The 121,896-nt window shown below is 32.1% G+C and overlaps 1 protein-coding gene and 1 long non-coding RNA gene across 4 annotated transcripts; one reads left to right on the top strand and one right to left on the bottom strand.

Moving 5' to 3' along the window:
* Nucleotides 1-1,784: 1,784 nt before the first annotated feature.
* Nucleotides 1,785-113,624, bottom strand: LOC143190791 (5-hydroxytryptamine receptor). The gene is made up of 5 exons (XM_076395360.1): nt 113,507-113,624; nt 112,496-112,739; nt 36,490-36,718; nt 33,576-33,720; nt 1,785-2,504 (listed from the first exon to the last, which is right to left on the bottom strand). The coding sequence occupies exons 1-5, from the start codon at nt 113,622-113,624 to the stop codon at nt 1,984-1,986; spliced, it is 1,257 nt and encodes a 418-aa protein (XP_076251475.1). The 3' UTR covers nt 1,785-1,983.
* Nucleotides 91,274-92,991, top strand: LOC143189897 (uncharacterized). Of its 3 annotated transcripts, none has more exons than XR_013004105.1 (4): nt 91,274-91,677; nt 91,746-91,837; nt 92,214-92,554; nt 92,633-92,991. It is a non-coding gene; the product is annotated as an uncharacterized LOC143189897 (long non-coding RNA). The 3 variants fall into 3 exon arrangements; XR_013004106.1 differs by having other exon boundaries at nt 91,274-91,837; nt 92,214-92,371; nt 92,421-92,554; nt 92,633-92,983; XR_013004104.1 differs by having other exon boundaries at nt 91,274-91,837; nt 92,633-92,988.
* Nucleotides 113,625-121,896: the final 8,272 nt, after the last annotated feature.

Here is a 121,896-nt window from a genome sequence, read left to right as displayed (position 1 = left end):
TATTTAGGAACTGGTTTTCAGTATTAATTATTGAAATAGGATTAAAAAACCAATATTATTTGATAAATATTTTGTCAACTATTAGGTTCTTGTGATTGACCTTTTCGATTTTCAAAGTGTTAAGCTTTTTGTTAAAACTTTTTTCATTGAAGTTTCAGCGATTTGACAATAATCTTAAAATATTCCTGTTAATGAAAAAAAAAAAAGGATGCGGTAGTTAAGTAGTTGATAATGATTGACCGAGAAGATACGATATAAATAGTAAGGAGTCATTATTCCATTCCTTCAATTCCAATCGTTTTTGATTTTGATTTTGAATCAAATGTATAAAAGACAAAAATAATTTTAAATCATTTACAATGAAACTGCTATTTTGACCATAATAAAATTCAGTAAATATATCTTTCCTTTTATTTCCCAAAGAAAGTTCTAGAAGGAATACGTTTCATTTATTTCATTTCAATTTATTTATTAGTTGATATGATCGTTACTTACAAATATTGAAATACGATGAAACATGTTTACTTTACTTTTCAGTTTACCTGTTACTCTAAGAAGGCGATGAAGCCGGAAATTACAGCTACCGAAGACACACTGAAGATTTACAACCTGGAAGTTCATTTTAATACGTTTTAGGTACGGCCCTCTAAAAAAATAAATTTTCGCTATAATAAAATTGTATTCCTTTCCATTAACTTCATTTTTAACTTTTAGTTTACGGAAGATGTAGGTGTTTCTATTAACGCTATTTTAAAACATATTATGTGATACTATATCTTATTTTTAGACATGAGTATTGTAACATGAGTAAGACTTTGTATTTTAACTATAAGAATACGTTTTAATTATATGACCGCTACTTTACAAATATTGAAATATGATGAAACATGGATTTATTGTTCCATTCCTTTTTTCACACTGTCAGTTGCCAATTAAAATTGTTTAAAATCATCAATTATCTCCGTCTATTCCTTTCTGAAAATTAATATGGGAAGGAATTCGTACACACTGATAACAGAAAGCATTAGGAATAAAAAAAAACAATCGAATAATGTATTAGTAATTACTATTCCAGTTGACAATATTTTTGATTATAGACTGTTTTGTCTGTTTCCAGTCGGTAGTTCTTTACGCTATAAAAACTTATTAGTTGTTAAATTACTGGTTCTAGGATACTTCTTCAACATGGTAAAAATAAAATCTGAAATTGTATTTAAGTGCTTTGCTTCAAATTTTGTACCAATCTTCATTGAACACATATATCATGAGATATATATCGTATATGTATATACAATCATTTTCAGTTTGTTCTATTTTGAAAAAAAAACACTAATTATAAAAAAGTTATAGAAATATCTTTTTAAATAGCTACTGCTTTGGCAATTAAATTGATGGTGTTACTAATTAAGATTTTTTTAAAGAGTTGTCAGAAGACTCTGTTTATCCTCAATTTTAGCGGTTTATACCTTGGTTAATTTTTATTTTTTGTGATACCTTTTTGAGAATATTATAAATGAGTTATTAAGAGAAAATGTATTCTAGATCAGAAAACCCCTTAAGTTTTTATTATTTCATAATGTATTTTAAGTTGATTCACTTTAAAAGTTTGATTTAAGTTAAGTTTTTTAAGTTGAGTTAAGTTTAAGTTTCTTTATTGATGTTGGAAGACAATCTTTTTTGATATTAAAGACTGATTTTATAGAACTCTAACAATCGTCGAGATATCATTAATCTTTAATTGCATGTCTAGATCTCATTTATGACCTTGAGTTCGAGTACCACGCGATTGTTGTCATTGCTACTGCTACTGTCAATGTCCATTATCGGCGACACCACATTACGTGGCCGTTTATCTTCATATCAGTCACATTTGAAGGTGACGTTTTTCGGGCCCGTGGTAACTGCTGGTGCAGCTACGATGGCGGCCAATCTGGCCGCCACCGGAGGCTCGTTATCCGAAGGTAAACGACCACTCTGCCGCCATCAAGCAAAGTGTCCCCGCACCCCGAACCTCCTGTTGCGTCGGGCGTAATTCCTTCCGCAGAGGATTTTTTTGAACGCGTGCCGAAACTCCGGACTGAATATCGTGTATATGATCGGATTCAGCGTCGAGTTGAAGTAACCCAACCAGAGGAATATCGAGACCATGTACTTCTCGAACAGGTTCGCGTCGATGGGCATTATCACAGCCATGATGAAGAACGGCAACCAGCAGAGCACGAAGGCTCCAGTTATGATGGCCAGCGTCTTGGCGGCTTTGCGTTCTCGCTTGGAGTCCACGCCGTCCCGGGTTTTTCGCTTCACCGGGTGGTACTGGGACTGGTAGGTGACGCAGGAGTCGGTGGTTGTCGGCAGATCGGGTTCCAGCCCGTTGGCCACCGAGGTCTTCTCTGGACTGGAGTTGTTCGACGAGACGTTGGTGAATGCCGTGGTGGTCGTGGTCGCTTCCGAGATGGTTGGGAGTGGTCGTCCGATTACTGTTACTACTGCGGCGGCTATGCCACCTGAAACAGAATAAATTATAATTAAATGTTATATTAGTTATACGTATAATGTATAATTAATGGTATAAATCTGGTAGCAAAGCTGACACTTTACTCTTTCTGCTTTCAGAAGGCTATTCTAAAAAATAAGAAGGCGTAGTGTACCTATGTTTATATTTGATAGAAATAATCAAAAAACTATGCTTCCTATAGAAACAATTTGATTTATATACAAGGAATTTCGGTTTAATTTTTTTCGACAAAGCTATTGTGGAAAGCATATTTATTGGAACATTTTTAACATGACTGATAAAGCAAACTTATAAAATAAACTTACGTGTTAAATATCCTTATTTTGTTAACTGTGTTTTTATTGTTCTTTTTTAGATAAAATGATTTGTTTAAATCTTAAGACATCTCAGATGTTGCGTCCCTGGATGTAGTAGCATCTCAAATAGAATACCCAGCTTTCCTAGGGATCCTGCTCTGTGTCAGAAATTATTTTTAGCAATAAATAATGAAAAACTGATGGGAATCTCTTATGAGGTCTTAAATTAGAGAAAAGGGTTTGTAATGTACATTTTACAGAGGATAACTACCTACTACTTAACAGGGATACGGTTTCCAGTAACTGATTGTTACTTATTAACATTAACTGTGTTTAATCTAACTGATTTGTAAAATATAACAAGCCTCTATTTTAGCTGTGGGATAGAAGAAGGAACAGTCCGGCAGTATGATAGATGTAATTTGACAAAGACAGAGACTTTTTTTACTTTGCTGGTAAAAATCTCTTGACTGTTCTATTTAATTCCCAGATTATGCACAAAACTTAACAAGCAGTCTGTCCAATATCTTAAATCACCAAATGCCTGTATTTTTCATAATTATAAACTGTTGTGAGCATTCTGAATGAGACATAATTAGAAAGATAATAGTTAGGTGTTGATTGTTTTGGTGGATGAGAAAAGTAAACAGAATAGCAAAAAGCAAAATATTTGGCAAAGAAAATATTTAAAAAAACATTTCAAAATCAATAGTCTTCAACATACATATTGTACTGTACTCTATATTTGGCTTGAGTTATATTTAGGATAATGTTCCATATTCTATAGTTTTTTAAATTTTGTATATATTGTATATGTAAATTTAAAAGTATAAGTTTTGTGTTAAATCTATTATATTACATTTTAATGTATTGTTAGTACATTGAACATAATTGCATAATGAATTGAGCATAATTTTGCTTTGACATAATTGTAATGTAAATTTTATATATATTTAAATTAAATGTATTTTTAAGCTTATATTGCATTTTTGTTTATAAAATATTTTAATTTTCCCGCTACTCATATTGTCAGTCGCGTCCCCTGGTGGCAAATAGATGCTAAACTTGTTCACAGGTAATATATGGGAGGTACACTTCTAATTCCTCTGTGTTTTGTGACCGGGAATCATATAGTTTCTTAGAGTCTTGTTGACGTAGTTGATAGCCGAATGTTGTTGTAATCACCGTTATAATACCTTGTATATTATCAAGATAGTGACCATTATAATGTTATGCTTAATATTGGTATTTTATTTACCAAAAAATAATAGTATTTCTTACAATGGTGTGTAAATTCGTTTTAATTGCAATATTTTCTTTTTCATTTTATTACAGTTAAAAAGGGATACAGTACGGCCTGATACGTACGGTAATACGGGGATACGGTACCCGCTGATCGCGCAGCCGTTATTGAGCACGAGGACCCGGCGATTCTATTAATGCGCGAACCTGAGTGAACACACAACTGGATACTGTTGTATGGGGGCAAAAGTTATGACTGTAGCGACGGATGAGGTAGTTTCAGCCTGGAAAAGGGGGGGAGTTTAGCGGTGACGCGGTGCTAAGCTCCCAGCATGTCGAACAGCTCGCGAACAAGCGCGTTTTCAGAAGAAGTTGAGCTGAGTTGTTGTTTGTGGAATGATTGAGATATGAAGTGCTTGATTATTTTTGACAAACCATGGAGCGTTTAATATTCTATTGAGGAGCTTATTTTGAAAAACTTGAAGCCGTTTGACCTAGTTGGGTGTAACAAACTTGAAGTATACATTAGATCCGTAGTGGAGTACGGACCGAATTAACATCTTGTAAAATAAGCATTTGATGGAGATGAGAAGTCTGCTAGAAGGGCAGATCAGAGAAGATAGCAGGTTTGCTATCCCTGAACCTTTCTGGATTGCTTTCTGGATTTGGGAATGCGAACCGAACCACTGATCGAAATGAAGACCTAGGTACGTGACGTTATCCAGCTATGGAATTATTGCGGTGTCGATGTTAAGTTGCGAGACGCGCAGTGCGTAACACTTCTTATGGAAAATGATGGCCTGGGTTTTCAAGTTGTTGATTTGCAATCTCCAGAATTTGAACCACTTGACGGCATGATCGAGCTGCTTCTGTAAACGTTCATTAATTGTAATTCCGAGAGACCGAGAGATAGGACTTGATGAGAGCGGTTAGGTCTTCTGGGAGGCCTAACCGCACGCACTTTGCGATCAAACCGTAGTGTCAGACTTTGTCGAAGGCTTTGGTTAGGTCCAGAAGGACTGCTTCAAGCTTTTTACGTTGGTCAAGAGCATGATGGATGTGTGCGACCAGACGGGTAGCCTGATGGACGGATGAGTGGTGAGTGCGAAAGCCGAATTGTTCATCAGGAATGATGTTGTTTTTCTTTGTGAAATAGTTGAGAGCGTAGAGTATTGCCCTCTTGGCAAGTTTCGAAATGGCTCTGGGAAGGCTGATAGGCCTGTAGTCAGATGGAGATGATTTTGCTCCTTTCTTGGGGATAACCGCTATAGGTGCGGGTTTCCAAGACTCCGGGAAATGTTGCAGCCTCATGATGGAGTTAATGATGTTTCCCAGTTCTATGAGTTGCTTATGCGGGAGCTTTTTTAACTGGGTAATCGATAGTCCATCGAAACTTGGAGATTTTTTGGTTTCAAGTTTGTCGATCAAAGTCTGTAGAGACGTTGGAGAGACGAAATGGTTGAGAAGAAAGGCTGGTGTTACTGGTCTTTTGATGGAGTTGGATTCGTTGATGACAGTGTCATTGTCTTTGGCTTTAGTGTTCTCTGATAGTGGACTCTGAGCAGGACGGCATCTGCAACCGGCGAAGTTTTCGAGGGGGGGGGGGAAGGGGATGGTGCTCGGCAATACGAGCTGGAATGAACGAAAAGCTGGCAGTTGAAGCACTGAACTGGCTAGCCGTTTTCCCTCTGGACGTCGACCTTCATTGTGATGACGCCGAGTTTGGTCATATATATGATCTGTCGCTCTTCGCGAGGAACAACTACCTGAACAATTGGTAGTTCTATCCCTGATTTTAATTTCCATCTTTGTACAAATTTGGGATGGAAGCCTTGATCACAGAGAAGTTCATGTACCTCGTCAATGCAGAGTGATTTTGGGATGTTTTTTTATTATTACCCGGAATGCTCTCTCCTCCGGATGACAGAAGGAATGGTAAGAGTAATTCCTTTCCTCGAGCAGGGTAGTGAGTTTCCGGTAATCGTCACTAGTGGCGATGAATAAGAAAATGCCCTCTTTTTTGTTTCAGGTTATAATATCAGTTGATTGTGCCTTAGTGATTCTAATGAGGTTCACTATAGGCGGATTTTTTTCCTTTGGAGGACTAAAATCCTAATGACTAATTCCTTATGAATAAAATCTCTCACAAGAGAAGATAACCAATGGAATTATTATAGCCATCGAAGAGAGAGTATATACATACTTTGATGTCGTTTCTATTCAAGATTAAAGTTACAAAATGCTTAAAAACGATGAATTTTTAATTTTTTTAAATAAGTGTCATTTAATACAATTACATCAGAGATAATTGTAGTCTAGAAAGTATCTTATCCGTAAGAAAACTTACGGATATGCAGCTCTTTGAGCGATATAAGTCATCATTTCAAAAACTGTTAGGAAACGTAGCATTAAAATAGAAGGACTCACGAAGAGGTCCAATGGAACTTTCAGAATAATAAAATTAAGTGATCGGCGAAGGTTGTAATAAGAAATTGCTTGCAAAATATAAATTAAGTTTAGAAGATACTTCATTATGTTTAAGAGTAAAGTGTTACTTAAAATTCAAGTCAGATTAGTCATAGTCAAATTGCTACTTAAATATAAATGAATTGTTTAATTATGTTTTATGTAATTTATTATTTTAGAAATAGGCCTGAAAGAGATAGATGGTAGATCAGAGGTCTGAAAGATATGAGTTTGGATGAACTCAGAAGACACAGACATACAGAAGAAAAAAATGACAAATGGTAGATTTGTGAACTGGTGTTAGATTAAAAATTTAAAAATTAACAGCTTAGTTATTGATTAGAATAGTCGCTCAGAATGTGGTAATGAATTAATGAAACTTTCTGCTGGCAATACCAAGGCAAGATGATGAGAGTGGGAACATGTGTGTAATTCTTCAGAATATATGAGTACTTGGTGAAAATGTATGAAGGGAGAAAGAGTTTATTGTAAGGATAATAAAACAACCCTAACCTTTAAACTATTGTGGCTTTTTAATTAAATAATCTACTTCCAATACCTGTATTTCTCTAAGTATTCTAGTTATATGGGCGAGAAAATGTTTATATACAAATTAAGCAAGAATATTTTTTATCGTGCTTTATAAAACGTCCAAAATTTAATCTTCTAGATTGAACCATCCTCTTAATATAGCAGCTTGTACGACAACCACTTAATTATGGTGTAATATATCTAACATTTATTATGAGGCTTTCTTGTTTTCTGAAACAATAAGTTTGTAGGTTTAACGGCGTCTGGAGTATTTATATTCACATTACTAATTTGGCGTTGTTGTATGTTTTATGTTCTGTTAATTGCTTTTACTTTAAGTCCTTGCACGCCGCCGCAAAGAGACACAGAACAATGTTAATTAATAGTACAAGTAAATTAAATTAAATTACACATACCATTTATGCTGTCGCCGAGTACAAACATTCACAAAAACTTGTTTTATGTTTCGTTTCTGTTATCCGAGTTTTCATTACGCTCACTTGCCTCGTACGAATATCTTCATAGGGCTACCTACGCCTACTTGGTTTTTTTTCGGACCTTTTTATTGTCGTGTAGTACCGGATTTAAATTTATCACTTTATTTGTAATAATATTGTTATTATGTAGAAAATGTTTGGTAGCTGACGTGAATATTTATCTTAATATTTTTTGCAGTTTTATTTTGATAATTTTGATGATGAAAATATAATTTCTTGGATATATAATGAAAAAAATATGAACACCATGTAATATAGTGCATCTTGTTGCATGTTACATGCCTTGCTAATTGTCAATTGTGCCGCCAACAAAAGAAACACTACTTGGAGCTTTTGCCGACGACACAATTCTTATGGCAAACGATATATCTTTGCCTAGGGCAGTAGAAAAAGTACAAGTAGCAGTCAACAAAATCTACAAATGGACGGAAAATTGGAAAATTCAACTTAATAGCTCCAAATCTGTTCATGTTAATTTTGCATTGCAGGGAAATAATAAAAACACAATTATATCACTCAATGGATTCCCAATTCCTCAAGCAGAATCAGCTAAATACCTCGGAATCCATTTTAACAGTAGATTAAATTGGAAACATCATGTTAGCCAAAAAGGAAAGCAAAGTAACAACTATACTGGTTAGTTGGAAGATCCTCTCAACTTGATCTAAAATCAAAGAGGTTGATTTATAAGATAATCATAAAGCTAATTTGGACTTATGGGATTTCAAATATGGGGTTGAACTAAAAATTCAAATTAACTAGTCATCCAACGCTGTCAAAACAATGTTCTTCGATTGATTACCAATGCCTATTGCTACGTAACCAACGAAGAACTGCACAATGATCTGGAAATCAAATGGATTTGCGAAGTTATCCAGGATTTCGCCTTGAAACACGACAGAAGATTACTAAATCATACTAACGTGGAAGCAATACAGCTGCTGGACAGCGCGCAGGTTGTCAGAAGATTGAAGCGAACCAAACCTTATGAACTTATATAAAGTGTATACTTTTAGTATAAAGCTTAAGTTATTATAATTTTATAATTGAGGACTATATATTGATGTATTTTCTCGCACTCGTCTTGCTTGTGAATTAATCCAAGTACAAATAAATTGTACTAATAAATTAATATATATATATATATATATATATATATATATATATATATATATATATATATATATATATATATATATATATATATATATATATATATATATATATATATATATATAGTTAAGATTGTACCGTAGCGACCTTGAGGCATGTCGAATTTTACATAGTGGAATAACGGCCTACAAAATACCCAGAAATATAATCTCAGATGTTGAACACGGGCGGAGTGCCAACTAGAACCCGATAACTAATAACTGGCAACCCCGAGATGTTGACCTGGGATGTTATTGAAGGGTATTTCCAGTCATTCAGTACCCAACCATCGTTTGGTCTAGACGTGCCATCATCGACTGCCCAAGCCTCGTCTCCAGGTAACACCGCTGCCATCCATTTTTATCTATTGTGTATTTTCTACATTTTTTATATTATCAATACATAAAGGTCCAATAATGTAAACACCACTGCTTCATTTCGTTTTACCTCCATTCACCGAGCCATATAAAATTTACTCTAAAGTACAAGTCCTGTTACATTTCAGTGACTCATAACTCTTGGTAACGATGTGCTAAAGTAAAATATAGGTAAAATGTGTGATCTTCAGATTTTTCAGACTTTTAGGACCTTTTTTGGGAGGGTTGCGATTGCGAAACCCTCTATAAGGGAAGCCAAAGGTAAGCTGTGAAAGAAGTGGTTCAACGATCATAAAGCCTGAACACTTGATGATTGGAAGAATGTTGTTTATATCATCGTTTATATTGTTTCTAAAAAATCTTCGGGTTTATATATGCAATACTCAAAAAGAAGCTTAGGACCTGGACTGCAATTTTCCTACAGTGAGCTATGGGGAGGTTAGCATAACAAAGTTCGGCGGTTAATTACCAATTCTTATAGCTATGTAACCAACGAAAAGCTGCACGATGACCTCGAAATCTAATAAATTTACGAAGTGATTCAAGAATTCGCCTATTCTTTGCTAAATCACAGCAACGCGGAAGCAATAAAGCCACTGGACAGTACACAGAAGATCAAAAGATTGAAGCGAACCAAAACACACGAACTTGTATAGTGTATTCTTAACTTTATGTTAAGTATAGTTTTATTTTAATTTGGGAAACATGTACTGATTTATTAATACTCCACTTGTCCACATACATTAATTTGTAAATTTAGATTGTACTAAGCATACCTAATGTAAGATGTAATTAATAAAAAAATCTTCTCCGTGTGTCATAATCCTTCATCAGGTAGAGCAATTATCATAAATTACAACGTCTTTGTCCGCTACATTCTCAAACATTTTCTCTATTCTTCAAAAATGTCTTTCCCCAAATTCGTAATACCCATCTCGTTTCATATTACTCTCGCTCCTTTTTTGTTGTCGCCCTTAATTAATGCATATAAAACACGTTTTTTGTGCATATTTCTCTTGGCGATTTTTCTTTGTCATAAAGACCAGCATGCCATTAAATTATTCTCTCCTTTTATAGTGCCCTATCCTCGCACATTTCACATTTTTTGTATCTACATAATATTTAATTATACTTGGAGTGGTTACTTTTTTTACGGTAGTATCATAAATTATCCGGATAGAAGAATAACCCTTGCCGTTGGATAAAAAATAAAAGTATTATGATAAAAAATGCTTTGAGCAACGAACCATTATGGTGTTTTGTAGAAAGACTGTAGTGTATTATTTTACTTGTTCTTTAATATGCATTATCGATCGAATATTTTATTTATAGTATTTTTAATAATGTATTGTGTCTAATAAAATATTGCGGGAGTAAGCATTTTTATAATTTTTTGCTTTCAATGCATTTGCTGAGAAAAATCTCTACCATTTTTAGTAAAAATATCTCTACCATTATTCACAAGTTTATCCGGTAATATAGCGACACTGTGTTGAGAGAAGATACAGACTGTATACAGAAGTGTGATGTGAGGCTCAAACTGCACCAAGTTTAGCAAGCAATGCAGCGAGTACGAGATATATTGCCCACATTTCTATAACTATATATTTTCATCATAATATAATTATATAATTTTTGAATAATCCTTATTTGTGGCTCTATTTCTTTGAAGAAACTTGCCTTAAAACAAAAATGCCTTTAAATTTTTTTTATTTTAGTGCTTAATTGAAGTAAATATTAGTAGTTATTGATATTTTATATTTATTTCTAGTTTTGACACAAACTTAAGGTTCATTCATGACATGATTTCTTTTTTCTTCACTTCGTTATATGAAGCAATAAAAAACAACCGTTTTTAGAGGAAATAGCTCGGAAAGAAAAAAAAGTGGTATATTACTATTAGAATTCTGAAAAAATGTACAAATTGATTAGTTAATTATTTTATTTTAAAATTTGCCTTTTAATTTTTTGGAAGGAATTGTATTTCACAGACTAATGCAATAAATACCATCAAAATATAATTTAAGGGATCGTCACTTTTTTAGTGATTTTATATTCGAAGAACTTTATGGTAAAATTAGGAAAAATGTAAAAAAAATATTTGTTTGTCATTTACTTCTAATCGTTGGATAGACCGGAGTTCTAATGCATCATTATTTAGCCTCACCGGTTATAGGATATAATAAAACTTTGATCGATCATCCATTAGATTGAATTGCGAGACCTTTGATGATCGTCACATGAGTGATTCTTTCATAAAAGTTCGATACAATGTTTATTGAATGGTATATTTCAAAACAACAGGCGTATTGTATTATTTAAAATGAAATCAACGTTCTTAAATGAATAGCTTGGATTGTACAGTCCGCAAGATGCAGAGCTTGTTATTCGAAATTATTTACAAACGAAAGAAAGCCTGAAAACTAAACACTAAACAAAAATGCAAGCCAATTTTTAATCAGAGTAATCGCTTAAAAACAGTCATAAAACATTTAAAATGCACTTGACCAATCGAATACCAATATATTAACTTTTTTTTATTATTTAATTAATACATTGTTACTAGTCGTTTCCGTCTAACCTACAATTTGTCTTTATGCTAACTTAAATCTAGATATATAACTAGGAGGACCCATCGGTCCTAACTTAGTCTATGATGAAATAATGTTTATACATGTCACTGCTGAATTTTTTAATATATGCACCTCACTACACAACATTACACAAGATCAGATGGTTTGATTCTTTTGAGTCTGTGTCCTGTTCTGGTGGTATCCAAAAGTTGCAATATTTCAATATTCGTTCTCATAATGGAGTCTTTCCTCATGCCCCTTGCAATTTTCTTGATTTCTTGACTGAATGTGGGTATCTGAAGGTCTCGATGTGGGTAATCAGTCTTACAGTATTTGGGTGCACCCACAATACCTCTCAGGACTTTGTTCTGAAAAGTTTTTATTTTATTAATGTTACTCTTTGCAGAACATCCCCATAATTGAACTCAGTATGTCCATATAGGTTTCAATATTTGCTTATATAATAGCAATTCATTATGTACTGATAATTGTGATTTTCTTCCAATTAGCAAGTACATGTTCCTATATTTCAATTACAGTTCTTTTCTTTTCTTCTTTATAGGTTCCTTCCAATGAAGTTTTGCATCGTGATTCATTCCGAGATATTTAGCATTGTTGCTATATGGAATGATAAGTGTTATTTAATGTTATTGGTGCTTGTACGGTCTGTTTATAGGTATAGATTTACTATCATTAATTCTTATTTTCCAAGCTTGTCTCCAATTATTTGTATTGTCACTTGCCTGTTGTAATTTTCGTGAGGCTTCTTCACTATTGTCTCCGACAGCTATAATCGCAGTATCATCAGCAAATGTAGCCATCATATATTAACATGATTTTTACATATTTGCTCCATTTTTAACGATAAAAGGCAATGATATTTGCTCAGTCTTGCCGGAGAAGGATAAAAATTCGTATAATGCTGGTTTGAGTTTCTGGAAACCTTATTTTTTTTTGTTTTTACTTCAACTGACTATCCTGACGCTGACTAAAAACTAAAATTTCTATTAAATTTTCTAGTTTTCAGGAGAAGTTCTTGTTCTTGTTCAGCCATATCTTTAGACACGTTATAAGCATACATTTTTGAAACCAGTGATCAAAGAAAATATTACAAAGTGAATTAGGAAACAGTAAGGTAATTAATACAAAACGGTAGTTATGATTATTATACGCAAAGCTTAATCAAACTAGAGTAACATTTATTTAAATATTTTTATAAAGAAAATTGGATACATTTTCATTCAATTAGGTTAGATTATTTTGTGCATTAAGAGTTAAAAGCTATATTGTAAAGAATATTAAAAATGATAAAATAGCTTCATAGAATTTTAATTCTTCCTTTGTTGTTGAGTTGTTAGTGTTAGTTGTTAATGGAAGCATAGAAGGTACATTTAAGATGAGCTACATGCAAGAGCGAGATTGTAGGATTACATAAAATAATATATTGAAATAAGTACATTTACTGACAGGAAAGGAGTTGCAGAAACTGTGTAAAATTTTATTTAAAACATTTAGGCAAAGAAATTATTACAATAAATTATTCATTTGTTACTATACAATTATTGTATTTAAATTAATATTAAAATGTTTATTATACATACTTCATCAAGATGTTTAACGTATTGCCTGTCGAAATTTCTAATTCGTTTCAGATCGAATTCGCTAATATTTTGTCTCTCATTTTATTCTAGTTAAAAAGAGACACAATCTTGTCTGACTAGTTCGCAAATGTAAACGAATGAGCCTGTCAAAGTCGCTCGGTTGTCAAACGTATGCAAAATTCTTAATATAAGATTCTTAAAATAAGAGGTTATAACTCTAATCTATAAACTATTGTGGCTGTATAATCCACTGTAATTTTTAGATGTACTATAATGTTAAAATATTTTATAATATTTCTGTTCAATTATTTTATTTAGATTAGAATTTCGTTGTATATCAAAGCCCAGCTGAACTAAGACTCAGAGTTGATGCGGCAACATTGTGACGTTTTGACATATATACAACAATAATATGTGTATATATAAATATATATATATATATATATATATATATATATATATATATATATATATATATATATATATATATATATATATATATATATATATCGATCCAGTATTTTTGGTTCATTCATTACTGCCCTTGGCCTGCACGCATTAAATTTGGAGTAAAACAATTCCTCTTCCCCTATACTTACTATGAAGATTTCCTGCTATCTTTGGAATATCTAAATTCATACAATTTTTATTACATTACACATTTTTAAACGCAAATTTTAAATTTGTAATATCTTCGAAAATATTTGTTTAATTTACATGCTGTAAGGAACCATATTGATCTATATTAATTGCACACTGTATTTAAGGTACTTAATTCGATAAGGATTAATGCCGTATTGATTAAAATAGCTTCGTAAATAAGCCATTTTCTCACGTAAAAAGTAAACAATAAAAATGGTTAATCTGGGTTTTCCCTAAAAGATAAACATATACCATCGGGGACTTTTTTGTAGACCTTTTTATGGTGTACAATACTGTAGTACATTAATTTGATCTAACTCGTAGGGTTAGGCAGCGTTTTTGCTAATTGCTAAATAAGCCTAAAAAAATAGGTTAATTTACGACATCACGTTAGAAACCTTTAAAATTAGCAATGTTGCCTTAGTATATTATGCATGTATTATACATATAAACCTTCCTCTTGAATCACTCTATCTATTGAAAAAAACCTCATCAAAATCCGTTGCGTAGTTTTAAAGATTTAAGCGCACATAGGGATATTGGGACACAAAAGGCGACTTTGTTTTATACTATGTAGTGATAAATAAAGTAAGAAATTATGCAGCAGTTAAATTGAAACTAACTACATAATTTGCATAAGTAGAAGTAGAATATGTAGGAAAATAGATGATATTATGAAGGTATTTAATGTTTAAGGCGATATGTTATGTAACTATATGACATTTTATTCTTTGAACCTTGCATTAATTATTTTTATTATTTACCTTATCTTCTGGCTATGACTTAATTACTGGTAAAATTTTAAAATAACTATCAGAAAAGGGTATAAAACTATTAACATTTGTGTTTAATTCTATACTACGAATTAATTACTTCCCTAGCATCTGGAAAGTAGCTAAAATATTAACGATTCTTAAGCCAGGAAAAATACCAGAACATGTGACCTCCTACTGGCCTATAAGTTTACTATAGAACAAGTGCATAGACTTGTAAACAAAATAAACACTGACTTAAATGCCAAAATATATTGTTCGGCTGCTATTCTAGATATATCGTCGGCTTTTGAGAAAGCATGGCATACGGGCTTGCAGGTTAAACTAAAGAAACTTCTCCCTCATCCGGACTAAATCAGTTACTAAAATCGTATTTCACTGATAGAAATTTTATTGTAAATCAAGGCGATGAACATACCGAATTACATCCCATATATTCAGGAGTTCCGCAACGTAGTATACTGGGTCCAGTACCGTATCTTTTGTATACGACCGATCTGCTCACCACAAATATAACTACTGTGGCAATATACGGAGACGACACAGCAAACTTAGCATCCCATGAAGATCCAGTCACAGCATCAATAAACCTACAAAGCCACCTGCACATTTGGTCCACAATTATGGTTGAAGACGTGGCGCATTAAAGACAATGAAACAAAATCCACCCACATAACGTTTACCCTTCGTAGAAGAACATGTCCACCAGTGAATATCAATCATCGTCAACTCCCCCAAGCAGAGCATATATCTAAGTATGCACTTAAACCGACGCCTAACCAGGAAAAAGTACATACTCTCTCAACAAAAACAACTTGGACTTAAATTATATCTAATGAATTATCTAATATATCCATCATTCAACGGTTCCTAAATAAAGTGTTGCGTGCCATGTTGATGCTCCGTACTATATTTCAAATATAGAGATACAACGCGATATTCCTTTTGAACCTATAACGAGTGTAATCCAACGTGTTTGTGTGAAGTACTTCGAAAGAGTGTCAGTGCATCCCAACATAATCGCTAATTAGCTAAATATGCGATGTGATAGTGAAGTGCGTAGTCTAAAACGTTTAACACCACTTGATCTGATTACTGGACATATATAGACTTTAGAATAAGCTTTACAATAAGACTAATTAATTAAGAAAATATTTTATACAAGAGATCGCTTAATGAAGTGATTTTCTACATGCCATGTATATATAATATAGATATAAGAAATACTTATTGCCCATAGGGCAGATATATTTTAATATACAAATATGTATTACTTTATTTATTATTAAATATTTATGTTTGTGCCATAAAAGTAGAACATATTTAATGCTCTGAAGCTGTTACTGTTTTGAAAATAATCTTACTTATAAAACTTTTGTTGTAATGTCCAGTTCGGTGGTTATTGAAACCTAATAGAAATTAGATCTAATTGAACGAAATTTAAAAAGGTTAGTGAACAAGTTTTAGTAGCATAGCATATTATATCTAAATTCTTATTTTCTTTTCTCTATTATTTGAACATGATTAATTTAATAAATCGTTGTCGAATTTCGGCCACTGGGTGATCGGTAGTCGCCATTAAACTTTTAGTTTGATACTAATACACCTACGCACAGTCACACATATGGTGCACTAATTGAATTCTCACCAACCAACTAACAAATTCAATTTTCTACAATTAATTCCGGAGCCTAAATGAAATTATCGGTTAACTTGTTGAATTCACGACGAATCTAACTTAAACCTCGCGGGATCCAAATACGATGCTCTCTCTAATATAATTCCGACAGTAGCTTCATAAAAAAAGTTTTACGTGGCTGTATAACGTATATATATGGTGTAATATATAACATTTTTTCCGAAGTTTTATTTTCGGATAAATTTGTTATATTTTTTTTTGTTGGCGAACTTGAACCTTTCTGTATTAAGAGAACACCACTTTCGAGTCGAGAAAAAAATGATATATGGGGCTCTGTTAAAATGTAATATTAAATGGGTTTAATACGTGTATAACTATGTTTAAGCTATAAAATTGAAATACTTAAGTCTTTTTATTGTAAATTATTTTTATGTACAGGTTAAAAGAAGAAAAAAAGCACCATAAAATAAATATAACACCGTATAGTACTTGATATCACTACATAGTATAAAACAAAGTCGCCTTTTCTGTCCCTATATCCCTATGTGCGCTTAAATCTTTAAAACTACGCAACGGATTTGATGCGGTTTTTTTCAATAGATAGAGTGATTCAAGAGGAAGGTTCATATGTATAATACATGCATAATATACTAAGGCAACATTGCTAATTTTAAAGGTTTCTAACGTGATGTCGTAAATTAACCTATTTTTTTAGGCTTATTTAGCAATTAGCGAAAACGCTGCCTAACCCTACGAGTTAGATCAAATTAATGTACTACAGTATTGTACACCATAAAAAGGTCTACAAAAAAGTCCCCGATGGTATATGTTTATCTTTTAGGGAAAACCCAGATTAACCATTTTTATTGTTTACTTTTTACGTGAGAAAATGGCTTATTTACGAAGCTATTTTAATCAATACGGCATTAATCCTTATCGAATTAAGTACCTTAAATACAGTGTGCAATTAATATAGATCAATATGGTTCCTTACAGCATGTAAATTAAACAAATATTTTCGGAGATATTACAAATTTAAAATTTGCGTTTAAAAATGTGTAATGTAATAAAAATTGTATGAATTTAGATATTCCAAAGATAGCAGGAAATCTTCATAGTAAGTATAGGGGAAGAGGAATTGTTTTACTCCAAATTTAATGCGTGCAGGCCAAGGGCAGTAATGAATGAACCAAAAATACTGGATCGATTTTAATCATGTTTTCATTGAGTGACATAGGCATATATATTTTATGCCCGTGCAAAGTCGGAGCGGGCCGCTATGTTTTTATATACAACGTTCATATTTTTTCTGTAGTGTATTTAATTTAGTATCAGCATTGCACCCGTGCGAAGCCGGGACGGGTCGCTAGTACTTTATATATAAAGTAGCTCTGTAAATCTGTCTATAATATACAGTAGGTGGCCAAACTATTAGGGACATTACTCGTATTTATGTAATTTAGTTTATAATATTTGCTTGAATAAATAACGTTGTTCTTAAACAGTTTTTTTTCTTAAATAGTTATTGATATTATTATTGTTTTTGTGAAGTATACACGCGTGATTTGTCAATTGTGTAACGTTTCTTCTTATTCAGTCACTACCAGTTAAAACGCGCGCTTTGCATTACTATTGTTGTCTAGATTTTATAGTCTTCCTTAGTTTCAACTTACTTTTGTGTCTAAAACTATCAAGAGTTAAGTAATGCCCCGTGGAATAATACTTTTGCTATGTTTTGTCTATTAATTTATATTTTATTGATGGTTCCACGCGATTTTTTGAACTTTTTGAAATTTTAAACTTTTCAGGATGGTTAAGGTTTTGACATATCTCTAAGAAAATGTAGAGAGATACAAACTTTGTTACCGCACTCTAAGCATTCCCAGTTGGATATAGCAGCTATTACTGGAGTTTCAGAGTCTGTCGTTTATCGAATTTAAATTAAAATTGATAGTAAGAAACCTTTTGAGGTAAATCGTATTGGTAAATGTGGCATAAAAAGAATCACCGCGATTCGTATGGATCGAAAAATTCATCATCCTGACGTCTTTTCTTCAGGAGGCAGGTGAACATATCGCGACTCAAAAGGCACTTGATATTCTTAAATATTTCTTAAAGCTTTTCTTAAAATATAATCATTCTCATTATAAACCTACTCTAAATGAATTTTATAAGGATGAAAATATCGACAACAAATTTTTCATATCATTCTGGCAGCACATAGATTAGATTCATATCTTGGTATATTCTGGTGCTACTTACATAAGCCATGGGTCATCACAAAAATTAGAAGAGAATAAAGTATAGTGACTGCGGTTAATGGGATCGTAGTTTAGATGAAGACCATCAAAAGACTTGCAGACCAATAGTTTAAATTAATTGGATTCAGCCTTCGTAAAAGTTCTGTTAGTTATGTGTGGTAACTAGTCAGAAAATAATATTAAAATTTGATTATTTGTATTATAATAAGATTATTCTTAAAGTATTTGTGTTATATTGTTGAAAAGTTCAGCTTCACACATAGATGGCGCTACTAGAATTAAATCCATATATTTTTAGTTAGCCCTAACCCTCAAAAGATGCGTGTATAAATTTGACAGCTGTCGGATCATTAGCTTGTGAATTATAACATTTTGAGTGAAGCCACTTTTATTATTGTGAAAAAATGGATAAAAAGGAATTTCGCGTGTTGATATAATATTGCTTTTTGAAGGGAAAAAATACAGTTGAAGCAAAAACTTGGCTTGATACCGAATTTGAATGACCGTAAATTAAAATTGAACGAAATAGCAGACGCTCTAGGGATATAAACTGAATGTGTACATCATATCATTCACGAATATTTGGGTATGAGAAAGCTCTGTGCAAAGTGGGTGTCGTGCGAGCTCACTTTGACCAAAAACAACGACGAGTTGATGATTCGGAGCAGTGTTTGAAGATGATCAAGCGTAATAAACCCGAGTTTTTGCATCGATATGTGACAACGGATGAAACTTGGCTCCATCATTCCCACTCCGAAGTCGAATCGACAGTCATCAGAGTGGAGTGCATTCGATGAATCCGCTCTAAAGCGTGGGAAAACGTAACAGTCGGCTGGCAAGGTTATGACATCTGTATTTTGGCATGCGCATGGAATAATCTTCATTGACTACCTGAAAAAAGGAAGGACCATCAATAGCGATTACTACATAGCGTTATTGAACCGTTTGAAGGACGAAGTCTTCGGAAAACGGCCGCATTTGAAGAAAAAGTGCTGACGAATGAAAGAACCGTATCACAAGTCAGTGAAAACGATGGCAAAAATCCATGAATTGGGCTTCCAGTTGCTTTCTCATCCACAGTATTCTATAGATCTGGCCCCCAGCGCCTATTTCCTGTTTTCATATCTCAAAAGAATGCTCTATGTGAAAAAATTTTCGTCGAATAAAGAGGTGATCGCCGAAACTGAGGCCTATTTTGAAGCAAAGGACAAATTGTACTACAAAAATGGTATCGAAAAGTTGGAGGGTCGCTATAATCAGTATATCAGCTTTGAAGGGAATTATGTTGAATAAAGAAAACTTATTTTGCCAAAAAATGTGTTTTACTATGGTATGACTTTTCAATTGACCTGTTACGTAGGATATAATTTCTAAAAATTATTAATAAAATTTTGTATAATATTATTTCCAATGCAAAATTGAAATTAATAAAATTATTAATATCATCTGAATATATATTATATATATAATATAATAATAATAATTAATGCATATTATATATTATGAAAATATATTTTTATAATTGTTTGGCTAAAATTTCTAATAACTCACTTCTTAGATTTATTATTAATATTTTTGTAAAAATAAGATATATACGTTAACAAGACTACTTATGAAATTTGCTTTAATGGGTTTTAGAATGACCTTAAAAACTAAAGCGGCTTTATAAATTATTTGTACCTTTTCCTTTTTTCCCTTTTACAGAGGCTTTCATATTTAATAGGAACACGGCTAGATGTCCTACCCATGTTATACTTTTTTTTTAGTCTAAAAGTCTACAATAATGTGAATTAAGTACGTTGCTTGGTTATCCACTTTTATTAAAACAACAAGAAGTGTTACATTTACAGTATAACTAATTGTTAAACTACATATTAGGTGTTTGCATATATTCTGGACATTTTCTACGTTAAGAAGTATTTATTGGAAAAATTGGTAAAGTATTTTCCATAATTTTTTTATAACTTTTTCTTACACTTTTGGCAACATGGCAATACCGTGTCGGATGAACGATGTTGGTTTGGCAGCGACATGACATTTCTACGTTATCCATTTCGATTCCATTGATACCGTTCAACTTCATTTTGCGTTTGATGCTTGTAAGTTTGACTTGCAGTATTGCGAGTTCTAGCACCGTTGGAACGTCCGGTTGGTGGTATCTTGAAGAACCGAATTCCAATGGAATTAAAAAATTGACCCTCTTAATGTTTCTATATAATCATGAATATCAGATGCCCAGTCAATCAAAACTTACTGAAAATCAATATTAAATTAAACTCTGAATATAACAAAACAGCGCGATTGTGATGAACAAACTGCGATGAATGAAAAATTCACTCAACAAACTTAAAACTGGATAAAGCTCAAATAGAATGCACTGTGTATTAATAAATTAATAAATACATTATTTGACCAATATATGCTGACCAATACAGCTGTTAAACGACATTTGTTAAACTGTCACTGCCAAACTATAAAAAACTCTAAGGGTAAGTACTTTTTAAGGCGTCCCAAATATCTTAATTTTGCTTTCCGTAAGAACATTCTACAGAGTAATAGAAAACTTCAAGAACTGGACAGGGAATCATTTTATATATATATATATATATATATATATATATATATATATATATATATATATATATATATATATTCATCGATCATCTGTTCTAAATACGTATAATATAATAATATAATTATAATGACATATTTTCATAATATATGATATATATTAATTATTATGTTTTTAATATATATTGAGATGATATTAATGATTTTATTAAAGGCATAAATACAAAACGATAGTTTTATTGGAAATAATTTTTAAAATTTTATTCATATTTTTGAGATATTGACCCTGCTGGTCTAAGAGCTACTTATTTGGAGCTACACAAGAGCAAATAACTAAATTTGGAAATCTGCTGTTCGATTGTGTAATCTGCCATGATGATTTGATGATATTAATGATAGCCAACAGGATAAACAGACTTCATATTCAAAAAAATGTATTATATGTTTAAAACAAAAAAAAAAGAATATAAAACAAAAAATTTCTCCATCAACATAATAAGAACGTTTCCTCTGATCCCGTATATAAAACAACTATTAAAACCTTATTTTAATTCGGTACGTTTTATATACATATTCATCGTTCCATTTTTATTTTGGGGAAAGATAAAAATTCTGGAAACTCTAGTTGGAATAATCATATGAGTGTGCATGTAAAAAAACTTTTAACATTTAAGTCTCGCATCGTATTTGAATTTCAAATTTCACGTAGTTGTTCAAATTGTTGGTAGTTGTCGCTGCCCCATTGTTCCAGCTACATTATACTAGTTGCGACATCCAAACGCTCTGGTTGTAGCCATACAGTTCTTTCGTAATATAACTCAGTATATTAAGTTTCTTTTAAAGTTTTTTCCATTCAACCACTGAACAGATTTATAACTTTACGATTTTGAGAGTTTGAAATTCTAAAAATCGATCTTCAAAGTGTGTTCTGTTGATGATGATTGTAAGTTAGTAAGTGAACGTCAGTATCAGGATTATTTGCACTGACTAGAAAGTTGTTGAAAAATGTTATCAAATTCTTAAAAATATTGTGTTAGAGATATATTTCATATCATGATATTACTGTGGAATAATATAAAGATGTTTCACATGTATTAATAGTGAAAAATTAAATAGTTTTCGTTTGCTAATTATTGTTGAAATGAAATGATATCGAGGCAATTTTTAAACGAATAAATAAAAATTGATTACGTGTGACAACAGTGTATGAAAAAGACAATTGGGGGGAGGGAAGGTATTTGGTGCTGGGTACCTTGTGGGAATTATTTATCAGGAGTTACTTGAAATTAATAGAAAAAGCATTGTCATGACAGTAATAGACCACGTACATCTGTAATGGCTTGAAAACAATTAAGAGAGCTTTTCTGGGAAGCATTGTAGTATATGGTGTATTCGCCATATATTGTCTGATTTCAGAAAAGATCTCTTAGTGCTGTAAAGGTACTGTAGACGAACAACTGTAGCAAGACGAACGACGTCCTGCTACAAATTCGATGGCAGCTGGTCCCGTACAACTCCTCGCTCAGGTTGAGATCCCCATCTCATAAGCAGTCCCTAGGTGATACATTGCGTAATTGTGGGTGAACTCCGAAACTTGTACCACATAGAGGTACGTTCCACGGCATCTCTACTACGAGGGAAGTGATGTAGCGACCTCCATGACCCTTTAGGCTACTACGCATTCACCTTCAGCAAATTCAAAGGTTGGCAACGCCGGTGGATTGGTACCATGCGGTTCCCGGCTATAAAAGGCCACCACGACGACGTCTCGTTCTCTTTTTTTTTTCTACCCCCTTGTAACAGTATCACTTCTATAGCGCTACCGTACTTCCTTTAACTAACCTAATGTCCTGTCCATCTCCGGTCGACCACATATGTCATTCAATATCGTATTGAACAACTTTTTATTCAACCAGTATTTTCAGTTCTCGTGCGAATTCTTTCCACCAAATAGTAGTGAGTGTTCCGATAAACGACCGCATCGGCAGCCACACATTCCGACCGACCGACCAGAAGAACATTCCTACACTGTCTTAAAAAGTGTCTTTTGCTTTTGAATCATTTGGTTAATTTTTGCGCCTCAAGATATCTTAGAGGATCTACAGTAACGGAATTACGTTTTACTGGAAAATTTGCAAAAGGTCATTGATCCCATTATTATTGCGCAAATGGGTTCGTACTCATGGTACAAAGCTGGACAAAATTTTCATCATTTATTTAATACATGATTTAGAAGGCGATAGTGGTTATAGGGGCGGGTGCTGAGACAAGAAGAAATTTTAGTTACACAAAATAGATAGAAGAATATAAAAAACAATTCCAAAGCCATTGTAACACCGTAGCCATGAACTATGCGAACCTATCCAATACCGTGTTGTGAGTATATTTAATCAATAATTTGATGACTTTTTGCACTTGTTATTTGGTTCGTCGAAATACACCTATTAATACGACACTATCCGACGAAAAATGTAATTACAGTCTATTCAGAAAGCTATAAACTCTTTTTAAATGGAGGTTGCAGGTCTTTTATTATGCATACTGAAAGCTATTTCGTATCGTTATCAGTATTAACGCTTCGCCGTTCAACTAATGGTTCTGGTTAATGGATCATTTGTTTATAAGGGACATTTTAAAAGTCGACCTACGTCAGGTATTAAAATTGGTTAAAATATTTGAAAGATATATACGATTTTAGAATATCTATTAACATTGTATTATTGTTTGGTTTTAATACATTGCTGTATGATTGTCTTTCTTTTATTCTCTCCGAAAATTAAATATTTATTATAATTAAGTATTATAATTAATGTGTTTCAGAATTAAGTTCTGAGAACTATTGTGGATGCAACCAGATACTATAGGAACAATTATTTATATCGAGGCCTTCGGAATCCAACTGTCATGGAGGAAATTAAGATGTTTGTAACAAAACATAAGGAAAGGCTCCACCTCCATGTTAACACTAAAGTGCCACTCTTGGATAACACTGAACTAGTACGCAGACTCAAGAGAATCAAGCCGTGTGATCTTATGTAGTGAAGTGTACTAAATGGTAAAAATACCGAAAAGTGCTACTAGCTTTTATTTTATTTTATTAAGAGTAAATAAAAGCCGATGGCTATTTCTAGATAAGTATATAGTATTAAGTCACTGTAGAGATACATTGAAAGTTAGTCGGTAACGGCTAGTTATAACATATAAAGAATAAAAAATGTATATTTTGGCAAAATTTATTTACAGTGAAAATTACACGGTTGAGACAAGGTACGCTTTTAGGAATAACCATCAAGCTTCGTTTTACGAGATCAATGAATATTAAAAGTATAATTTTACTGATTAAATTTGCAAATTATGTATAGATAAGGAATAATATTTAAAAGATATCGTATACTAATATTTAGGCCAAAAAATTGTTCAATCAATGTCTTTGATTTTAACTTTAAACCCTTCTCGATATTTCTCAGGCTTTTGACAAGGTGTGGAACACTGGACTGTATGTTAAATTGAAAATCTTTTGCCCCATACGCACTTTCAACTGCTGAAATCGTACCTCACTGACAGACATTTTATTATTAATCAGGGTGACGAATACACTGACCTGCACCTAATATATTCGGATGTTCCGCAGGCCAGTGTTCTTGGTCCATTATTATATCTATTCTATACAGCTGATCTATCGACCACAAGAAACATTACTGTTGCAACATATTCTGACGATACAGCGGTTTTATTATCACACGAGGATCTAATATCAGCTACAAGAAACCTCCAAGTTCATCTTAACAAAGTCGAATTGTGATTGAAAATGTGGCGTATCAAAGCAAATGAGACAAAATCTACCCATTCACCCTTTGTGAAAGAACTTGTCCCTCAGTAAAATTGAATAATCATGAACTTCTGCTAGCAGACAACGTTAAATATCTCGGAATGTATTTCGATCGACGTTTAACATAAAAAAACACATAGTGATAAAACGCAAACATCTTGGGGTTAAACTAAACCAAATGTATGGACTGATAAGGCGTAAATCTAAATAATCACGAGATAACAAGGTGTTGCTGTATAAGTCAATACTTAGACCCATTTGGACCTATGGTATTGAACGGTCGAGTACTACTACCAAATATAACATAGATATCCTCTAGAGGTTCCAGAATAATGTGTTGCTAGTCATCGTTGATGCCCCATATTACGTGTCCAGTAAACTAATTCAGCGCTATATCCCCATAGAATCCATTAGGAGTGTGATTCGGAGTGTTAGTGCGAAGTACTCTGAAAGAGTATTAGTGCGTCCCAATGCACTCGTCAAATAGTTAAAGGTGCGCGATGACAGTGAAGTGCGTAGGTTCAAACGCAAACTACCATACGAACTAATTAATAGACACATAGAGTGAGATTTAATAATATCTAGAATAAGCTACAATAGTTTTTAGAATAAGTTAGGATAAATCATAAAATAAGTTAAAATTGTATTTAGAATAAGATTTAGATTATAAATTGCACACTAGATCACTTAGTGAAGTGATCTTCTATATGTAAGAATAGTTATATTATATAACTGAAATCATATAATAATGCTTATTACCCAGGAGCAGATTGTTGACGTTCTAGGAGATTAATAAAAAGATACTTTAAACCTTTTTTTTATTTTAAAGTCTCCTTATACCAATGAGGGTTTTCTGGACTGGACCTACTGTTTAACGTGGGCTCCGAACCACGGCCCTCAGCATTAAGCATACCGACTGGCGAGTGACCAATTTTAGAAATCATCCTAGAAGACATCCGGTCTTTCCCAGCCTGGTTAATGGCGTGAATGGGATCATTTCCTTTGTCGGATTTTACACTCTTGCTTAGGACAATCACAAATTTTAAACAATCATAAACATAAATTTACGACCAAGCCCCAGCAGGATTCAAACTCGCAGCTATCGCAACAGTAGGAAAACCGTCCTATCGCCTTTACTACTGCGCCACCAACCGGGATACCTTTTTTCCTGTTTCCGGAATAACCAGAATTCAGACGAGGCTAAATTAGGCGAATGAGCCCGGTGCGGTGTTACGTTTGGTTCAATTTAAGTTAAATGATTCGGAAGATGTATTATCACTCAGGTAATATTTCTTTTTGACAGTTTGACTTGACGAAGGAATTTTATAATACAGGATATTACGATTGCTACGTCTTTTCTGGAAATGTATGAGATGATTCTGTTTATGATTGTAACACCAGTCAGTAAGTTTTCGGTAATCTTCTATCCTCTTTCTTTAATAAAACTAATTTCGTTAATGAGTGATATATATATTCCAAAGCTTACCTTATCCTTTCCCTTTTTGTAAAGCAATTTGATTTTGGTTGCTTTGAACGACTCTCTCTGGCTGCCACTAGATATATTATTAGTGAAAATGAAAATGTGTTTAACTCGATGGATTGGGCATTTCTCTACATAAAAGTAGAGTTTTTCATATACTAATGTTAAATTATTTAGTTTATGTATCCAGGTGGTAATTATAGAACGCACAAAATATGGTTTTAGACAGTTGATTTGACTGCATTTTAAGCTTGATTTAAGGGAATTTGTTCTCAAAGCCCATTTAAAATGTTTAGAAAATTACAGCAGTCAGGTTTTATTTTTTCGAAAATACTGAATTATAAGAATCACTGGACAAAAACTCAGCCCTCAAAACACCTTCAGACAGCTTAAGAGTTGATGAATTATCCGAAAGGGGGAAGGGAATGGCTAGCATACAAATGGACTGAAAATGTCGTATCGAATCGTTTCAATATTACTGTATCTGTGTAGTTGTGACTGGAAGTGAATCTGGAGGATCAACTATCAAAATTGCAAGCGCAAAAATCATGGCTTAGTCTGGGATAGCTCGAATATTCATGGTCATAAAGTCTTGCCATAAAACTGTTACTGCAGATACCCACCGATTATCAATTCACAAATTAATTGATATATGGTTGATGATGAACATTTTGTCGAAAAGGCGGGAAACAGTTGTAGTTGCAATGACGAAAAATATTTTTTGAGTGATACATTAAAGGGTACATGCTAACACCTATCATAATCTAATAGAAAACAAAGAACAAACTGTTTAAGTAATGATTCTGCTTTAGAAATAATTTCGAGAGTAAAGAATGATTTAATTTGATTTAAATGGTGACGACGAGAAAGGGAGATATGATTAATATGCAAGAAAAAAGTTAATGAAAGGAACGAAATAATAATATAAAAATAAAAATGGGGATTAATATTGATAGTTGAAAGTAGATGTAAAGTATGCAGTATATAATTTAGTGAGATGTTGAATGAGGCAGAGCAATACAACTGCTGATAAGGTGGGAGGTAGAAGCAGAACAGAAAATAATTTATAATAGACATATATATTTAAGAGTAGGTAAACAAAGGAAATACGAATTTTAGTTTATGTTAAAATAAACTGATATAGGGAAATAACTAGCATTATTGAAACAAAATCTAAGCCCAATACATGGTTATCATGGTTTATTAGTGTGACGATAACCAATTATGAGTGCTAAGCACCATTATCTCAGTTAAATTGTTGGAATTTGTTTCAAACTTTAAATGTGTTTTTTTCCTCGAACTTAACTGACATGACATTTCAAGCTCCACATAGTAAATAATTACGTAACATTTAGTGCAAATATTCTTATGTATATTTGGGAATATTATTTTGGAAAAAGATCCAAATATATATAAGATCCACTATAAAAAATGTCGAGAAACTCAAACAAACAGTGACACATAATTCTCAGACAATATAGACTTAAAGGAAACCAATAGTTAGGGCAATCGATTTCGGCTAAACCAGAAGTGGCAACTATTTAGTAAAATTGTTTTCCATAAATAATTAAAAACTGTGCTATTTTCAATGAAGCAACACTTACTTGAAAAATGTACAAATAACACTCCAACTGAAAAGTCCCCACCCTGACACATAGATGGCGCTACTAGAAATAAAATAATTAAATGTTTTTCAGTTAGACCTGACCCTCAAAAGATGCGTGTATAAATTTGACAGCTGTCGGTCTTAGTTTGTGAATTATAGCATTTTGAGTGAAGCAACTTTCGCTGTTGAAAAAAATGGATAAAATGGAATTTTGTGTGATGATAAAATATTGCTTTTTGAAGAGAAAATATACAATTGTAGCAAAAATATGGCCTGATTCCGAGTTTCTGGGCACTGCTTCAGGAAACTCAACCATCAAGGATTGGTATGCTAAGATGAAAAGAATGACGATGAAAACATTAAACAAATCCGCAAAATGATTTTGAATGACTGTAAATTCAACTGAACGTGCACATCATATTATTCACGAACGACGAGTTGATGATTCGGAGCAGTGCTTGAAGATGATCAAGCGTAATAAATCAAAGTTTTTGCGTCGATATGTGACAATGGATGAAACATGGCTCCTTCATTCAATCGACAGTCATCCGAGTGGACTGCACTCGATGAACCCGCTCCAAAGTGTGGGAAAATGCAACAGTCGGCTGCACGTTTATGGCGTGTGTATTTTGGGTTTCGCATGGAATAATTTCCATTGCCTACCTTGAAATAGGAAAGACCATCAACGGCAACTATTACATAGCGTTAATTGAAAGCAATGCACCGTGTCACAAGTCAGTGAAAACGATAGCAAAAATTCATGAATTGAGCTTCGAATTGCTTCCTCATCCACCGTATTCTCCATATCTGGACCCAGCGACTATTTCCTGTTCTCAGATCTCAAAAGAATGCTCGCTGGGAAGACATTTTCGTCGAATGAAGAGGTGATCGCCGAAAATGAAGCCTATTTTGAAGCAAAGGACAAATAGTGCTACAAAAATGGTATCGAAAATTTGGAGGGTCGCTATAATTAGTGTATCACCCTTGAAGGGAATTATGTTGAATAAAAAAATTATTTTGTCAAACAAATGTGTTTTCCGATGGTAGGCCGGGGACTTTTCAAATGACCTGTTATAGAATGATATAATATCGTGTCTCAATGTAGACAGTATAAATTAGATTTAGAATTATTTCAGATCATCAACAATAATAAAAAACCGGCGGAGAAAAGTTGAAAAAATATCTATTTATATTTGACGGAGGAAATTAAATAATAATCGTGTTGTCAGATAGCGACCATTTTTTTCTGATTTATTATTAAAATTAGCAGCGCGTTTTAAGCGGCATTATGCGAAGCTCTAATTGGAGAAATCTGTCTTGAACGCGAAACGCTTCGGGCACTTCGAGTTTTCGAGAACACTCTACAGTATAATTTATTTTCAGTTTTAACAAAACTTTGCAGTAGCAAATCTTCCGAAAAATAAAAGTTAATTATATCAGGCTTAATCATATTTAAAATCGGAATTTATTGCGCCTATACATCATCCTTCTTTCGAAAATTATTTGAAATGGAAATTTGAAATATATTACGAAACAGATAATATAAGGCATCACTCAATAAGTTTTTGATTAAGATAATAAAATATTTTTTAGAATTGTAGAAAAATTATATAGCCCTTCCAATGAAATAGCCAATGCACGTTATAGATGATGTCGATTTAACTGTTAAATTCAGTTTGTAAAGACTTAAAATTTATTTCAAACTCTAACCGGATTATCATTCTTTCACATTTTACTAATTGGCATTACTTTAGTATTACATCAGTTTTAGTTCGATTTGTGCAGGTAGTGGGCGACATTATTGCCATATATCTGCAAAATTATTCAAAAAAATAACGATAATAATTAGAGGTTACAAAATGGCAAACGTTTTGGTGCTTATTTTTAAGCGACTTCGAAAAAGGTGGAGTCTCTATGTTCGGCTGTATATTATATTTGATGTATGTTCGTTGATTTCTCGGTCAATTGTGGGCCGATTTTTAAAATTCTTTTTTTATTCGAAAGAGTACATTTCCGAGTCGGTCTCGTTGTAACCAAATCAGGATTTGTTGGAGGAAGGGGGGAAATTGAGGGAAATGCTCAAATTTCAAAGGCACGTACCAAGTCTTCACATATTTTTTATCTAAAATAATCACATATTTACATATAATGTTGATGCTGAGCTGATGTGACGGAAAATCGGAAGTTGTTCAGCGCAAAACCCATTCAGTTGGCTTTATAAGCACTAACTACAGCATATAAGAATATCCTCGTGGAAATATTATGGACGACTGCTTCTGTAGTGTAATGGTTAAAGCGTTTAGTCCCCAAATAGAGGTAGCAGGTTCGATTCCATGCGGGGACAATCATTTTTTGCTATTGTTAGAACATTTGACAAATCATCTAGGCTAGGTAGCGGATACCGGTGCCTGAAATCGTTGTTTCTTTATTTCTATTTTTCCTCATACAGGCTGCACTTTTACTTGGCCTACCCATTATAATATTAAATAAAATTACTGCGTAAATTAATGAGTAAATATTTAACGCTTATAAGAGAAAAATAAAATATTTTTAACAAAAAATTGAACCGACTTCAAAAATAAACAAGGAACTTAGTAAAAATTTAAAAAATAATCAAACTTGGATTTTTAATACAAATAAAAAAAATATGTACGTAATAATTGTCGTAATAACTAAATAAAAATAAACAAAAGCTTATTTAACCTGCCTACTATATGTTTTCTATATTCTACTATATACACAATTTAGCTTAATACCTACCTAAACCTATTTATCTGTTTACAATATTATTTTAACTACTACCAACTGATCAGTTTGAAGTCGGCACCAAAACAAAACAAAAGCAACAATACAATTTGGTCAATTAATATTACTGTGATGCTGAATATATAAAAATAGTAAGTAGTTTTTTCCATATAAACATAATTTAATAGAGCTGTTTCAGAGAAAACCATCAGTTTGGAAACTAGTATCTATAGGAAACTTAGACATCTGCAGCTTTTGAGGGAGATAAGTCATTATGATTATTCATACTGGTACAAAATATTTAGTTGGACATTAAAATAGTTTATAGCTTTCTAATGTAACATTTTAAGTTATAAAATAAAATTAAGAAAGATTTATTATTTTAATTTATGTTTTTAGATTAGTCCCTGATAAAAACTGTAGATGCAACATGGAGTTGCTTCAGAGATTAAAGTTGATGGAAAATTGTAAAAGTTAGAATAATGTTTTATTAGTTTTTATTGCCCATAATACTTTTTGATAATTCATTGTAGATATGTTATAATTCGTAGTGGAAACTGTCATGGCTTTATTGCTTGTTAGAAAGTTATTATCTTAAGATATGTGTCTTTTGTTATGGTCTATATGCATGAAATTGACATACACAGTCTGTTTATTCACATATACTTTATCAATCGCTAGACAAGGAAATAAATTGTTAAATTTTAATTCAAATGTTAATTGTCATTTTTTACCAGTAAATGGTGGCCGTTTTTTTAATACAATCAATTTGTAGACCATGCTTTATAGCCAACAGTCACAAGAAAAATAAAAATAAGGTGTTGCTTGTTTGGGGAATAAAGGGAGTAACATTAAAATTAGTATTCGAGATAGGAACAATATCTTAAATAATTGAAAATACAAGGAAACATTTATCACTTACTAGGAACAGTTATTATAGATAATACGGATCCCGAAATTGATAGGCATTGTACAGACAATCCGACAGTGAAGCGAATTATTGCCCAAAAAGGTACATTTACAGTTTCTTCATTAGAACAAAGATTTAGTAAAAATATTCACATTTGATATGATCTGACAGCCATAATAATGTGATTAAATCATGGTTACACGTGGTTACTAAACAAGAAGCTATTGTTATCAGTGGAGAAAACAGACGTAGGTGATATGAAGTTCACTAGGTCATACAGTAGATACCTAGATACCTATATAGATAAATAAAGCCTTAAATACAAGATATTTTTTATATTTATGAGATAATATTTAAAGAACTGAAAATATGATTAAATAAGTTTTAAATAAAAAAATATGGTTTAGTCAATTTACATAATTCCGATATTATCGCTATTTGATTTTCTTGTACTGATATAGCAATTTTAATTTCCTTCATTTCCCTATCATCGCGATATTAATGATAGAAATTCCTTCTAGGCGTCTAAGTATAATTTTAAAGCGTTTATTTAAGAGATATTTTACGTTTTCATTTTGCAAAGTGGGTTTTTACGTGGCAAATATAAATCAACTAGGAAATTCTGACGTTTTTATCTCTCCATTCCTATTTACATTAGTTTACAAATTGGCTACAATATCCAACTAAATTTCAGTTTTAAACTTTTACGGCAATAGTTCGTTGGAGAGACATCGGATATTTAATGGATGAAAAAGTTTTGCACAATTATATACGTTCTGTGGAATAACGAGTTTTATATCGTACATATTTTATAATGACATGAAATGAAATATTTAAAAATAGCAATTAACACATTAAAATACACTAAAACATTTGTGGGGTATTATTCCATTCCAAAGAAAAAATCCATTCCTTTTTACAGATCCACAGAACATTCAAATATAAAAGTAATTCTACTTCGTTTAAAATTAAATTATAAATTGCTTGTTATTTATTATTATTATTTTCGTTTTTAAAGTTAGTTCCTGAAGGAATTTATACATCTCCGTCTCGTTTATACTACCGTTGGAAAATATAACCACATATAAAATTAACAGCGCCAAGCAATTATCTCCGTCCTTTCTTCTATCACAATTTATACAGAAAACGATTCGTACATCTTCATCTGACATCACGAATTTAAAAAAATAGTCGAACCGTAAATCTGAGTAGTTTTTTTGACTATGTGCTGTGTCGACTGTTTTGCGACTATACACTGTTTCGACTGTTTTCAGTCTATAGTTCCCAACCCTAATTGTGATATTTATAAAATATATTATATATGTTATATTTAACAAATAACAATTTTTGATAAATATATAAATATAGTAAAATGAAAGTCATCGATGACTAGCTCTCCATGGCAGTCTTTTTACTCATCCACATGTCCATATAAAATCTAAACTAAATGATGTCTTTAGAACAATTTAATTTCAATCAAACCGTTTCGTCATATTTGAAGTCTTGTTTTAAATGCTTAGTATTCTTTAAGTATTTTGCAGCTAAACTTATTATTGTTATATGATTATATGTTTATATTATTATGTTATTGTTATGATAACTCTAGGAAACGTTATTGTGAAGTAAAAATTATGTGCACAGATATGCATGTAGTTGTTCAGAATATACAGTGCTAAAAAATAAAAAGGAATTTCGCTTTGAAAAATATTGTTTTGGCTTTAAATGCTGCCCCAGGAAAACTAACTATTAAATGATTTAGAACAATTTAATAATCAAACAGTTTCGTTTCATCATATTTGAAGCTTTAAATGCTTAGTATTCTTTAAGTATTTTGCAGCTAAAATTATTATTGTTATAATAAAAAAGTACCTGTACCGCTAGCCGCTGCTAATCCTCCTGCGATGCCACCTGCTGCAGGATTCTTTTCGGCTTGCTGCGTTTGATTCATCATCTGTCGTCGTCTGATACGCTTTCTTGCTGTTTGAAATATTCTCCAATATAAAATGAGTATAACCTGAAACAAGTGGTAAAAAGACATTTTTTTCAATCAATTTTTCACATTTAATTGATCAGTTAAATTTGCTTCGGAATAAGTTACTTATTCATTTTATGAAGAAAACATAATAATTTAATGTGAAGTAATATTCCTAAAATGACGCTATTTGAATAGCTATGGAAGGCTATTAGACTAGAATGTAGCTGTAATTCTAAAATATTAATAACCTGACCATTACAGTCTACTGCTGTGTAATAACTGTTATTTATTAGTAGGAATACCGTGTATATAGGTCGGTTAATCTTAGAAAAGGCTTTTGAACATCTATTAAGTATATTTTCCATTTTGAAAATTGGCAATTCAGTAACACCATTAAATTTAAATAGCAAAAAGTCTTTTAAAATTAATTTCGATACTTCATAGATATCTTATTGTTCATTGTTTTATTTAATTTCATTTCTCTTAGGGAGTAATAAAGGTCTTTATAAATGTTTTGTCTTGATTAGTTGATATTAATTACCAGATAATGTAACTAGAAAAATTACTGATTATTGTAATTCACAAAACTGACAGTTGTTGGTACAAAGGATTTAGAAATAGTGGTTTGGATTTTAATAGTAAAATTCCGGGACAGAATTTTATTGTTTTTTATTTATAGGGTCAGGGTAACACGCGACAAAACTATAACACAAGGGCAGTGTGTAGTTGTCCAGCAAACGATCAATATGTGTTGTTTATGTGAATGTTATTTGTATTTCTTAATTGTTATGATATTGTGTTTTTAAAATATCAGCATGTTTTTTATTATACCTTGTGGACAAATTCAGTACAGATAAAAAAATAAAAATTTAATGTGCCTTAAACAGCAAATATAATAAATATATCGAAAAGATAGATAGAAAAGGTATCTTGAATAATTAAAATAATGAAATGGCTTCTCTGGCTGGAGTAAAAGTGAAAAGTGAAAGTTGAGTGAAAAAAATAAGAAAGAACATATAATATTTAATAGAAAGTCATAGAATATTTACAGAAGAAAAAAATTTAATCAGGATGGCCCTGATGGATGAAGATTTAAGAGAAGATCAATTTATTTCTAGTTATAGATAGTTGGATGAAGGAACACTTAGCCAAATATGGCATAAATTGTCGATTAGAATAATATTTTTCAGCAAGAAAATGCTGCTGTTGATACTGCAAACTATTTGATGAACACAATATTCAATTAAAGAACTAGTGGCATACATTTGGTGTGAATATTATTGAAAATTCATAGGTTAATTGAACAACTAAACAATGATATACAAGATCAGCGGAAAAAGTTATATCAAGATTTTGTTAAAAACCTATATGGTCCGCTGTCGAACAGACTGATTGAGATTGTAGTATAGATTGAAGTCATGTAGGTAAGAGACTAGGATATATTTTTCAGGCCAGGAATATTTATTTTTGGTCGTCGGAGTGGTACATTAATGATCACACATTTACAAATATGCCTCAGTTGGATTTGAATTGAAATTTTGGAAAATTTGGGAGTTGTGAATAAAGTGTAAGGTGAATGATTTCACCAGGAAATTAAAGAGACGTGTGTCGATATCATTTTACTGCCTTACCCTTCAGAGGACCTACCAGATTATTCTTTTTTCCCTTCATGGCAAAGAACAACGCCATGGCAATCTGCTTCGTTCAATCGTCAACAATCTTCTAAATTGTTTATCATTGTGTTCTTTCTCAAAGGAGGATTTTAATTTTTGGGCAGAGATCCCTTCACTTGAATCTGTTGCTCAGGCTGAGGATATTGCATCTCCTGAGCATCGCGTGCTGCTGCCCACTCTTGTATGTTGCTTGTATGCTATGCTATAATGTATTATTTCCTGCCTTACAATTCTCCATTATTTCTATATTGGTTTTGCTTACTGTATCCCATAGTTGTATGCCGTATGTCCAGATTGGATTTACGGTGCTTTCACCGCTTAAATGGAAGAGTCAACCTGTTAACCCATTTACACTACCAAGCCTGTTGTCGAGTTGTTTACGCTTGGTCCAGATGTGCCATGTGGTAATGCTAAGTTAAACTACGATCCCTAGTAAATTAAATGCCCAAGTATATTGCATGGTCCTCTTGTGGCATGTTTCCTTATATAATTTTACTGACGTACAAGTTCCTTTTCTCCATTTTTTTCAAATGGTATTGGAGTTGGAACAAAACGATTTTTGGGTCAGAGTATACTAACAGGGAGGCAGTGACGCCAGCTTAGGTCGTAATCATTGTGTTCTCACTAGTTGGAAGATCCGCAGTGTAAATCAGGTGCCAAAATGGGTGACAAGGGATTATGTTGTTTATATGCTCCTTCACTCTGTTTAGAATAATTTTTTCTATTATTTTACCAATTCTTGGTACGCTTATATGTTTATACAACGTCTAGATTCCTCTCAAAAACGAAAATGTATAAAGAAGAGTCTCACTGAGAAATATAAAAAATGTTCTAGTGAATGTATAATAGGTAGAAAGTACGTGTCTTCAATTATTTTTAAATACAACAAAATAACATTTTTTCGGGACTATTTTCTTTTCAGTCATTTCGGATTCAGAACACCCAAATACATAAATATTTCGCCACAAAACCTAAACAGAATTGTTTTTTGCAGACCGTTTTTGTTTAAGAAACTATTTTATCATTATAAGTTTTAATTGCGCTAATATTTTGTAAATAAATTATGCATATATTTCAGAGTTACGGTATATAGCATATATGGAAATGTCTTTCTCTTAAAAAAATATAAACTTACCATTAGTGGTAGATAAAACGACGAAGCGGTGGCGAATATCTGATAATAGAGGTCCTGGCTTATCAGACACTTTTGATCTCGTATCCTGTCGTCCCATTGAGGATCCTTCCATCCCAGCAGCGGAGCGATGCAGACCAGAAAGGAAACGACCCAAATAATGAAAATCATCATGCCTATTCTTTTCGAGGTCCTGTGATGGATGTATTCCACGTTCGTTACTGCCCAATATCTGAAAGAGGGATGAGGGTTTGAGGTCGATGAAATATTGCGAGGGTTTCCCGGAAAAAGGAAACTTTTTCGGTCGGCACAGGCTCTGCCTTTAATAAATAAACCGTTATTAATTAGCGGTATTCGTAACGTAATTAAGACCGGTTCGAATCCTTTCCCCGTTCGATTCTGTTTCTTTTCAATAAATGTTGTTTGTTGTTCTGTTAATAGTAAGATCTCAATCATTTTAATTATTTTGAAACTAATTTGAAATAAAATGTATAGTGTTGCTTACACAATCGTATAACAAATCTATAGTCTATTCAAAGTTTTTTTGTACATACGTCATCAACATGTTTAACTGTAAAATTTTTTTAGAATCAGACAATATTTTCCTTCCCATTTTATTCTAGTTAAAAAAAGACACAATGCTGTCTGGTATGTCCGAACGTGTATCCGAGCCAGCCTGTCAAAGTTGTTCGGTTGTCAAATGTGAGCAAAATTCTTCAAAACATTGTTTTAATGTTTTGTTTATTTTAATAGATTTCCAATCGCTGCTTAGTAACAAACTCTGATTGAAAAAACGTGACAAATCAAGATCAGCTAGATGTCAGCTCTATCAGGGCTTAAATATATGAAATGTATAAAAACAGTGAGTAGTTTTTCAATACAAACCTTATTTAATAAAATTATTTCAGAGGAAATTGTTAGTCTGCAAAGGATCGAAGAGGTCAGATGAAACTTCCGGATATTGCTTTTAAAAATTACAATTTTTAAAAGCGTGTAATAAAATGAGGGAAGGCTTATTATTTGAATTTATGTATTTTGATGAGACGTGGATATTTCAGAATGGAACCAATATATCCAATGGTTACTCATGGCTAGATGATAATAAAAATAGTGTTATCACAAACAAAAGTTGATGGAAAAAAGCAAATGTTATATATGGAATAACAATTGGTTAGGTTTTATTAGTCATAACATTTATTAATAATTCATTGCAGATATATTATACTTCGTGCTGGAAACAGGAATGGTAATAACACCTTCGGTTTGGATGAACTCGATAAGACACATTGAAGTAGAAATTGATAAATGATGGAATTGTGAACAAATGTTAGATAGATTGGAAATTAACAGCTTGCTTATTCACTTGAATGAAACTTTCTGAATATGATATAATTCAATGCTGCCAATTTCTAAGACACAAACAAAAAAAGAAACAAATAAAGGTTTGTATATAATTAATATATGATAACTCTAGGAAACGTTATTGTGAAGTAAAAAATATTTATGTGCACAGATATGCATGTAGTTGTTCAGAATATACAGTGCGAAAAAATGGATAAAAAGAAATTTCGCGTGTTGATAAAATATTGTTTTTTGAAGTGAAAAAATACAGTTCAAGAAAAAATTTGGCTTGATGCCAAATTTTCCGGACACTGCCCCAGGAAAATTAACTATTAAGGATTTGTATGCTAAGTTTAGACGTGGTGAAATCAGCACTGAAGACGGTCAACGCAGTGGACCAAAAGAGGCTGCTAAAGAAGCAAACCACGAAAATCTACGAAATAATTTTGAAGGACCGTACATTGAAATTGAGTGAAATAGCAGACACTCTAAAGATATCAACTGAACGTGTAAATCATATTATTGACGATTACTTGGTCGTGAGAAAGCTCTGTGCAAAGCGGGTTCACTTTTAACCAAAAACAACGACGAGTTGATTATTGAACAGTGAACAATGAACAGCTTGAACAATGTTTGAAGATGATTAAGCGTAATAAACCCAGGTTTTTGCATCGGTATGTACAATGGATGAAACATGGCTCCATCATTTCACTCCGAAGTCCAATCGACAGACATCCAAGTGGAATGCACACGATGAACCCGCTCGAAAGCGTGGGAAAACGCAATAGTCAGCTGGCAAGGTTATGGCGTCTGAATTTTGGGATGCGCATGGAATAATTTTCATTGACTACCTTGCAAAAAAAAGGACCATCGCATTTGAACGGTCGTATTTGAAGAAAAAGAAAGTGGTGCTTCACCAAGGCAATGCACCGTGTAACAAGTCAGTGAAAACGATGGCAAAAATCCATAAATTGGGCTTGGAATTGTTTCCTCATCCATAATATTTTCCAGATCTGACCACCAGCGTCTATTTCCTGTTCTGAGATCTTAAAAGAATGCTCGCTGGGAAGTTTCGTCGAATGAAGAGGTGATCGCCAAAATTGAGGCCAATTTTGAAGCAATGAAGGACAAATCGTACTATAAAAATGGTATTGAAAAGTTGCAGAGTAGCTATAATCAATGTATCACCCTTGAAGGGAATTATGTTGAATAAAAAAAATCTAGTTTTGCAACAAAATGTGTTTTACTACGGTAGGCCGGGGACTTTTCAATTGACCTGTTATATAATATAGATTGCAGTTCGACAATGTTTTAAAAAGATGTTTTTATTTATGGCAAATTTTCTTGTCAGAAAAACTTCATAACAATTAATTGTCGTAATCATTAGTATCATCACTAAAACATTTTTATTGTATTTAACATTTTCGTAACACCTGGTCCCACAACAACGCTAGCTCGTGTATAGTATATACGGGATTGAAGTTTGTAAGACCAGTCGTAAATTTTATTTTTCTTTAAAATTTTTGGACAGGCTACGTTCTAACTTTTAATAGCAAGATTAATCATGATAAAGAAGTTATTTCTTTCAAAATGTTTTTACTATATTCTTAAATATTTACATATTTAGTCCATTTTGGTTTAATTAATATGCCAACCTGTAGTGTGTAGCATAGTATTTATTTATAACCAAGATAACTAACTTTGAAAAACGGTATATTAATACATATTTATATGTTATTCCAATATATTTCGATTGTTGGGGCTTCTCCAATGTGATCATAAGTTGGTAAATATTCCAAACAAGTTTAATGTTTTTATTTCAAAGCAGAATGAAGTTAGTGAAATGTGGTTAAATCTAGCAAGCCATGAGCCTAGCCAGTTTGAGCATCGGTAATTTATTACTGTGGAAACTATCCTGATGTAAAATTATGTATAAATATTATATATCATGATATCTAGGTAAATAACATTGTTGATAACATTTTAGATTATGTCTCATTTGTTTTGTTTATTATATATATTGTTCTCAATAATTTTGTTGTTTTTTCAGTTAACAGATAATATAGAAAATTATAAGTAATATCAAGTGATGGCTGAGTTTTACAAATATACGTGAAGTCAGCATGTAATCCTGCAAGATTCGTATGGCAACGAGACTGGGGAAAATTAACTTTCATCACTACTGAACTACCATATATTCTCAAAATACAAAGAATAATGCTAGCGTTTAGCAAGTGTTAAGTTCTAATATAAGAAGATTGTTGTGATTTTGTTTAGTACTCGATGAAACATTATATTGCGCTCTAATCAATTTGTAAGCTACTATTACAATAAACTTCAAAATTACAATTTGTGCTTTTCATTTACTCAAATATTAAAAGGTAATTTGATAAATCACTGATTCCACGTTTTCGTTCTGCAGAGTTGCTATAAGTTTAAGAAAATCAACATCCATCACCGAATGAATGTAAATTAAATGTTTTAGAGTTGTAGTTACTATCAACTATATAAAATTAATATTGTTGTAGCTCTGTGAAATATATTCGTATCTATACCTTAAAATTTTCATCATACAATTTTCAGTAGGTTTGTCAACGTTACACTTTATCTATCTATCTATCTATCTATGTATATACATATATATATATATATATATATATATATATATATATATATATATATATATATTCTGTGAATCTTAGTTCATAAATTTACCCTTATTTTTTCTTACTTCCTTTTTACCTTTTTCTCCTTTCGTTATTAGCACAAAATCGATTTCTGTGAATCGATATATTCTGTGAATCTTAGTTCATAAATTTACCTTTATTTTTTCCTACTTCCTTTTTACCTTTTTCTCCTTTCGTTATTAGCACAAAATCGATTTCTGTAAAACGATATATTCTGTGAATCTTAGTTCATAAATTTACCTTTATTTTTTCCTACTTCCTTTTTACCTTTTTCTCCTTTCGTTATTAGCACAAAATCGATTTCTGTAAACCGATATATTCTGTGAATCTTAGTTCATAAATTTACCTTTATTTTTTCCTACTTCCTTTTAACCTTTTTCTCCTTTCGTTATTAGCACAAAATCGATTTCTGTGAATAGATATATTCTGTGAATCTTAGTTCATAAATTTACCTTTATTTTTTCCTACTTCCTTTTTACCTTTTTCTCCTTTCGTTATTAGCACAAAATCGATTTCTGTTAATAGATATATTCTGTGAATCTTAGTTCATAAATTTACCTTTATTTTTTCCTACTTCCTTTTTACCTTTTTCTCCTTTCGATATTAGCATAAAATCGATTTCTGTGAATCGATATATTCTGTGAATCTTAGTTCATAAATTTACCTTTATTTTTTCCTACTTCCTTTTTACCTTTTTCTCCTTTCGATATTAGCATAAAATCGATTTCTGTGAATCGATATATTCTGTGAATCTTAGTTCATAAATTTACCTTTATTTTTTCCTACTTCCTATTAACCATTTTCTCCTTTCGTTATTAGCACAAAATCGATTTCTGTGAATCGATATATTCTGTGAATCTTAGTTCATAAATTTACCTTTATTTTTTCCTACTTCCTTTTTACCTTTTTCTCCTTTCGTTATTAGCACAAAATCGATTTCTGTGAATCGATATATTCTGTGAATCTTAGTTCATAAATTTACCTTTATTTTTTCCTACTTCCTTTTTACCTTTTTCTCCTTTCGATATTAGCATAAAATCGATTTCTGTGAATCGATATATTCTGTGAATCTTAGTTCATAAATTTACCTTTATTTTTTCCTACTTCCTATTAACCATTTTCTCCTTTCGTTATTAGCACAAAATCGATTTCTGTGAATCGATATATTCTGTGAATCTTAGTTCATAAATTTACCTTTATTTTTTCCTACTTCCTTTTTACCTTTTTCTCCTTTCGTTATTAGCACAAAATCGATTTCTGTGAATCGATATATTCTGTGAATCTTAGTTCATAAATTTACCTTTATTTTTTCCTACTTCCTTTTTACCTTTTTCTCCTTTCGTTATTAGCACAAAATCGATTTCTGTAAATCGATATATTCTGTGAATCTTAGTTCATAAATTTACCTTTATTTTTTCCTACTTCCTTTTTACCTTTTTCTCCTTTCGTTATTAGCACAAAATCGATTTCTGTGAATCGATATATTCTGTGAATCTTAGTTCATAAATTTACCTTTATTTTTTCCTACTTCCTTTTTACCTTTTTCTCCTTTCGTTATTAGCACAAAATCGATTTCTGTAAATCGATATATTCTGTGAATCTTAGTTCATAAATTTACCTTTATTTTTTCCTACTTCCTTTTTACCTTTTTCTCCTTTCGTTATTAGCACAAAATCGATTTCTGTGAATCGATATATTCTGTGAATCTTAGTTCATAAATTTACCTTTATTTTTTCCTACTTCCTTTTTACCTTTTTCTCCTTTCGTTATTAGCACAAAATCGATTTCTGTGAATCGATATATTCTGTGAATCTTAGTTCATAAATTTACCTTTATTTTTTCCTACTTCCTTTTTACCTTTTTCTCCTTTCGATATTAGCATAAAATCGATTTCTGTAAATCGATATATTCTGTGAATCTTAGTTCATAAATTTACCTTTATTTTTTCCTACTTCCTTTTTACCTTTTTCTCCTTTCGTTATTAGCACAAAATCGATTTCTGTAAATCGATATATTCTGTGAATCTTAGTTCATAAATTTACCTTTATTTTTTCCTACTTCCTTTTTACCTTTTTCTCCTTTCGATATTAGCATAAAATCGATTTCTGTGAATCGATATATTCTGTGAATCTTAGTTCATAAATTTACCTTTATTTTTTCCTACTTCCTTTTTACCATTTTCTCCTTTCGTTATTAGCACAAAATCGATTTCTGTGAATCGATATATTCTGTGAATCTTAGTTCATAAATTTACCTTTATTTTTTCCTACTTCCTTTTTACCTTTTTCTCCTTTCGATATTAGCATAAAATCGATTTCTGTGAATCGATATATTCTGTGAATCTTAGTTCATAAATTTACCTTTATTTTTTCCTACTTCCTATTAACCATTTTCTCCTTTCGTTATTAGCACAAAATCGATTTCTGTGAATCGATATATTCTGTGAATCTTAGTTCATAAATTTACCTTTATTTTTTCCTACTTCCTTTTTACCTTTTTCTCCTTTCGTTATTAGCACAAAATCGATTTCTGTGAATCGATATATTCTGTGAATCTTAGTTCATAAATTTACCTTTATTTTTTCCTACTTCCTTTTTACCTTTTTCTCCTTTCGTTATTAGCACAAAATCGATTTCTGTAAATCGATATATTCTGTGAATCTTAGTTCATAAATTTACCTTTATTTTTTCCTACTTCCTTTTTACCTTTTTCTCCTTTCGTTATTAGCACAAAATCGATTTCTGTGAATCGATATATTCTGTGAATCCTAGTTCATAAATTTACCTTTATTTTTTCCTGCTTCCTTTTTACCTTTTTCTCCTTTCGTTATTAGCACAAAATCGATTTCTGTGAATCGATATATTCTGTGAATCTTAGTTCATAAATTTACCTTTATTTTTTCCTACTTTCTTTTTACCTTTTTCTCCTTTCGTTATTAGCACAAAATCGATTTCTGTGAATAGATATATTCTGTGAATCTTAGTTCGTAAATTTACCTTTATTTTTTCCTACTTCCTTTTTACCTTTTTGTCCTTTCGTTATTAACACAAAATCGATTTCTCAACCATGATATATAAGATGAATAATCCAAATAAAATTGAAGCACGCAAAACTTTAGACGCTGGAATGCAGACATGATGGCTAGGAAATGTTAAGTAACGTCAGTGTTTCATAAAACTTATTACCAATGTATAATACTATATGTTCTGTATAGTTGTCACTAAAATTACGTATTAAAAGGTCACGACTTTTCAACAAAAACAAGGAGGCCTTTCGAGAATAACGATAAACTGACAGACGGATTAAGGAAAATCACCCAATAAACTTCAATCATGCAGATTTTAAGGCTTCGTTTAGGGTGCGGAAAATTTAATAGCCATGAAAGTATATGGCACGGCTTACTTACGCCGGATAGGGTCAGACATAAAGCTAAATATTGGTCTTATTCAATCAAGTAAACTTTAAAAGCGTTCTTTTAAGGCGAGGGAAAGTTTACGACTAGAGAAATTTATAGTCCAGCTTAGTAGATCCAGTGGCTGGGTCCACATGCTGGGTCTACTGTTAAACAAAGGCAAAATATTTACCCTAATTTTCATTTTTATTTATTACTAGTAGCTGACGTAATCATAAACGGTTTTTAATGTTCTAAGTAACGTTTCATTATCTGTTATTTGGCAACGTTATTAAATTTCAATGGAAATTGAATTATATTATATAAGAGAAAATTCAAAATGCGCGTAAGAGTCTTAGAAATTTATTTTTCAAAATTTCGTAAAAATATGAGGGGTTAAAATATAGAAATTTTTCGTCGAATGTTGAATGTCGTATGTAGGAAAGTAATAGAATTAAGGGAGTCTATGCAGAACAGTGCAAATTTCTTGTCAATTAAAAAAATATATTTAGCAAAATTATCAAATTTCAATGCGCCATATATCTGGAAATTAAAACAGATGATGTATAATGAAGAATGCAGCATTTATTACATTACACAATATGTTACATATAGCGTTCAATGATTTATAGAGTTCGGCGTTAGTTTGATATCAAACTCATTTTATTCTACAGAAAAATATCGAAAAGTTTCGTTGGAAATAATTAATTTCTTTGGAGGAAAGTAATGCTGATAAATAAAATCAAATATCTGAAAAAAAAAAACAATAGCTTTCTTAGTTAGACTGGAAACTCTTTGAATAATGTCTTAAAAAGCATTGGCGGTTTACTATGATTTAATTGAGTGAATTATATTCTGAATTATTACCCAAAATATCATACCTGCCAGATCCGCTACTCAATCTTGATATAAAATACTTTTAATTCTGCAAAAAGCACCGAGAAGTTGTTGAAATGAAGGAATCAATTTTGAAGGAAAGTATTCTGACGAATAAAATTAGGTATACCGGAAACTTATTGACTAACGTGATAAAACTACTACTTTTAAAACCACACTAGTAGTTGGTCCTATTTTTTACATAATTCTATATACAGCTACAACTAAATTGAATGAATTACCCTATGAATTGTTTCCAAACACACCAAGCTTGCTAGATCTGATACAAAGCGTTATAATGACTGAAAAAGAGAGTATGGGGCAATTTTGACTTCAAAACACATTTTATTCTATAAGAAATAAACCAAAAGTTGTTCTGAATAAAAGAATTGCTCTTGAAGGAAACTAAGCGGACGAATAGCATACAATTCTTCAAAAATTTTTTTTCTCTTAGTCAGACCGGAAATTTATGGGGTAACATATTAAAAAAACTACTAGAGGCTTTTAAATTCACGCTACTAGTAGTTCCTACTTTCCACTAATTAATTAATAGTAGTAGTAATTTTATATACAGTTACTAAATGGACTGAATTAGCCTTTGAATTGTTTTCCAACACATCATACTTGCCTGATCAGGCACACAAATAATCTCTCTTGAAAGGAAGTATGCTGTTGAACAAAATCCATTTTCTGAAACTAAATTATAGTTTTCGTGTAAGTACCTGTAAGTAACGTGTTAGAAAATTATTAGTTCTTACTCTTCATATGATTCTACATATAGTTAATTCATACATCATAATTGCCAGATCTAGCATCCAACGAGTAATGATTCAATGGAGAGTTCAGAGTTATTCTGATATCGAACACATTTTTTTTTCACAAAACAACATCGAAAGGTTCTTGGAATTAAATAATCTCACTTGAAGGGAAGTATGCTGTTGAACAAAATCCATTTTCTGAAATTAAATTATGGTTTTCTTAGATATACCGAAAAAATGTTGAGTAATGTGTTAGAAAATTATTAGTAGTTATTAAATCCAAACTAGCAGTGGTTCTTACTCTTCATATGATTCTAAATATAGTTATGAATAACTAGAATGAACTACCCTCCAAATTATTTACCAACACATCATAATTGCCAGATCTGGCATCCAACGAGTAATGACTCAATGGAGAGCTTAGAGTTATTCTGATATCAAACGCATTTTTTTCACAAAACACCATCGAAATGTTACAGGACTAAAGGAATCTCTCTTGAGGGGAAGTATGCTGTTAAATGAAATCCGATTTCTGAATGAAACTGTTATTTTTTATGATAAACCGGGAATATCGGAATATTGAATATCGTGTTAGAAAATTATTAGTAGTTATTAAATCCACACTAGGTGTGGTTCCTACTTATGATCCATGTGATCCTAAATATAGTTATGAATCAATCACATCATATTAGCTAGATCTAGCATTCAAAGACTAATGAGTCAAAAGAGAGTTCGGAGTTATGAATTATACCGTGAATTGTTTCTCAACACGTCATACTTGCCAGATCCGGAACCCAGCTACTAATATATAAGAAATACAGTTCGAAGTTATTTTGTCCACCGACATGTTTTTTCCACAAAAATGCATCGAACATTTGTTGGAATGAAGGAATTATTCTTGACGAAACACCTGTTGAATATAATCGAATTTCATTAAAATACTTTATTTCTTATTAGTTATATTTTTAATTTTTATTAGTTTTATTTATTAGACCTAGCAGAGTGTTAATAAACGACTAGTGGTTTTTAAATATACCCTACTAGTTGGTCCTATTTTCCATATAATTTTCTTTCTTCGGCTTAGTCGATAAATCATTCAGACGTTCTCTTCCAATATATATTTTTTCCCGTTCTATCGTTATGTCACCAGGCTTTCGATAATTTCCAATAACAAAATGTTTTTATCAGACCGTCTAGAAATACGTTTTCGTTAAATTTCCTCGACTATTCATCACAATCAATCAGAATCACGACCACAAAGACGTGTGCCATTTACGGGAAAAAAATCGCTTACATAGAGAGGTTCTTGTCGAAAATTAGTTGTAAAAAAGTTAAATTATCTTTTGATGCGACTTTAGTGATTCTTTTATTATACATTTAAAAAACAATTTTAATTCTTTTAAGATTTTGTTGTAACTTCCTGGCTCTTTCGTAAAATGTAAAATATTACGCGGCTAGATCATAAGTAAGGATTGCAGAGTATATATAGTCTATCCAAAGTAGCAGTTAATTCACGTTATCAAGATGAATAATATATTGCCTTTTGCAGTTTATAAATTGCTGTCTTATTGGTTCGAAAACATAACCGATTCTGCCTACGAAAGTCCTCCGGTTGTCAAACGTCTCCAAAATTCCTCAAAATATTAGTGATAAAAATTACAGGTTTAAACGTTGTTTTGATAAATTTCAAATCGTTGCTTATTATTACTGCGAATCTAAATGACGAAGATTTTATTGAACATATTTCTTAGCGTGTTGCAGCTACTCTGCGTAGAACTATGGGCACAGTAAATAAAATAAATCAAACCATGAAAAATATAATCTTAGATTCACCAATAAGAAAACGTCTTCGTACGAAGCGGGTTGATAGCTTGATGATAGCTCTATTAGAGATCAATTATATGAAATGTATACAATGAGTAGTTTTTTCAATATTAAAAATAATGAATAGAATAATTTCAGAGGGAAATGTTAGCTTGGAAAGTATTTATAGACATCTTGGAGATATGCCGCTTTTTAGTGGATGTAGAACATCCTTTCATCCCACTGTTGGTTAATATAGAATTTAAATAGAGGTAAGTAAAACCTACGAAGAAGTCTAATGGAACTTGCAGATACAGCTTTTAAAAAGAATACAAATTTTAAAGGCATATAATAAAATTAAGGAAGTCTTACTATTTCAATTTGTGTATTTAGTTGAAACAATGGGTCACTTTTGGCGAGATGATAATAACAATGGTGTTAAAACAACAAGTGGATGAAAAAAAGTAAACGTTGGAATAACAATTCATTAGGTTTTATTAGCAATAACATATATTAATAATTCATTGCAGATATATTGTTCTTCATTGTGGAAACAGGAATGTTTAATAACACCTTCAGTTTGGATAAACTCGATCAGACATACTGAAGAAGAAATTGGCAATTAATGGAATTGTGAACAAATGTTAGATAAATTGAAAATGAACAGACTAATTATTCGCTTGAATGAAACTTTCTGAATTCTGGTTGTGATTCAACGCTGATAATTTCCAAGACCGGGCGTTGGGAGTCGAGACAACTAATGGTGAATATATAATTAATATACTATAACTCTAGGAAATTGTATTGTAGAATGTGAAATATTTATGTGCTTAATTGTTCAGAATATACGTGAGCATTTGATTAGAATGCGTGAGAAGAGAAATATTAGTAACTGTTTTGCAGATATGCAAACTGCATTACGGATTATTCAGTGACGAAATTTAATTTTATTAAAGAAGATAAATAAACTAAGCATATAAACTGATTTCATAATGGTTTCACAAGGAAACATTGTACTGAAGAAAGCAACAACTAAGCGTAAAAGTTAAATACTCTCTAATGAAAGTTAAATACATTACTTAGATACGGCGGTGGTCCTAATTTCATCGAGACAAATACTCTGACACATTTATTTACTATTGAAAAAATTTATAAAAATGTACAGTTTTTATAGGTATTTCCCCTTAATAGTTACGCATTTTGTCCGGATCTTTTCGGAAGTTTTTGATGTCGGTATCGAAGAATTCCTTGGGTAACTCGGACCGATATGTGCTCACGAATTCCTCTACATCGTCGTCTGTGTTGAAACTTTGACTTCCTAGGGCTTCTTTCAGTTGTCTAAACATGAGGGCGCGCGTTATCCTAGAGAAGAATCGGATTTCGTGCTGGAATGCTCCTCAGTTTCGAGCGATAAGTATGTTTCACGTATGTTGTCAGGAGGTTACAGTAGTATGCAGCATTAATGGTACGTTGGGTGTGCAGGAAATCGACGACAGCACTCCCCGCCGGTTCCAGAACACTGTACACAGAACCTTACCCTGGTTGTCTTCGCTTAGATTGGCGCCCCTTCCTCCTTCTTCCTCCACTCTTTAGACGACATCTTGCTTTCGGGAGTGTTATAGTGTCTGTAGTGAAGATTCACGTTAAAAAGCCGTCACCCTCCGCCTAGTATCGCATCAGCAAGCCGTGACAAACTTTCAACCTCGTAAATTTTTGCTCGGACAACGGTTTAGGAACCCATCGCGCCGTTATTTTGTGATATTGAAGGTGTTCGTGGATGATGGACTCTACACTACCAATACTGATGCCGAGTTCAGCCGAAAAGTTTCGAACATTCATCATACAGTCCTCCAAAATGAATCGTTCTACGCTACGAATGTTGTCTGGTGTGATGCTGGTTCACGGCCGACGATCATGCGGCTCATTCTCGATAGTCTCACGGCCATCCTTGAATGCTCTGGCCCATTTAAACACGGCAGCCCTACTCAGGCACTCACTACTGAACTGATTTCGCAAAGGCAGAAAAATTTCCGTCTTGTTAACGCCTTCCTTAATGCTAACAACGAATGACAATACGTTGCGCTGCGGCGGTAGGTACATGACGGCCACTCATGGCTGTAGCACGCGCGTGAAACATGCGCTCCCGGCGAAGTCTATGCCACACGATTCGTAAGGGACCCAACTATCACATACTCAAGCCACAACCTTCAAAACAAACATGCGCGCCATCTACAGCGTTGGTCTCCATCATATTTGAACCACCCTCGTATATAGTTATTAGGATTAGTAGATTAGATCTCTTGCTACTTAAAAATAATTTTGCTTAGGACTCTATCTCATAGGTGATGTGTTTAAAGTAGATATAATAAAACTTCAATCAATAAATCATCATCAATTTAGATGACGTGAGTTCATTGGTAGTATAATAAATTCACTACGTAGAATTTTTTTCGTCGTCTGTTCCCTTTATCTGACCGTCAAATTATTATTTGCATTTAAACTTAATTTATTGAGGTTCAAAGTTATATCTCTCCTGTAAAGCACCCTTAAATCAGATATGTATAAAAACGATCCGGCTTTGTTTACACTTTATTGGTGACATTTACGGGATGGTTCCTTTTTGGATGGGCGGTCTTCTAACTTAGGCCGAGAACGTCGTAATTTCTGAGCCGACGTCGGCCATTCTACAAGAAGAATCCCGGGAGAACGAAAAATTCACCGGTCCCGATTAAAGTTTATTAGACAATTTCGGCTAATCTTGCGGCGGTTTTGTTCTATTTTCTGTGAAAAGCTCTTTGTTCGAGCTTGGAAAGTTAATGTTTAGCTACACGGGACGGTTTCCGGCCGTCTATTAGACCAGAATATTGTATAAAATCGGAATATGTAAGGAAAGCTTTTACATTACAAAGCTTTTACGAAGATAAATAAGGTTTCCTGCGGGTGTACGTCAACTATGGAAAGTATGGAGCGTCGAAATATAAAAGGAAATAGTTTAATAGATGTCACTTTTGGTGTCGACGTTGTTATGTGGCGGAGCCGATCTTTTTTATTTGTTTTTGCTGGGCTAACCGGCCCTGTAAACTGGTGACATGGTATATTGGAATAATTAATTGGCCCGACAGAATATCTTCCTTTATGTATAGTCTGGTTTTATATTTATAGACCGTAGAATATAACAGTAAACTCACGTCATCACGACGCCTAATTTATTGCCAATTGAAATTTGTAAATTCATCTTAAAATCAGACCGTATTAATCCTTCTCATTTTGTACTAATTACAAATAAAATATTTTTAAAAAATTGAACCTACTTCAAAAAATAAATAAGGAACTCACTAAAAATTAAAAAATAATCAAACGGTACGAGCAACAAATTAGATTTGTTTTATTCATAATTTAATTTAGTCTATATGACTCAAAATTATATATTTTTTATATTTTAAAATCTCCTTTTTATCAACGAGGATTTATTTAGACCGGACCTACTGTTTAACGTGAGCTCCGAACCATGGCTCTTGACATTAAGCATACCTACTGGCAAGTGACCAAGTTAGAAATCATTCCAGAAGACATCCGGTCTTACCAAGCAATGGTTACTGGCGTGACTGGGATCATTCTCCTTATCGGATTTTACATTCTTGCCTAAAAGAATCAGAAGTATTAAATAATCACGAACATGCTCAAACAAATTTATGACCATGCCCTAGCAGGATTCGAACTTGCGACTATAGCAACTGCAGTTGGACCGTCCTGTCGCTTCAAGCTGGCACAAAATTATATTATTACGGTACCAACTTCAAAATGATCAGTTGGTAGTAGTTAAAATAATATTGTAAAGAGATAAATATGTTTAGGTAGGTATTAAGCTAAACTGTGTGATTGTGTGTATATAGTAGAATATAAAATACGTGTAGTAGATAGGTTAATTACATAAAGGGTTTTGTTTATTATTATATAGTTATTACAATGATTATTATGTACATATTTTATTTTATGTAAATTTGATTATTTTTTGCATTTCAGTAAATTACTTTTTGTTAATTTATTGTTTGATGTCGATTAAATTTTTTTCAATGTTTTATTTTTTAAGTTATTTTATTAACCATTACAACGGGTAGGCAAAGTAAAGGTACAGCCCGTATGAGGATAAATAGGAATAAAGGAACAATTTTTTGTCATTGTAAGAAACGCTTCAGTTCCCGGGGCCCGCTACCTAGCCTAGGTTATTTCACAAATGTTCTAACCGAGCGAGGAACAACAACAAAAAACCGTTGCCCCCGTCAGGAATCAAACCCGCGATCTCCGTGCGTGGACAGAACACTCAAACCACTACACTATAGAGGCAGTTGCCTGTAATATTTCTACGGCATCTCATATGATATGGTTAGGGTTTAAAAAGCAACCTGAACGGCTTTCGCACTCGACAAATTTGGTAAGAAAACCTTTACTAAAAACTCCTCAAAAACCCCTGAATGGTATAGAGGGTCGATGCCTGCTTTCATCATAACCTTACATAAATAACTTCAAAATATACAATTGATCTGTACGTCCCCATAATATTTAAAAAAATATCCTGTAACTCCTAACCGCTAAGGAGTTGTGTCTTTCGTTACATCAACTCAGCAATAACATTATGCATAAATCTCTGATTAGTTTAGATAAAATTATATGTGAAAACATTGTACGTGCCTTTGCAATTTGAGGGTTTCCCTTGATTTCCCCGACCCATCGAGTGGACCAATCGGACCACTTCGGAAGGACACTCTTTCGAATAAAAAAGGAATTTTGAATATCAGTCCACAATTGACGGAGAATCCGGTGAACATACATTAAAAACATTGTACAGTCGAACATAGAACCTCCTCCTTTTTTGAAGCAGGTTAAAAATACTCGTAAGCAGTTCTGCAAAAATGTTGCCACCAGAAATAATTACACGCTGAGCGACTACTTTGTTTTCAATTTCTTGTGTTGTTTATAACCAAGGAGAATAATGTATTTTAATTCATTTGAATTACTATCTTGACTACAAAATGCTTTTCTTATTACTGTGCATTGAAAACGAATAGCTGCAACACTTCAACAAGTACGACAAAATTAATTTTCGCTATGATTGTGTTCGTCTGTATATATTAAAACTAGTTGAAAATTTGTAGATGGACAGGGGACTAAAATGGATTTGGCTAACATATTTTTTTAATTTTATTTTCAATATATTTTTTTGAATTACTTTAACCACGAAGACATATAAATTTGCAGTTAAAGCAGACATACATTAGCCTAAAAATTGCACTCTACATTTTTTCACTTATTTCATTCGAGTTATATGAAACCAGCCCTTTGTCTCGCTTAAATATTCTATATAGTATGAAATACGTTATTGATCAACCGTTAATTGATTCAATGTATAGACGTTTTAATAAATTTGTGACGAAACTATATTATTATGTGGTTTAGTTTATGCGCTGTGTCAATGTATATATTGATCTATTGTAAAATGTGTATATATTTTGTCAGTAATTAATCAGTTGCCCATGACGTAATACGATGTTATTCTAACATAATGTTTAACAAACAAATGTAATTTACATAATTTAGTTAATTGTCAGATTTATTGATAAGTTGCTAGTTGATTAATTATACAACTCTTATATATTAATATATGTAATTCTAATAGAAATCGGTATCCTCTTTGTATATTTTACATCCTTATACATTTTAATTAAAAGTATAATACAACAATATAATAATAATAATATAGTAAAATAAAATTTTTGATAATAAAAAAGTATATTTAATTGATTATATTGTAATAATTTATTTATATATATTTATATATTTTATAATATTATAATAATTGAACTAATATGACTAGTATCATTTCCTATAGTAAATTTTGATACTATCGGAATCCTAAATACGTTTTTCTTTCTTTTACAGGATGACCAGCTAGAACCAAATGGTCTTTTGCTCAAGTCGCTTCAGGTTCAAGATGATCCTAGGATACGACTGGAATTGTTTTATTTGATCAGATTGTTAAGGCGCCTAGGGAGAACCTCACGCTGATGCCTGATTCTAGATGGGTATTCGCGTTCCTCATAAACCATGGGGCATTGAGGTTTTTTTTGGAACACTTGGAGTAATGCAAGTTGTCTTTCGGAGACGTACCTGTAGCATACACAAGTGCTCCGTAGAGGCAGACTGGACATACCAGCTTTTTTTGTGAGAGTCGCTTTTTGGGGGATTGGGAATTTGCTTTTTCTGCAGAGGAGTGCAGAGGAATGGTGAATTTGGGCTGACTGTTGGCACCTGCGAATGAATTGAAGACCGAGGTATGATTCTATGAGGCTACCTTTTGGAGCCAGGGTATAGGGTCTTTTTTAATCTGGAGGCGGCATGCGCGAAACTCCTTCTTGCGATGGAGCCTGAGTTTTGCTCTGGTTTTGCAGTTGCCAGAATTTATATCACGCAATTATCTGGTTGTGTTGGACCCGGAGCCTATCGCGGATGGCGTCGGGATTGTAACCGGTGGTGAAGAAAGCTGTGTCGTCTGGATAAAATGCTGTATGTGATTGCTTGGGAAGTGGGAAGTCAGCCATGTACTAAGTACGTTTCCGTAGATTAGTCAGCAACTATTGACTGCTGACATTTTTGACAAACATAATATTTCCTCTTATCCCTGCTCCAAATATTGTTATTTTATTGTAATTGTTGTAATATTTTTTCCAGCACTCGTAAATTTATTTTTCTTATACTTCTTTTCCTTATGATTTATATCTGTTAATCTATCGGATCTTAGGCTATCTAGATATAATCAGAAGGTTGCCTTTCTGATTATATCTAGAGCGTATTTCCGTAGCTGGGCAGTTTTGATGTTTGAACACCTGATGATTAAAGAGCGCAACATCTGTCAGTATCGCACTGTTAGCGACTCAGGATTGGTTCTGTTACTTTGGCCGAATTGCCTACCCTTTGCATCCTTGTCGTGGATTTTAAAAGGACGCCTTTGGAATATTGCTTTGACTGTCCCGCCATCTGGTTTAAAACTGAACAAGTCGCCTCTTCTTTCCGAATATGTCACAATTTTTTTATGTAAAATAATACTTTTTTTGTTTAACACTCTGTCAAAAAATATAACATACAGTCTATCTAAAGAAGTTTTGTACATACGTTGTTAAGATGTTTAATTTATTTTCTACCGCTAAATGTAAATTCGTTTTAAAATCAGACAATATTTTCTTTCTCCTATTATTCTAGTTAAAGAGAGACATTCACACACACACACACACACAGAGGAAAATAAATTATATTTAATAACATTTTTGTTCAATTATTTTATTTAGATTAGAATATTTTTGTATGTTAAAACGTATCCTGACTTTTTGACTAAATATTGACGAAATAATATACCCAATAAAGCTTTGCTGGGTAAGCAATATTATTATTATTATACGTTTAATGAATTATGTGGTATCGACATGACCCGGGCCACAATTTTGTCTTTAGCGTAGGCGATTATTTCCCGTTATTGTCCCTCCGCGTAAACTTCCATCCTGTTTGTTTTGTAAATGAAACGAGTTCATTTTGCTTTTGTTTGAAAATAGGATTTCCCGTCGGTGAAAGATAGCGAGCGCGTACGTTCGCAACAACGCGATACAGGACAACTTACGGTTGCCGCTCGTAAAATACAAACTGAACTTTCCAGTTTATTTAGTTGCGCGACGGTTGTTCCGACGTCCAGCTGGATCTTTATGATATTCCTGGCGCGAAAATTATGTGTAACTGTTTCGCACAACCGACTAAACTGGCGCTTGTTTTATCCGCCACCACGGAATTGAATTTAATCCGCTATGTGCGGTATCGTCCGTCCACATATTTTTATTTCCTGACTCTTTTATAGTAATAGAACCATCAGCATAGTTAACTATCCGTAATTTAACTGATGATGGAAGCAACCTTGTTTTTATTTATTTTACTTTTGTATTCATTCAGGGACCTTATAGCGTCATCCTTATTGGTAGTGTTGGGAACTATCGACTGAAATAGTCTATCGACTATTTAGTAATTGACTACTTTTTACTATCGACTGTTTCGGTCACTATTTTTGGTCCGACTGATTTTTAGTACTTTTTAACAGTGTCTGTTTCAGTATATTATTTTCGGTCTAACTGATTTGGTTACTATCTACTATCGAATGTTTTAGTCGATTCGTATATATATATATATATATATATATATATATATATATATATATATATATATATATATATTATAATATTTTGAAGAATTTTTCAGACGTTATTCAAACGAATAATATTACAAATATATAAAGTAAAAGATTATTCTATGCTCAGATACTAATTATACGAAGCGACTAATAAGAACCTTACCGTTCGGTTTATGAGTTTATTGTATTAATGTTTTTTTTTGCACGGAGATTCTGTTGGTCCCTCACGAAAATCGCTAGTCTTCTTGGTTTGTTGTTAACTGATTCTTGATTCTAACAGTTTTTTAACTGATTCTTGTTTCTGTTCTTAATTCATTTTTGCTCTGTTCTTAGCTCTCTTTCGCACATGCTCTGAACATTGTGAATTGGCTGAAGCTACTTCTTGGTTCAAGAAACCCGTCCCTGCATCTCGATTCGTTCAAATTATTTTTTTGGGATAGCGGAGTGCTCTTCCAGCTAGGACTTTCTCACGTGGATAAAATACGTGCGTTACGTATTCTTAAAAACGCTCGAATATTAAACGGCCTCGTACATTCTTGAGTTTTAAGGTTATAGCCACAATAAGGTGTTCTCTATCAGGTCTAATGTCTCTATCAGGTCTTACACGCTTAGTCTAAACCTGATATCTGCACCATTATCTGGAGCAGTCGACAACGAGAGTATACTCGTCGGCGCAAGCCGAAATGTCAATGTCGATATTGCCACATTTACAGCTAAGCTATTTGCTTTGTGGATAGTCCTTCTGAAATAAATTTTTATATTTTGTTTTGAAACAAAAATTAATATAATTGTAATAATTGATTATAATTGTAAATAATTAGTAAATAGTGCGAGAAATATAAAGGAATGTATCTAAAAGGAAGTTGTTATAAAATTTTATTTACATATAATATATTTGTATAATTCAAATATGTGGAAGTTTAGTAAACGTTTATGGCATAGTTAAGGTTTGCTGTTTTATATTATTTAATTTATAATTAAAAATATAATATTATGCTGTATTTTTCTTTTCACCTTCTATAAAATGTGTTGTAAATTAATGTCATCTTACTGTTTTTTAAAGGTCATTTTTACTATATATATACCTGCATGGGATATATAGCTTAATATAAAACATGTGAACATTACCATTTAGTTTAAAAATAATAGAGATTATATGTCTTGAGGTCTAATATTATGTCGATATTAGAAGTTTGGTTATAATTAAGACACATACCTACTCACGGCGTCCCAAGCAACACTGAGAATATTCAATAAACAGTGGGGATGCACGCGCCAGCGCAGCATATTCAAACTACCGGACCACGATAATTTTTAATGTATATTGGCAACGAGCCGATGCGATATGCCTTTTGCTGACCGTGTGTTTTCTATTCAAAACACACACATTGACAGCTGTCGGATAATTAATTTGCGAATTATAGCATTTTGAGTGAAGCGACTTTTGTTATTGTGAAAAAAATGGATAAGAAGGAATTTCGCGTGTTGATAAAATATTGTTTTTTGAAGGGCAAAATACAGTTGAAGTAAAAACATATCTTGATGCCGAGTTTCTGGACACTCCAGGAAAATCAACCATTAAGGATTGGTATTTTAAGTTTAGACGTGGTGAAATGAGCACCCAAGACGGTGAACGCAGTGGACGCCCAAAAGAGGTCGTTACCGGCGAAAACATTAAATAATTCCACAAAATGATTTTGAATGACCGTAAAATGAAATTGAATAGAATAGCAGACCGTCTAAAGATATCAACTGAACGTACATCATATCACCAATGAATATTTGGGTATAAGAAAGCTCTGTTCAAAGTGGGTGCCACGTGAACTCACTTTTGACCAAAAACAACGACAAGTTCAAGATTCGGAGCAGTGTGTGAGTATGATCAAGCGTAATAAACCCGAGTTTTTGCGTCGATGTGTGACAATAGATGAAACACGGCCCCATAATTTCAGTCATCCGAGTGGGCTGCATACGATGAACCCGCTCCAAAGCGTGGAAAAACGCAACAGTCATTTGGCAAGTTAATGGCCTCTGTATTTTGGAATGCGCATGGAATAATTTTCATTGATTACATTGGAAAAGGAAGGACCATCAACAGCGGCTATTATATAACATTATTGGATGTTATTAGTGAAAAACGGCCGCATTTGAAGAAAAAGAATATGCTGTTTCACCAAGAAAATGCACCGTGTCACAGGTCAGTGAAAACGATGGTAAAAATCCATGAATTGTGTTTCGAGTTGCTTCTTCATCCACCGCATTCTCCGGATCTGGCTGAAATTTTCGTCGAATGAAGAGGTCATCGCCGAAACTGAGGCCTACTTTGAAGCATTGGACAAATCGTACAACAAAAATGGCATCGAAAAGTTGGAAGGTCGCTATAATGAGTGTATCACCATTGAAGGGAATTGTGTTGAATAAAAAAAACTAATTTTGCCAAAAATTGTGTTTTACTATGGTAGGTCGGGGACATTTCAATTAACCTGACCAAGATGTGTAAGATGTCTTCTGGGATGATCACTCCCTAGTCGGTAGGTTTAATGCCGAGGACTGTGGTTCACAGCCCACGTTAAACAGTTGGTGTAACCCAGATAAACTCTAGTTGGTAAAAAGGAGACTCTGAAATATATATAAAACAATGTTTTTGCCGAACAAACATTTATATCGGGTAAAAATATCGTGGAGCAGTTTTCTCGGAAACTAATACTATTGGCTTAATATATTATAATAGAGGTATAAATATGATTTCGTCTTTATTACAGCAAATATCTCCATTCCACATGAATTATCTTCACATCGCAGAAAAAGATCCCTTTGAAGAACCATAAAAACTGAAAATATTTTTTCCCCAGCGTATTATCAATTTTGGTAGTAATTTGCGTTTATAGCCTCAGTTAATTTTTTTATACAGTTACAATTGTACCCAATAGCAAACAACCCACCTAAGAAAACGCATGAATATGACTTACAATACGCGACAGTGAAGTTAAAAATATTCAAATTTTGTATATAAAACTTTTACGACCGCTCCTTAGATGTCGCCCAGAGAAAAATAAAAACACGACAACATTCACTATAAAATCCGCATTTACATTTCGAGATACGCGACAAAAACGTACTCTCTATTTTATGCTACGTTAAAATGCGCAACGACAAACAAAACATCGCCACAATTTCTTTCCGTCAACAGGAAAGCTGTTTTTTCACGCCATGAGACCGAGAAGCTTTCGTAAGTCAGATAAAAAAAAGACCGAGTAAAACATTAGAGAGATATCAAGATTGCCAGGGCTATAAAATAGCAATTTGTCACTTTGTTTCTTCCCCCAATGGTCTATAAACTGTGAAAAAGATTATTGATCCCTGATAAGAAATAATACGTATATTTTTTATGGGTTTCGTGGTAAATACGTGTTTGTTTAGGTGTTGTAGGTCTTTTATAGGGGAATTAATTTTAATACTAATGATAATAGAATAACACTGAACAACGAGCAAGTATAAAATTTTATGCAGAGACCTTTTGAAAACAAAAATCAGGATGAAAGTGGTTTTATAATAAGGTCTTATATAAGCTCAGTCAACTTTTTTAATAATATATTTTTAGAAGAAATACACATCAGCTCATATCACTATATATATAAATATATAAAACAAATCTATAGGCCCAATACAGACATTATGGAAAATGTCTGCGAAAAGAATAAAGTCTTCTTAGTTATATTCTTAGATGTGCGATCTGGCCTAAGGGATAAAAATTAAATAAAATATTACAGAAGCAATACGTTGAACACTTAAATTTTTACATCCCAGACAAAATGTTTAGAACTGAACAGGAAGAAACTTACTCAACAAAGAAAGTGACAAATACATGTGACGTACCACAAATAGAAAATCTTACTATGTAGTAAAACGTGGGGCAAAAAATCCGCTACCCTTTTGATTGCCTAAAACATTGCTCAAAAAAAATACAAGTAACTTTGGTATTCATAAAAATTTTATTTGGTCTTAATTTTTTTTAAATAGAGATCATATATCACAGATACATGTATATATATATATATATATATATATGTATATATATATATATATGACCTTTATTGGTAGACTTTTTGATATCTGATTAAGCTTAAAACAGTTTTAAAAGCTAATTTTATGCCTCATTACTCATGGTCAAAGGGACGTTTTTATTAAAGCACGTCACTTTGAATATAAACCAATGATCTATTGATTTTTAAGTGATCTTTAGAAGCAAAAATGAAATATGCTGAATTTTAACCGAAATTTTAAAAACATATTTTATTAAAAAAAAGTTGAACTAGAAAAAACGAAAACATTTAAATAGCATTTTTTTTTGCTAAGTTTGAGTTCAATCTAAGCAATTCCATTATTTTCGAAAATATTTCTTATATTTTTCTTATTAAACTATTCCTTTGAGTGTTGGGTTGGGTTTCAAACATTCCTATTGATAAATATTTCTTGTATTTTTTTGCCTTTAACCTATCTTATATTTATCAGAATGAATTATTGAATGAATATTAGCAATTTTTATCAATATGTAATATGTGCTAATCATCGTTGTTCTCTGGATAATATAATCGCTGCAATAACAAAAATAATGATCCACCTCTTATCGTGTCTTGGGGTTTTTCATAAGAAAATCCCTGCCTAATTTATCAGAATGTTGTACAAAAGTATTGATGTACCCCCAAAATATTCAGATACAGGTGGTAGGCAACAACATCCACAAATGTGTTACAGTCTAGAAAATACTAATAGCTAATATGAAAATATATAATATAGTTAATAGCTTTAGATATAGCCATGTCCAGTTTGAGTTGCTGCGAACATATAGATGCATAATTACTGGGATATCCAATTCCTGAGTGAAATTAGCAAAATAATTTTACATATAGCTTGACCACCTATGGATTGATTTATCAATAAATAATAAAGCTTATTTTTCTGTATATATACTGTGGCACTAAGTTATAAAATCGGTTTGTAAAATATAGTTGCTAAAAGAAAGTTCTTCGATCAATTACCAATGCTTATCACTACGTAGCCAACTAGAAATTTTACAACGAACTTCAATTGAAATGGTTAGTCACTCACTGGTCAATCACTAGGTCATCCAAAATGGTGTCTAAAAATGCGAAATCATAAGCTATATGTGAGCTAAATCACAGCAATGTGGAATCAATACAACCAATGACCAACAGGCTCAATGATCTCTTATGAAGTGCATAAGTGTTACACTAAGTTTTGGCTTAAATTAGCATAATTAAATCTTATTTGGAAAATTCATACTTATATGGTTATGTGAAAGTCATCTGGAAGTGATATTAATAATCCACACACACTCTTGAATACCTTGAGATGAAACTTAATGCAGATCTTCATTGGAAGGATCATCTCGAAAAGAAAAGAACTCGAATTAAAATACAAAAAAAATGTATTGGCTATTTGAAAGAAAATCTAAATTATCCGTAAATAATGGGTTGATGTTGTACAAGCAAATAGTAATATCTATATGAATAAGTTATCGGAATGTTCTGTAAGACAATATCAACGTATTTTAAAAATTTGAAAATTAACTTTCGAGAGAAGTTCTGTGAATATATCCAAATGCTGTAGGAATAATTATTTACACCGAGATCTTTGTTTTTCAACTGCAATAAAGAAAATTAAAATATTCGCGACATGAAATGAGAAAATATTCCACTATCATGTTAACACCGAAGTGTTGCAACTCTTGGGCAACACTGATTAAGATGTAGGACTTGAGAGTTTATTCGACACATTTATTTTACTTACACTTTTGGCTCTGCTTATTCCTTAAGAATATTCTAAGATAAATAACAATCTTTACTAAAAGAAGATACATCTATTACTTTAGTGGTACAATCTACAAATTGCAAAATTGTTGGAATAAGTGTATAGAAGTTTTAATAGTGAGTGAATAACGCATAGTTCTACTTAGGATTCTAAGGTTGGCAGCTCTAGAGGATAAGTACCATGCGGTTCCGTGTACTAAAGGCCGGCAAGACGATGTTTCTCTCCCTGGAAATGGGAATCATTTCTTCCAAGCCTAGGAAATTCCACTGCCCTTACGAACTGTGACGTACTGTCAAAAAGGTTGAAGGAAAACTTTGAAATCTATCACCCTCTAAAGAAAAACTTCACGTCAGAACATCTCCTAAAGAGTCTAGTCTCACCGAGAGACCAATTAAAGCAGCTCAATTAAAAGTCTTTCTTTAAAAAAATCCCTAGGCCCAAATAGTCTTTCAGACTCGAACTTTTCGAGCATGCGAATATCATAAATTCCATATTGAGGCCAAAGTATTTTCCTAAAGAATGGAAATATCCACACGTCACAATTATATTAAGGAAATATTCGGATCCGAAGTCTTCATCAATCTGCTCACGTCGCAGATAACATCCACCACGCTCATCGTGAAGGTCATAAGGTTTTTGTTTTCTTTCTAGATGTCTCCAAAGCTTTCGATCCAGTTTAGCACGACGGTCTAATTTTTAAAGCCAATGCAATAATTTTACCGTATAATCTAATACAACTAATTTACTCATATTTGGAAGAAAGGTCCTTTGAAATAAAGATTGGTGATGCAATTTCCGAATATCCGCAGGAGTTCCACAAGGCACTTTTCAATTTATACATGGTCGATTTTTCTCGTCCGAAGCTATCGAATACAACATTTTATGCAGACAATACCGCGTTTTTTACCACCGGATATTGCAAGTCCAACTCAACCAGGCGATATTGTGGTACAAATTCTGGTGAGATTAACCTGAGTAAATCTAAGACTATTCGGTTCCATCATCGGAGGGATCTCCGGATATACCGCCTATAAATCGAAAAAGTCTCCCTATACCTTGGCTCCAGAGCTTCATCTGCAAAGGCATGTGTACAGCATTTTATTCCTGCCCCTCTGCAGAAAAAGTAAACTCCCAATCCGACAGAAAGCAGCGCTGCAGAAAATGCTGATTCGGCCAGTCGGCCTCTATGGAGCATTGGTACGGTACGAATTCGTCTCTGAGAGACAACTCGCACTACTCCAAGTGTTTCAGTCCAAAAAAGTCTGCGCGTCACTCATGCCTGATGGTTTATGAGGAACATGAATACGCATCTCGAGTCAGATATCCCATTCAAGAAAAGTTTGACGAATATGTTCACTGTGAGCTTCTTTAGTGGTATTTTACAACATGCAAATCTTGCCATTCGCAATAAGTAGTTGTAATGCGGCAATCCCACTATACGACCCAGGGTCTCTGTTATCTACAAAATCTGAATTCTCCTAAATTGAAGGTAAATATTATTTGGTACTATCTGGACAATCTTGTTTAATAAAAAAAGTGTCTCTCCCTTTTCTCTTTATTATCTCATTTCTTAACACTTCCGTATAACCTTGATCTAACTTAAATATCCTGCCCATCCCCCCGTCGACTACATGTAGTCCCACATCGAAGTAAACCAGTTTATATCTATCAGTATTTTCTGGTCCCATGCAAATTCCTTCCGCAAAATAGTAGTGATTGCTCGAGCAAATAAACGAGTAAATCACAAACAACAAACGAATATTCCTAAAATTCTCTTTAGTTTCAAACATAATTAAACATAAAATAAGTTCCAATAAGAAAAATTTAGATGTATAATATTGTAGTGTAATATTCCAATATTTCTTTTTAGTAAAAATAATTCGTGAGCGAACAAACTTAACGATCAGAAATTTATGAAACAGTTTGGAACTGGAGTTATTTCAGTATGTTAAAGAAAGTTTAATAAAAACGATTTAATATGAACGAAATTAAATAGTTTATTTAACTTGTTTTTAAAAACTTCATCTCACTAGAGAGAACGAGGGAATTCGCGCGAAAAGCTACCGTTTTCCAAAGGTTTAAGTAAACTCCACCATCTGCTGCTACTACGATCTAACCGTTCCGTACTAATGAAAAATCAATACAATTATCAGCAAAAAAATACTCGAAATTAAATAGCACCGAGTGGAACGTATCCTAAACATTCGACAAATTAAAAAGACTTCAATCGAAACGATACCATCCAGGCTAGGGGTAATAAAGATGTCTTATTATATGGCGGTATTGGATTGGGTACAAATTAAGTTTCGAAACTTATAACGTTCTTATACTGTCGAACTTGAGACCGTAAAATTAAACTGTTCTTATGTTTATGGTAGTATTTGCGAAATATATTTTCGATGGCTTTATATTGGTAATATTTCTTGCAGACGTAGAGTTACGGAATTGAATTTATGCCACGCCCTTCTTGTATTCGACGGCGATCAAACAATAATAAAACTTTTTAATTTAAATCGCCCTGGCAATTCTAAATTGGATTTAGTCTGTTTGGTTGGTAGAGTTTTTTACTGTCACCTGTGTTAAATATGAATATCATAGCGTCAATAGTTTACAAAATTCTCTTAGATTTGTTCAAGTACAAAATAGTGAATATATTCAGCGAGAAGCTTCTTTTTAAAATAATTTTTTCAGTTTCATAAAAGTTCGAAATTCATTGACTTATCCATGGAGGGAGTTAAAAATTTCTACTGCTGTTTAGGCTACTAGGTTACTGTGCTTTAGGCAATATTAATCTCTTATTTTTCAAATCGTTTTGTATGGTCTTGAACCATGTCTTTTCGGAGCTATTAGCTGACCCAGAAAGTCGATTTTGCCACACAAGCCTGCATTTCCTTTTTCCTTTTTTCTGACATATTTATTTATTTTTCAGCAATGTACTGGCAATGTCGCATCTTAAATGAAAGACTATATTCTAAAACTACTATTTCTAAAACAATATCTGTGAGAAATACGTTAAACTCGTCTTAAACATCGCATTTGAAAGACCAAGACGGGCTGCAGATATCAGGCTATAACAGTGTTGACGTCCTGGAGCCATGGATAATGACTGGCAAGATTAGCATTCGAAAGAGATGAGTTATTGCCTTAATTATAATATTTACTCTCTTCCATCATCTTAGGAAAGTAAGTTCCCGCAGATTGGTCGAATCTGCTTATTACTTGACTAGTTGATGTCACTTTATTTTCGTACATTACTGATACCAAATACTTGAACTACTGCAATTGATCAACACTTGGGAACACTTGAGACTATCTATTCAGAGCTACTGGAAAGAGCTTCCATTACAACCATCAGGGGATTATTGTATTGTTAACTAAAAAAAAACTGTTTCCAGGTCGTTTAATTAAAAATAGTTGAATACAGGAATTATTTAAAAGCCTGAAATTAGAGTCAAAATGTTGTTAAATTTGCATTGGTAATAGGTCAGGAAAGAACCGTTCGTCATTTTTCTCTAGAAAACTGTGTTTATGATTATTTTTCTAGTTTTTTTCTTAAGTAGTGTCTGACTATAATACACACTAATCATATTATTAATTAATAATATCTATTTAGCCATTGACCATGAAGCTAATTCAGTGTCTGTACACCTAGGGCCTACAATAAATCTGCTGCTAGTAAAAGAATATGTTTTGAGTAGTAATCAAATGGTGATATCTATGTTAAGTACAAGAAAAAAATTGGAGGGCCGAAAATGTATCAGAGGTAAAAATGGACGCTAAAACTTGACGAAGATTAATTTATTAATTTTCAAGAATGCTTTTCTGGGATACCTTGTATAATGAAGTTCTTGTTGCAGATGTTTGATATCTTTTAACGTGTTTGATATATTTTAATATGGAGCTTATATTGTTTTTTATGGGCATATCCTTTATAAATGAACTCTAATGTTGACAAACATATTTTGGGAACTTTTTAATAATTAAAGAATAATTCCAACTTTTTTAAAAATAGTTTCTAGAAGGCATACAGTTTATCATTAAACAATGAAGAGAAAACATCCAAAATTATGTTAAAAATTTCTTGACCGATCTCATCGTTTACGGCTCGATATAGCGATGATATGATAGCAGTATAGATACGGCGGTGAAGCTTCTTGCATTTTTTATAATATAGTTCGCATTGCAGAGCCATATTAGTCGAGAATAGATCGAAAAAAAATCAAAAACGGATCTTGTCCTGCGAAAGATTTAAGATATGCAGTAAAATTATAGCAAGCGACTTGATGAATAGAAGTGTAATATTATTCGGGGCTAGAACGCTTTCTATTGATCACCAACATCGTTAATTGAAGATTAATAACGATGATGATGATGATGAATACTAAAAGAAAAATCTGAGAAGATGTGATTTGATTATATAATAAAGTCACTTCAGGTTTTGTTGAGTTTTTCCTTAATTTAGCTTTTAATACAAACACTTCTCTTACTTTACGAAAGTTGTGAGTGAAGAGCAAGGAGAATTACTTATCCAAAACATTAAAGAGATGGAAACATATCAAGGAATACAGAGTGTATCTATAATATCAGACAACTGTTGGATGTATTCCACAGTCGAAAATGTAAAATGAAGAGCCTGACTGGGGAATAGAAAGGGCTTTAGAGTATGCTAGTGGACGTATATTAAACGAGAAAACACGTAATGTTAATGGTTTGTGAATAAAAAAATGTTTTTGAAGTCTATTCTCTTTTATTTTAATGTAATAATTCCTTTAACATATTTACCCAAATTCTCAACAGACGTGTCGTCTTATGATAAAATCATTTTTGGGTCCAGGAGATCCTAACCGAGATCCGAACATAGAGATTACATCACAAAATCTATACAGGCCTTACAAATTTTCTTGCTGAACTATGAGAACTGTATTATCAGCCCATATTTCAAAACTTATTGGTAAACCCTATATAAAATGTGTACAAAATAAAATAGAGTTCTTATTATGGCTTTTATGCTACTAAAAATATATTTATTCGATCTTTAAGCCCCAATTTTTGGTTCCCCTGTCAGCCTTGATTTATAAAAGTTCACCATAAATTCATTGCCGCTATTTGAAAGCTTAGCAACACATTAACATATTCTATGATTAAACGGTTCGACGATTACCATTCTACGTTAGACATACTAGACATACTAGACAAGCACAAGAACTCACTCTCCTGGAAAAAAGTGACATCATATATTAGATAATTATTAGAAAATGATTCCAGTTCAATGAATAATAGTATAACATAAGTTATAATTTATCAAAATTTAACGACGTGATAATGGTTAGTGATGAAGCGCATATTTTGGGTGTAGGTAGTAAAAAATTATATAAATTGGGATTGGTAAGCCGTTTCAACATCCCTACAATAAGCGTGTACTTTAATTATTTATCTGTAACATACCTCTTGCTATCAAGCTCCTATTATTTTCCAATTGGGAGTATTGCCGCATTTCGATGATGTTTAAGGCATTTATAATTGTACAGATATATTAAAGCGTGATATACTTTGTAATGTAATGTATACATATTAACTAGCACATTATATTTATTATCTTACATAATGCTTTATTTTGTTTTCTTCCATTCAGAACTATTTTAAAATTAAATATGTTTATAAAAGGTTCTTCATATTATATTTTTTATATTATAGAAGATGATTATGCCCATATAAAAAACGTAAAATATTACAATAAATACAATTCTTATTATAGATTTTATGTTGCTACAAACATATTTATTCGATCTTTAAGCCTTAATTTTTTGTCCCCTGTCAGACTTGATCTATAAAAGTTCAACGTAAATTCCTCACCGCTATTTGAAAGCTTAGGATGACACCCGTAACAGCGTCATATGTTGCGAGAACGAGACAGATATATCTCGTCGTGGATTAGAGAGCAAACAAAGCCGCATGATATCCTCGCAAAACTGAAAGGATTGAAACGAACGCAGACAGTTCAAATAGCTTGGGGGCAGAGATTTTTTATCTTATGATTACGTTGTTGATCGATAACACTGCATCTAGCTTTGTGCGAATGTGATAGCAGCAGATCAGTTCAAGTACCCTTTGCGATGCCATTTTCCTTTGTGGTTATCTCAAACGATGTATCTCACTCTTTATACCGGTGGTCCCTTTTTAAAAAGCTACCCATAATTGTTCACATTTCTACGGCCCGGAGAGCTTTATATTTCATTTTTTTGCGTTTCTTTCCCCGACAATATTATTTAGCCGAGCGTAATGGTGGGGCTTTTAAATATGATCCATGAAAAACTGCGAGTTTCGTTAATTATATTTCGTTTTAAGGACCCTTTGTTGGGGTAGGTAATATAATGCAAACATTTTTTAAAAAACTTTTTAGTTAAAGATAATACAATCTTGACCTAATAACTTTATGGTACGTTACAATGTTATATTAATTTTTTAAATATTATTGGTAGTAATAGTTGTTAATATTATTTTAGATATAAATCACAATATTCTAATGTGTAATGTGATAAAGTTCTGTCGCGCAGTACAGATATATGATATTTAATTGAATAAGAAATGTAGGATTGAGCAAATCACGACTGCTTAAAAATGTTCATCCTACATCTCTGTTAACTATAACATTTTGTTATTGGCAGGGAAAGTATAAGATGTTTTAACTATTAAATAAGTTTTAACGTACTCGGAGTCTTTATCTATTATGGTATCTATGTTTCAAATAGTATACAGATATCGTTTTGAAAAAATATGACAGAAAAAAGTGATGTTCGAAAGGAACATTTCTGGTAAATGCGGTGACATGGGTATTGAGCTAGAAATATTTAAGCTTTTAACATGAATATTTTTGTTGTTACCGACAGTTTGTATTCAAAGTGTTTCATTAGACAATGTGTGACAATGTGCAGATTTTTTCAAAAATAATGAAAAAATATGCTGATACAAAATACAAAATCGTTAATATTTGAAAGTTGCTGACTTATGGTAATCTTATGGTTTGCCGTTTTCATTTGTGGATACATGGAGAAATATCTGAATTATATGATTTTTACTGATGAAGCGTATACTAAAGTGTTTAGACTAAAAAATGTTATGAATGGGGTTTTGTAAGCTCTATCTATACTCCTGCAATAAGCTTGTGACTTAATTGTTTATCTGTAATATACCACTTGTCATCGAACTCCTACATTTTCTTGGTTTAGGAGTTGTTAATTATATGTCCACACCTTTCAGAAAATTTTATCAATAAACGATACAATAAATCATTCAATGATTTGCTTTTAATAATTGTAGCAGATATCTAAAATAGTTCGAAGCAGATAATATTCACGCAGCTTAAGCTTATATATAACCTGAATTGGTCTTAATGAGCTAGAAGTTAGTAGACAGTCCTTCGTATGATACTGGTGGTGAAATATGAGCTTATTAAATGTTGAAATAAAAAATCTATAGTAAGAAGTTCATAATCTCTATTTGCTAGGATCAACAAAATATGGAGTATTGTAAGCTCTCAACGCAAATAAATCCTTGCCGAGATTTAATGAAAGATTGGGAGCTGGTTACACAATAACATATATTAGAACGATCGAAGAACAAATCGATAAAATCACAGTAGTATCAGTGGAAAAACGAGAAACGATTGAAAGAGTCAATTGTCAATTGTCTCAAAATAATGTGAATGTTGCAACTTTTATTGAAATCAAGTTGGAATTTGAAGAATTTTTAGAAATTCATAAATAAAATAATTTTCAAGAAACTAATATGAATTTATCTGACATTGAATGAATCTGACATGTTTTATTTTTTATGTAATTTCACGACATTGAAGTTCACATCACTACATAGTATAAAACAAAGTCGCCTTTTCTGTCCCTATATCCCTATGTGCGCTTAAGTCTTTAAAACTACGCAACGGATTTTGATGCGGTTTTTTTCAGTAGATAGAGTCATTCAGGAGGAAGGTTTATATGTATAATACATGCATAATATACTAAGGCAACATTGCTAATTTTAGAAGTTTCTAACGTGATGTCGTAAATTAACCTATTTTTTTAGGTTTATTTAGCAATTAGCAAAAACGCTGCCTAACCCTACGAGTTAGATCAAATTAATGTACTACAGTATTGTACACCATAAAAAGGTCTACAAAAAAGTCCGCGATGGTATATGTTTATCTTTTAGGGATAACCCACATTAACCATTTTTATTGTTTACTTTTTACGTGAGAAAATGGCTTATTTACGAAGCTATTTTAAGCAATACGGCATTAATCCTTATCGAATTAAGTACCTTAAATACAGTGTGCAATTAATATAGATCAATATGGTTCCTTACAGCATGTAAATTAAACAAATATTTTCGGAGATATTACAAATTTAAAATTTGCGTTTAAAAATGTGTAATGTAATAAAAATTGTATGAATTTAGATATTCCAAAAATAGCAGGAAATCTTCATAGTAAGTATAGGGGAAGAGGAATTGTTTTACTCCAAATTTAATGCGTGCAGGCCAAGGGCAGTAATGAATGAACCAAAAATACTGGATCGATTTTAATCATGTTTTCACTGAGTGACATAGGCATATATATTTTATGCCCGTGCAAAGTCGGAGCGGGCCGCTATGTTTTTATATACAACGTTCATATTTTTTCTGTAGTGTATTTAATTTAGTATCAGCATTGCACCCGTGCGAAGCCGGGGCGGGTCGCTAGTATTAAATATATGGTAATTCGTAATTCCTTCAACATTAGATATTATACAGTAAATATTTATAAACACGATGTCAATTTCATGTTTTAATGACCAAACTTAATTGAGGTGAAATGATGTGTTCATCATTATAATATATATTCAATAATTTGTTGTTGATATATGAACCAGATTAATAATTCTGGAATATGCTATAAACGAATCGAAAACTCAACACGCGGTAAATAGTTTGCTGCATCAATTTCGACGAAGATTTTTGAAATAATACAAGAACGAAATAGAGGCCAAATAGGCCGAAGTAGATTCAAGTTGTTGAAAGAACTTTATTTACAAGCATAAAAAATATTCTAAGAAACTTTTATAAGCTACCACTTCTACCAGGAATAGTGACAAGTCTTCATATTTTAAACATTCATTTAGTTTTGGAAACAATCAGATAGGCAGTATTGTTAAAGCCTCAGTAGATCCAACATGTCACTAACTCATATTCTTAAAATAAAATTGTTTTTCTGAAATAAAATTGTGATTTCATCACTTTACAACACGAAACTTCCAAATTATCAAAAAGAAGCGAATAGGTGGCCCACTCTATTCAAGGAAAAATATGTTAAGGACAATAAAAAGTGAAATATTGAATGCGGTTAAGGAACAGTTGGCTTGATTTCTCGAATTACGTTTTCCATAATTTCAATTGTAGTCTACAGTTAACGGTGTTAGCGGAGAATTCCTTCTGAATTTCAATTAGCCGGTTTGAAAGTTTCGATACAATATAGGTCAGGCATGACAGTATAATTATTTGTAGAGCACTCCTGGCACGGCTCGTGCGAAATAAATAATTGTTTAATATAGCTTCATTTAATTATGTTAATTTCTTTATAATTAATATGAGTTAATGTTTCTAGTGTAAGGTGATAATTCTAGTATAATACGTTTAAAATAAGTGGTTATTGGTGTTAAAATGTAACAAGTATTCTCACAATTTCGATCGCCTGGTTTGGATTTATAAAGTATACGATTTAATTTTTGAAAATACTATTTTTTAGCACATCGGATTTCACAATGGCTACGGCACTTTACGAGAATTACAAGGAAACATTATTTTGCATATAATAAAGTTGTAGTGTTCTTTATGTCAACGTTGCTGTTTGATAAATATATAATTAATTGTAAAAGTGTTTTATCAGTGGATTTTGATCTTAAAGGCCAGTTACTATTAGATAAACTACCAGTTATACCGTTGTTAGGATATATTAGACTTGTATATATCAATATTAGTGTCATTGATTCTAATGGTGATTAAAGAACATGTACATGTAACATGTAACATGTGTAAACATGTACGTATGGTAAGAATATAATAAGAATATATAAGGAATGAGTAATGACACTGTTGCAGACAACATCAAGAGAAGACAATATAAAAAGGTCATTGGGGGTATTAGAAATACAAGTGCAATGAAAATACAACAATAATTTGCAAATACCTCCTATTTTTAATCGACTTCGAAAAAGGAGAAGGTTCATCTGCATATATTTTTTAGGTAGGTATTAACCTAAATTGTGTGTATATAGTAGAATATAAAATGTAGTAAACATGTAGTAGATAGGTTAAATAAGGTTTTTGCTATTTTTATTTAGTTATTACAACGATTATTGTGGACATATTTTATATTAAAATGTTTTCTTTTGTTTTAAAAATCTTAGTTTGATTTTGATATAATTTTTAGTGAGATCCTTATTTATTTTTTGAAGTCGGATCAGTTTTTTTTATTAAAAATATCTTATAAGTTATATAGAGAAGAAGGAAAGTACATTAGCAACTTTTAGAAACACAATGTGTATTTATGGATGGAAGTATAATTTTATTTTCAGTTAAGTTTTTCATCATTCACTTCTATTAATTATCCTGAAATATTAATAAGTGTATTTGCATTGCGATGAAATGTTCAGTAGAAACAGTATTCATTACAATAAGACTAATTCTTTACAATAAACTAAATAAGAAAATGTTAACCTCAAAATAAATAATAACTCCAAATGATCTCCATGAAGTCTTGATCATGTTTTTTTGGAAATGTCGATTGAATCTAACAGTTAAAATAAGTGTTTAACGTTTATTAAATAATGTCTATTTCTTTCTAATTATGATATTGCGATTAAGTTGTATTATTAATGATAAGTAAGCTTCTGTTGTATGAAATTATTAGGAGAATTATTAGAACAATATTGAGGAATACTGAACAAGAACGAAAATGAGTAGGTAAATGAACTTCCATGGACATTCAATATTGAGTACTGAATAGAGGCGGTTGAAAATGACACAAAATATTTCGATTGAAGCAAACATGTAGCCTTTTTTAAAGTCATATTACTACTGCTTCGCTATAGCATTATCAGATTCGAATACTTTAACACGTGCAGCAACTTAACAAGTTAGCGATGTTTTGATTTAATTAGGATTTGATCTTTGCCGTAAGGTACCGTAACATATAAAATAAATATCTTTCAAATCGTGGGATTAGATGGGTCTTACGAAAATATTATTCTCAAAATTATTAACCATTGTTATTATACCTTTACCGTTAGGGGAACTAATCTGATTGAATATAATTCTCGTCCAGTCCAATCTCTTATTTCTGTCCCGTTTCAAATCCATAATCCTATTTGAAGAGTGGCTTTTCCGGAAACCTCCAGAACTATATTTCTAAAGTAATCATTTGCTTATTATACTTTTTCGTTCAGTAAAATCATGAATTCACCTGATTTTCCCAGCACCATGTGTTAATGAAAAAAATAGCTAGACTAATTAAAGTTTCTCTTCGTTTGCCATATCTTTGGTAGCTCTTTTAGTGGACTGCCGTTGGAGTTCTCTTATTTGTTCTTAATTCAGTTTGCGTCCTGGTTGCTCACAGCTAAATTTTCTTACGAATTAATGAAGCACTTTACTCTGCACTATTTAATTATTTTTGTTAATTACATTTATGTGAACCAAGGCTATCTTTCATTTGAGCCTTTACAACTAGGTTTCTCGACCCTGATCTCGCAAATTATCGCAAATTGTGAGTTTAATGTATTTAAGTAGAAGTGTGAAGAAGTGAAAGAGGATTAGAATACTTGTTTTCTTATTCCAGATTGACCAGCTAGAACCAAATGATCTATTCCTGATTTCGCTTCGGGTACGGGATAGAGAAGTGTTTTACGGGAGACAGAGATCCCGGGTTACAACTGGGATTGTCGTAGTTGGTTTAGCTATCGGGGTGTGTGAATGTGTAGGGACTTGATCAGATTATTATTGTGTTCTAAGGCACCTAAGGAGGACCTTACACTGACAATGTTCGTGAAGCTTTTCATGGGATGCATGATTCGGAGTGAGTGTTCACGTTCCTCATAAACCATGGGGCAGTGAGTAGCTAGCGGAATTTTTTGGATTGGAACACTTGGAGTAGTTCAAGATCTCTCAGAGACATACCGTAAAGGGAGACCCGATGGATTAACATTTTATACAGGATCGCTTTATGGAGGATTGCGAGGATTAGAACACCTTAGCTCGAACGATTTAAGGAGGCATTTATGCCACGCCTACTCCCAAAGTAACAGACATGGATGGCGCTACTAGAACCATATCCATATTTTTTTTTAGTTAGCCCTAACTCTCAAAAGATGCGTGTATAAATTTGACAGCTGTCGGATTATTACTTTGGAAAATGGATAAAAAGGAATTTCGCGAGTAGATAAAATATTACTTTTTGAATGGAAAAAATACAGTTGAAGCAAAAACTGAACTGAAGTTTTCGGACACATCCTCAGGAAAACCAACCATCAAGGAGTGGTATGCTAAGTTTAGACGTGGTGAAATGAGCACCAAATACGGTGAACATTTAAAAAATCCATGAAATGATTGTAAATTGAATGACTGTAAATTGAATTTGAATGAAACTGCAGACACTCTAACGATATCCACTGAACGTGTACATCATATAATTTACGAATATTTGGGCATGAGAAAGTTCCGTGTAAAGTAGGTGCCGCGCGAGCTCACCTTTAACCAAAGACAACGACGATTTGATGATTCGGAGCAGTGTTTGAAGATGATCGAGCACAATAAACCAGAGTTTTTGCATCGATATGTGACAAGGGATGAAACATGGCTCCAGCATTTGACTCCGAAGTCCAATCAACAGTTATCCGAGTAGACTGAACACGATGAATCCGCTCCAAAGTGTTAGAAAACGCAACAGTCGGCTGGCAAGCTCATGGAGTCTGTATTTTGGGATGCGCATCGAATAATTTTCATTGACTACCTTGGAAAAGGAAGGACCATCAACAGTGACTATTACATAGCGGTTTTGGATCGTTTGAATGGCGAAATCGCCGAAAAATAGTCGCATTTGAAGAAAAAGAAGGTGCTGCTTCACCAAGACATTGCACCGTGTCACTGAAAACGATGGCAAAAATCCATGAAATGGGCTTGGAATTGATTCCTCATCCACCGTAGTCTCCAGATCTGGCTTACAGTGACCATTTCTTGTTCTCAGATCTCAAAAGAATGTTCGCTGGGAAGACATTTTCGTCGAAGAGGTGATCGCCGAGACTGGGCCCTGTTCTGAAGCAAAGGACAAATCCTGCTACAAAAACGGTATCGAAAAGTTGGAGGGTCGCTATAATCAAAGTATCACCCTTGAAGGGTATTTTATTGAATAAAAAAACTAATTTTGCCAAAAAAACATATCTTTTACTATGGTAGGGCGGGGAGTTTTCAATTTACCTGTTAAATATAAATAATGTAATCTTGGATACCATTTCTCAAAAACTATTCAAAACTGCACAAATATTTTCCATCTTTATTAAGTTTAAATCGTATGTCTATGTGCATCGGGCTTTATACCGAACTAGGAGCAAATGAAAGGGCTTTTCCTATCTGCACACGAACTTATTGCCACCAATATCCGCACGAAACCGTCCTATTTCCATCGCATGGTTTCTCGTTTCCGTTCATGGACGCCTCAGATATTCTATTTCGCTCGCTTGGTATTTTAAGCAACAGACTCCGCATCAATATTTCAGTCTTTTATAACGTGGGTAATTCAAAACGTGTGTTTATTAGATCTCTTCGGTATCTACTTATATTAAATTTTCGTTTATTTATTCATATATCTTAGTAGTTTTATATAGAATATTGGAATATAAATTTGTATTATCAACTTTTGCCTGTTAATATTCGCACACTGTGGTTACTCTGTTTAAAAGCTATTTTTACTAAATTCAGATTTTCTTTAGTTGAACTTCTTGTCTACGTTATAACAGTGTATGTAAACTAACTTTTCTGTTTTGATAATTTCATCAGGTTATGGTTTTTCGTTTTTTACTTTCAATATCTATCAGATTTTAGTATTACTGTAGCGACTTTGAGGCATGTGGAATTTTACATCGTGGAATAACGGTCTACAAAATACCCAGAAATATAGACTAAACCAGATAACAAATAGCTGGCAACTCCGAGACGTTTATCTGGGATGTTATTGAAGGGTGTTTCCATTCATTCAGTACTCGACCATCGTTTGGTTTAAACGTGCCACCATCGCATGCCCAAGCCTCGTCTACAGGTAACACCGCTGCCAGGCTTTATTTATCATTTCTATTTTTACATTTTTATATTACTTCAATAAATAACGGTCACATAATGCAAACACCACTGTTTCAGTTCGTTGTACCTCCATTCACCGAGCCATCTAATTTACTATAAACTACAAAAAATTATGCTAGGAAGGAAGGAAGATTATGCTAAAAGTTTGGTGTAATAAAAACACAGTTGTTCTATTGAGTTCTTTTGATCTGGCCAAATATTTAATTCGTCTCTGTATTAACAACTAATGCGGTGAAGCGGCGATAACGAAAAACATTCAGTATTTATCAATGGGAAATTCATTCTACCACAACAATGTTAGATCATACACAATTTTGGTAAATCAGCCACAGTTGAGTGACGTTAAATATATAAAAAAGATATAAAGCTAGTTTCAAATGAGGCTTGTAAAAATAAATTGGCTCAGTTTTTGTTCAGAAATTCCAGAAACTTGGCAATGGTGGCATAATGGATTTACTAGACTATATCAAGGATTATTATTTGACGTTAGTTTCTTTACTTATGACTGTATAAATTGGTAAATTAGTTTTATTGGATAATACAAGGTAGATATACAAAAAGGATTTTTTCAATTAACCAGATTTTATATAGACAGGACCTACTGTTGAAGGTAGGCTTCGAACCATATGTTTCGACAATAAGTTTACCGACTGGCGAATGGCCAAATTAGAGATCGTCGCTGAAGAAGTCCGGTCTTACACAGCCTGTTTACTGGCGTTACTCGTATTATTGTCCTTGTCGTATTTTGCCCTTTTGCTTTAAAGTCAATCATAATTATAAACAATTACAAACGACCATGCCCTAGCAGGATTCGAACTATCACAACAGCAGGAGGACAGTCCTGTCGCCTGTGTTTTATATTTCGCTATCGCGCATGTGTTAATGCTTTAAAAACTGAGTAGTAATTAAAATAAAAGGTCCTGGCATTTTTCAACGAATTATCTATATTATAACGTGCTACAACGCATTGATATTTTAATTATCTATTAAGTTAAAAGGTAAAATAAACTTTTTCAAAGCATAGATATGTTAGTTTAGGTAGGTTTAGAAATCTAATTTTATAGGCCATTAAAAGGTAAATTGTAAACTTGTGACATGGGAAAATAATTATTACTCAAAGCAATATACATTGAATGTCTTGCGAACCCGGTTCATAGTAGGAAAGGCGCAAACTTATAGCTGATGGAAAACATTCTACTGTGACTATAGTCATAAGGCTTGAAGAGGGCATGCTGTCGTTATATATACAAGTATTCAAAGAATTTGCAACGCGAAAGTCATATTTAGAACCCGGAACCAGCTTTCTCAGACGCCACCAAAAGCTCAAGGGAGGAGTTTCAGGAAAAAACAAAATGAATCTATTGAATCAACGAGAATTTAAGTACATCAAGATAACGGACGATTTTTGTTAGTGACCAACTGGCAAAAAACAATTTTTTTTTAAGAAAACGTACATAATCAAGCTCACCGTTATCCAGACTTAGCCATCTTAATTTTATATATTTAAAAACGAACTCATCAATATAACTTTGAAGTTGCCTATATACCAATCAATTTGAAATAACACTTCGAATTTTAAATTATTTATTCCACGGGATATATTTATGAATATCGCTGCTAGTGGTGTTCACCTTGAATCTCTTGAAACCCGAAAACAAACGTAATCAAGCTCACCGTTATCAAGACTTAGACATAAAAAAATACATTCTCGCAGTCTCTTCACGTGAATCCTCAAACTAATTTCACAATTCTACTTCATCACAGGTACCAATTTATCATCTGTAATCCTTTTTCTTCTTTATACATTTTGTTCTTTGATTGTCATCTATTTGGTTAATTGTTTAAATAAAACAACTCGTATTTGTACATTAATTTATGCAAAGAAGTGAGAAAATAAATTGTATTTTATTACAACATTGTTTTGTCTCCTTAACATACAAAGAACATTTAATGTAGCTAGTTATATAATAGCATTATATATTGTTATTACTAAAAGGGCTGTGTCAGACAATATATTTTATTCAAAATTATGTGTATTTGTTTTAATGATATTGATATTTAATCAAAATTCCTAAATACCTTGACAGTAAAATATGTTAATTAGTTATCCAAAAGAGCTTTATATTAATTGATTTTCACATTAGTCCGTTAAAATATTGTAATAATTCATATTTGTTAAGTATTTTAATTGAAATACGGATAATTAAGCTCAAAGTTAAAAATAAAAATGAAGGTGGATTTTGCAGTAGTACACGACCTAGAGCATTATATATTATATGCCCTTCATTGATTTATTTTAATTTTATTTGAACATTGTATAATTTGTGCTTGAATTATGTACATGTTCTTGTTTGTCACAATATTGATGTACATGGTTCTTGGAGTTGATGTTAATTGTTTAACCATGGTGTTTTTTATAAGAATAGAAAGGCCGGACATATATTAATTATATTTTTATTCACTCATTTTAATCAATGATTTTTTTAACGAAGCTGTACATACGCATGCGGCATACTCGATATATTGTTTCCAAAATAAATGAAGCTCAATGTACGCATTCGCCAAATCCAAAATTATTTGCCAAATAATGTATACTGAATTTAGCACAGTGGTTCAGTTTAGTTTATTTTTATTATGTACAAGGACCAACCATTCGAACTAGGCTGGGTAAAACCGAATATATATACTGGATAAGTCTAATTGCTGAAGGCTGGAGTAAGTCTAATAAATTGTGGTTATTATGAAACTCCAAAATGTGACAAAATAATTTTGTAACAACATACAACATCTTTTATTTTCAACAGTGCTCTTGAATTTATATATCTGAAGACTAACTCATCAATATAACTTTGAAGTTGTCTATATATCAATCAATTAGAAATAACTTTGAGACTAATTTCCTTTTCAGCAGTTCTTCAGACTTAACATTCCCGACATTTCGAATTTCAAATCACTTATCCCACGGGATATTTTTATGAATATCGCTGCTAGTGGTGTTCACCTTCTCTTGGAACCCGAAATATTTCGCGAGTCCTTAATTAAGAGACCTTATTAGATGGATTTTTAATTGAAATTTATATCTCAGCTATAAGGTATGGCCGGATAATTAAAATAATCCAATTTTGAATTTACATTTTACAAATTTTAATATGATGCCCGTTTTAATTACTTCGCGCGGCCCCAGTTTTAGAATTTGCCTTTTAATGAGTCGTTTTTTTTCCGCCCTCCATTGCCATTGATGTTTCTTACTGGTCAGAATTAATTTGTATGAATTAATTTTTTTGTTATAGTAAACTGTACGGGTAATGTACTTATGTTAAGATAGTACTAATCTTATTTTTCCATAATGTCTTTCGGAGAAATCACGGGTTTAAGATATTAAATTACTTTTAAATAAGAAGTTTTATTTTTTGTGGGTTTTTTTTTGGTAAGTTAAATAAGAATTTTAGTTAAATTTTTAAACTTTTGAAATATTTTTAAAAATGTTGTTATTTAACAATTGAAAAGTTTTACAGTCATTGTTTTTTTATATGTTTGTAATAAATCCTAAAATTATAACTTAACATTTGTTGTAAATTTAGTTAAATTAGTGTAATTCAGTTAAAAATATGGCGTGGAGCATTTGTTATTTGAGAATTTGTATTTTGAACAGCGCTATCCATTGGTCAAAGGCCAAGTATTAATGTAAACAAGTGTTAACCTAACCCTTAACTCTTAACTAATCTTATAAACTTAAATTGTTATAATAATTTTATACATAAAGTAACAGTCCGTATAGTATTATTGATTTATTTAATGTATATAGATAACAAAATATAGAATTGGATGTTAAGTCATAACCATGTTCTCATTGTGTCAGAGTTACTAGAGGACGAGATGTTTAAATACAAGGACAACTCACATATTTCTTTCTCTGATTCTAAATTTTTTAGGTTAAGTTTGTTGTTATGAAGTTATTATTAAAAAAATTAAAGTCAAAAAGGTTGTTTAAATGCAAAAAACCAAATAGAAGCGATGCTTTCCATGATGTAAATATTCAAATACTTGCAAGAGTTTAAATTCAAGTCAAAATTATTCTGTTGTAGTACAGACATGGCTTTTGAAATAATGAAAGTATATAATAATAAGAAACTTTGTTCTTTGCATTTCAGACTAGAATATTTTAGACACAAATATGAAAGAACATTGTTTAACCAAAATCATATTTTATATCAAGTACCAGTATTTTAAAATTTAAATAACTTCCTCATCAACAGGAAATTGTAATAATAAAAGTAATAATTACGTGTTGATCATTTTGGTGAACTTATCGTAATTTCAACAGAATTTCAAAAGGCAATTTTTTCAGATTTTCATATTATCTGCTACAAAAATGGAGCAATATTCATTCATTTTAATTCAGAACATTAACGGAATTTACCTATATTCTATTTAATATCTAAAAATAATAAAATAAAATTAACATAAACTTTAGTATTTAATATTCTATTAGTATTTTAATATTCTGAAAAATACAAACATTTTCATATCCTTGAAAATATTTTAGTTTCGAAATTGATTTTGATAATGTTAAAAGCACAGTATAAATATCCCGACATATAATCAGTGTCAAAATTAGTTCCAATGGACAGTGATTATATATATATATATATATATATATATATATATATATATATATATATATATATGGATATTGCCAATTTGTCCAGGTACAACTGCAGAAAATGCCTTAAGTACTTCGTCATCCTTACCCGAGAGCAATGGAAGCGATTTCATTATGGAGTAAAATATTAATACAAAGTGATTAACGCCAGTTCAGAACTTTCTTGGTAACCGCAAATCACCGAGTTACAAGTATATAATTAAAGAGCACAGCAGATTAGAGCTCGAATATCTCTCAAAATTTGTTTTCCATCATCATTTTTTTTCTCATCATCATCGTCACTGATTTTTTCTGCGCAACACGAGCGACGAGCAAGAAAAGCTGCTAGACCATGATATAGCGAAAATCAAACCGAAGGCATCACTAATTTAGGACAAAAGCATCACGAACGACTACTCTTGGACCCCAGTAGGTGACATAGATGCCAAGTTGAATAAAACATTATATCAACCTCTTTCCAACTATACTTGTTAATTCAATAGAAGACTGTTAATTACGACAAACAGTAAAATTATGAATTTATTGAATATTTCAAAAACTAGAACCAAATAAAAAAACTGGGATGTTGATTTAGATTCAGCAATCCAATTTACCTTATAAATAGCCATTGTTTTCTCAGTCCCAAAACAGCATATATTTGTGTTATTGTTTAAATATTAACATTATATTGTTTATAATTCCTAGAATAAATCATTTAGAATGCAATAATATTTATCCCTAGGATAATGTAAACTCTTGCATTATCCTAATTTCATCGTTTCCCCTTTTTAGCGAATTGACCGCAAACCCTTAGGATTATTAAACCTTTTTTTAATCCCCGGGCTGTGTAAGCAGGGATTGTAGTGGGTTTTTATAATCGCCCTTTAAAAAAGAACTCGGAGCATTGTTAATTAAAGGCGATTCTTTGATCTCACTTAATTTCATCTTAATTTGAATTAGAAGTAGAAGCCACTTGACATCCGTGTTTATCGACACTCGAAATTTATATTATTTTAAATTTTTAACATTTCAACACAATTAATTTTATTAGCTTGTTTCGAACATAATAATATTTGGGATCGTGAATTAATTTTCAAGCATACAAAAGATGTTAATGCTATGCTCATATTGTATCGGACCTCGCTGTAACTACACAAAGGATGGACAAAATAATATGACCATCTAACATATTTTACCATTATATATTTATTAATAAGATATCGAGTCACCATTTGCTTCTAATGGCATTTTGTCTGGCAATTGATGTGGTTAGGCATTAATGATATTCTTATCCTCCTCAAGACAACAGTTAATCTTCTTGACTGTGTGTATGGTTGTTTTATCGTCTAGGAATAGGACAGTGTTCGGCAGCAATGTACAAGTTATAGTAGAAACCTCATCAATGGAATTGTAGATATATTCATTCACACTAATCCAGCTAGTGTTGTGGATGGACTAATTGAATATCACGATATTTTCACCCAAAATGATAACGAAACTTCTTCCATACTTGACTGTAAGAAGCAGACAGTCTGCATCGTAGGCTTATATTGGAGTAGTATGTTGTGTGCTCTCTTTCCGCAATCCTTTCTATATTTCGCCCGGCTCTATCTGTTAACTTTAGATTTTACCCTCTATTTCTCTTCACCATGATAACATATTTTACAATACTCTATTCAAAACAGTAGTGACGCATGTCATCAATATGTGCCTGTCGAGAGTTGTAAATTCGTTTTACAGTCAGACAATTTTCATTCTATTTAATTTCTTTCATTTAATTCTATTTAAAAAGAGATAGAATGCTATTTGAGAAGTTCGAACATGTAACCGAAGGAGCCTGCAAAAGTTGCGCTTTTGTCAAACGTCTACAAAATTCTTCAAAATACGGGATAATTACGGGATATAAACCGGCAAACGTTGTATTAACGTTTTCTTTTAATAAATTTCAAGTCGCCGCGGTTTTTATTGAAAATATTTTTGCGCGTTGTAGCTGCACTGAATATTAGTACGGGCACGGTCACTAAAATATCTCAAAAAATAAAAAACAATATAACCTTAAATTCAATAAAAAGAAACCAATTTTATGCGAAACAGGTGACGAATCCAGATCAGCTCTATAAGAAATCAAAAATACGAAATGTATAAAAACAGTAAGAAATTTTTTCAATCGAAACATAATTTAATACAACTATATCAGAACAAATTGTTAGTCTGGAAAGTATCCATAAAAAGCCAAAAGATATGCAACTATTTGAGGGATGTAGAACATCCTTTCATACATTGTTGGGTAATATAGGATTTCAGTGGCGTAAAGATAATCCACGAAGGGGTTTAATGGAACCTCCAGACATTGCTTTCAAAATAATACAATTTTTAAAAACATATAACGAAATCAAGGAAGAATTATTATATCAAATTGTATATTTAGATGAGACATAAATATTTCAGAATGGTACATTGGGTCACTCATGGCAAAATGATAGTAAATATAGTGTAAAGGCTACAAAAGTTGATGGAAAAAGGTAAACGTTGGAATAACTATGGATTAGGTTTTGTTAGTCATAAAATTTATTAATAATTTTTTGCGGACATATAGTGCTTCATACTGGTAACAGGAATAGTTTTATTCCTGGTGCAGAATTAGTGTTTTCGGTTTGGGTGAGCTCGAAGAAGAACACATCGAAGAAGAAATTGGCCAATGGTAAAATCGTGAGCAAGTTTTTGATAGTTTGAAGAAAAACAGCTTAGTTATTCACTTGGTTAGTGTATCTGAGAGTGAAAGTGATGAATGAAACTTTATGAATGTTGTTTTATGATTCAATGCTTACAATTACGGGGGGAAAAGGCCGAAACACTCAAAGTAATTATAGAATTAATATAATTTGACTGCAGAAAAATGTATTATAGAGTATGAAATCTTTATGAGTATCTGTGTTGTTGTTCAGAATATACATGAATGCTTGGTTAAAATGTAAGAGGAAAGAAATGATACTAACTCTTTTGCAGATATGGTAAGTAGATTAAGGAGAATGCAGTGATTAAATGTAGTTTTATCAAGAAAAATGTATACAGGTAGTAACAGAACAAACTAAGGAGAAATATAGTAATATCAGAATTACTTTATAAGGAAACATCGCATCGAAGGAAAGGAGAACTAAGTGTAAAATGTAAATATGCTGTTTAATGAAAGTCAAATACATTACTCAGAAATAAGATTGTTAATTAGGTGGTTTAGACCTTCGGGGGATACCACTACATAAAAACGCGCCTAGAACTCTACCTATACTAGAGTGGAAATAAGTTCAATGTAAATATAATAAAACAACTCTAACCTATAAATTATTATGGCTGTATAATTAATTATAGTTTTATAAGCTCTTCGAGGATATATGTATTAGATGTAATATAATGTTAAAATAAATTAAAATACATAACCCTTTTGTTTCATTATTTTATTTAGATTAAAATTTTGTTATATATCAACGCCACAGCGTACTAAAACTCAGAGTTGCTGCGGCAACATTACGACGTTTTGACAGCTCACGTGAGTACACTGCTGTTTTGATTGACTGTATGTTTTGTGTATGTTGTCATTATTGTGTGTAGTGTCGCCCGAAATTTGAAGAAGACCAAGCCGTGTGGTCTTGTCTAGTTATGTAGTGAAGTTGAATAAATGACAAAAGCACTGGAAAGTGTTTTATTTTATTAACCGACTTCGAAAACGGAGATAAAATAACTAGGTACATATATGCGTATATATATATATATATATATATATATATATATATATATATATATATATATATATATTCATATACATTTTTTTGTTTTTTTAATCTATGTTATTTATCCGCTGATTTCTCCGTAAATTCTGACCCAATTTTTAAAATCCTTTTTTTATTCGAAAGAGTGCACTTTCGAGGTGGTCATTGAAATTGATTGAAACCATTGAAACCAAATCAGGATCTATCGGGGGAAACACTTAAATTTCAAGTGCACGACAAAGTTTTCACAAATTTGTTTATCTAACATAATCATATAATTGGGTATAATGTTATTACTGAGCTGAGGTGACCGAAAATCGGAAGATGTTCAGTGCAAAAGCCATTCAATTTGCTTTTTAAGAACTAACTATAGCATATAAGGTAGAAATATTGTAGACAACTATGTGTATAGTGTAATAGTTAAAGCGTTTAGCTTTCAAACGGAGGTCGCGGATTCGATTCCCCCGAGAATTACTTTTTGTTGTTGTTTAGTTAGAATATTTGTCAAATCACCTAGGCTAGGTAGCGAACCCCGAGGCCTGAAGCGCTTCTTATTTTCAATCATTGTTTCTTTATTCCTATTTTTCCCCATACGGGCTGTGTAATTTTACTTGCGCTATGCATTGTAATATTAAATAAAATAACTGCGTAATTTATTGTGTAAATATCTAACACTAAAAAAAGAAAAATAAGATATTGTTAACAGCAAATTGAACCGACTTCAAAAAATAATTAAGGAGCTTACAAAAAAATTAAAAATAAACAAACTTAAATCTTCAACAGAAAGAAAAGTTAAAAAAAAGTAAATAATAATTGTTGTAATAACTAAATAAAATTAAAAAAACGTTATTTAACATATCTACTACACGTATTTTATATTACTACTATATACACACAATTTAGATTAATACCTACCTAAACCTATTTATCTCTTCATGAGCCTTTTTTAATTCTGTTAGAGACTAAGTAAGGATCAATGGGACATCCTAAATAGTTCCTACTGATTTTATTGTTTTATGTTACTGTACAGAAACATTTAAGTTAGTTGGCAACGACTAGTAATAATATAATATAAAATTTAAAAAAATATTTCTACTATAAAATTTCTATTATGAGTAATATTTCAATAATCTAATGAAGATCGTCAAGAAAGATTGCTATGCATCAAAATTGTTATATGAAATTTAAATACTGCCAGAAGAATGTCATGTATAATTTTATCAAAATACCATTATCTATAAGATCAAAACATCAAAAATATCTCACCAATAATTGAAAATGTATATATTTAAAAATTTAGTTATTTCTATTTTATGTCTTTATGAAAAAAATAAATGTCGAGTTTTTTTATATCAAGATTTTACATATGTAAATTTGAGGATGCAAATAGTACATAGAAATAGATAGAGACAGAAAAAATACAAATTAGTTTACATTATTTCACCTTATCGAGAACTTACCATAATATAATTTGGTAACAATTAAATTTGTATCAGAAATAAGTGAACAAAATCTTGATACAATGATAAATGTACCACTTATTACTAGGAGTACTGAATTTATTTTATAGGAAATCTGGATGTTGAAATTGATAAGCGTTGTGCTCACAATCTACGAGAGGAGCGATATATTGTCCAAGAGCTACAAATGTTTCTTGATGAGTATAACGATTTGGATTGGGTATCAGCTGACAACCACCATATCATCATCCGACCAGACAAGCACCTGCCGATAACTAGACGAGGAAGTGTAACTCACGTAGAATCAACGAAGTGGCTATTATCATAGTCGGAGAAAAATTGAAAGATTGGCGAAATTTATCTAAACGTCTAGGTAGTAATTAAAAGTTGCCTATTTGATTGTATGCCGCTATTGAATTGGGTGTCTTCAGCTTTAAGTCTTGAACTTATGTTTGGAACAATTAAAACAATATCTGAACGGAAGTATTATTACTGATAAATAACCCGCGTCAATTAAGGAATTGAAGTTTTCCTGCACCCAGCATACTCACCAGGCGTAGCGTCCACTGAATTCCATTTGTCCAGATCGATGCAGCATGGCTTGACTGACTAACGGCTTAAAAATACCGAGGAAGAGCGAAAATTGATCGATGATTGGATTGCTGCCAATGCAGGATCGTGGCTTAATGTGAAGTTCCCAGAAAAGTTGTAAAAGATTGCAGAAAATTATGGGAAGATTTTCATTAATATATACTGTGCTAGTTTTTCTCAGGTAATATCGTTTTAAAGTCAGAGGAAAGAAAAATTGGTCAGACTAAATGTAAAATGTATTTAATATGAAAAAAGACGATAATTTGTTTAAGATAAGTGGAAGAGTCTTTAGCACTGGGTCATATATATCTTTAATAGAGAAAGTTGTCACGCGAAAAATATACTGTATATTGTTTTTGCCGCATCAGGTTTCCATTACATTTTCCAGTCGCCTAACGTACTCCTATATCGTTTTTTTTTGAAACAGTGGCAGCCTTAAAAGCTTTCTTTAATTATTTATGTCTCTTGTACATTTAGAGCTCAACCTGTTTTTTTTTTGTTAGATTCCTTCCGAGCGTAATGGGGGCTTTTAAACTAAATTCGACAGAAAAATCCGGAGTGTCATTAATTACGGGGACGAATTTCGCGTTATTTCAATTGGTTCCCAATTAACATTTAAATCCCGACGTACCTTACTCGACGTCGATTTAATATTGTTTAATTTTAATTTGAAATTATCATGAGAGCGATCCCAAAATATTCAATAATTTATCGGTTTTAATTAAATTGAATTACCATAAGATATTATTCGAAGCTTCTTACTTGTTGGGGTATACAATCATCAATATTTTGATTTTTAGTTAGTAATATTTGTATTACTGTTTGCATAATTTTTATTTATAACTTTTTGTGCGTGTGCCGTCGCAAAATATCGAAGATAACAGGTTAATTGAACAGTCCCCGGTCTGACACATATATGGCGCTACTCGAATTAAATCCATATGTTTTTTAGATAGCCCAAACCCTCAAAAGATGCGTGTACAAATTTGACATCGCCTCGGATTATTAGTTTGTGAATTATAGAATTTTGAGTGAAGCAACTTTTGTTAATGTGAAAAAAAATTAATAAATAGGAATATTGCGTGCTGATAAAATATTGCTTTTTGAAGGAAAAAAATGCAGTTAAAGTAAAAACTAGGCTTTATGCCGAGTTTTTGGCACTGCCCCAGGAAAATCAACCAACAAGGATCGGTATGCTAAGTTTAGACGTGGTGAAATGAGCACCGAAGTCGGTGAATGCAGTGGACGCCGAAAGGAGGTTGTTACCGACGAAAATATTAAATAAATCCACAAAATTATTTTGAATGACTGTAAATTGAAATTGAATGAAATAACAGACACTCTAAGGATATCAACTGCACGTTTACATCAAATCATTCACGAATCTTTGGGTATAAGAAAGCTCTGTGCAAAGTGCAAATTCGGAGCAGTATTTGAAGATGATCAAGCTTAATAAACCCGAGTTTTTGCGTCGATATGTGACAAAGGATGAAACATAACTCCATCATTTCACTCCGAAGTCCAATCGAGAGTCATCCGAGTGGACTGCACACGTTGAACCCGCTCCAAAGCGTGGGAAAATGCAACAGTCGGTTGGCAAAGTTATGGCGTCTGTAATTTGGGATGTGCATGGAATAATTTTCATTGACGACCTTGAAAAAGGAGGGACCATCAACAGCGACTATAACATAGCGTATTTGGACCGTTTGAATAACGAAATCGACGAAAACAGCCGCATTTGAAGAAAAAGAAAGTGCTGTTTCACCTACACAATGCACCATTTCACAAGTTAGTGGAATCGATAGCAAAAATCCATGAATTGGGTACCACTTATTTCTGCCATTTTGTTGTGATCTTTTAGTCTTGCTGTTAGTGTTACTACTACCGATTATATGCTTATGGGGTAATATATTTGATTTATTGAAACATGTACCTTGTACAACAAGAGCTGTTGATTTTTTTAAAAACTTATTTAATTTTTAACATAATGAATTTGAAGACTACTTAATTAGAGTATAAGTTTATTTTCATATCGTTGATTGAATTATTCTTCCTTTAATATTTATTTAATGTTGAACAATGCTTATTTAACTTTTAAATAATTAATCCATTCTAATTTTTACTCTTTTCTTTCAATTTATTTATGTTTACGGTTTCGTCGAAATAACCTTATCAAAAGTCAAGCTACCAGCGGAATATCATAAAAAATTACAGTTCTGCTGAATCAAAGACGTCGTCAAATATGATAAATTGAACTATAAACCTTTGATGTTCTCGTACATTTGAATAAACCACTCAATCTCCAAGAATAAAAGTAAAATAAGTTGCGTGCAAACTGTTATATTAAACAAATACGAGAACATAGGCTTCATTGCTTCTGGAGTCTCAATGTTTTCGCATTCAACTGAATGTTTAAGGTCTGTATATATTTTTATTGGAGAAATAAAATCCGAGAGGTTCGACTGTTCTACATTTGACATCAAGTGTTCCAGTAAAGCAGAATTTATTTATAAAATATTTTTATATTGATTTATAGGTGTTCTTTATTTGGGTTATGTTTAGTGGAAATAGACTATAAAATAATAATACCCAAATTATGGGTGTATTTGTAAATTGACATCCAAAAAATGATCCAATTTATTTAAGAAAACTGAATAATTTGTTTTAAATTGTATGAGTTGAATGTACATGGTCATAGTCATTGTAAAATTATGTTTGAATGTTGACTGCATCTTCGTCCGCCAGTTTATCTTTAAAGATGTATCGCTATTTCTACACAAATTTCCATTTTATCCCTCTATGGAATGGTTTTCCAGCCTTGGCGACTACAGATTCCAATAGTCTACGGTTAAGAAACTGATCTACTGCAATCGGCATTTTTCAATCACGCACTGCAAGCTTCCATTAAAATTCCAGTAAACTATGATATTTTCAGTAACTTCAGTTCGCGTTTATTGGCTTTACACTTTCAACTGTGATGCATATGCCAGGAATCTACGGAATAGGGTTGTTTTCAAACCTTTCAAGCAATATTTTGTGACCTTACAGCTTCTGCTGTGATACATTTGCTCCAACTCCACTTAACTACACCACGAAACGCTTCGAGAAACTGCGGAACGATTGCTAATTAAACGTGAACCTGTCTTCTTTTCTTGATAATGGATTCGGTTCCAAATGATTGAATGAATTCAAAACAGAACAGCCTTATCTACCCCGAATCCTAGCGACTGTGCCAGTTATAATGAGCGAAAGTGTTTAGAAAACAAAAACTAAACCAACCCCGTTGACTATTCAGATAGTGAAAAAAACAAATGACCGGATAGTCTGGGCGTATTATATAACATATAAGGAGGATCTTGGTAATGGGCAGGACTGCCTACCGCACAACTTATAGATTTAGCAGTTAAACACGCCTTGCAGCCAAATAATATTTTGACAGTCGTTATTCGTACACAGAAGCTCTTTGAAAGTTTTGTATGCTCCCATAACAGGTCAATTGAAAAGTCACCGGCCTGACACATAGATGGTGTTACTAGAATTAAATCCATATGTTTTTTAGTTAGCCCTAACCCTCAAAAGATGCCTGTATAAATGTGACAGCTGTCGGATCATTAATTTGTGAATTATAGCATTTTGAGTGAAACAACTTTTGTTATTGTGAAAAAAAAATGGATAAAAAGGAATTTCGCGTGTTAATAAATAATTGCTTTTTGAAGGAAAAAATACAGCTGAAGCAAATACTTGGTTTGATGTCGAGTTTCCGAACACTGCACTAAAATTAAACCATCAAGGATTGGTATGCTAAGTTTAGACGTGGTGATATGAGTACCGAAGACGGTGAATGCAGTGGACGCCTAAAAGAGGTTGTTACCGATGAAAACATTTAAAAAATCCACAAAATGATTTTGAATGACCGTAAATTCAAACTGAATAAAATAGCAGATAATCTAAGGATATCAACTGAATGCGTACGTCATATCATTCACGAATATTTGGGTATGAGCGAATCACTTTTGACCAAAAACAACGACCACTTGATGATTCGGAGCAATGTTTGAAGATGATGATCAAGTGTAATAAACCCAAGTTTTTGCGACGTATGTGACAACGGACGAAACATGGCTCCACCATTTCACTTCGAAGTCTGATCGTCATCCGAGTGGACTGTACACGATGAACCCGCTCCAAGGCATGGGAAAACGCAACAGTCGGCTGGCAAGGTTATGGAGTCTGTATTTTGGGATGCGCCAGGAATAATTTACATTGGCTACCTAGAAAAGGGAAGGACCATTAACAGCGACTATTACATAGCGTTATTGGACCGTTTGAGGGACGAAATCGCCGAAAAACTGCCGCATTTGAAGACAAAGAAAGTGCTGCTTCACCAAGACAACCGTGCACCGTGTCATAAGTCAGTGAAAACGATGACAAAAATGCATGAATTGAAATCTCATCCATCAAATTCTCCATATCTGGCCCTCAGCGACTATTTCCTGTTCTCAGATCTCAAGAGAATGCTCGCTGGGAAGAAATTTTCGCCTATTTTGAAGCAAAGGAAAAATCGTACTATAAAAATGGTATTTAATTTATCAATAAGGTTGAGTTGTTGATACTAATATTTATTTACCATTTTCACCATGACATTGCTGATCAAAATACATGCAATTACCCAATATTAACATTTATGTTATAGAATAAACAAGACTCTAGTCTACTAAATTATTGTTTAATAGAAAATAACGACAGCAAATTTCAAATCCATATCTAAATTACGTACAGTTTAAAGTCAACAATTAACCAAATGAGTAATAATTAACAAAATGCGTATCCATGCTCGCAAATTAATGAAATACTGAGTGCACTATTACCTCAATCAATTGTTTGGCCAAAAATTGATCAGATATCTAAATTAGTCAACGCATGTTTGGTTTGTCATATTAACTTTATCGGTAGACAATTAAAATCGAATTTTAATTATCGAATGTCATGTAATAACCGTACTGATACAAGGTACAGCGTTCAGCTGATTAAACCCTTTATTATAATCGAGGGTATCTGTTGCAGAATTTTGTTAAATACCAACACGTATATCGATATCATAAAATTAGAGCCATGCACCGAACCTGTCGTATTTCCCGAAGCACATGCTCTAAACAACCGGCTAAACAGGTCAATGATTTTATTTACTTTGAGGGAATCGTTATGAGCAAAGCGGCTACATACTGGTCCATATTGAAGAGAACTTTTATTAATCATAAAATTATTCGCCGATATTTGTTCGAGCGTGTTCAAAAATGCATTTGAAATATTTTCGATTGGTTTAAAGTATGTATATTATTCCATAATAACAGTATGCATGTTTAAATTAATTTTCATAGCAGGATATGAAATATGTACCAGATGTACTGGAAAGTCATTATCGGCTTTTTAACAGATGTCGGTTTAAGTATGCAATGTTATGATTTGGCACATATGTCGTTTTGTTCATAGAGAAATGGTGATTTAACTTTATAGGAAATTTTAGGGAGATGTTTCCCGACGTCCCACATCTAGATGTCGCTATTTTTAACTTATTCGGGATTTGATTGGCTCACTTCGTTTCTATGGTAAGTTTGCTGTTTATTTATTTTGAGCGCTATCAGTATGACTGACAAAGGAATAGTGCGTTTAGAGACATAGAAAAGAGAAATATAGAAGTGAAAATCATATGAAGCTATCGGGTTCCACATTTAAGTTTTTGGAATACTCGTTACTCGGCCAAATGTAAAGGAAAAATGCAATAGTTGTATGTGTGTATCTCTCTCGTTCGGCTTCGGTATTAATAATTCTAACCTAAGCAATTAATGGCCATTTTTGAGTGATATAATTTGTGGTGTTTATTTACTACAATTATTTCCGTATGTGTTTATATATATATATATATATATATATATATATATATATATATTTAACAATTATTTTAGGTTATTCTGTGTATTTTAGTTTATTAGTGTAATAAAAAGAAAACCTTAAGGGGATCTCTTACGATCTCCTATGTAGGTCCAGGAGAGTTTGTAATAATTTTAAAGATGAATACTATAGACCAAAATGTGGAAAGCCATGGCTGAAACAAGATGTAATTCCTACTAGTAATTTAAATAGTAAGTATTTTGTTAAATAATAATGATTTATTGCATTGAAATAATTAAGCCATATTTATTGAGATTCATTACCTTTACTACAAGACAAAGAAAATATGCCCCCAATGGCAATATTATAATCATATAAGTTTTTTGAGGCTGATAGATATATAGGAGATTCCTCTACCTCAACAAGACCCAGAAGTAAGTATACAATAAGAAGCTTATGTTTGTTGTTAGAGAATGGAGGTTCTAACTTGAAATGTATATGTTCATTTACAGATAATTGTCCCATAATGTTGTCCCATCAGCTTCGTTTCAGGTTGGATGAAAAACTAATGGCTTTATCTCTATTGAAATTCAGGCAGACGATATAGACTGTTAACGAAGATATTCTGCTTGCCTTCTAGAAGAACATTAATGCAGATACCGAATAAGGTTCCTTTTGTTGCTGCAGTAGTAACCTCTAATTTTGGTCGTTAGTTCAGAAACTTGACTGTATGGACCGAGCTGCAATTGTCATATTTGATAAAATGTACCTCAATTTAGGTAGGTCGTTAATTTAGCTGATTCTAAAAAATAACACAACAGAACCACTAATAATTATATTATCTTATTTTAATGTTTGTTTTAAATATTAGAGAGAATATAATATCAGTGGATTACGTGTTTTGGTTATCGAATGTCATGCAGTAACCGTACTGATACAAGGTACAGCGTTCAGCTGGTTAAACCCTTTATTATAATCGAGGGTATCTGTTGCAGTATGTTGTTAAATACCAACACGTATATCGATATCATAAAACTAGAGCCATGTACCGAACCTGCGGAAGACATGACATCATTAGCACTGACGAAGATAATGGTAGAATGTTGGTGGCTTATATTGCATTGGTAATACCTATTTAAGTGAAACTGTAATACCTGTAGTAATTTATAAAGCAGGATTACTGTTACTTTATACTAAAATAACGTTTTATTTTGAAGAATTACTTTATTATATGAATTTTGAAACAAATTCAGAAATTACAATGCTATTGTTAAATGTAAAAGTAACTTATAGATAATACTGTTGAGGAAAGTATAAGAATTATATTCCGGCTTGGTGGCGCAGTGGTAAAGGCAACAGGATGGTCCTCCTACTGTTGCGATAGCCGTGGGTTCGAATCCTGCTGGGACATGGTCGTAAATGTATGTTTGTGATTGTCCTAGGCAAGAGTGTAAAATCCGACAAGGAAAATGATCCTAGTCACGCCAGTAACAAGGCTGGGTAAGACCGGATGTCTTCTCTGATGATTTCTAAGATGGTCATTCGCCAGTCGGTAGGCTTAATGCCGAGGACCGTGGTTCGGAGCCCATGTTAAATAGTAGGTCCAGTTCAGATAAAGCCATAGTTGGTAAAAGGAGACTTTAAAATATGCAAAAAAAAGAATTATATGTATTCTTTTTAGAATTATAATAGTGATTTAGAATGAAGGAATGATGAAATGAAAGTTTTACATTATCTCATACATTGTGAAAGTTCTGATAATGTCAAAAGCCACAATCACACAGTTTTTAACTGTAAAGCTTGGTCATCCTACTAAATTGGTTACTAACGGCTAACCAATATACACAACATTTTTAGATTTAGTTATTTTCTAAAGATGTTTTAATAGCATAATTAATCTGTTTTATATTTATATCTGAACTAAATATTTCTACCTACTTATTTTAAATTAAAACTAACTTTCCAATTATGAACGATAGTTCTTCTACCAAACCAAACTAATTACTATATTTACTAATTTCATTTTACTTAGTAATAAAAATAATGCATATAAAATGATTGAACCAGTTAAAACGACTTTGCTCGATTTCGCTTAAACTTTTTAGTGCTAAAAATCGGAAATTCTCCGTCATTTGAACTTGTTCGCTGAAAATGTGATTTTATTATTCCGTAATCCTTTCGAGTTCATTCGCAAGATTTCTAAAATGTCCCTTTATAGTCGGAATCGCTTTTCAGCGCGCAAAAAGTGCTGACAGACAGAATAAAACTACAAGTTGGTGAACAGTTGGGTATCAAATTTTTAAATTAAAAAGTGCCATCGATAACTGACAGTTGTTAATTTGGTTATCTAATTTAACAGTTGTACGAAATTAATATTGTTTCTTATATTATACAAAATGTTTAGTATAACATTTAAAAGTTATTTATGGTCGATAAAGTGTTTTTAAATTATTCTTTTAATTTGAAGCTTTATTGTGGAAAATCGGTGCAATATATTTTATTCAAAGCATTTTTGGTAACTTCATAAGAAGTGAAGGGCTGATCGGATAGGCTCAAGGCAGATACGACTCCAGTTATACTCAGAATAAGAAGCAATCAGAAGGGACAAAGTCAGGAGAAAAAGGCTGGTGGCGTAGCAGTTCCCATTTGAATGTTTCCAAATATATTCTCAGCGGTTTTGTAATATGTAGTCGGACTTTATCCTTTAGTCCTTACGGGTAGAGCTTGCCTCAAATGCGCTGGTTGTAGTCTACAGCGATAACTATTGACAGTTTCATCGAGTACTTCCTTGAAATCCTGGCCTACATTTTTTTTGGCCGTCTGGAACGCCCTTCCTTATCAAAACCACTATTTTTAAATTGCCAAAGCCAATATTCATATGTTAAATTGGATGGGTCATGTTTGCTATACAATTTACACAGAATTCAACAATCTTCAGTCGCTTTTCTCATCACATTAAATACAAAATATATTCCGATCGAAACTAGCTCGGAGAGATTATTGCCAACAATATAAAAGCTCATTGTTACAATTTATATAAAAAAAGCAAATATTTAAAATATATCGAGGAATAAGTAACAGGTCAATAAGTAAGTTCCCGGTCTACCATAGTAAAACACATATATTTGGCAAAATTAGGTTTTTTTATTCAACGTGATTCCCTTCAAGGATGACACGTTGATTATAGCGGCCTTCCAACTGTTCGATATCATTTTTGTTGAACTATTTGTCCTTTGCTTCAAAATAGCAAATCCCCAGCGAGCATTATTTTAAGATCTGAGAACAGGAAAGTCGAAGTCGCTGGGGGAAAGTCCAATTCATGGATTTTTGCCATCGTTTTCACTGACTTGTGACACGGTGCATTGTCTTGATGAAGCGGTACTTTCTCCTTTTTTTCAAGTGCGGCCGTTTTTTGGCCATTTCATCTTTCAAACGGTCGAATAGCGCTATGTAATAATCGCTGTTGATGGTCCTTCCTTTTTCAAGGTAGCCGATGAAAATTATTCCATGCGCACTCCAAATTCAGATGCGAGTTCATCGTGTGCAGCCCACTCGGATTACTGTTGATTGGACTTCGGAGTGAAATGATGGAGCCATGTTTCATCCATTGTCACATATCGACGCAAAAATCGGGTTTATTACACTTGTTCATCCTCAAACAATGCTCTGAATCATCAACTCGTCGTTGTTTTTGGTTAAAAGTGAGTTCGCGCGGCACCCGCTTTGCACAGAGCTTTCTCATACGCAAATATCCGTGAATGATGTGATATACACGTTCAGTTAACATCTTTAGAGTATTTGCTATTTAATTCAATTTCAATTTACGGTCATTCAAAATCATTTTGTGGATTTTTAAAATGTTTTCGTCGGAAACAACCTCTTTTGGGCGTCCACTGCGTTCACAGCCTTCTGTGATCATTTCACCAAGTCTAAACTTAGCATGCCAATGCTTGATGGCTGATTTTCCTGGGGCAGTTTTCATAAACTCAGCATCAAGCTCAGTTTTTGCTTTAACTGTATTTTTTTCCTTCAAAAAGGAATATTTTATCAACACGCGAAATGCTATAATTCACAAAATAATGATCCGACAGCGCCATCTATATGTCAGGCCGGTGACTTTTCAATTGACCTGTAATATTCTCTTATCAATTATCGGACAAGTGATAATAAACGTTTGGGATGAAACTTCAAATTACTTCTAAATAAGCAAGTCGAGAAGAACAGGTATGATTTAAATAATGTCATTTGAATAACAATATGATAATCTGAAAATAATTTTCATTTAAATACAAATCCTGTACGAATACAAGCTTCTTTATATCATTGATGGATGAAAAAATTAAGTAACGTCAAGTAGAACAGGATTATATATAGGGTATCAAAATATGAAAATATATATGTCAGTATAATGCAGATGACGTAGTTATAACAACTTATAGACCAGACCACCTACAGAAAGCCTTAAATAGATAGAATATGATATTAAGGAAATACGGAATTATAATGGATAAATGCTAAATGAAAGCCATTATAATGGGGCCAATAGAATAACTAAATCCGTTTAAATGTCTGCTTATCAAAGTTAATAGAAGCTAGAAAAAGAAAATGAACGTCAGAATTGAAAAAACCATGAATATATAGTTCAGTACAAATAGAAAACTTGTTAAAACAAATACTAATATTGGATTGCGATACGTGGATACTGTCAAATAGGGATGAAAGCAAGAAAAAAGCAGTAGACATATGGAAATATCTGGAAGAGTTAGGGACATAACAGAGATGGATTATGAGAAGTAAAGAATTGAGAAAATACCTTAATTTTAAATCGCTGAAGAGCACATATAATGGATACAATTTAGATGATGGGGAAACTTACTTAAATAAAATGTAGGGAAATGTAAGCCTAAAAGCTGATAATTTATCGGTCGGAATCTGTGGCTGTCGACGCAATTGTTTATCGGAACACTCAGTGCTGTTTTTGTGTGTTGATAACGTCAACAATGTGATGGTGGTGGTTTCCTCGGACTATACTTCCATCAATGTCTCGAGTGGGTCTTGTTGAGCTGGTTTATCCGTTAGGCACTTTGATCACGTCGGGATTAACAATTGTAGGAATATTCGTCTTGTTAGTTATAACACTACATGTATTATGGGATGTCGATGGGATGACGGACAAGATATTTGGATAGGTTAAAGTAGTACGGAATCGTTATGGAAGTGGTACTGTTACAAGGGGGAGAGAAGGGAGAAGAGACGTCGTCTCGGTGGTCTTTTACAGCCTGGAATCAATCGCATGGTACCAATCCACCAGACTTGTCAACCTTTGAACTTGATGTATATATAATATTGGGGGCCCTGAAGAATACTATCTTGTATTACTTGTACCATCTCCTATAAAATAATAAAAATTGATTCCATACAAACACTTAAAGTTAATGTTAAAGGTGTTTGACATATCCTTGAAATACTAGTATAGCCATATTCAACATAATGACAGAATTATATTAATTATCAGGTTTAATTGATAATTGTGAGGATGCTAATTAATTCCTTGTTTAAGCCAAGGTGAAATTTATCAAAAGGTGAAAACGTTAATAAACAAATTTGAGAAAATCGCCTCCATAGTGGTTAGATACCTAATATAACTATATTAAAACTTTACGTAGCGTAATACACAAATTAATATGGAGGTTAACGTTTCCTTTGTGTTAGAGCATCCCCTTTATGCAGCAATTTTCCGGAACATTATGACACAAATACAAGAACAGCCATCGAAGGGTTTCTGCTTGATAAAACAACAGGCGTTGTAAATGACGTCACGAGACTCATTACTATATAATTGTATTATTACTAAACTTAGGTACAATTTTAGTTAAATATGAGCAATTGAATAGGTACTAATTGATATAGCGTATGTTAATAAATAATAATGTCATTGTGACTACACGTATGAAGCCGTAAATTGTCTTGATGATTGTATTTATATCTCTGGTGTTTTTTGATTGATAAATATGTCGAAACAGCACAAAAACTTGTTTGTATTCATTTTATGAATACCACCGGTTCATTTTATGGTCGTGTTTGAGTAATCTTAACATCCATTGTGCAGATAGATTTTTTTCATCTATATATTGATGTAACATGTAATGCAACCTCTCAAATGAGAATCTTAGAGCCTCAGCAACTTCACTCACTTTCATTATTCGATTATCCAATATCCTCAATGGATTTTATCGACGATTTCTGGTTTGACGATCTCTTTTTGAACTTGAATGTTCGACATTATTTGTGCTGGTACGACCACAAATACACTCATGAAACCACTTCTTCATAAATGAAATAGATGGTGCACAGCTCTCATATTATTTATCAAACCTTTTTTTAGTTTTTGGTGATGGTTTCCTTGCACAAAACATAATTCGTAATTAGCTCACGAAAATAACTTTTTCTCCATTTTTGTTAAAATTCGAAATTCTATCTGCTGTCAGTTGTTCTCATAAGCATACTAAATAACGCAGCTAAGTCAAAATGAGTCAAAACTTATTAAGTTCACTAACTTATTAAACTGTTTTAGTAATAGGTGGAAGTAAAAAAAAACAGTTTTACATAATAGTTGGCTTTTAAGTCGTATATCGCTAGTAACATTTATTTATTAAATAGTCTTCAAAGTCAAAAGTTATTGGAAGGTGTTCAATGTTTGGTACTAATTATAATTATTTACTTGGTGTTGTATTTAATCGTGAATTATTTCCTGTAGATCATGTGGAATATATTTCATATAAAATAAAAGTATTTATTATAGCTTTTGAATTGTAATTATAATTCCGGAAAAAAACTTTTTGTGCCATATAGCCGTGTTGGTGCGTACTTTTTGTTTTGTTTTTCTTTCTCATTTTTATTGTAGCATTTATCGTATAATTGCTATATTTATTGTTCGAGATTTCTCCTGCTGATAGAATCTTCTACCTCCAATTATTATTCACCAGTCTTCGTAAGATCCACGATCCAATCTTTAACTTTACCTCTTTTTTATATCCATCCAGACATTGTCTTGAAAAGAACTCATTAAATATATACAATAAATTAAAAGCATATCATTATATCACGGAACAAGAAAAGAAAAAAAAGTTGGTGGAAAAAGGTAAAAGAAAAAATAACACTTGACTAGATTTTGTTAGTCCTATTTTTTTGATAATTCGGTGCAGATAAATTTTTCTTCATATTGGAAATAGGAGCACTTTTATTCCCGGCACAGATTTGGTTTTTTCCTCTAAGTCTAAGGGCGACTATTGCGGAGATGGATTACTCTGGTTTGAAAATATGGTCATACTGTATTGCGCCTTATTTCCTATCACTACGTATTCAATCCAATCGACCTGATATGGTATGGGGAAAATAATTATTACAATGAAAATGCAGGTCAGGAAGGATATAAAGTAAGAACTGTCCGGATACGTGCGAACAGGTATTGTCTAAAATAAGAATTTCGGTTTGGTTGAACTCCATTAGACACACTGAAGAAGAAACTGACAAATAGTGGAATCGTGGAAGTGTTAGGTAGATTTGAATTTAACAGCTTTGTTATTAACATCAAAAGTGCTTCCAAATGTTATAGTGACTGAATGAAACTTTCTTTTTATAGGATTTCAAGAATTCTCAATATATTCAATTCTTATTTCAGATAATTACCAAGATAGAGTGATAAGAGTGGACATAACTAATAATTAGCAACGATTAATATATGATAACTGTAGAAAATGGTATTGCAGAGTGTGAAAGATGTAAGTGTATAAATATGTGTGTAATTGCTCAGAATATATATGAGCATTTGGTTAAAATGTAGGAGGAGAGAATGAGTACTAACTCATTTGCAGATATGGCAAATGCATTAGGGAGAATATAGTAGGTGTAGTAACATATATACATAGAACGTAGACAGAAAGAACTAATAAATACAGTGATATCGAAATAACTTGACAAGAAAATATTGCAACGAACGAAACAAAAACTAAATCGAATAAGATGAATATGATCTCTAATGAAAGTAAAATATATTTTTTGAATATACAATGATGAATTAGGTAGATCAGGTTTGCATTGAATATCACTACACAAAAAAGGCGCATAAAATCTCAGACGTGGCGTGGAAAAAATGTCAATGTAAATATTATAAAAGAACAATATTTTGGCTGTATAAGTGTAGTTTAATGTCGTCCAACATATATGTATTAGATTTATTATAATGTTAAAATGAATTATATTTTAAAATATTATTTTTGTATTATAATTTTACTTAGTTTATAATTTTGTTATATGTCAATATTAAAATGAACTGATACTCAAAGTTCATGCCGCAAAATTGCGACGTTTTGACCTCATACGTTTGAATTATTTTAATCGTTTTCTTGAATGAACTATATGTGTCATTAGTAGTATGGTTCATTTGAACAGTCATCATTATAGACACCGAACAATTTTCGATGAGCCTGAGATGGATTGTTACAAGTAAAAAAGCGAAAAGTAATCCTAGAATTTCTATTTTTGACGGCAGTATCGTCAGTATAAGTCGCAGACATTGTAACCTCACTCATTCACTCACAGTTGGAAGGTCTGCAGTGTAAATCAGGTCCTAGGACGCTATTCGGTAGGACAACCGAGTGTATTTCGTGCAGAATATTCATTATTACCCTTAATGATGAAGCAGCTTGGATTGAAATAGGTTGAGAGTATGTAGTAATATATAGGTGAAAGACCACCATGTGAGACCTTGTTAAAAGCATGACATATGTCCGAAAAGTACAGTTCACTTTCAAGGTATTTACTCATAATGTATACTTGTTCAAAATTTTTTCATATTACTGTCAGAATTGAAACTGGTAAGTGGGAATTATGGTGAATGGGTGTTCTTTCTTTCTGTTTAGAATCATTTTTTCTTTTATTTTGCCAATTACTGGAAGGTGGTTAATAGGTCCTAGGGAGGTCCTATACTATGGTACTTTGCCTAGTTTGGGCGCCATTGCAATTTGAAAAATTTTTCGTTGTCATGGGAAACATTCTGACTTACAGCAGGTATTGGATGGTTTGACAAGTATCATGATTTCATTATGTGGTAGATGTTCAAAACAGTTGCGTCGTAAATATATTTTTATGATACTTCTGTGTCAATGACATTCTGGTTTATATCTCAGTTTGTGTTTTTCTTTTGGTATATTGGCTCGTAAATAAACATATGATATTATAACAGGTGAATTGGAAAGTCCCCGACCTGACATGTAGATGGCGCCACTAGAATTGAATCCAACTTTTGTTATTGTGAAAAAATGGATAAAAAGGAATTTCGCGTGTGGAAGAAATACAGTTGAAGCAAAAATTTGGCTTGATGCCGAGTTTTCGGATACTGCCCATCAAGGGTTGGTATGTTAAGTTTAGACGTGGTGAAATGAGCCCCGAAGACGGTGAATGCAGTGGACGTTCAAAAGAGGTTGTCACCGACGAAAACATTAAAAAAATTCACAGAATGATTTTGAATGACCGTAAATTAAAATTAAATGAAATAGCAGACATTCCAAAGATATCAACTAAACGTGTACATCATATCAATCAAGAATATTTGGGTGTGAGAAAGTTCTGTGCAAAGTGGGTGCCATGCGAGCTCACATTTGACCAAAAACAAAGACTGGTTGATGATTCGTAGCAGTGTTTGAAGACGATCAAGCATAATAAATCCGAGTATTTGCGTCGATATGTGATAATGGATGAAATATGGCTCCATCATTTCACTCTGAAGTCCAATCGACAGTCATCCGACCGGACTGCATACGATGAACCTGCCCCAAAGCGTGGGGAAACGCCACAGTCGGCTGCATGATGGAAATAATCCATGAATTGGGCTTAGAACTGCTTCCCCATCCATTATATTCTCCAGATATGGCCCCAGAGACTATCTACTATTCTCAGATCTCAAAAGAATACTCGAATTTCGTACTACAAAAATGGTATCAAAAAGTTGGAGGGTCACTATAATTAGTGCATCACCCTTGAAGGAAATTATGTCGAATAAAAAAACTAATTTTGCTAAAAAGTGTTTTATTCTAGTAGGCCGGCGATTTTTCAATTGACATGTTATATATATTTAGACCGTTCTATTTACTGTTGCCTTCCTAACAACCATATCATCGGGCTTATTGACTCTAAGACTATTTATTACTGTAACCCGAGTTTTATATTATTTTTCTGATGATAAAATACGAAGAATATCTGGACTTTAAAAGTATCTTATAAATTTCTTCTTCTACTCTACATTTGTCCAGATGCGCAAGCATTCACGAAACTTAAATTACCGAATGCTCTACATTCTAACAGCAATTAAAGCGAAGAATGCGGGTCATATCGGAACTGTTATCTATTAAACCACGCCGGTCAGGACATTCGGAAGCGGCAGTCGCGTAAGCTCTGTTGCACTTTTATTAGATTTCTATACATTCGATCGATAATATTAAAGCATCGTAGGGCGACCCAATCCGGGGCATCTCTTTAAAACAGGCCAGCGGTTTTATTTAACCATCGTCGGGGGTGAGTGGTCGATGCATTGAACGAGAGGCCTTTAATCAGGGCAAAATTATTATCGAAAGTCAGCTCGACGTTATGAAAGGTTTATCGTAGACATAATGTTTCAAGGTAATGAACATGATTTTGTTGCAAAAATTTAATTACATTAACAATTTTGCAGATATTAAATTTCTTCACATTTTTAAGTTGATGTTAATCTACTATTGTCTATCCAATGTAGCAATTAAATCGCAATGAAGTGTGTCAAGTCGTTTTAGGATATTAGGTTCAGGAGGTAAATAAAAATGGGAAAATTTTGGAAATAACACATTTTATTTAAAAAAGTATTGAATAAAACTAAATAATGAAAATATAATTAATGTATTGTATGTCCAGTCATTCTATTTTTAAAAAAACACCATATTTCACATCATTATTTTTTTATAAATAAATATACACAAATTTGATGAATAAATGATTTAATTTTGAAACTATATATAAGGAAGGAAATAAATCTTGAACATTTTTTGATATAATACATTTTATTTAAAAATTATTGAATTAAATAAAATAATAAAAATAATTTCTATATCCCTTTCAATTTTTATAAAAGCACAATATTTCTATTAATTTACATATTTGAACAATTAACCAGGTCTACAAGAACAACATAATTAAACATTCCATAAAAAAGACACAAAGCGTTTAGGTCAAGCCCAACCAATATAGTTAAAACCAAATGAAAAATCCACCACTACATATGAAGGTCGTGAAATTCTCTTAAAAATCTTTAAATGATCAACTATGATCGCTATTGAGCTTTCGATTAACATATTGTACATTTACTAGCCTAAAATGAATGTATTGTCGTACTTTTGAGCTGAAAGAAATCTCAGTCAATACATCATTAATTTTACAAAACAATAATTTATTTACTTATACTCTTATATAATAATGCATTATATTTTCCTTGTCATTAGATCATTAAGATATCGTTGATAGTTTTATATTTTGTTTATTTGATCCTGGTCTACTTTTGTAAGTAAATTTAATTATTTCATAGTATGGACTGTACTCACTGTGCACTGTTCTTACATCTTAGCAAAATGCTCTCTTATCTTCTCTGAATTTCATATTCTTCGACTTCCACTCTCAACAAATTCTAGCTACATCTTATCTATAATATAAAATTTAAATCATCACTAAAATGTATTGTGTTTAAAATAAATGTCTAATTATGACCAGTTACTACAGTTTTTGCTGCTATTTTTATTATTTATTTATTATTTTTATTACTTTTGACGTCATAAATTGAGACAACGTAAGTTCACTGTTACTTTGGATAGACTGTTTAAAAACTGACGCATAAGAGCAGGCTCAAAATTACCTTTTGTACAATTTAGTGTTGCAGGTGTGTTACGTTTATTGTCTATTCCCTTCCTCTCCATATATAAATTCCTTTAGAGGAGGTAGGTTATATCCTATTGCATATTTATTACAGGTTCATTCTTGCTTCTCATTTTATCTTCACCTTCTTGTTTCGTCTATGAGTTGTAGGTGTTCCTTTCTATTGAATTGTATCCCTTCTATGTAGTTTTCATCTGATTCAATATCGAGGCCTTTTTCTTCACCTTTCAGATTATCCATCTTTTTATATTCCTAACTAGTGAGCTATTTGGTGTCTGCAGCTTGCTTCTTACTTTTATCTTTCTTTGCCTATATCCGCTAATTCGAAAATTAGGGTTGCTCTCTAAATTACTTTATACACTTTTATATTTTCTTGATAATTCCTTTTAATTAATGAATTTGTTATTTAATAGAGAATTACAAAGTCATGGCGTATCCAATTCTAGCATAAATTTCCATCTTCTGGCTTCCATTGATCTCGATTCCAATACTCAGATGATTAAATGTATTTACTTATTCTATTTTAACTTCTACAATTCTGTTTTGTATTACTTCTGGTTCCTTCATATGGTAATTTCATATTCCCATCATCATATTCCATATGTTTAAGATTTTTTTTTAGATATTCATCATGTTTCTACATCAATTCCAAAAGTTCCTATAGAATATTCTATTTCTCCATATTGTTATATCCTCAACATAATCATGTACTGTCTATTTAACATATCTTTATTATTTCATCTATTATAAACAGGGTGGAGCTTTAAAGATATATATATATATATATATATATATATATATATATATATATATATATATATATATATATATATATATATATATCAGGACAAGGAAAAAGAAAGTGAAAAAAAAAGACACATGTTAAAATTTCATTCCGACATATCTTCACAAAGTACGAGAATAATAAGAAAGGTCTGTCCTCTTTTATATAAGATGTATATCATTTCTAAATCAGATATTGATTTAATTAGATGATTGTTGAACAGATAACAGCTAAGAGAAATTGTTCTTGCTTAAGAACTGATAGTAATTGATATGGTTCTGGAGACTTAGTATGTAATAGTAGTTGAGGTAATTATTCTAATTCTAAAGATAATTAAGATTTTTCAGTAAATTTTAGTGGAATTCACTTCTGAGTCATTTCAGGCTACTCTAATATATATAAATATATTAGGTATATTTATTATAGCTAAACTATAATAAATATATCAATTTGTGCATTAAACGTGAATGTGAATGAATGATCTAAAGAATACTAGCAAGTAGAAAGTAGAAAGAAATAGGTAAATAAATAAATAAAAAAATTAAATAAGGTAAATTAAATATGAGCTATCGGCAAGGGTGATATTGAAAAGTCGAATAATAAATAGAACGATGTAATTTTATTTAAAAATTTTGATAAATAAATTTTTTTTTAGTCTGTTATTGTTGTCTGAGTTATTTTTCTTGCAACATATATATTTTAGGTGAGAAATATGATTAAAATATATAGACCATGTGAATTCGACTACATAAATGAAGTAATGAAGACATACAGCAACTAACTACATAACTTGCATAGATGGAATACGTAGAAAAATATAAGCAATTATGAATTATAAACAGTAAATTTGTAACATTTCAAAGTACTGATCAATATTAAGGTGTTTAAGCATTATGATTTTTATGATTATAATTAAGCCATATGACAATTTATTCTTTCAACCTGGTATTCATTATTTTGATTATTTATTTTACGTTTTGGAAAATCAATAGTTAATTTAATGAATTTAAAGATATTCGTTTAAAATACATTTCCAAATTGTAAAATATAAATTTTTTAGTTATTGTTTTAATATATATGCAAAAGTCAAATATCGATATCAAAATTTATTTGTATATTCTCTGCTTGAACATAAAAATATGTATTACTTCATTGATTATTTCATATTTATAATAATCTTACTTATGATACTTTGTTATAATATTTAGTGGCCTAGTAATTTACCCTTATTAATGTTTTTTTGATTATTTATCGTTGAGAGAAATTGGATATAATTAAATACAAAATTAAAATAATAACAATTACAATAAAAAATGTTAGTGAGTGATAGTTCTTACATTTTAATATATTTTATATATATATATATATATATATATATATATATAACTCTGGAGCTTATTTTGATATATAGTCTCATATAAGTAGTTCAAAACTGCTTTATAACCGATGTTTGGCTCCATAGGAATACAGAATCTGCTTATATATATATGAAATTTTATTGATAGTTGACCAATTAGCAATAAAGTCATCTAGGTATCATACTATATAAACAGCTGGTGCAAAGTTGTCCACGTGCGGCTATCGATTATTAATAAGTGATAAAATATTATACAAAATAATGTTAAAAAGAAGAAGAAAAACCGAAAGATCGTAGTAGAAACAAATTCCCATAGAATTTTCAGTAATAATAGTCCTCCGATCGGTTATGTGGTGTTTAATTTTCAATATTCATTGTGGTATTTGGTAGAATCAGCTTGGAGTGGTATACTACGTAACCGCTAAACCCAATAAAACCATCATTAGGGCTACCATTGACTAATATTAATGGATTCTAGCCGGGCACTGCTCTGGAATACGAACAAAAAGGCCAAAATACGAGACTCGAAGGCTCAAAAATATTATTCTTGAGCTTGATAAAATTCGCGTGTTACAAATCTAACAAAAACGTTAAACCCGCCGTATCCTCCAGATCTTTCTAATTCTGACTGGTACTTGTTCCAAAGAAACCAAAAATATGGGTCGATTCGTGGATATCCACAAGATACGTCGTTCTTTCGATATGGAATACTTAAATTGCCTGAAGGATGGTAAAAATTGGCGGCTATCGATGGCCAATCCTTTGAATAAAATATAATTGGACCTATTTTTTACAATAAAGCTTCAATTTTTTTTATTAATCTCTCAGCACTTCAACAATCTATTATATATATTATATAACTATTATTATATGGTTTCCGTTAAATAAATTGACTGTCTGGATATGTAGAAGATAGTTACAGTAAGTGATCTGTTGTACAACTTATAATCTAAATATTATTCTACATACTAATTTATTTTAGTGTATATATATATATATATATATATATATATATATATATATACATATATATATATATATATATATATATATATATATATATACATATATATATATATATATATATATATATATATACATATATATATATATATATATATATATATATATATATATATATATATATATATATATATATCTACATATATATACGTGATTGGAGTAATAAATCGTGGTCGAATTTCGACTACAGGGCGATCACTAGCAATAATAAATTCTTGAACTTAATACAAAATTTAACACGAAAATAATAACTTAGTATTTTTCGTCCCACCGACTGCCCGTAATAAATTTTAGATGTAATCCGGTGCCGTGGAGTGTTTATTTTCGAAATTGCCAACACCCTCAAAGTTACGGCGATATCAAAACAATTCCGCTAATAAACCTTTCCGGCGCTGAGCTGATGTGCAGCCGTAATTTTTTATGGCTAATAGCAGCTGGCTGAAGTGTAATTCATCAGTGCCTGCATACAATGTCCTGACTCCATAAAATTGTTGAACTGCTTAAACTTCACGTCCGGGTAATAATCCGGCTCAGGTATTTTATCCAGATGGTTGTCGGAATCTCGATAAAGTATGCAGTCAATTTCTTGGAAACTCGAGTTGTTGAACTAGTTACGTTTTAGTAGTGCCTTAATATATTGGCAGCGTGGGAAAGTAATCCATGTTTAAACGTTAAGAATTTATAAGTTTTTTTCAAGACAAACAATCGAAAAATAATAACATTCCCTGATAATAATGAACTAATGGTTTTATTGGGTTTAGCGGTTACGTAGTATACTACTCCAAGCTGATTCTATCAAATAGCACAATGAATATTGAAAATTCCACACTACATAACTGATCGGAGGACTATTATTACTGAAAATTCTATGGGAATTTGTTTCTGCTACGATCTTTCGGTTTTTCTTCTTCTTTTTAACATTATTTTGTATAATATTTTATCGCTTATTAATAATCAATAGCCGCACGTGCACAACTTTGCACCAGCTGTTATATATTATGATGTCTAGATGATTTTATTGCTAATTAGTCAACTATCAATGTAATTTCATATAAATATAACTAGATTCTGTATTCCTATGGAGCCAAACATCGTTTATAAAGCAGTTTTGTACCATTTATATAAGACTAAATATCAAAATAAGCTCCGGAGTTGGTTTCCACATGTATTAACACAAAAAAACTGAATGGGCCGAGTTTTCGTCTGAGAATTGTTGTTAAAAATAAACTAAATCGAGCTATATTGATGCGAATGACTACGAGAGATGAAAAGTATATTACATATGATGATAATGACTGAAAAAGATCACGATAGGATGTTTTAGAAATGGTTGAAAAGTCCGCAGTGACACCAAGGAAGTGTTTGGTAGAATTGTTAAAGAATTGGTGATCATGAGTTATCCAAAAACAAAGGAATAATTAAACATCCGCGAGAATTGATCAATAGGAAAGGCATTATCCTGCCATCTCCCTCTCCATACATTTTTAGCAATTTCGCAAAAATTGAGAGAGACTGAGTAGGATATTTAATACATCTCCTGAGTATATTAATGCTGTAAACATTTGTAAAAAACACTGAATTTATTTTTATACAGCAATCTCAGAGGATCCACAGAGACGGAAATAGGGTTTTACTAGAAAAGTTGAAATTTTTCCCAACCAATGGTGTGAGTTTGTGTGAGCATAAACATTTATTTAACAACATCCATGAAAACTTACATGAATATATTGATTATTCTCCAATTCTGAATATATGAGCAGCCGTTTATGAAGATATTATAATATGGGCAAATTTTCATTAAATGGGCATTAATCTTTTTTTAATAAATCATCGATTTTTATAAAAAAAAGCTACGGAAAGAATGTTGCGTGTCTATTAATAAAAACATTATATGTTAAAAGCATGACATATATGCACCTACATTTATTTTTCTGAACAGACATGAGATTCTCCATTTTAGTGTCCAATTCTGGACATGACAGAAAACAATTTTTGAAATCCACGTTATAAACGATTTGTTTTATCGTATACCATAGTTATATAGTTACGTGTTTACGATAGAAGACAAATATTTCTCTCGTTGCAATTCCAGCGAGATCTATTGAAATGTTAGTTCATATTTTCCCATTTATAGGATCTATACCGTAGATGTCCATAAAAATGTTTTGTTGTTTTAATTTTTTTTTGTATCCGGTCGGTTTGGCACGGAAATTGTCTTTTTGCAATTTCGCTGCAATTCTGGTTTTTATTTTTTTGTTACCGTAAATGTCAATATTCGTTTGGTTTAAAATGTCCCAGTGGAAAGAAATAAATAGTTGGTTTTGTTAATTAAATCAATAAATATACTTGGTATATTAAGTTTTAGTAAAACCATTTCAAGGTTGAATTATATTATACTTTTGGATTCTTTCTTGACCATATATATCATGTATTAATGTATTGTAGCGCAAAATGTGAATTTGTTATCAAGTTGTTTCGATATATGGTGATGAATTTTTATGTCGGTTTGGACGATTTTATCGTCATTTCGCACCATTTGTGTATGTGCTTTTGCGCTTAAATTAGAACGTTTCATACAAAGGACGTGGACAAACGCATATATAACATACGTATAAATAACATTAATATAATAAATTAAAGTAAAATATATGAAAAAAAATTGATTAGATAAAATTTGGCCATGAATAAAATGAACCAAAACAGCCAAATATCAACGATGAGGATGACAGGAAAAGGGGTAAAACAGTTCAAAGATACAAAGACACACGATAATTCTTGAGAGTAAAGGAAACTAGAAGAAATCCCAACAACTGGTGACTATTATCGCTGACTAAACTGTTCTTTTGATTATTCATCCCGAATCTTATTTTAACTGAAGAAAGGCGAATATTTTGCAGTCTCTCAAAAAATGAAACACAAAGACTGGGGATTGGTCGCAAAATTCACAGCTCGATGCAGCGTTTGAGGACAAGTAGCTGTGCGCGAAGTAACAGTGACCAGGAGTCATCGGAATGAATTTCACTGCATGGAAAAGGCAGAAGACTAAAAAAGTTACTATTGATTTCAAAGAGTTTGTTTGATCTATCTTCTAAAACGCAGGTCTATGTACTATGGCCATGTTAAAGGTTCTGATCATGGCATAGATCCATAGAGTACACATGTTATCGATATGAGTTACGAAGGAAAGACATACTTCACCGCTACATCTCTTTGTTCATTCCAAGTATCCCATGAAAGTATTCTATGACGGTAAATTAAAAAGTGGCATTAAGTTATAGCAAGAAAATGACTGGTTTGATTTGATTCAGCTGTACAAACAAAAGTAATCAAAATAATTACGATTTCAAGGTTTGCTAGCATGTTTAGTAAGTAGGTCTTTAGTATAGCATGCCTGTACCTCAGCAGACCCAAAATCTAATTTTACGTTAATTTAGTCACTATCTGCAGAAACAAGGAACTACGGATGTAGAAAATAATGAAATAGTACAAAATAAATGGACAGGAAGAAGAGAAGTTTAAACAAATTAAAACAGCAGGAAACAAGAAAAAGGGCGTGATACGTGACGTCACGAGGGCTGTCACGTGCCGGATCTAAGTGGCAAACTTTTTAAAGAACGAATTAAATGTCTTAACAGAAAAAATGTTTCCTATAATGACGATTTAAGCTGACCTATCAAATTACTCGAACGCGCGATTGTAGCACCGTATAGGTACTGGACGTAGCGAAATTTTTCTGTGGAGATTCCTATTGAATTTTCTCTCAATTTCTCTATAGGTCTGCTTGACCACCGCCAAGCACCAAAATCGTGATTCCCACTTCTTTGTGGCATTCTAGAATTTTATGTAATTAAAATTATGTCATGTATGATAAAAGAATTAGTTACATAGAGATTTCCATAAATTTTAAGACAGTCTCTTGTTAAAAGATATAGTCAGATCAAAGTTTATTTGTACAGACGTCATCAAGATGTTTAATTCATTGCCTGCTACAATTTGTAAATTCGTTTTAGAATCAGACAATATTTTCCTTCTCTTTTTATTCTAGTTAAAAAGAGACACAATGCTGTCTGATCAGTTCGAACGCGTAACTGATTAGGCTGTCGAAGTCGTCAGGTTGTCAAATGTATGCAAAATTCTTCAAAACAATAGTGATAAGAAGTAATAATGCTAATATGCGTTGCTTGTTTTGACATATTTCAAATAGCTACTTATTATTAATCTTATTGAATAATGGAGGCCCCCTCTTGCCAGTAAAATTCGTTAGAGAGGTAAACATTTTACCTGTTGGATATTTATTTGCTGGCGATTTTAATTGAACATATTTTCAGCGTATTGTAGCTGCACTGAATGTTAATTCTGTTCTGTTGAATTCACCGAAAAAAAACCGTCCTTATACAAACCGGGTGACAAATCAAGATCAGCTTGATGTTAGTTCTATGAGAGATTAAATATATGAAATGTATAAAAATAGTGAGTAGTTTTTAGTAGAAACATAATTTAGTACAATTATTTCAAAGAAAACTGTTAGTCTGAAAAGTATCGAAGAGATCAAACGGAACTTCCGGATATTAATTTTAAAAGAAAACAATATATAGAAGCATGTAATAAAATAGAAGGAAGCCTTATTATTTCAATTTATGTATTTAGACGAGAAATGGATATTTCAGAATGGAACTAATATACCCAACGGTCACTCATGGCAAGATGATAATAAATACAGTGTTATGATAACAAAGGTTGATGGAAAAAGGTAAATGTTGTAATAACAATTGATTAGGTTTTATTAGTCATAACGTTTATTAATAATTCATTGCAGATATATTGTACTTCGTGCTGGAAACAGGAATAGTTAATAGCACCTTCGGTTTGGAGGAACTTGAAAAAACAGTGTAAAAGAAATAAAAAAAATTATGGAATTGTGAACGAATATTAGGTAGGTTGTAAATTAACAGCCTACTTATTCATTTGAATGAAACTTTCTGAATATGATATGATTGGCTGAACTAAAACTCAGAGTTGCTACGACAACATTGCGACATTTTGACGTCACAAATTTAAATGACATATGTACAAAATAACTTTGGATAGACTATAGAATTACTTAGGTCCTATAAACAAAGAAAAAGTAATGTTTACTAAAAATTGTTTAATAAAAATTAATTTTTTAAAATACGAATAGCTCGCCTGGATTTTCGTAGAAATTGTCGCAGTATTTTGTCGAATCATAAATAAAATATATAGTAAAATATTACTCACCTGTCAAGGGCAATAGCTACAAGATGCAGAATTGACGCAGTACAGCATAGCACATCACTAGATGTCCACATGTCACAGAGTTCGGGACCAAGGGACCACTCTTGGCTCACCTCATACACTGCACCCAAAGGCATTACTAGGCAGGCCACTAGAAGGTCTGCCACTGCCAGTGATAGTATAAGATAATTGGCTACATTTTGGAGGTTTCTTTCTAGCAGTATAGCAGCGATCACAAACACGTTTCCTGTAATAAAAATAACTATGATAGTATTTATGCTAATTAACATATAAATTAATTTAGTAATAAATATATACCGTAGATCTAATATCTGAAATATTGTATATAATATCTAAAGACAGCTGGTTCATGAACTGCCAAGATGTCAGAAGCTTTTTGAGATATATAGCTTTGAAAAATTATATCGGCTAAATGGTGACCGCAAATCGCTAGGCAACTTTCGGTTCTCTTTAAGGTATTTTCCATGACATCCTGCAATATTTGAAGCTGAATTTCTTCAATTTCGTTGCGAATATTGTCTCCTTCTTCACATACACTTTTTTTTTAAATACCCCATAAGAAAAAGTCTTGTGCTGTTAAAACCGGATATCTGGCTGGTCATGCTAAATCGCCACTTCGCGAAATTAGACCTCGTTAAAAAACGTCATACAATAATTGAGATGTTGAAGGAGCTGTATATGCTGTGGGCTCATCTTGCTGAAACCACATGACCTCTAGTATTTGTTGTTCCATTTCTGGCACACGTAACTGTAACAACTAGGTCATTTAAAAACAATAGGGATTAATGATATTTCCAGTATGAATACCACAACATAAAGTTGTTTTTAGTGGATGTAATGACGTTCCATGAATTTATTAAGTATCTTGTTTTCCTCCAAATTGGCTGTTCTGTTTATTTACGTGGCCACTGAAAGGAAAATGGACTTCATCGCTCATTATCAATTTAGACGAAAAATCTTCATTTTTACTAGACAGCCTTAGAATTGGATTACTGTACTCAACTTGTTTATCAGGATCTTTCAGTACCAATTTTTGGATTACTGCGTGCCGAAATGTGTAATTGGGAACCACGTCTCCGAATTGATGTTTCTGGAGACACGGAAACCACATTTTCGACGTTACTAGGCGTCCGTTGCCTTCCAGAACGAGACCTCTTTACTGGCGTACCGTACTGTCGAAAATTCGCATGTAAACGATAAATTGTGGTTTTCTGAGGTACTGGACGAGGATATTGTTACATTACTACATAACACAATGGTTAAAGCGAAACTAAGCTAAACGTCACATAACCAAAATGCCCCACTTGTTACTTGCTGTAATGTATTAAATAATAATTAAGTCTATTTCTATCTATATATAAAACGTCGTTAAGAACGCTTCATAATCATTATATCAATTTAAAAGTCTGGCTATAAATACCCCTTATAGTTTAACAGTGGTTAGGAATATTAATTAAACATTTATAAAAGTGCAAACAATTTGAGGCAAATACCCTAGAACTTCTACAAATGAATGCAGAACAAACGACGATGCTAATAAAAATTTTAAGCTTTCTATTCCTCGAAACGGGGAACATCGTTGTTGGAATCTAAAATTAAAAGTAAATATTAAAGAGTTTTCTATTTACGTGAAACAAATAGACTAAAAGGTTGGATTGAATGAGCCAGATGCTCGCGGCATTTTGTGACAATGCGAACGGAAACTTCACAGAAAATTATTTGCACTCATTTCGTGTTGCGTCTATTTTTAACGATATCTTCATTGATCATTTAATTTACTCAAATAACCGGGTTGATTGAGTTTCCTAGCTGTTTATGTAATAATTCTCTTTATATAAAATACTGTAAAGAGAATGATTTTACGAATGAAATCGACTAGTGAATGCTTAGTAATATACTGTTTTTCTATTATATTTAATTTTATAAAATCAATTCAAAACAATAGTCACGCACGTCATCAAGTCTTTTTACAGTCAGACAATATTTTCGTTCTCATTTTATTCTATTTAAAAATATGTAGAAGTCTGTTTGAGAAGTTTGAACATATAACCGAATGAGTCTGCAAAAGTTGTCCGTTTGTCAAACGTCTGCAAAATTCTTCAAAATATTATAATTACTGGTTATAAACCAGCAAATGTCGTTTTAACGCTTTCTTTTAATAAATTGCAAATCGCCGCGGTTTTTATTGAAAATAATTTTGCGCGGGCCCGGTCACTAAAATATCTCAAAAAATTAAAAACAATATAACTTTAAATTCACCAAAAAAGAAACCGGCTTTATGCGAAACGCGAATGTGAATTAATATCAGCTATGTTAGCAGATGTTAGTTGTATCAGATATCAAATATACGATATGTGTAAAAGTAATAAGTAGTTTTTTCAACCGAAACGTAATTTAATACAATTAGTTCATAGAAAATTGTTAGTTTGGAAAGTATACATAAAAAGCTGAAACATATGCAGCTATTTGAGGGATGTAGGACGTCCCTGCATACACTGTCGGGTAATATAGGATTTAAGTGGTGTAAAGATAACCAACGAATTGTTTCAATTGAACTTCAAATATATTGCTTTTCAAATAGTATAATTTTCAAAAACATACAAGAAAATCAAGGAAGAATTATTATATCAATTTGTGTATTTAGATGTGACATGGATATTTCAGAATAGTACATAGGGTCATTCATGGCATGGATGATAATAAAAATAGTGTAAAGACAACAAAAGTTGATGGAAGAAGATAAACAGGAAGTAAGGTAACTTATTGCAGACATATAGTTATTCATGCAATAGTTTGCAATGCATTCGGGAATGGTTTAATTCCTGGTGCAGAATTTTTTTTTACTCTAAGCCCGAGGGTGACCACCATGACATTTGTTTGCATTAGTTTGAAAATCAGTTTTTAAAAAACTTGGAGGAACCATCAGTTATTGTTATGGACAATGCACTTTATCATAGTACACTGGTGAAGAAGATGCCGACAAGTGCATCAAGAAAGGCTGTAATTAAGGAATGGCTTAAAGTACATAAAATAGGTTTTGATGAAATCGTGTTAGAGAATTGTTACTCGGTAAATACAAATGAGATATTTAATTGCATTTTATGTAATTTACTTTTTTAGATATAAGGTTGAGAAAAAATACATTGTAGATCAGATTACTGAACGTTATGGCCACAAAGTATTACGTCTTCGTCCTTATCACTGCATATTTAATATAATTGGGTTGATATGGGGTATTGCAAAGAACTATTTCAATAGACATTCAGGTCGACGAGAATATTCAAACTAGAACTCTCTGGATTTATAGAAAGATGCATTGTCGAAAATAATATCTTCGGTTTGGATGAGCTAGATCAGACACATTGAAGAAGAAATCGAGAAATGGTAGAATATTGAGCAAGTTTTTAATAGATTCGAAATAAACAGCTTAGTTATTCAATTAATTAATGTTTCTGAAAGTGATTGAATAAAACTTTATGAATGTTGGTTTATGATTCAAGGCTGACTATTACTAAGACAGGCTGATGAAAGAGGAAGAATATTTGTATATTTCAGTATATAATTAATATACTTTAACTGTAGGAAAATGTATTATAGAGTGTGAAAGCTTTATGAGCATGTGTTATTGTTCAGAATATACATGAACGTTTCGTTAAAATGTATGAGGAGAGAAATAATACTAACGGATTTGCAGATATGGTAAATGCATTAGGGAGAATGCAGTGATTAAATCTTATTTTATCAAGAAAAATGTATAGTAGCAACAGAATAAATTAATTAGAAATACAGCAATATTAAAATGACTACAAGGACTACAAGGAAATAAAAACTACGGGTAAAATGTTTATATGCTCTCTAATGAAAATAAAATACATTACCCAGATATACAATTGCTTAGAATTTCGTGGAATACTATTACAGAAGAAAACGCGCCTAGAACTCTATCTATACTAGTGTGGAAAAAAGTTCAATGTAAATATAATACAACAATTCTAACCTATAAATTTTTGTGGCTGTATAATTAATTATAATTTTAAGCTCTTCCATAATATATGCATTAGGTGTACTATAATTTTAAAGTAATTTATAATACATAACATTTTTGTTTCATTACTTTATTTAGAATAGAAAACTGTTATATGTCAAAGTCAAAATGTACTAAAACTCAGAGTTGGTGATATAAAATAGCGACGTTTTGATAGATGACGTGGGTACACTGCTTTTTTAAATTGTCTATACGTTTTTGTGTTATAACAAATAATAATTGACACTATTATAGTGACTGTAAGTAATTCCGTTTTTAAGCATTATTTATTATATTAGCCATTTGTTATGTTTAGTGTATTAGCTAAACAGGAACGAATTATAATTGATAAATAGTAGAATAAAACATTTTAGACCGAAAAATGATTGAAATAAATTATTAATATATTTAATAAAATTAAAATAAAGATTGGGTGTGAATAATTGAACACTGACATTATTTTCAACAATTTAGTATAACTTTTGAGGCGTAGTTACATAGTTTTTATTAAATTATGAGAATAATTTCGTGAAATATATCGAGAGAAACATTGTTATTTTCAATGGGAATTGTTAGTGCGTATTTGCATTCGTTATGATTTTATATGTTGATATTATTTATGCATCCATTACAATTCAAATATGGAAATAAATGTGTTTGGTGCATATACATTCATCTAGATATATACGTCGATAATTTTTTCACGACGCGTTTTATTCCCATATTTTTTCTAGAATCGAATTTGATGCCCTCTTATTATTTTATGGATGAACCGATGAATGTTTGTGAGTCTAAATATTTGCGTGGCATAAAATACGTATCAAAATGATTGTTTTTATTTGGTTACAGAAAACGTTTCTTGATATGGGCTTTTAGCTATACTTCCTGGAATCTAGAGGTTGTATCCAAAACATACCTTTAAATAAAATAACACTTTGCTTTGATCTGAGAGAATGAAAGTTGGATAATTTAAAAAATCAATTGACTGTCAATTTGGTATCTGAGATATCATGTATCGGAGCCCATTTTAACTTTTTATATGTATTTTTGTAGGAATAACAGTTCTTAGATTTTTAATTATACCAAGGCTTTATGATAGATGATGAATTTAAGTGATCATGAGTACAATATTGCGGAAACTGAATAAATCTTTTGAAATTGAGGTAGTAGAAGTAACCGAAAAGGGTCGATGGTAGGATATATATTTGTTATGAGCTCCGGTAGCTTCAATAGTCTATTCAAAACAGTAGTGACGCACGTCATCAATATGTGCCTATCGAAAGTTGTATATTCGACTTAAGTCAAACAATATTTTCCTTTCTGAAGAATTCTGTATAATGTTATAATTACTGGTTATACACCAGCAAATATTGTTTTAATACATTTAATACATAAATCGCCGCGGTTTTTTTTGAAAATAAATTTTTGTGTTGCAGCTGCACTGAATATTAGTATATGAATGAAAAACAGTAAGCTTACCAATATATCTCAAAAAATAAGAAAAAACAATATAACCTTAAATTTACCAAAAAGAAACCTTCTTAATGTTAAACAGGTGATGAATCAAGATCAGCTGGTTGAATGCTGTACCACAGATAAAATATACGAAATTTATAAAAACAGTAAGTGGTTTTTTCAATCGAAACATAATTTAGAAAAATTATTTCAGAGAAAATCATTAGTGTGGAAATTATCCACAAAAATCCAAAAGGTTCCTAATCCATACACCATTGGGTAATATAGGATTTTAGTGGTGTAAAGATAACCCACGAAGAGGTTTAATGGAACTTCCAGAGGTTGCTTTAAAAAGAATACAATTTTTTAAAATGTACAACAAAATCAAGAATTATTGGCAAGATAATACATTATAATATATTATATAACATAACAAAATCAAGAATTATTGGCAAGATAATACATAATACATTATAATATATTATATAAAATTTTTGTTTCATTATTTTATTTAGGATAGAATTTTGTTCAAGTCAATATGCAATAGGCAAAGCCAATAGTATATACTATCTTCATCTTCTCCTGTGAGAAGAAATGTGCTTTCAACCCCATTAAAAGTAACTGAGTACATACTGGTAACCAGATCAGTTCTTCTTTGCCGAACTCAAACAAGGTTCAAGAATATTAGCAGTAGTACAATCAGGAGATTAGAAGGATACAATCTATCTATCTAATTACACCTTGTGACACAATTTTGATACATAATAAGATAACATAAATGAGATTAGGTGTTTTGTTATTCCATTGTTAAAACTATTGTCTATCGATATGGTTGTATAATACGTTACGTTCCTTAGTAATAATGTGAATGTTATTTACGCCTAAAAGCTGTATTACTCCACAATAATAGTCGACATCCTTCCATACATTAAAATCATATTAGACTTTTATTGGAAAATTTGTGCTCATTTAAAAGTTGTTGCTATATTGCTTGAACTATAGGGAAGTTTTACAAATTATTGTTGTTTTCTCTGTTTGTGGGACACTAGATGCACTAAAAACCACCATGAAGATAAAGATTGGCCAAAAAGATCTGAATTTGTTTGTCGTAAATGAAACCTTAAATATGAACCTCTGATTCCACAAGAAAATGTGACTCTTCCACCCTTGCATATCAAACTTGGTTTAATGAAATATTATGTCAAGGACATGGACAAAAATCGTAAAGGATTTTTGGATTTGAGAAAGGATAAATTAAAACAAGGCATTTTTGTAGGCTCACAAATAAGAAAACTTATAAAAAAACAATGAAACCTATGAGAATCTTACCGCGAAAAAGTCGGCAGCTTGGTTATCTTTAAAGAAAGTCGTAAAAAAGTAAAGGAATGACTCGTCATAAAAATGTAAAACGAGGGGATGCAAAATGTCTCTAAATATGCATTTCTGGCCGGCTTGGTGGCGCAGTGGTAAAGGCGATAGGACGGTCCCTCTACTGTTGCGATAACCGCGGGTTCGAATCCTGCAGGGACATGCTCGTAAATCTATGTTTGTGATTGTTCTAGGCAAGAGTGTAAAATCCGACAAGGAAAATGACTCCAGTCACGCCAGTAACCAGGCTGGGTAAGATCCGATGCCTTCTGGGATGATATCTAAATTTGGTTACTCCAGTCGGTAGGCTTAATGCTTAGGACCGTGGTTCGGAGCCCACGTTAAACTGTAGGTTCAGTCCAGATAAACCCACAGTTGGTAAAAGGACACTTTTTCTATTGGCCACCTAAACTGAGTTATTTTGATTCATTTGTCTATTTGTCTATTTGTTATATCAAAAATAACACTGTAAATTCAATCACTGCCGAGAGTTATAATTAAACATCATCTGTAACCACCTCAGATAAAATGGCAAATAATAGAAATATAATTCAATTTAAAGTCAATCTATTTATTAGTATATATTAAATGAGCTGAAGCATATAATTTTATTTCAAAAATATGTTGTTATCTTATGGAATTTTTGTCCCTGAACATCGTACCCAATATAAAATGCTACCTAAATAGATACGTTCCGAAGAATCAAATTTGAAACTGTATTATATTAGGCCCAATTCGAACGTGCATGCGTATAAATGCGTGGAAGGAATAAGAAATGAGCTCGCTTTTGTTTTGATCGGAAAAATTATTTCAGATCATTTTTTTCTGCTATTTGTAATATTTTATTAGAAAATTGAATACACAGTGTGGCAAAGTAAACCTTTAGTAGAAAATGTAGTGCGAATTATCAGCCTGTTATCTTTTAACCCGCGATATAAATTATGACTTGAAAATATTCAGCGCTAGCCGTTGTCAATTTTGAGCTGTACCAGCTAATCTTCAGTAGCACACAGTAAAAATCACCACTCTTATGTTGGCTTTGTCTTTACGTATGTTCCAATTTTCGAGACAGATGGCTGTTAATTTTGTTTTAAACCAATAACCAATAAACCAAAATGGGATGTTTCTGCTTAATTTTTTACATCAACATTACTCTTTAACGATTTTGCTGGCCAATTTGACAATTACTATTAATTATTGTTAGGTCTGTAAATTAATTTTAAATGATTTATAACAGATAGCCTAAATCGCATCGGGTACTTTTGTAACCAACTTCATGTGGAATTTGACAGGCTTCGCTTTTCACTATGTGTAATTTCATCCAAGCGTGAACAAAAACATTTTTCAGTGCTTTGAAAATGTCTGTGTTTCAAGGCATATTAATTTTTTTACTTAAGTTTGTTGAAAAAGGTGGTTGAAGGTCGAATGCTGTTTAAAGCTTATGGCCGCCATGTTCTATCGAGTTCAACATGTGAATACATTTTTGACGACTTAAAAGTGGTAATTTTGACACCGGAGACAAACTTTACAAGCTTTATGGATCACCATAAATTTTTTTTATTACTCTTCGTGAGTCCACAATCTGCCCTATTGGCAATAAGTATTTCTTATGTCTATATTATATATACATTGCACGTAGAAAATCACTTCAATAAGCAATCTTCTGTATAAAATATTATCTTAATTAATTAGTCTTATTCTAAAGCTTATTCTAAAGTCTACATATGTCCAGTAATCAGATCAGGTGGTGTTAAACATTTTAGTCTACGCAATTCACTATCACGTCGCATACTTAGCTGATTAGCAAGTATATTGGGATGCACTGACACTCTTTCGAAGTACTTCACACAAACACGTTGAATTACACTCGTTATAGGTTCTAGAGGAATATCGCGTTGTATCACTTCATTTGAAATATAGTACGGAGCATCAACAATGGCACGCAACACCTTATTTTGGAACCATTGAATGATGGATATATTTGCTAGCGGTACCCCATAGTTGGATTCCATATGCCCAAATGGGCTTGAGTATAGACTCATACAGCAATACCTTGTTATCTAATGATAACTTGGATTTGAGCCCGATGAGCCAATACATTTGATATAATTTTAGTCCCAGTTGTTTCCCGTTTAGAGAGTATGTGCTTCTTCCAGGTTAGGCGTCAATCTAAGTGGATACCAAGATATTCAACATGCTCTGCTTGGGGGAGTTAACAATGATTGATATTCACTGGTGGACATATTCTTCTACGCAGGGTAAACGTTATATGCGTGGATTTTGTTTCATTGGCTTTAATGCGCCATGTCTTCAACCATAATTGTATTTGCTACAGGTGGATTTGTAGGTTTATTGATGCTGTGACTGGATCTTCATGGGATGCTAAGATGGCTGTATCGTCTGCATATTTTGCCACAGTAGTTATTTTTGTGGTGGGCAGATCAGCCCTATACAGAATAAAAAACGCGAGATGGAATCGACAAATTATGAAAGAGAAATATTCGCTGCGTAACTATAGACAATACTTTGAACAAAA

Source organism: Rhynchophorus ferrugineus, unplaced genomic scaffold (genome assembly GCF_030347505.1).
Source record: "Rhynchophorus ferrugineus isolate W39M unplaced genomic scaffold, kcgeb_rfMv2 rfM2, whole genome shotgun sequence".
NCBI lineage: Eukaryota > Metazoa > Arthropoda > Insecta > Coleoptera > Curculionidae > Rhynchophorus > Rhynchophorus ferrugineus.
Note: the sequence above shows the minus strand (reverse complement) of the source record. Positions and strands in the feature narration are given on the sequence as shown.

Bases quoted from the DNA above. Each gene is read 5' to 3' on its own strand.
- LOC143190791 (XM_076395360.1), bottom strand. From the start codon at position 113,624: ATGTGGTTTCCGTGTCTCCAGAAACATCAATTCGGAGACGTGGTTCCC. The intron at 33,721-36,489 runs GTAAGTTTATAT...CACTTGTTTCAG, and splicing joins CGTTTTATCTACCACTAATG to GTTATACTCATTTTATATTG. The intron at 2,505-33,575 runs GTACTTTTTTAT...ATTCTGTTTCAG, and splicing joins AGCAGCGGCTAGCGGTACAG to GTGGCATAGCCGCCGCAGTA.